Below are 144179 nucleotides of genomic sequence, written 5' to 3' on the forward strand. Positions count from 1 at the left end.
GTATAAATTTGTCAAACACTTGAAATGCTTTTTATTATATGTAAATTATATTTCAACTAAGTTATTTTTAAAATATTGAAATTATAGAATTATAAAGAGCTAGAAAGGATCTAAGTGTCTCCTACTTTTTCAGATGATAAAAATTGAGGTCTAAAGAGGCTCAATCATTAGACCAACGAGTTGGAGGATAGACTTAAGTTTTCAAATTTCAACTAGTTCAGTATCTTTCCGTGCCTGTGTCTTCTTTCTTGACATGACAGGATGCCTGACCAGAAAAGTACTCTGCAAAAGATCAAATTTGTGTTTTTCCTTTCACAGTACAGGTTAGGGTAGAGAGTGACAGAGGGAAGCTTTACTTAGGATAGGCAAGCAATAAGGAGCTCTGAATGGACATTCAGAAAGGGAGAAAGGCATAGCAGGACTTTCTGTGTTTAACTATAAAAATTTTTTTTAACTGCCTCATTTTTTTGGCAAGTGGTGCTTGCTGTAGAGAAAGGAGAAATGGTGGTTCTGGAACTGCTGCACATTGAATCATCCTGACCCAGCCCTCCTGTGACTGTGTGTGACCTGCTCAGGTTGATTGTGAAGAGTGGGCCCTTGGGAGGTCAAATGTGGAACATCCTTGGCAAACAAACTAAGTTATCTTCCTTGCTCAGCCTCATAGCAGGAATATAGACCTACAAGGGCCTCATCTACAAGCAATGAACAAGCACTGCCTTTTGGATCAAGGGGGATGGCTTTCCAAAAGTGACAGTGTGAGATGAGAAACTATGGCATTAGCCAATTGATCAGGCTCTAATTAAGAGAACATAGCCCACTATAACCTGCATAAGTCATTGTTTGTGATATCTGGGCAATCTATGGGGGAGTGTTCTCCAGGTGGGATATAATGGGCATCCTGCTAAAAGGGCTTTGGGTGGTTAAGCAGTTGTTCAAAAAAAACAAAAGCATTGCAAATACATAGGTACTTGAGTTTGTGAAGCAGGTTATAGTAATTTTACTGGAAATGTTAATTCATCCATGCAGCAGTATTTATAAGCAAATACTTACTGTGTGTCAGTCCTGTGCCAAGAACTAGGGATAGTGGCTACACTCCTAGAGTTTAAGGGGTGGAGATAAGATACTTCACAAAATAGACTGCTGTGCAGTGGGGAGCATGAGTTCCAAGAGGAATTCAGAGAATAGACCCCTAATCTACCCATCAGGTGAGGGGAGGGAAGATCAGGAGATGCCTCTCCAAAGAAAGTAACATTTGAGGTATAGAGCTGAAGTAGAGGCTATTCATAGGAAAGGGATGGCATTGTTCTAGGAAGGTGGAGACAGAATAAAGAAAGCCTGGAGATAGGATTTGAATCTCTCATGGAAAAGCAAGTGTAATAGTTTGATGCACCTGGAATAGAGTCAGAATAGCAGGGAAAGATGGAGAAGGCAATGGCACCCCACTCCAGTACTCTTGCCTGGAAAATCCCATGGACGGAGGAGCCTGGTAGACTGCAGTCCATGGAGTCTCGAAGAGTCGGACACAACTGAGGGACTTCACATTCACTTTTCACTTTGGTGCATTGGAGAAGGAAATGGCAACCCACTCCAGCGTTCTTGCCTGGAGAATCCCAGGGACAGTGGAGCCTGGTGGGCTTCCATCTATGGGGTCACACAGAGTCGGACACGACTGAAGCAACTTAGCAGCAGCAGCAGCAGGAAAAGATGTGAGATGAAGCCCTGGAGACATAGGCTTTGATCCTAAGGACAATGATGAACCACTGAAGGGTGTTAAATGAGACAGTGGCATGAATACAATGTCTAGAATATTTTTTCTTGTTTTTTTTTTTTTTTTTTCTGGAAAGAATGGACCAAAGAGACTTGATATACATGGTGACCATTAAGACACTTGGTGGATTGAGTGAGAATGATGGAGGGAAATAGATTTGAGTTAGGAGAGACAGGACTTCCCTGTTAACTCAATTGGTAAAGAATGCACCTGCAATGCAGGAGACCCCAGTTCAATTCCTGGGTCAGGAAGCTCTGCTGAAGAAGGGATAGGCTACCCACTCTAGTATCCCTGGGCTTGCCTTGTGGCTTGGGCTTCCCTTGTGGCTCAGCTGGTGAAGAATCTACCCACAATGCAGGAGGACCTGGGTTCGATCCCTGGGTTGGGAAGATCATCTGCAGAAGGGAAAGACTACCCACTCCAGTATTCTGGCCTGGAGAATTCTATGGACTGTATAGTCCAAGGGGTTGCAAAGAGTCAGACACAACTGAGTGACTTTCACTTTAGGAGATACAACTTTTCAGGACTTGATTGGGTTTTAGGGATGAGGGAAGAGAGAGAAGTACTGGATGATGCACAGTTTCTGATAGATGATACATCGGAATAATTATAACATTTTTATGCATATATGTGGAGAATAACACTCTAGGCAACCCTTGCTATCCAAACTCAGGAACTTGATATTCAAGAAAATTTTTGGATAATTTCTTTTTGTCTCAGTTCAGTCGCTCAGTCATGTCCAACTCTTTGTGACCCTATGGACTGCAGCATGCCAGGCTTCCCTGTCCATCACCAACTCCCAGAGTTTGCTCAAACCCATGTCCATTGAGTTGGTGATGCCATCCAGCCATCTCATCCTCTTTCTACCTAAACTCCTGGTATTAGTTGAAACTCAAGAACAAATAGATTTGAATAATGTGATTTCTTTGGATTTCCTACCTAAATCTAGGAACAGAATTCAGGATTTAGATAGTAGCGTATTTGTAGTATATTTATTTATTTTTAATATTGTCCTGGTTGTACCATGCAGCATAAGGGATCTTAGTTCCCTAGCCAGGGATCAAACCTACGCCCCTTGTAGTGGAAGTGCAGAGACCAACTACTAGCCAGCCAAGGAAGTGTTCCTGGGTTCTGTTTTTTCGTTTGTTTGAATTTGGTTGTGCCGGGTCTTTGTTGTTGCGCACCAGCCTTCTCTAGTTTTGGTGATCAGGGATTACCCTTTGTTGCAGTGCATGGGCTTCTCATTTTGGTGGCCACTCTTGCTGTGGAGCACAGACTCTAGGGTGCATGGACTTCAGGAGTTGCAGCACGTGAGCTCAGTAGTTGTAACTCCTGGGCTCTAGAGCTTGGGCTCAGTAGCTGTGGCACACGGGCTAAGCTGCTCCACAGTAGGTGGAATCTTCCCGACCAGGGATCAAACCCATGTCCTCTGCACTGGCAAGTTGATTCCTATCCACTGTACCACCAGGGAATCCCCTGGTTCTGCTTTTTAAAGAAAGTTTTGTTTTGTCATGTTCCTTGTCATGTAGGTTCAATATTTTAGATTTAAAAATTCTATATAATGAGATATGAAGTTTATATTTTAATCAGTTGGTATTTAGGAGAGAGCTCCCAAGACATATGGCATATTAAATGTATTTGTATGACAAATTTAAACTTTTAAATATGAATAGCTCTATTTTTTAGTATTTTAGTTTCACATAATTGGCATGTTAAGAACTAAGGAAATACATTTTCTGTCAAGTGACCAATTTGACAAAAATCTATTATCTTTACAAAAACCAATACAATTTTTAAAATACTCAGCACCCATTGTAAGATTTCAATAAAGAAAACAAATTTGATTTTAGTAACAAAACACTTTTAGCAGAGTTTTAAAATAAAAATTCCATATTCACTTCTGATATAACAAGGACTTTTATCACTATTTGACTTATATGACTATCATATTTTTTTTTTCTCAAATTTGACTTAAAATGTATGTGAAAATATCTGAAAAATATCAGTGATGATTCTCTGGTATTCCAACATAGTTTTTCAGCGTCAGAGGTGACAATATATATCAAATGTCAAGGACATTTTGAGATTTGTGAGGTTTCAAAATGTTGAAATATGACTGAAAACTGCAATAATATTTATATGGGATTGGATAATAGGAAAATAATTTTAATGTTTTCTCTCTTAGCAAGAATTCCATCACTAGAGTTCCCTTCCATAAAGCAAAAACATAAGTTTTTCTATAGACCACCAGACACATTTGGACCTCTATCTAGGCTATGTAGGTTTCAGATAAGTTTATACTTACATGTAATGTATCTATCACCTACTTCTCAGCATCTCCTAAACTCTCACAACATCCACCCCTCTTCAACTAATGCCCCATCCCACTCCATTTTTTACTGAAAAAAAAAAATCCTTTCATTATATATATATGATTTACCTACACCTGCAGCCACCTTTTCCTTGCCTCCTGCATCAAAATTGACTTTGTTTCTGCCTGGATCCTTTGGGTTGCCACCTTGCCAAGAATGCCACTCCCCTCTCCTACATCAGCTCTTTCAGGATATGCCATTCCCAAATATGCCTTTTTGGTATATTATTTTCAGGCAAAGGCACTTAAGAAACAGCAGATGCAGAAAGAGCTCTTTGACCTTTTTTTTCTACCTAAAAACAGGCCATAAAATTTCCCAAGAGATACATGTGTTCCCCATCCCGAACCCTCATCCCTCCTTCCTCCCCATACCATCCCTATCACTCTTACATAACTTCTGGATAATATATAAGATAAAATAAAAAATATTTTTAAATAAAAATAAATAAATAAAAGCATATTGCAAATATATCAGACTGCAAAAACTGTTTGTTGGGCAATTTAATTTGTTTACACTAGTACTTCTTTACTGAAACATATGAGTCAGCTTATAGCATAAAATAAAATATCAAAATATAAATCAGAAATGTAAAATTCAGGATGAAAGTAATGTAAATCTAAAATAGAAAGTTATGATTCAAGAAAAGATACTAGAATGAAATGATCTTTAAGGCTCTAAGGCTGAATATTTGCTTCTAAACTTCCTGGTAGTCAAAGTGACAGAGAAAAATCAGGTCCCTCATTTTTAATTTTCTAGAATGGGGAAAAAATTATACTACATCTCTAGAGAAAGTAAAACCTTTCCTAGTGTTTTCTCTACAACATGTTTCTTCTAGAGATAAGTTGAATATAATTTAAATCCTGTGTATTTAGTTTACTACTTTGATTGGCAGCTGTTTATTATTTTGAATAAATATTGAAATGTCTGTTTTCATGAAATTAAAAAAAAAATTTCCCAAGAGAAAGGTGTTCTCCATGTATCAGGAAGAGAAGAAAACCCTTATCACCATAGACTGGGAATCAATGCTGAAACAGATCTCTACAAACAAACTTACTACATAAAATAACTCATCTATTTCAGCCTGCCCCCATACATGTCAGAGCCACTTTCTTATACTTTACTATACCAGCTCAAACCTCTTTGTCATTTCTTCACAAGTTTATTGTGTCTTTGTCTAAAAGTATAAAAGCTTTCTTCTAATCTGGTCACTTCTTCTTATCTTCAGTCTCTTGTGAAGGGGCCATGTGCATGTAAAAGTTTAACAAAACTTGTATGCTTTTCGCCTGCTCATCTAAACGTCAGTTTAATTCTGAATTTGAACCCAGAGGGTAGAGGAGAATTTTCCCCCTCTCCACACCCATCAGCTTCAAAACATGTCTCAACTCATACTTCAAATCATTCCTCTTGACTCAACATTTACCCTTCAGACACTATTCCATTTTGCCATTCTCCCTCACAGAAAAACTTGAATTTTTCTTCAGCAGTGGTCTTCAAAGTTTTTTTTTGTTTGTTTGTTTGTTTTGCCTTCCCTGGGAGATTTGGTAAAGCTATGTATCCCCTTGGCACATAGCTTTTCAGTTTTTAGTTTCCCCTTGGCAAACATTTTTAGTTTAACATTTAAATCTTTTCATGCTGTTTATATAGTTGGAAAGGCTGTAATTTCCAGAATATTGTATGTATTGGTGTTTTAACACTGCCACATCGTTCTTTAAAATATATTCAGTACATCTAAATATGATACTCATCATTCACTAAAAAACCAAAAACAATTTAAAAAGCTCATCTTTAGCACACAAATTTTATTATTTAAAATAAATAAAATTATTAATTTTAAAAATAATTATTCATTATTCTTTTTAACTCCTAGTTCTAATTTACTTCCCTCACAGAATTTTACCCTAATATATCTTTTGCTTCAAAGTCTTTTATTGATTACCTGTCATACTTCTTTGAAAAACAGTATATAAAATTAACATGTTTACAGTTTTCCTGTGACCAGAAGCCTCTAAAAGTTAAACAGTGTCTCATGGGTTCATTGTAATTATTAAAACCATAACACAGCAAAATCACACTGAAGTAAAGTTTTATTAGAAATTCTATCTTTTTAAAAAAGTATTTATTTGGCTACACCAGGTCTTAGTTGAGGCATGCGGGATCTTTAGTTGTGGCATGCAAACTCTTAGTTAGGGCATGTTGGATGTAGTTCCCTGACCAGGGGTCAAACCCAGACCCCCTGAACTGGGAGCCTTAGCCACTAGATCACCAGAGAAATTCTGGAAATCCTATCTTAATGAAGCGAGTAGACTTTTTTTTTTAATTGGCTTACATATTTTCTCTCATTTTTTGTCTTTTTTTGGCCTCATGGCTTGCAGGATCTTAGTTCCATAACCAGGGAACAAACCTGGTCCCTTGGCAGTGAAAGCTTGGAGTCCTAACCACTGGATCACCAGGAATTTTCCTGATTGGCTTATATTTTTGAGCATAGCTTACTGCTCAGAACGCTGGGCTCAGCATCAGTTTACATTCCAATTTTTCATTTTTATGTGATAAGAAACTTGTTCACATTACTAAGTAGAAGTAGAAGAAATTGATACAGCAATATCAATCATTTCTTTGGACTCTTAAGTTAATGCCCCAAATGACTCTTGTACTGTCATCACATTGTTATCTGTCATCTTCAATTTGGTTGAAAGGAAAAGACTATGAAAACACCCAATGTTCAAAATAACTTTGAATGTCCGGATTGGGGAGACTCTTCTGAACAGGCACTGTTGGGTCCTGGCTGCAGTCAATAGTTTCTGCTTTCTCAATTCATTGTTCAGTGTTGTGAATTGTCCCCTTTGCTTGTCATCCCTGGACATTTTACATCCTGGGCAACATGCTATTGTTACACAAAGAGATGTATGCCTTCTTTTGTAAGAAAGAGAAAAGGAGTGACTGTGAAAGCTGACATGGGAAAGGGGAAGCTGTACCCGTAACACAGGCCTGCTCTTGGGAAGAGTGGTTTTAGGAAAACACAATTTTAGAAAAGAGTTCATATGAAACTGAGGACCTGAAAATTGGTCCCTTGGAAAGTCTTTGTATGCCCTAGTTTGAAGGCCACTGGTATACACATGCTTTTTCTACTGATTCCTATTCTCTTAAAATCCACCCTAATTGCATCTCTGTCCCCACAGGCCACTGAACATGCTTTAACAATGGCCATCAACAATATCCACGTTGCTAAATTCCAATAAACATTACCTAAGAAATAGTTAAAGCTTCAGGAAAAAAGATAAAAAGAAATTCTAATGTAGCTATTAAAGAATTTACCCTCACAGTGGTCAAACACAGTAAGTGCATTTTATAACTAAACATTAATAAAGACCAGGATACAGGATACACTAGTTTAAGGACAGATCGCCTGGTCCAACTGGCTCCAACCAGGAGTGTCGTGGTGGTGCAAAGCTGCATTTACACAGCCAAGGCTTCAGTCCATTTTCTGAAATATGCTATCCTATTAGAGCTTTGATGAAGCATCTGGCTAGGTATGGACAGCTGAAATGGTAGGAAAAGCTGAGCACTTCGAATAAACCTTGGCTCAGCCATCACCATCTCCCCCACTTTGTAGCAGGTACCATCTGACATTCCAAACTTATTTAGAAAGATACATTTAAAATATGAAGGTAATGCTTGGCAGGACTTATTTAAAAAATTCTCTGGTCCCTAAAGAAACTTCTTCGGGCCATATATAACCAGCTATTGAACACAAGATGCTTTTCAGGGTGAGGAGAGTGGAGCTAACATTATGGCTTATTGGGGACAAGGTCTTTGAGCATCCAGAACCACCTCTCTAAGGCTTTAAAAACCTTGGGCACTGTCTCCAGAGCTTTCAAAAAGTCTCACAAAATGCAGAAACATGACTGGTGCAGCATCCTTTTGGGAGTCAATGGTACCTTTTGGTAAGGTTTAATTCTCCATCTCATCAACCAAACTGGAAAAGCATCTTTTTCTCTGTGAATAATAGATTCCCGCCACCCCCGCTCCCCAGCCTTTTCTTTTTACGCGTCTCTTTCTCTGTCTAGTAAGTATATAGTTTACTGTTAAACTCCTGACACGTTTTAAAGTCCTTTATCATCTATTTCGTCCTCAATATAAAGCATCAATTTGAAACACTCGCTTTAGATACTGTTTAGAGAGGCTGTGATGAATACCCGCTGATGTGATGCAATGGGGTTTTTTGTTTGTTTAAGAGCCATGGGAAGAAGTCTGGTTTTGTAGTGGAATTCCTTCTTCAAGTCGGGGACGTTTTCCAACAGCAGGTGGCCAGGTGATGCTCACAGCGTCCGCAATGCACAGGTACAAACAGCCTTCAGTTTTTTGTGGGAAATGTCCCAGTAGGACGGGTTTAGGAGCATGCGCAACAGATGTTCCGTTAGGAAACCGCTGAGCACGTGCACACAGGCATGCGCTGTCGGATCCTGGCTCCTGTCAACCGCGGCAGGAGAATCGTGTGTAGCTCACCACCCCCTCCCCCGCCCCCCCCACCCCCCGACGCCTTGACCGGATTCCAGACTCCTGGAAGAAAGGCTGGCATATTTGTTTTTATGACTAGAGTTTTAACATCTGTTTTTCCTTCTTGAATAATTTCCCCCCAAATACAAATATATATTGAATACTATTGTAAAATATCTAACAATTTACATTCAAAACCCACTAGAAAAATAGGCAAAGAACCAGGGAACAAAGACTTAACAGAAAAATGATTACAAATAGGCCTCAAATATACAAAAATATGTTTAGTATCAGTTGTAATGAAAAAGTGAAAGTGTCCTCTTTGCGGCCCCATGGCTGGTAGCTAGCCAGTCTCCTCCGTCCATGGAATTCTCCAGGCAAGAATACTGGAGTGGGTTGCCATTCCCTTTCTCCAGGGGATCTTTTAGACCCAGGGATGGAACCCAGGTCTCCTGCATTGCAAGTGGATTCTTTACCAATGTAGCCACCAGGGAAGCTGCACGGAGTTACTGTTATGTACTTACTGGCTTGGCAAACAAGAAAATGTCTGGAGATATACTCTGTAAGAGGATATGGGGAAACAGGCACTGCCTCAGTGCAGATGGAAGAGGAGAATGTCACAACCCTTAGTGTTTACCAAACTGTAGGTGTATTTACACTTTGATTCAACTAAGTCCGTCTTTGAGGAATTCTTAACTATAGTCACACTTGCTTACATATGAAATGATGTATGAGCCTGTTGGTTGTAATTAGGTTGAAAATTACCCAAATAACCATCAGAGGGCTAATTTTAAAAACTGTAATAGATATGGACAGTGGAGCATTATGCAGCTGTGAGAAAGAATGAGGAAGTTCCCTGTGTACTGATATGGAAAGATCTCCAGGATGTCTTCCTAAGTTAAAACACTCTTGTACTTGGGCTTTTTAACTTAGCAAGTAAGATATGCCTTTTGTGTAGGAGAGGAGAATAAGATTTTATGATCCTTTCCTGTTTCCATATAAATAAATTCTGGGAAGATACACAGAAAACAATCATAATTTCTTGTGGGGTGGAGGGAAAGACAGGGTGAAGGACTTCTCGATGCATGTGTTATAATTTATTGGTTTTTGAACCAGGTGAATGTTATCCACTAGAAGTAAAAAATTATAACTTTTAAAATATTCAGAAATATGTACTATAAAAGATGAAAACTGTCCCCTTCCTTCTAAAGATAACTACTATTAATAAGACCAAGAGCTTTGGTTTTAAAAAACCCTTTTCCAGGACTTCCCTGGTGGTCTAATGGTTAGGAATCTACCTGCCAATGCAGGGGATACAGGTTTGATCTCTGGTCCAGGAAGATCCCACATGCCACAGAGCAACTAAGTCCCTGCACCACAACTATCTTCTTCCAACATCTTATGTGATTTAATCTTAAATGTATTTAAAATTTTTAATTATCATACTGAAATGAACTGAACTGAATTATCATACATGTTACTTACATGCTTCAGAAATATGGAGGAAAGGGTTTTTTAAATTTTTATTTATTTAAGGAAAGAGTTTTTAAAATTTTTGGCTGTGTTGGGTCTCCACTGCTGCGTGCAGGCTTTCTCTAGTTGTGGAGAGTGGGGCCTACTCTTGATTTTGGTGCTGGAGCTGCTCACTGTAATGGCTTCTCTTGTTGCAGAGCATGCGCCCTAGAGCATGCCTTCCAGTAGGTGTGGTGCAGGGGCTTAGTTGCTCCGTGGCATGTGGGATCTTCCTGGACCAGGGATCAAACCTGTGTCCCCTGCATTGGCACATGGATTCCTAACCTCTGGACCACTAGGGTAGTTCAAGGAAAGGGTATTTTAAAATCGAAAGCTCTTGGTCTTTTATATTTTTAAATTTATCCACCATTTATATTTGTTAGCCATTTGAATATCCTCTTGTGTGAAGTGTCCATTCAAGTTTTTTGCCCATTTTCTGTTGGGTTGTCTTTTTCTTATTTACAGAAGTTCTTTATACTTTCTGAACATACTTCCTTTGTACATAAACACTTTTGGCTTCTTTTTTCACTTTAATATATTTTGATGAACAATAGGTCTTTATAAAATATTTATTTTTAATCGGAGGATAGTTGCTTTACAATACTGTGTTGGTTTCTGCTGTATAGCAACATGAATCATTCATAGGTGTACGTGTGTCTCCTCCCTCTTAAACTTCTCTCTCACCTCCCACTCCATCCCACCCCTCTAGGTTGTCACAGAGCACCAGATCTGAGCTCCCTGTGTCATATAGCAAATTTACACTGGCTATCTAATTTTAAAAATGAACAGAAAGTGTTAATTTTAATATGGTCTAACTATCTTTCTTTTTTTTAATGAGTGGTGCTTTTTCTTTGGTACTGTTTAATCTGCCTTTAAACCTATTTATTGAGTTCTTAATTTCTGGGTTAGTTGCCAAATTTGTCTTTTCTCTTTGAACATATTAAGCATTGCTACTTTAAAATCTATGTCTGATAACTCCACTCTCTGGTTCCCCTTTGGGTGTTTTTTTTCCCTTGATTTTTGAGTACATCAACTTGTCTCCTTGTATGCCTGGCTATTTTTTTTTTTTTTGAAATGTGTTTATAGAGATAATTTGAAGCCTCAAAGTAGTGCCCTTTTCCTCAAGAGAGAATTCATGTTTCCTCCTGACAGGTGGCTAAGGACACTACCAATCTCAGAGCTACTTGCTGCTGCTGCTGCTGCTGCGTCGCTTCAGTCGTGTCCAACTCTGTGCAACCCCATAGACGGCAGCCCACCAGGCTCCCCTGTCCCTGGGAATCTCCAGGCAAGAATACTGGAGTGGGTTGCCATTTCCTTCTCCAATGCATGAAAGTGAAAAGTGAAAGAGTTACTTAATCCATTCCAAAACTGAGATAATTCAGAATTGGGCGTTAGTGCTTATGAGGCCCTGTTCAACCTACTCCTAGAGTGTGACCCTTTGCATCTCAACCCAAAACCTGAGGATTTGCTTTAGATCATGTTCCCAAACCCCATGAGTCTGTACAAAGCTCTGTTTAGCTTCTCATCTGCATCTTCTGAAACTGGAAGATTGGCAGAACCCCAAATACTGGACTCAGCTACCTAGACTTCTGTCTTTCTGTTTTCTCCTGAATCTTGGCACATAAGTCTTCATGGCCTTATTTGCTCTCGTATGCTTTCAAACAGATATTTTAAAATAGTCATTTCCAGTTGTCTTTTAGAAAATTGGTCCAAATTGCTTATTCTGCAGAACTTTTTTTTTTTTTATAACTTAAAAAAGTGCTTCAAGACTTCTTTAAAGGGAAAAAATGGTCTTTAGTTTTATGTTCTTTTTTCTTTGGGTTTTGAGAGTAAGACTGGGTCTTGGAGCTTTATTGATATGGTAATTTAAAAAATAATTTGAAATATTTTACAACTGATTTTCAGACAGACTTTTTATAAGCTATTATTGCTCTTTAAACCAGATGCTCTCAGGACTTAAGTGCTGTGTGTCGAGGTCATGGGTGGCAGAGTTGAGTTAGAAATAGAGGGTGGTTGGAGTACCTTCAAGTTGATTTTGATAACAGAGTGTCTCTTTTGTACTAACACTTCTCTGTCGTCATCTCTAGCTCTCAGTAGTGTTTCATGCAGGTGACCACTCTATTCTTCATTTTCTCTGAGACCTTGTTCGTCTGCTCTTTTTCTCTCTCATTTTTAATCTCTGTTTTGCTGACTTATTTTCCTTTTCCCAACCTCTGGTTCCCTAGTGCTTAATCTAGAGGTCTCTTATCTATCTAAATTGTCTTCCCAATTAATCTCATGCAGATCTATGAGGTTAAATATTTTCTGGACAGAAAAATCTCAAATTTACATCACCAGATATCTTATCTTCTATCCCATTACCTCCTTTTTTCCATTAAAAAGTTGAGGTATAACTTACATACAGTGAAGTGCACAAATCTTAAGCATACAGCTCAATGAATTTTACATCCATGCAGCCACCACCTAGATCTACACGAGGCATTTCTATCATGCCAGAAGGTTCCGTTGTGGCCTTTCCATTCAATACCCCCTTCTCAAAGATCTCTGTTCTGACTAAAGTTTTGCCTGTTCTTGGACTTCATATAAATGGAATCAGGAGATCCAACCAGTCCATCCTAAGGGAGATCAGTCCTGGGTGTTCACTGGAAGGACTGATGTTGAAGCTGAAACTCCAATACTTTGGCCACCTGATGCGAAGAGCTGACTCATTGGAAAAGACACTGATGCTGGGAAAGACTGAAGGCAGGAGGAGAAGGGGATGACAGAGGATGAGATGGTTGGATGGCATCACCGATTCGATGGACGTGAGTTTGGGTAAACTCCGGGAGTTGGTGATGGACAGGGAGGCCTGGCCTGCTGCAGTTCATGGGGTTGCAAAGAGTTGGACACAACTGAGTGACTGAACTGAACTGAACTGGACTGATACAGTGTCTATCTTTTTGTGTCTGGCTCCTTTCACTCAACAAAATGTTTTAAATATGTATCTGTGTTGCTTGGTATATCAGTAGTATATTCTTTTTATTACATAGTATTCCATTATATGAATATTCCACAGTTTGTTTATTCATTTTCCACTTGTTAGATGTTGCTCTTCCCCCAGGTATATTTTACTATTATGAATAGAGCTGGTATGTTATGAACAATTTTGTACATCTTTTTTTTTTTAAGATGTATATTTATTTCTCTTTATCCCACCACACTCTTGGAAGATCTGTTTGGATGGCTTACATAGTAAAACATTCTAAGAGAGAAACAATGACCTTGACTTTTTCAAGTTCTTAAATTCAGTAACAGTTTTTAAAAAAAGAAACCTAAAATGAAGGGTTACAAATATGTGGAGATAATTGAAATCATCAGTTTACAGAAAATTATAATTTTCCAGTCCTATGTAAATTTTCAAGAAAACTTGCAAATGCAATGATTTTCTTTCTTCCAGGCACTTGCAAATCATTAGCAACTTCTGGATCAGGTGAAGCAATAGGTGTGCACAAATATTTGGTTTCTTTATGCTGGTTGTAATTGCACCAGGGGGACAAACAGCAACATGTGCAGTGGCTGAGACACTCTCAAACCACAGATCCAGTGCCTTCTGTTGACTACTTCAGCCTTCTTCAGTGATCTTATTCTTTTCCTTTACTTCCTGGATACTCAGAGTGTGGTCCTCAGACCAGGAGCATCAATTTCACTTAGGAGCTGCATTAGTTATTTTCTGTTGTGTGACAATTTATCCCAATATTTATCAGCTTAAAACAACACACTTGGGAAACAGGATATTCACATGCAAAAGAATGAAATTGGACCTTATCCTACACCATACACAAAAAGAATTTCAAAATATATTAAACACTTAAGAATCTTAAGCTGTTAAAATTAAAAATTAAAATTCTTAAGGGAAAATCTTCATGACACTAGTCTTGGCAATGGTTTATTGAATATGATGCCAAAAGCACAGGCAATGAAATAAAAAATAGACAAGTAGGACTACATCAAACTAAAAAGCTTCTGCCCAGCAAGAGCAACAATCATCAGAGTGAAAGGCAACATACAGAAAGGGAGAAAAATATTTACAAACCATGTATCTGATAAAAGATTAATATCCAAAATACATAAGGTACTATTGCAACTCAATGACAAAACAAAACCACTATCAACAACAAAACCTACTCACTCAACATCACTAATCAGGGAAAGGCCAACCAAAACCACAATGAAATATCACTTCACACATGTTAGGATGGTCAGTATCAAGCAATCAGTCAACAAGAGTTGGCAAGGTTGTAGAGAAACTGAAATATTTGCACACTGTTGGGTAGGAATGTGAAATGTGCAGTTGTTGTGAAAAACAGTATGGAAGTTCCTAAAAAGTTAAAAATAAGACTACCATTTTTGTTCTTGATTTAGTCACTAAGTTGTGTCCAATCCTTTTGCAACACCATGGACTGTAGCCTAACAGGCTCCTCTGTCCATGGGATTTCCCAGGCAAAGAATATTGGAGTGGGTTGCCATTATCTTCCCCAGGGGATCTCCCTGACCCAAGGATCAAACCCAAGTCTCCTGCACTGGAAGGCAGATTCTTTATCACTGAGCCGCCAGGGGAGCCCAAGACTACTATATGATCCAGCAATCCCATTTCTGGGTATTTATCCAAAAGAATTCACATCAGGATCTTGAAGACATATTTTCATTCTCACACTTATTACAGCACTTTTCACAACAGCCAATAGGTATGGAAACCACCTAAATGTCTATTGTCCAATGAATGGATAAAAAACAGTGGTATATAGGGACAGTGGAATATTATTCAGCATTAAAAAGGAAGGAAATTCTGCTATATGTGACAAAATGAACTTTGAGGACATTATGCTAAATCACAGGAGGATAAATACTGCATGATTCCATTTATATGAGGTACGTAGAAGAGCCAAACTCTTAGAAGCAAAAAGAATGGTGACTGCCAGGGGCTTGGAGGAGGAGAAATTGGGCATTAAAAGTACAACATGTAAAAAGTTTCAGTTAAAAAGTAAAAATTCTAGAGATCTGCTGTACAACATTGTGTTTATAATTAACAATACTGTAATGTACACTTAAAAATTGTTAAAAGGGTAGATCTTATGTTAAATATTTTGAGCATCAGTTTCTTAAAAGTATTTTCTAACAGGTCAATCTGCAGAGCTAATTTGGCTAACAGTAGTTTACCATCAGGAGCATGATCCCCAAGGGTATTGTGATTCTTCAATCTCAGGACAAGGGACCATCATACTAAGTACTCAAAGATAGATACTGCACAAATGAAAACAAAATTAGGTCCATAATTTTATGGGTGCATTTCCACAATAGGCAAAGTCACTTCAGTTGTGTCCAACTCTTTGCGACTGTATGGATTGTAGCCTGTCAGGCGCCTCTGTCCATGGGATTTTCTAGGCAAAAATACTGGAGTGGATTGCCATGCCCTCCTCCAGGGGATCTTCCTGACCCAGGGATAGATCCCAGATCTCCTGTGGCTCCTGCACTGGCAGGTGGGTTCTTTAGCACCACTAATAAGTGTTTTTAATTCCCAAAGGAGAGAGCAGTATCTTACTTTTATGTCATTTCTCAAAAAAATTGTTCTCTGAGAAATCTGACATGGTTTTGACTTAAAACTGAAAATACATCTATTACTTAGAACAATAGAGAATGAAAAGCACTGTAATGAGAAAGGAGGCAATTTCCAAAAGATTGACACCACCCTTCTGTAAGTAGCACATTTCTCACTAGAGGGAGCTCAGGACCCACTGATTAATGGCTAGAGAAGCTAACTAAAATGTCATTTCACTCTGGGATGAATGATTTGTTTGAGTAAATATGACATCAATTTCTAAAACCTGGGAATATTTCATATGCCAATTTTCTTTCAATTATTAATCTCTGCAATTTTAAATTATATGAGATGAATAATGCAAAGTTTCCTAATAAACTTTTATTAATTTAATAAATTAGTATTGTCCTGGAGAAGGAAATGGCAACCCACTCCACTATTCTTGGGTGGAGAATCCCATGAATAGAGGAACGTGGCAGGCTATAGTGTGTGGGGTTACAAAGAGTCAGACATGACTAAGCGAATCTCTGTCTTATTATTGTTCTTTAAAGCAGAAGCTATTCCCTTCTCCAGGGGATCTTCCTGACTCAGGAATCCAATCCAGGTCTCCCACATTGCAGGCAGATTCTTTACCAGCTGGGCCATAAGGGAAGCCCAAGAATACTGGAGTGGGTCGCATGAAGCGAGACACGACTGAAGCAACTGAGTACGTACGAAGACTAGTGCACAGGTGTTCATAGCAGTTTTGTGTGTAACAGTAAACAAACAAAATCCCCCTGATAGTCATCAACAGAAAAATGAATAAGCACATTTTATACATACATACTGGCTTTTCCAGTAGTCAGGCAGGATGTGAGAGTTGGACCATAAAGAATGCTGAGCACTGAAGAATTGATGTTTTGAATTGTACTGGAGAAGATTCTTGAGAGTTCCTTGGACTCAGTCAATCCTAAAGGAAATCAACCCTGAATCTTCATTGGAAGGACTGATGCTGAAGCTGAAGCTCCAATACTTTGGCCCCCTGATGAGATGAGCTGACTCATTGGAAAAGACCCTGTTGCTGGGAAAGATTGAGGGCAAGAGGCTAAGGGGAAGACAGAGGATGAGATGGTATCACTGACTCAATGGACATGAATCTGAGCAAACTCTGGGAGATAGTCAAGGAGAGGGAAGCTCGGTGTGCTGCAGTCCATGGGGTTGCAAAGAGTTGAACACAACTTAGCAACTAAACAACACAGCAACAACAATACATACATACAATGGAAAAACACTTTGCAATGAAAAGGAATGAATAACCGATGCATGAAAGCATAGATGAATCTCAAAATAATTACACTGAGTGAAAAAAAGACAAAAGAGTACATACCGTAAAACTGCATTTACATAAATATCTAGAAAGTGCAAACTAATCTATAGTGACAGCAGATCTGAGGCTACCTGGGGATGGACAGGATGTGGGGAAGAACAAGAGAGAGATAACAGAGGGCACTGAAGATGTTCAGTCTCTTGATGTTGGTGACAATTTCATAGCAAAACATCAAAGTGTACACTTGACAAATGTGAAATTTATTGTATGTCAATTCTATCTCAATAAAGCTGTTAAAATTTGGAAATGAGAAAAAACAATAAGATAGTATTGTAAATGGGGGCTTTCCTGGTAGCTCAGCTGGTAAAGAATCCACCTGCAATGCAGGAGACCCCAGTTCGACTCCTGGGTCGGGAAGATCCCCTGGAGAAGGGATAGACTACTCACTCCAGTATTCTGGCCTGGAGAATTCCATGGACAATTTAGTTCATGGGGTCGCAAAGAGTCGGTATCGTGGGGGCAAATAAGATATATGGCATTATTCATGCTCTCTTGGGGAAAAAAATTCCTAGTGTTCATGAGACAGAGCAAATGATACAAGGTAGCAATGATTATGGGTACCTGGAAAGGCTTTTTGTTCCCTCGTTGCTGTTTATCTATTTCTATAGGTAATTCTGTGGGGTTGTCCTTATCTCTGCACTTCTTTTTAAACAACAACCATTTTTTCTGATATATATTGTTTTCTTCTGGACCAAAGTATTTAACCAGGCTTGACTGAAGCTTTGATGCCTGGAAGCAACCATTTGATTTTTATCTGTGCACCTATCATTTATGTGCAGATTTTGCTGTGTAGATTTTACTGCTTAGCTTTAAAAGACAATCTCAGATACACCCATACCTGAGTTGTTGTTGCTGTGTTCTTTTTTTTTTCCTGGTCTGTTTGTGTCAATTAAAGAAAATAGTCACAACCTAGAGGTTAAGAGCTATGTTTTATTTGGTGGGAATTTTTAGGACTTCAAGCCCAAGAGACAGCTTCTCAAGTAGCCCTAAAAGAACTGCTCCAAGGAGGTGGGGGAAGGAGTCAGATTTGAATTGATCCTCAGTGATCAATGAGGAATGATTGATCAGAGAAAAACAGTAGAATGGGAAACATTTGAGATCTCTGCAAGAAAATTAGAGATACCAAGGGAACATTTCACGCAAAGATGGGCACAATAAAGGAGAGAAATAGTATGGACCTAACAGAAGCATAAGATATTAAGAAGAGGAGGCAAGAATATACAGAAGAACTATATGAAAAAGATCTTAATGACCCAGATAACCACGATGATGTGATCACTCACCTAGAGTCAGATATCCTGGAATGTGAAGTCAAGTGGGCCTTAGGAAGCATCACTATCAACAAAACTAGTGCAGATGATGGAATTCCAGCTGAGCCATTTCAAATCCTAAAAGAGGATGCTGTGAAAGTGCTTCAATCAATATGCCAGAAAATTTGGAAAATTCAGCGGTGGTCACCGGGCTGGAAAAGGTCAGTTTTCATTTTCATTCCAATTCCACAGAAAAGCAATGCCAAAGAATGTTCAAACTACCACACAATTGCACTCATCTCACACACTAGCAAAGTAATGCTTAAAATTCTCCTGGCCTAGGCATCAACAGTATGTGAACCGAGAACTTCCAGATGTTCAAGCTGGATTTCAAACTGGATTTAGAAAAGGCAGAGGAACCAGAGATCAAATTGCCAACATCCACTGGATCATAGAAAAAGCAAGGGAATTTCAGAAAAACATCTACCTATGCTTCATTGACTACGCTAAAGCCTTTGTGTGGATCACACAAACTGTGGAAAAATTCTTAAAGAGAAGGGAATACTAGACCACTTTACCTGCCTCCTGAGAAATCTGTATGAGGGTCAAAAAGCAACTGTTAGAAACTGACATGCAACAATGGACTGGTTCCAAATCGGGAAAGGAGTACATCAAGGCTATATACTGTCACCCTGTTTACTTAACTTGTACTCAGAGTACATCACGCGAAATGCTGGGCTGGATGAAGCACAAGCTGGAATCAAGATTGCCAGGAGAAATATCAATAACCTCAGATATGCAGATGACACCACCCTTATGGCAGAAAGCAAAGAGGAACTAAAGAGCCTCTTGACAAAAATGAAAGAGGAGAGTGAAAAGGCTGACAAACTCAACATTAAAAAAATGAAGATCATGGCATCTGGTCCCAGCATTTCATGGCAAATAGATGGGGAAACAATGGAAACAGTGACAGGCTTTATTTTCTTGGGCTCTAAAATCACTGCAGATGGTGACTGCAGCCATGAAATTAAAAGATGCTTGCTCCTTGGAAGAAAAGCTATGACAAACCTAGACAGCATATTAAAAACAGACATTAGTCAACAAAGGTCTGTCTAGTCAAAGCTGTGGTTTTTCCAGTAGTCATGTATGGATGTGAGAGTTGGACCATCAAGAAAGCTGAGTGCTGAAGAATTGATGCTTTTGAACTGTGGTGTTGGAGAAGACTCTTGAGAGTCCCTTGGACTGCAGGGAGACCAAACCAGTCAATCCTCGAGGAAATCAGTCCTGAATATTCACTGAAAGGACTGATGCTTGAAGTTCCAATGCTTTGGCCGCCTGATGTGAAGAACTGACCTATTAGAAAATACCCTAACCCTGGGAAAGATTGAAGGCAGGAGGAGAAAGTGATGTCAGAGGATGAGATGGTTGGATGGCATCACCGACTTGTTGGACATGAGTTTGAGCAAGCTAGGGGAGATGCTGATGAACAGGGAAGCCTGGCATGCTGCGGTCCATGGGGTCATAAGGAGTTGGACACAGCTGAGCAACTGAACTGAACTGAATGCAACAAAGCGCAGGTAGTCTTAACCTCAAAAGTATTTTTGTGAATTAGAGAAAACCAGATATCTCAAGTTAAGGAATTTAGTGTTTTTCTATGTGTGGGAAAATGTAAGAGTTTGGGCTCACTGAAATAATTTCTTTCATATACATCTCAGCTATCTCGGGCCAGTACCTTGCTTTCCTCAGTACTCACTGTTTCAGTTTCAGTTTCAGTTCAATCTCTCAGTCATGTCCAACTCTTTGCAACCCCATGGACTGCAGCACACCAGGCTTCCCTGTCCATCACCAACTACCAGAGCTTGCTCAAACTCATGTCCATCAAATTGGTCATGCCATCCAACCATCCCATCCTCTGTCATCCCCTTCTCCTCCTGCCTTCAATCTTTCCCAGCATTAGGGTCTTTTCAGATGAGTCAGTTCTTCACATCAGCTGTGGCCAAAGTATTGGAGTTTCAGCTTCAGCATTAGTCCTTTCAATGAATATTCAGGATTGATCTTCTTTAGGATGAACTGGTTGGATCTCCTTGCAGTCCAAGGGGCTCTCAAGAGTCTTCTCCAACACCACAGTTCAAAAGCATCAATTCTTCGGCTCTCAGCTTTCTTTATAGTCCAGCTCTTATATCCACACATGACTACTGGAAAAACCACAGCTTTGACTAGACGGACCTTTGTTGGTAAAGTAATATCTCTGCTTTTTAATATGCTGTCTAGGTTGGTCACAGCTTTTTTCCAAGGAGCAAGCATCTTTTAATTTCATGGCTGCACTTAACCATCTGCAGTGATTTTGGAGCCCCCCAAAATAAAGTCTGTCACTGTTTCCCCATCTATTTGCCATGAAGTGATGGGACCAGATGCCATGATCTTAGTTTTCTGAATGTTGAGTACTCACTGAAGAGCAGCTAAAGCCGGATCACAGGCATTATTTTCTTCCCAATTGCTCTGGAGAGCTGGAATCACTGATTACTGTGACATCCTTGTTGATTGATACAAGAAATGCTTCATTTCTCCTTTGTTATAATTCTTGTTTGGAGAGAGAATTTCACTCTCCCTTCTTAGAAAGCAGAAGAGCAGATCCAGTCCTAGTCCAGGAGGTGGGCATAATGCCTGATTCCTCGAAAGCGTTTGTACAAGGGAACCTGTGAGCGCTGCTCTCCACCGCAGAGTCTGCGAGAATTTCTCAGCGACCATCTGCTCAAGCTCACCTTGCAAAGCAAAGAGAACGCTCTACATCCCCATACCTCATCCCTGGAACCCCAACTCTCGAGCAGATTGAAAGAAGCAAAGCACGCCTGCGAGGGGCGAAGCTGACGTCTAAGCTGGGCGGGCCCTATGCAAGCAAGCAGTGGAAAGGCTGGAGCGCCTGCCTGGGTACTTGCCCTAGAGGGGCGGGGTTAGCCGGCGGGAAGAGGAAGCTGCGCCGGGCGCTGGGTCCTCGGCCATGGCTCACAGGCCGAAAAGAACGTTCCGGCCGCGCCGAGCAGATTCTAGTGACAGCGACGGCGCCCAGGAGACATTTGCTGAACCCGGGGCGACGGGGGAGCAGGCGGCCCGGGACCCTGCGGTGGAAGGACCACCGTCTGGAAGAGGCCACGCGGAGGTGGCTGAACTGCTCCGCCGAGGCCGGGGCCGCCGCCGCGGCCGGGCCTGGGCTAGTTCCCGGCACGCCGCGAGAGCGGCTCCGCGCTTGGACGAATCCTCGGACGTCCCAGGTGACGCTGGGCAGCAGAGTGGGCGGCCGGAGCGGGGAGTGGGGAGGGTGAGGCAGAAGTCCGCGGGACTGTCTAAAGGTTTCCGTAACGCGGTGCCTACTACGGCAGCGTTGAATCGCGGAGATGCGTGCCTGTGAACACTGGCCTGCTGCCTGTATGTCCATATTGGGCCGCTTGGGGGCGTAGAAAGAATCCTGCGCGGTTTGGGCTTGTGTTTGCATCATCAATGGAACCCTCACCGGTGACAGCTTTAAGTGTTATTCTTGATGCTTACGGAGAACCTAAATTGTCACCCAAGAGTTAAAAAATTCCTAATACTCTTAGGTAGGCGGAAGTGCTTTCTGTCCCCAATTCTTTTCCTCGGAAACACTTAACCAAACCGGTACGCTGGGAAAACTTAGGTGAGAGACGTTGGGACTTTTTTTTTTTTTTTAATCGGTTATTTAAAGAAAAGATAAGCATAGCAGTATGTGTCACTAACAATAGATTGCGCTTCCCTTGTGGCTCAACTGGTAAAGAATCCGTGCGCAATGCGGGAGACCTGAGTTAGATCCCCGGGTTGGGAAGATCTGGAGAAGGGAAAGGCTACTCACTCCAGTATTCTGGCCTGGAGAATTCCATAGACTGTATAGTCATGGGGTCGCAAACAGTGGGACACGACTGTGCGACTTTCACTGATTGGTGACTCTGTAGACTACCAATAAAGTGTTAAATGCAATGCAGCAATTTTGAAGTACCTTTGCCTTCTTGAAAATAGGATTCAGACAGCATAAAGTTGTTTACATGAGATGTATTCTAGTTTGAACTGGAGTTTAATAAGAATATAGTTAGAAATAAAACTATATAGTTAGAGAAAGAAATAAAAACACAGAAACAGACTTGGAAAGAACTCGTATAAGTGGGGTCTTGAAGTATAAATACATTAACTTCTGACTCAGACACACATAAAAATATTTGAGATTATATTTCAGTCTAAAAGGAACTTCTAAAAATATTCCATCGTGAACTTAGTAGTAAAGTCTCTAGAAGCAATCAGCTTCTCCAGTTAAATGCCGCTTTTTACCTACTTTGTCTGCAATCCATGGCACTCCAGAATACATAACACCCAGGCTTAATGAACTGAGGTTAATCCCTGCCCTGTTAATATGAGTAGAATATCCAGTTTGTCACCTGTGGATAATGTCACCAGTAGAATGAGAATTCAACATTTCTGATTTGTCACAGGATGAAATACCATGCAGAAAACAAACCTTTGTTGCTAATATGTTAACGTGTTTTTTTTATTATTATTATTTTCAAGATGGTATGATTTCAATAAAGTATCTGTAAAAATATATATATATATATATATAGTTTTTGGTTATATAGTCTTGAGGTAGGCATATTTTAACCCCAGTATTTTTAGTCCAAGTGATTTTGTTGATTTCTTAGTTATTGTTCATAATCACCTGTTTGTCTGAAGTTTTCATGGTTTTTTTTAATATTTTTGTGCTTTATGTAAGTCATCTGGTTAAACTTTGGTTCTCAAACTTTTTGTTCTTACCCTCGTGGTCTTAAAGTTTACCCTTTATACTCTTTAAGAATAATTAAAGATCCCAAAGAGCCTTTGTTTCTGTGGATTGTATCTATGATGTTTATTGTTGTTCAGTTGCTAAGTCATGTCTGACTCTTTTGTGATCCCAAGGACTATATAGCCTTTCAGACTTCTCTGTCCATGGGATTCTGCAGGCAAGAATACTGGAGTGCCATATCCTTCTCCACGGCATCTTCCCTACCCAGGGATCAAGCCTGAGTCTCCTGCTTTGGCTGAGGATTCTTTACCACTGAGCCACCAGAGAGGAAGCCCCTATAAGGTTTACCATATTAGAAATTAAGATGCATTTTAATTCTCTTTTAGAGTTAACTCATTACATGTAAGGGTAAGAAACATTTTTATGAAAAATAATTGTTTTCCAAAAAATAGTAAGAATGACATTGTTTTCAGTTTGCAAATGTCTTTAATGTCTGGCTTATCAGAAGACAGCTGAATTCTGAAAGCTGTCTCTGCATTCAGTCTATTGAAATATATTGTTTTGTTTGAAAGTGTGAAGAAAACCACAGATAGGTGATTAAGAGTATTTAAAGCCTTTTTAGTTTTGAGAGTATTCTACTTTGGTATTACAATGAAGCTGAAATCGTAATAGGTTTTCAAAGGTTAGTTTGCAACGGATGTCAGCTGAAAAAAAAACACACAATGTGAGAGTTGTGAGTTAAGTTTTGTTTGGGGCAAAATGAGAACTGTAGCCCAAGAGACAGCATTTCATAGAGCTTTGAGAAACTGCTCCAGAGATGTAGGGAAGAGGTCAGTATTATATATGATTTTAGTGAAGAGGGGTTGTGCAGTCAAAAACACATTTTATCAGAAGCTTGCTGCCAGTCATGAGCGAATGTCACCATTAATGATTTTAGTACTTTTCTAGATGTGAAGGGATGCAAGAACTGGGCTCATAAAATCTCCTGAAAATACCTGTCTGAAGGCCTGTTCTGCCAGTTTTTCAAAAGCACAGAGTGCCTCATTCCTGATCTCTACCCTGAACTCCTTTCAGGATGTGTTGAAGATCGGTGACTATAGCAGTTTGTGATTTAATCCTTGTATAGGCAGCAAGTGCCAATTTCTATGTGATACGTGGCAGCTGAAACCATATCATTTTGTTATGCTCGATTAGATTAAAATCCATCCATGCGTTTTGCACTCTGAGTGAATCTTTTACCTATTCATGATTGATAGCATCTTCGTTCCCTAAGAGGACTTCCTGGTGGCTCAGACAGTAAAGCGTCTTGCTTACATTGTGGGAGACCTGGGTTCGATCCCTGGGTTGGGAAGATCCTCTGGAGAAGGAAATGGCAACCCACTCCAGTACTCTTGCCTGGAAAATCCCATGGACAGAGGAGCATGGTGGGCTACAGTGCATGGGGTTGCAAAGAGTCGGGCACGACTGAGCGACTTCACTTTCACTTTCATTCCCTAAGCAGGGTTCAAACCTGCACTCCCTTCATTTGAAGGCTCAGTCTTAGCCACTGGGCTGCCAGGGAAATCCTTAAGGAGCATTTTTAAGATAGAGTAGTTATTTATGCAACTTAAATCTTAAGGTTATTCACAAATATTACAAAATAATTGTGAACCAACAAGTCCTTTTTTGTCAATAATACCATGAATTCCTTAACGTTTTGCTCATTCAGTCCTGATAACACTTCTATGGGATGTTCTTTCTTAATCAGATCAGATCAGATCAGTTGCTCAGTCGTGTCCGACTCTTTGCGACCCCATGAATCACAGCACGCCAGGCCTCCCTGTCCATCACCAATTCCCGGAGTTCACCCAGACTCACGTCCATCAAGTCAGTGATGCCATCCAGCCATCCATCCTCTGTCGTCCCCTTCTCCTCCTGCCCCCAATCCCTCCCAGCATCAGAGTCTTTTCCAATGAGTCAACTCTTCGCATGAGGTGGCCAAAGGACTGGAGTTTCAGCTTTAGCATCATTCCCTCCAAAGAAATCCCAGGGCTGATCTCCTTCAGAATGGACTGGTTGGATCTCCTTGCAGTCCAAGGGACTCTCAAGAGTCTTCTCCAACACCACAGTTCAAAAGCATCAATTCTTCGGCGCTCAGCCTTCTTCACAGTCCAACTCTCACATCCATACATAACCACAGGAAAAACCATAGCCTTGACTAGACGAACCTTTGTTGGCAAAGTAATGTCTCTGCTTTTGAATATGCTATCTAGGTTGGTCATAACTTTCCTTCCAAGGAGTAAGCATCTTTCTTAATACTATCTTTGTTTATTGATTAATTGACTGTGTCCTTTCCAGAATCACACAGTGGAAATAGATCCATGATTTAGTTTGAGACTGCAGTGCCCATTATAGTACTTCTTACCACCAGCCTAAATTCAAGAGTTGGATTTCTCCATTTAGTAACTTTGTGATACTGGACACGTTATTTAGCCTTTCCAGTCCCTAGTGTCCTCATCAGTAATAGTATTTACTTTATTGAATTGTGAGAATTAAATGAAATATATTTTGTAAAACAGACTTCAGTATGCCTAGCACATAGCAAGTATACATTAAGTGTTCTTTATCTACTTATTTACTACCACTGTTCATCTTTTCTCTTTTAAATATTCCTTCATTTTTTTGTCATTTACTTTTTTCTCTTTTTGTTTTTTCCCTTCTCTCTTTTTGTTGCATTCTTTAATAGTGTGTATTTCATGTTATTTCACTAGTTAAGTAGATAATGCAAATAGGATATATTGTTGCATATTTATTAGGCTGTTGATTTCAGAAAGAAAGGAAGTTAAAGAAAGGTCTGCATATCTGCTTTAAATATGTGGAGTAAAATTAAAACACCGTATTTTACATATGCTATGTGTTGTGTAGAATCTCAGTTATTGATTCCAACATCCTGACTCTTTCTTGTTATATTCAAAAAATGTCCTGTCAGAATCCAGAATGGTTGATCTTTCAGCCGACGAAGAGGATGGAGAACACCATTCTTCAGAAAGTAAAGATGATCAGAGTTCATCTCCCAACAGCTCTAGGACTCTGGAGGACGAGTTTTCATCAGTAGGTCAGTAATTTTTGTAATTTTGGTTAAGAATTTTGTTTCTAATATTAGTATTTTTCTATACCAGTGGTTCTTGTTTTTGATAAAACTCTAGTGAAGTATGGGGCAAGTAAGTTATTACTAATGATTGTCAAGGGACCAAAATTGGCTGTCATTTTCATTATGTAACGTGCCCAAGGTCAGATGGGCTTATAAGAGGCAACACTAGGATTCCAACCTAGGGAGTCTACTGCAGAGCCTATATCCTTTCTTTGGTTGTTTTGTTTCGGATTTATTTACTTATTTTATTTTATAATAGCAGTTGTCTTATTATGTCCCACAATTTTGTGGGTCAAGAATTTGGGCAGAGCTTAACAGACTAACTGTGTTCCATATGGCACTAGCTGAGCAGTTTGGGGCTAGAGAAGGGATCTTGCCTTATACATCTCAGGTTCAGCATAATGTTTACCTGAGCATAGTTAATAATCTATAAATGCTGAAAAAATTAATGATAGAGAGCTGAGTTCCACTCCTTGCTCTGCTTTTAAATAGCTGAGTTAGTCTAAAAGGATATTGAACTACTCTGGGCCCTGGCTGCCTCAGAGCCTGAATTTTTAACCATTGTGCTCTACTGAGTGATTCATGCCATCTTTCAGTGTCTGAAAGATGGTAAGAATTTGTCTATGAGGATGTTTCAGGTACAGGATGCAGCATTATATAAAAACCTAGGGAAGATAACCAGAGTAATGTGCAGAGAGCTAAAAAGTAGTTGTTGGGCTGAAAATGCTTGGTTAAGGTTTAAGAAAGAAGACGAAAGTAAGATACAGATTGAAGTCAGATAATCCAGGGTTTTGAGGAAACTACTGAAAACTTTATGCAAATAGATGACATGACCATTTTTGTGTCTTAGAAAGATAATTCCATTAAAGGGTTGGCAAATTACCACCTGTTTGCCAAATCTGGCCCACTATCTGCTTTTGTGAATAAAGTTTTATTAAAGCCATGCTCATTTAATTGTGTATAGTCTGTGGCTGCTTTTGCACTGCAATGGCAGAGCTGAGAAGTCATAATGGAGACTTTATGGCCCAAAAAACCAGAAATATTTCCTTGGCCTACTCTAATTCAAGGTTCTTAACTTCTCTTGTGCTGTGGACTCTTCAGTCTCATGAAGCCTAAGACCCCTTCTGAGCAAAACAAAATGTATAGCTTTATAAAGAAAACAAATTAATTTGAAATATAATTTTTAATATATATTTTTAAAGATTTATAGTAGCAAGTGCTTTATTAACATATGAAATAACAAGAACCAGAAGTTCTTATAATTTTTTTTCTTAAACAAGTTCATTAAGCTACAGAAGTACTTAGTGATGAAGCCAGTATTAAGAATTGAAGTCTAGTAAACAAGTAAAGTTTTGTCCAGAATCTAGATATGGTGCTGTCCAGTAAAACTTTCTATGAAGGTCCTGTATCTTCACCATCCAGTACATTATCCACGAGCTACACATGGCTGTAAAGTTCTTGGAATGTGGCTAGTGTGACTAAGGAACTGGATTTTTAGTTTGCTTAAATAGTCACATGTGGCTGGTGGTTACTGTATTTAACATGCTGCTATAGAAAATGGCAGATTAGACAGGGTAAGGCAGGACTTGTAAAGTGTTGGTAGCACTGGGAGCCTAAGGAGAGAAGGCAGAATTTGGAAATGTATTGGATAATTTTTGATTATCGTAGTCCTAAGGTCATACCTGTATAGATAGAGTGCCTGATGAACTATGGAATGAGGTTCGTGACATTGTACAGGAGACAGGGATCAAGACCATCCCTGTGGAAAAGAAATGCAAAAAAGCCAAATGACTGTCTGGGGAGGTCTTACAAATAGCTATGAAAAGAAGAGAAGCAAAAAGCAAAGGAGAAAAGGAAAGATATAAGCATCTGAATGCAGAGTTCCAAAGAATAGCAAGAAGAGATAAGAAAGCCTTCCTCAGCGATGAACGCAAAGAAATAGAGGAAAACAACAGAATGGGAAAGACTAGAGATCTCTTCAAGAAAATTAGAGATACCAAGGGAACATTTCATGCAAAGATGGGCTCGATAAAGGACAGAAATGGTATGGACCTAACAGAAGCAGAAGATATTAAGAAGAGACGGCAAGAATACACAGAAGAACTGTACAAAACAGATCTTCACGATCCAGATAATCACGATGGTGTGATCACTGACCTAGAGCCAGACATCCTGGAATGTGAAGTCGAGTGGGCCTTAGAAAGCATCACTACGAACAAAGCTAGTGGAGGTGATGGAATTCCAGTTGAGCTATTTCACATCCTGAAAGATGATGCCGTGAAAGTGCTGCCCTCAATATGCCAGCAAATTTGGAAAGTGTAGCAGTGGCCACAGGACTGGAAAAGGTCCGTTTTCATTCCAGTCCCAAAGAAAGGCAATGCCAAAGAATGCTCAAACTACCACACAATTGCACTCATCTCACATGCTAGTAAAGTAATGCTCAAAATTCTCCAAGCCAGGCTTCAGCAATATGTGAACCGTGAACTTCCAGATGTTCAAGCTGGTTTTAGAAAAGGCAGAGGAACCAGAGATCAAATTGCCAACATCCGCTGGATCATGGAAAAAGCAAGAGAGTTCCAGAAAAACATCTATTTCTGCTTTATTGACTATTCCAAAGCCTTTAACTATGTGGATCACAATAAAATTGGAAAATTCTGAAAGAGATGGGAATACCAGACCACCTGATCTGCCTCTTGAGAAATTTGTATGCAGGTCAGGAAGCAACAGTTAGAACTGGACATGGAACAACAGACTGGTTCCAAATAGGAAAAGGAGTACGTCAAGGGCTGTATATTGTCACCCTGCTTATTTAACTTCTATGCAGAGTACATCATGAGAAATGCTGGACTGGAAGAAGCACAAGCTGGAATCAAGATTGCCAGGAGAAATATCAATAACCTCAGATATGCAGATGACATTACCCTTATGGCAGAAAGTGAAGAGGAACTCTAAAGCCTCCTGATGAAAGTGAAAGTGGAGAGTGAAAAAGTTGGCTTAAAGCTCAACATTCAGAAAACGAAGATCATGGCATCTCGTCCCATCACTTCATGGGAAATAGATGGGGAAACAGTGGAAACAGACTTTATTTTTTTGGGCTCCAAAATCACTGCAGATGGTGACTGCAGCCAGGAAATTAAAAGACTCTTAGTCCTTGGAAGGAAAGGTATGACCAACCTAGATAGCATATTCAAAAGCAGAGACATTACTTTGCCAACAAAGGTTCGTCTAGTCAAGGCTATGGTTTTTCCTGTGGTCATGTATGGATGTGAGAGTTGGACTGTGAAGAAGGCTGAGCGCCGAAGAATTGATGCTTTTGAACTGTGGTGTTGGAGAAGACTCTTGAGAGTCCCTTGGACTGCAAGGAGATCCAACCAGTCCATTCTGAAGGAGATCAGCCCTGGGATTTCTTTGGAGGGAATGATGCTAAAGCTGAAACTCCAGTCCTTTGGCCACCTCATGCGAAGAGTTGACTCATTGGAAAAGACTCTGATGCTGGGAGGGATTGGGGGCATGAGGAGAAGGGGACGACAGAGGATAAGATGGCTGGATGGCATCACTGACTCGATGGACGTGAGTCTGGGTGAACTCTGGGAGTTGGTGATGGACAGGGAGGCCTGGCCTGCTGTGATTCATGGAGTCGCAAAGAGTCAGACACGACTGAGCGACTGAACTGAACTGAACTGAGTCCTAGGGTGTTATTGCAAGATGAAAACTTGCCTTGTAAGGAACATTTTATTTTTTCTTTCATTCTGGAGAGGAAAGAAGAAGAAATGAGATAAGTTTAAGGAAGTATATATAAGATACAGTGTGTTTATTTTTGTTGTTGTTGTTGTTCAGATGATACATCTGTTAGAATGATCCAGTACTGGAATGTCTGCTTTGAGATATTCATTGTTGCAGAGACTGCTTACCAATGGGGCATAGTATTAATCTCTATTTTTTTAAATTGAAGTATAGTTGACTTACAGTATTAGTTTCAGGTGTACAGCAAACTGAGTTATATATATATTTTTCAGATTATTTTTGCATTATAGGTTATTTTAAGATATTGCATATAGTTCCCTGTGCTGTACAGTAAGTCTTTATTGCTTATCTATTTTATATATAGTAGTTTGTTCAATCTCATACTCCTAATTTATTTCTCCCTGACACCCTTCCCCTTCTGATGAACCTAAGTTTTTTTCCTACATCTGTGAGTCTTTTTTTTTGTTTCGTTCTTGCCTCCTTTGTCAAGATTAATTGACAGTAGGTGTGTGGTTTTATTTCTGGGCTCTACTGTAGCTCTGTAGTATTATCTGAAGTCTGGGAGAGTTGTGCTTCCAGCTTTCTTCTTTATCCTCAGGATTGCTTTGGCAGTTCTTTTGTGGTTCCTTATAAATTTTAGGATTATTTGTTCTAGTTCTATGAAAAACAGTCATTGGTAATTTGATAGAGATTGCATCAAATTTGAAGATTGCCCTGGATAATATCACCATTTTAATAATATTAATTCTTCCAATTCAAGAGCATGAGATATCTTTCCCTTTCTTTGAATCATCTTTCCTTTGTCAATGTTTTCTAGTTCTTAGCATTTAGGTCTTTTGCCTCCTTAGTTAGGTTTTTTCCTAGGATTTTTTTAATATGATTTTAAATGGGTTTGTTTACTTTCTCCCTCTGATATTTCATTGTTAGAGTAAAAAAAATGCAACAGATTTATGTGTATTAATCTTGTAGCCTGACTATCTTACTGAATTTATTTATTCTGATGGTTTTTATGTAGAATGTGTGGGGTTTTCCATATAGAGTATCATGTCATCTTTGCAAAATGATAACTTCATCTCTTCAATTCCAATTTGGATATGTTTCATTTCTTTTTCTTGTCTGATTACTGTGACTAGGACTGCCAAAACTATGTTGAGTAGAAATGGTGAGCTATTTGTCTTTCTCTGCATAACTTACTCCACTTAGTATGATAATCTCCAGATCCATCCATACTGCTTGCTATAAATGGCATTATTTCTTTGTTTTAATAAATCTCACAAATATCATATGATATTGCTTATATGCAGAACTAAAAAGTGATTCAAATGAGCTACTTACAAAACAGAAACAGACTCTCAAACTCAGAGAATGAGCTTGTGGATTCAAGGGGGAAGGGTGAGGGGGGTAGGTATAGATTGAAAGTTTGGGACTGATGTGTATACACTGCTATATTTAAAATAGATAATCGAGGACCTACTGAATAGCACAGGGAACTCTGCTCGATACTCTGTAATAACCTAAATGGGAAAATAATTTGAAAAAGAATAGCTACATATATATGTATAACTGAATCACTTCACTGTATATCTGAAACTAACAACATTGTTAATGAACTGTACTCCTATGTGAAAGTGTTAGTAGCTCTGTCATATCCAACTCTTTGTGACTCCATGAACTGTAGCCCACCAGGCTCATCTGTCCATGGGATTCTCCAGGCAAGAACACTGGAGTGCATTGCCATTCCCTTCTCCAGGGGGTCTTCCTGACCCAGGGATGGAACCCAGGTCTCCCGCCTTGCAGGCAGATTCTACACCATCTGAGCCACCAGGGAAGCCCATACTCCTATATAAAATAATAAATAAATACATAAGAAGCACAATTCTTAGGTTTCATTCCTTGAAGAAAAACCAAGTATACATAGCACTGTTGTGTAGAATTATTACATTTCTTCAAATATAAACAGGATTAAATCTTATGATTATTTTATGAGATGTTTTTCTCCTTTGGGGCTTCCCAGGTGGCTCTAGTGGTAAAGACTTCACCTACCAGTGCCGGAGATGTAAGATACACAGGTTCGATTCCTGGGTTGGGGCGATCCCCTGGAGAAGGAAATGGCACTCCACTCTAGTTTTCTTGCTGGGAGACTCTCATGGACTGAGGAGCCTGAAAAGACATTCTTTTCATCGTTGAGTATATTGTAGACTATGGGTTTGTCATAAATAGATTTTATTATATTGAGATACATTCCCTCCATACACACTTTGGTGAGAGTTTTTTATCATGAAAGGATACTGAAGTTTGTTGAATGCTTTTTTTGCATCTTTTGAGATAATCATGTGATTTTTTACTTTCCTTTTGTCAGTGTTGTGTATGACACTAATTTATTTGCAGATATTGAACTATCCTTGTCACTCTAGGATGAATCTAACCTGATCATGGTGTATAATCTTTTTCATGTATTGTTGGGTTTGATTTGCTAATATATTGCTGAGGACTTTTGTATCTATATTTATCAAAGATGTTCCACTGTAATTTTCTTTTTTTTTTGGTTGTGTCTTTGTCTGGTTTTGGTATCAGGGTGATGGTGGCCTTCATACAATGAATTTGGGAGTGTTCCCTTCTCTTCAGTCTTTAAGAAGAGTTTGAGAAGGATAAGTTTAAGTTCCTCATTGTATGTTTGGTACAATTTCCTAATAAAGCTGTCAGGTCCTGGGTTTTTGTTTATATGGAGTTTTTTTTTTCTTTTAATTACTGATTGTGTTTCACTTCTAGTGATTGGTCTGTTCAGAATATCTATATCTTTTTTATTCAGTTTTGGCAGGCTGTAATGTTTTAGAAACTTGTTCATTCCTTCTTGGTTGTTGAATTTGTTGGCATATTGTTCCTAGTATTCTGTTATGATCTTTTGTATTTCTGTAGTATCAGTGTTATTTCTCCTCTTTCATTTCTTATTTTGTTGATTTGGTTCCTCTCTGTTCTTGGTGAACCTGGCTAGAGGTTTGTCAATTTTGTTTATCTTTTCAAAAAGGCCACCTCTTGGTTTTTATTGATCTTTTTATTGTTCTTTTGATCTCTGTTTTATCTATATCCTCTCTAATCTTTCTTATTTCCTTTTTTCTGCTGACTTTGTTGTTTAGTCTCGAAGTCATGTCCGACTCTTTGTGACTCTGTGGACTGTAGCCCACCAGGCTCCTGTCTATCCGTGGGATTCTCCAGGCAAGAACACTGGAGTGGGTTGCCATTTCCTTCTCCATCTGCTGACTTTGCGTTTTGTTTTTTCTTTTTCTAATTTTTTTAGGTGTTAGGTTAGGTTGTTTATTTGAGATTTTTCTTGTTTCTTGAGGGAAGATGACATCACTATGAACGCCCTGCCCCCACCCCCCCAGAACTACTTTTTCTGTATCCCATAAATTTCATGTGGTTGTGTTTTCATTGTCATTTGTTTCGAGGTATTTCTGACTTTTAGTTCATTGTTGACCCATGGGATTTTTAGTAGCATGTAGTTTAGTCTGCATGTGTTTGATCATTTCCCATTTTTTCTTTCTCTGGTTGATTTCTACTTTTTTCCCTAGAGATTTTTTTGATGTGAATTCTTTTCTTTTAGTTCACCTGTCACCTTACTGGATTGTCCACTGATGTCAGTGGGGTATTAAAGTCTCTTACTGTTATGTGTTCCTGTCAGTTTGTAACTTTACATCTGTCATTAGGTTGGCAGAAAAGTAACTGGTTTTTACACTGTTGAACTTGGCCATTTGATATTGGAATACATTCTGAAATAAATGTGGTTATGTTACACACCATTTTATTGCACATTTCTTGCTTAGTGTTTTTTTGCTAATGATTTACTGCTTGCTGTTTATTTTATATTTATTTTAGACTATAGAAATGATGCTTATAGACAAAAAGCAAATTTGAGTGATTTTTTTAAACAAGTTCAAAATGGGTCATAAAGCAACTTGTGAAATCAGTAGTGCATTTGGCTGAGGAACTGCTAACAAACATACAGTGCAGTGGTGGTTCAAGAAGTTTTGCGAAGGAGACAAGAGCCTTTAAGATCAGGAGTGTAGTGCCCAGCCATTAGAAGTTGACAACGACCAATTGACAGCAATCATCGAAGCTGATCCTTGTAACAGCTACACAGGAAGTTGCAGAAGAACTCAGTGTCGACCATTCTGTAGTCGTTTGGCATTTGAAGCAAATTGGAAAGGTGAAAAAGCTCGATAAGTGGGTGCCTCGTTTTGAAGTGTCATTTTCTCTTATTCTGCATAACAACAGCAAACCATTTCTCAGACTGTGATGTGCAACATAAAGTGGATTTTATAAAAAAAAAAAAAAAACTGGCAGTGACCAGCTCAGTGGGTTGGACTGAGAAGAAGCTCCAGAGCACTTCCCAAAGTCAAACTTGCATCAAAAAAAGGTCACGGTCATTGTTTGGTGGTCTGCTCTCCGTTTGACCACTCTGGCTTTCTGAGTCCCAGCGAAACCATTACATCTGAGAAGTATGCTCAGCAAATTGTAAGCTGAACTAAAAACTGCAGTGCCTGCAGCTGACATTGGTCAACAGAATGGGCCCAGTTCTTCTCCATGAAAACTCCTGACTACAATGCATAATCGATACTTCAAAAGTTGAACAAATTGGGCTACAAAATTTTGCCTCATCTGCCATATTGATCTGACCTCTCACCAACTGACTACCACTTCTTCAAGCATCTCAACAACTTTTTGCAGGAAAAATGCTTCCACACCCAGCAGGAGGCAGAAAATGCTTTCCCAGAGCTTACTGAATCCCAAAGCATGGATTTCTATACTACAGGAATAAATAAACGTATTTCTGATTGGCAAAAATGTGTTGACTGAGACAGGTGCCTATTTTGTTTAATAAAGATATGTTTGAGCCTAGTTATAATGATTTAAAATTCATGATCCAAAACTGCTCAGTTAACTTTTGTACCAACCTAATAGTATTTGCTTTATATGTTTAGGTGATCCTAGATTGGGTGTATATATGTTAATGAGTGTAAATCCTCTTCTAGTATTGATTTCTTTATAATTACACAGTGCCCTTTGTCTTTATAGCCTTTATTTTAAAGTCTGTTTTGTCTGATATGAGTATTGCTACTACGACTTTCTCATCATTTGCATATCTTTTTCCATCTCCTCATTTTCTGTCTGTGTGTGTTTTGCACGCTGAAGTGAGTCTCTGATAGATAGTGTATTTCAGGTTCTTGTTTTTTTATGCAGCCTGCCACTCTTTATTTGGAGCATTTAGTCCATTGACTTTGAAAGTAAAATTACTGGTAGTATGTATTTGTTGCCATCTTAAACCTTGTTTTCCAGTTGTTTTTGTACTTGTTTTCTGTTTCTTCTTTTTGTTTTTCCTTTTGTGGTGTGGTGTTTTCTTTTGTATTTTGCTTGAGTTCCTTCCTTTTTTGGTTTTTATGAATCTATTCTGTGTTTTTAATTTGTGATTACTGTGGGGTTCAAATATTGATATGTTGACCCATAACTATATCAACTTGCTTTAAAGTGATAGGCATACAAGTCAAATATGTTGTAAAAAATTTACATTTTTATAGTTCCTTCCCCCACATTTAAAATTTTGATCTCATATTTTACATCTTCATGCTTATTCTTTTGCTGTTCATTGTAGTTATAATTGCTTTTACAAGAATATTTTTTAATCTATGAAGTACATAGATTATTTAAGTGATCTTCAATCCTCTTATGGAGAAGGCAATGGCAACCCACTCTTGCCTGGACAATCCATGGATGGAGGAGCCTGGTAGGCTGCAGTCCACGGGGTTGCTGAGAGTTGGCTGCGACTGAGTGACTTCACTTTCACTTTTCACTTTCATGATTGGAGAAGGAAATGGCAATCCACTCCAGTGTTCTTGCCTGGAGAATCCCAGGGACTGGGGAGCCTGGTGGGCTGCCGTCTCTGGGGTCGCACAGAGTCGGATACGACTGAAGTGACCTAGCAGCAGCAGCAGCAATCCTCTTATGTATTTGGCATCCCATTGTGATTTTCCCTTTCCTATAGATTCTTGTTTCTCTCTTATTTAGAGACATTTCAATATTTCTTTTAGGGTAGGTTTAGTAATACTGAATTCTTATAGTTTTTACTTGTCTGAGAAATTCTTTATCTTCTATTCTAAATGATAATCTTGCCGGATAGGGTATTCAGGAGCTTCCGTGGTGGCTCAGATGGTACAGAAGCCACCCCTTCCATGTGTACATTGACAATGGGCTACGTGATTCAGCCAGGACTACAGCCCAGACCCTCAAGACTGTCTCCACAGAAGTAACTGGTGTTCTCTCCCATGTTCTATTTGCACTTAGCGTATTTGTATTTGTGGCCCTACTTGGTGCGTGCTTCTGATTGGGAAGTAAGGTGAGGCTTGGGAAGAACAGTGGGGGAGCAGGCATCAGCAGCTAGTTCCTTTTCACCCTTACTGTTAGCAAGTCATCATGCCTGCACTCAAATAAAGTCTAGGCTTCTCCAGCCCCTCTCTCTGTCCCAACAGATTTCTCAGCTGGCAGGGGTACTCCCCAGACAAGAGTCTGACAGTGTGGACCTTCTCTCTTACATGTCTCTCCCAAGGACATGGGTCTTGTCATAATGCCCCCTTTTCTTCCTCTCCTACCCAGTTACATGGAGATCTTTCTTGCAGCTTTGGTTGTGTAGATTTGCTAGTTTCCAGTTGGTTTTCTGTGAGAATTGTTCCACTTGTAGATGTGTATTTGATGTGTTTGTGGGGAGAGATGAGCTCCTACTCTGCCATCTTGATCACCCTCCTAACCACTACTTTTTAGGTCAGATGATATATATGAAAATTATTTATGAGTTATAAATCTGTAAAAATATGTTTTTATTATTATAAAGCAATATACTAACATTATTAATTCATCTTATGTCTGAACAGCATCTGCTATGTGGGAACCCTTGAGCTAGGTGTTAGTTATAGACAGGACAGGATGGAAGAGTCTTCCTTGAGCTTTTATTTCTTTATTGTAGCTTCAGAGAGGATTAGCTTTATGTAACACTAGTTTTCTGACTATTTAGTCCACTGCTTGTGATTTATTGATTAAACCCCATCAAGTCACCAGTAGGTGAAAGTGTTAGTCACTCAGTCATGTTTACCTCTTTGCAATTCCATGGACTGTAACCTGCCAGGCTTCTCTGTCCATGGGGTTCTCCAGGCAAGAATACTGAAGTGGGTTGCCATTTTCCTCTCCAAGGGAATCTTCCTAACCCAGGGATCAAACCCTGGTCTCCTGCATTGCATGCAGATTCTTTACCATCGGAGCCACCGGGGGAGAGACTGATAGGTGAATCACTTCCAGTTCAAGTGTTTTTGTTTCTGTATTCATGCACTTGAACCTAAGTGTATCATCATAACCCTGGTTCAGTTCAGTTCAGTCACTCAGTCATGTCTGACTCTTTGAGACCACATGAACCGCAGCACGCCGGGCCTCCCTGTTCATCACCAACTCCCAGAGTTTACCCAAACTCATGTCCATTGAGTCAGTGATGCCATTCAACTATCTCATCCTCTGTCGTCCCCTTTTCCTCCTGCCTTCAATCTATCCCAACATCAGAGTCTTTTCAAATGAGTCAGCTCTTCGCATAAGATGGCCAAAATATTGGAGTTTCAGCTTCAACGTCAGTTCTTCCAATGAACACCCAGGACTGATTTCCTTTAGGATGGACTGGTTGGATCTCCTTGCAGTCCAAGGAACTCTCAAGAGTCTTCTCCAATACCACAATTCAAAAACATCGGTTCTTTTGCGCTCAGCTTTCTTTATAGTCCAACTCTCACATCCATACATGACCACTGGAAAAACCATGGCCTTGACTGGGTGGACCTTTGTTGACAAAGTAATGTCTCTGCTTTTTAATATGCTGTCTAGGTAACTCCTTTCCTTCCAAGGAGTAAGCGTCTTTTAATTTCCTGGCTGCAGTCACCATCTGCAGTGATTTTGGAGCCCCCCAAAATAAAGTCAGCCACTGTTTCCACTGTTTCCCAATCTGTTTGCCATGAAATGATGGGACTGGATGCCATGATCTTAGTTTTCTTAATGTTGAGCTTTAAGCCAACTTTTTCACTCTCCTCTTTCACTTTCATCAAGAGGCTCTTTAGTTCCTCTTCACTTTCTGCCATAAGGGTGGTGTCATTTGCATATCTGAGGTTATTGATATTTTTCCCGGCAGTCTTGATTCCAGCTTGTGCTTCCTCCAGCCCAGCGTTTCTCATGATATACTCTGCATATAACTTAAATGAGCAGGGTGACAATATACGCCTTGACATACTCCTTTTCCTATTTGGAACAAGTCTGTTGTTCCATGTCCAGTTCTAACTGTTGCTTCCTGACCTGCATATAGGTTTCTCAAGAGGCAGGTCAGGTGGTCTGGTATTCCCATCTGTTTCAAAATTTTCCACAGTTTATTGTGATCCACACAGTCAAAGGCTTTGGCATAGTCAATAAAACAGAAATAGATATTTTTCTGAGACTCTGTTGCTTTTTCAGTGATCCAGCAAATGTTGGCAATTTGGTCTCTGGTTCCTCTGCCTTTTCTAAAACCAGCTTGAACATCTGGAAATTCACGGTTCACGTATTGCTGAAGCCTGGTAGCACATTAAAATTCCCTGGGAACTCTAAAGATTGGGGCAGTTTGAAGGCAGGAGGAGAAGGGGATGACAGAGGATGAGATGATTGGATGGCATCACTGATTTGATGAACATGAGTTTGAGCAAGCTCCAGGAGTTGCTGATGGACAGGGAAGCCTGACGTGCTGCAGTTCATGTTGCAAAGAGTCTGGTCACAAAGAGTCAGACACAACTGAGTGACTGAACTGAGGGAGCTGTAAAACATACTGTTGCTCAACTTTGCCTCAGATCAACTGAATTTAGATCCCATATTTTTGATGGGACCCTAGTTATCAGATTATCAACCTTTCCAGGTAGTTCTAATGTGTAGCCAACGTCAGGAAATGCTAACATTATCCTGAGTGTTTTGAGAAGTTGAAGAGACACCTGCATCATTTTCCTGGTACTATTTTACAAAAAATCCTAGTCAAGTAAGTCACTTGATTTGCCTCTCCTTGTTTTTAATGAGCATGTTGGTTTCTAGTGTTCACCACTTACTGCTTCATAATTAAACAACCACTTCATGATCTTCTTAGTTCTGGTGTCAAGTATATTCTGTAAGTTCTAAGAACTGTTTCTCTTTATCTGTTTTAAAAATTAGAGTGTTTTTCATCATGACCAAGTGGGTTTTATTCCAGGGATGCCAGGATTCTTCAATATTCACAAATCAATCAATGTGTTATACCATATTAACAAATTGAAAGATAAAAACCATATGATTATGTCAATAGATGGAGAAAAAGCCTTTGACAAAATTCAGTATCCATTTATGATGAAAACTCTCCAGAAAGCAGGTATAGAAGGAACATGCCTCAATATAATAAAAGCCATATACAACAAACCCACAGCAAACATTATCCTCAATGGTGAAAAGTTGGAAGTATTTCCTCTAAAATCAGGAACAAGACAATGGTGCCCACTCTCATCACTACTATTTGACATAGTTTTGGAAGGCCTAGTCACAGCAATCAGAAGAAAAAGAAATAAAAGGAATCCAGATTGGAAAAGAAGTGAAACTCTCACTGTTTGCAGATGACATGATCCTCTACATAGAAAACCCTAAAGATGCCACCAGAAAATTACTAGAACTAATCAATGAATATAGTAATGTTGAAGGATATAAAATTAATACACAGAAATCCCTTGCATTCCTATACACCAACAATGAAAAATCAGGAAGAGAAATTGAAGAAACAATCCCATTCACCATTGCATTGAAAAGAATAAAATACTTAGGAATAAATTTACCTACAGAAACAAAACACCTGTATATAGAAAACTATAAAACACTGATGAAAGAAATCAAAGATTACACAGATAGATTGAAAAACATACCATGTTCATGGATTGGAAGAATCAATATAGTGAAAATGAGTATACTACCCAAAGCAATCTATAGATTCAGTGCAATCTCATCAAACTACCAATGGTATTTTTCACAGAACTAGAACAAATAATCTCACAATGTATGGAAACACAAAAAACCTTGAATAGCCAAAGCAATCTTGAGAAGAAAGAATGAAACTGGAGCAATCAACCTCCCTGACTTCAGACTATACCACAAAGCTACAGTCATCAAGAGAGTATGGACTGGCACAAAGAAAAAAATATAGATCAGTGGAACAAAATAGAAAGCCCAGATATAAATCCACGCACTTATGGACACCTTGTCTTTGATGAAGGAGGCAAAAATATACAATGGAGAAAAGATAGTCTCTTCAATACGTGGTGCTGGGAAAACTGGTCAACCACTTGTAAAAGAATGAAACTAGAATACTTTCTAACACCGTACACAAAAATAAACTCAAAATGGATTAAAGATCTAAATATAAGACCAGAAACTATAAAACTCGTAGAGGAAAACATAGACAAAACACTCTGACATAAATCACAGCAAGATCCTCTATGACCCACCTCCCAGAGTAATCGAAATAAAAACAAAAATAAATGGGACCTAGTTAAACTTAAAAGCTTTTGCACAATGAAGGAAACTGTAAGCAAGTTGAAAAGATAGCCTTCAGAATGGGAGAAAATAATAGCAAATGAAACAACTGACAAAGAATTCATCTCCAAAATACATAAGCAGCTCATGCAGCTCAATACCAGAAATACAAGCAACCCAATCAAAAAAGTGAGCAAAATAACTAAACAGACTTTTCGCCAAAGAAGACATCAGTTCAGTTCAATCACTCAGTCATGTCCAACGCTTTGCGACCCCATGGACCGTAGCACGCCAAGCTTCCCTGTCCATCACCAACTCCTGGAGCTTGCTCAGATTCATGTCCAGTGAGTTGGTGATGCCATCCAACCATCTCATCCTCTGTCATCCCCTTCTTCTCCTGCCTTCAATCTTTCCCAGCCTCGGGGTCTTTTTCCATTAGTCACTTCTTTGCATCACATGCCCAAAGTATTGGAGCTTCAGCATCAGTCCTTCCAATGTATATTCAGCACTGATTTCCTTTAGGATTGACTCATTTGATCTCCTTGTAGTTCAAGGACTCTACAGATGGCAGGTGAACATATGAAAAGATGTTCAACATCACTCATTATTAGAGAAATGCAAATCAAAACCACAATGAGGTGTCATCTCACGCCGGTCAGAATGGCTGTCATCAAAAAGTTTACAAACAGTAAATGCTGGAGAGGGTGTGGAGAAAAGGGAACTCTCTTACACTGTTGGTGGGAATGCAAACTCATATAGCCACTATGGAGAACAGTGTGAAGATTCCTTAAAAACCTGGGAATAGAACTGCCATACAACCTAGCAGTCCCATTGCTGGGCATACACACCAAGGAAACCAGAATTTAAAGAGACACATTGTACCCCAATGTTCATTGCAGCACTATTACTGCAATGAACTAGGACATTAACTAGCACAATAACTAGGACATGGAAGCAACCTAGATGTCGATTGGCAAATGGATAAGTAAGTTGTGGTACAATGGAATATTTCTCAGCTATAAAAAGGAACACATTTGAGTCAATTCTAATGAGGTGGATGAAACCGGAGCCTGTTATACAAAATGAAGTAAGTCAGAAGGAGAAACACAAATACTGTATATCAACACATATGTATGGAATTTGGGATGACAGTTAATGACAATCCTATATTCAAGGCAGCAAAAAAGACACAGATATAAAGAACAGACTTTTAGACTATGTGGGAGAAGGCGAGGGTGGGATGATTTGAGAGAATGATATTGAAACATGTATACTATCCTGTGTAAAACAGATGACCACTGCAGTTTCAATGCATGAAACAGGTACCCAAAGCCAGTACTCTGGGACAACCCAGAGGGATAAGGCAAGGGGCTTCTGGATGGGGGGGACACATGTATACCCATGGCTGATTCATGTTGATGTATGGCGAAAACCATCACAGTGTTGTAAAGCAGTTATCCTCCAATTAAAATAATTTATTAAAAAATAGAATATTTCTGTATCTCCAGTTATATGATCCTTTTATTTCTCAAAGAATTTGGACTAATTTGTGAGAAAAGTTAGAAAATTTTACTCAGTGACTTGGTATTCCTGTTAATATTTTGAAGTATTAGAAATGATTATTTCCCTTTCCATTTTGTTTACCTTAAGAAACCATTTGTTTCCTGAGTGTAGAGATAACTTAGATCGTGCATGAAGAAACTTGTTTTGAGTTGAAAGAGTCGATATCAATAAAGTTTGTAATGAATAAAATAAAAAATAAAATAAGGTTTTATTAAAAGATGTCCTTTAAATATTTTAATCCTGGTAAATAACCTGATTTTTTTTTAATACTTTTTCACTTATATTTGTTTATGTGAGGATTACCGCAGGCCCTTGAGCCTGATCTGAGTGTGTACTGGGTTTCAGTCTCTCACTCCCTGTGTGCCTGGATGCCCAGTGTCTAGGGGCAGGTCACAGTAGGCTGTCCCTTGTACTTTATGTCAGACGGCTCTCCCACCCATCATTCTGCTCTCCACACTCCACGAGTAACTCCATGCTCAGTCCTCTCCACATCCCTACCTGGGTAATCTCAGAATTTCTGGAAAGGAGAAGTAGCTAGCCCTCAACAAAAAGTCAGCAACAACATATGATGAATAAGAAACATAAAAGATTAATTGGAGTTGTTTCAGTTTATTTTCTGATGCTTCGAGATTTGCTTCATTTCTTTATGTTATATTTAACCTCTGCCGAAATATCTTCCATTATTGATGCAGATTTTGAATCTTTTAGTTATATCAAAATAATGAAAAAATTGGAAAAATGGTGCTTTTTTCCTTTAATTATGAGGAATATTTCTTTCTTTTGGTATTTTGTTTTCAATGTCCTCCTCTTTGTTCCTTTCAGTAAATATCCCTGATGCAGCTGTTATGCAAGCAACCTACAGAAAATGCAAATTGGCCAGGGCCCAAGAAGACTATATTTCTTTGGATGTAAAACATACCTTCACCAACTCTGGTATGAAGAAAAACAGTGAAGATTCTGAAAGTGAGCCTGATGATTTTAAAGATATAATGCCATTTACCCCAAAGCCTCAAACACTTAGACAAAGAATGGCTGAAGAAACAAGTACGTATTTAATTTATTTATAGTATTTGAATATTAAGGCATTTTTAAGTAGAATATATTATGGTAAGTATATCCATAAAAACATAATGTAGCTTCTCCTATTCTAAAATGTTTTATACCAATATCACTGACATCATGGCTTCTAAAATATTTTACATGTCTGTATCAAAATATTATCAAAGGGTGCAATAATGCTTACTGTTATCTGATCTCCACTTGATCATTCTTGACAGATTAAAAAATTTGTAGAGTTTTTGATAAAATATTTTTGATATTGAAGATTTCCATTGTCACCTTTATAAGATTTTTTAACATGGAAGCATCTATAGGGATTTTAGGTGTCATATATTAAAATCTTCCCTGCTCTAGTAAAAAGTTTTCCTCAACCAACAATCATTAGGTCTCAAAGAATATTTTCACATTTTTCATTTATTAAGAGGAATATTTTACCAGATTTTTGTCACTTCAGATAATACCATTTCTGAATGGTATTTTGGTTCCTATTAACCCAGAAATTATTTTTGATACATATTTAGATTCTCAGGCATAACTGAGAATCTCTGATGTTGGAGAAGACTCTCGAGAATCCCGTGGACTGCAAGGAGATACAACCAGTCCATTCTAAAGGAGGTCAGTCCTAGGTGTTCTTTGGAAGGAATGATGCTAAAGCTGAAACTCCGGTACTTTGGCCACCTCATGCAAAGAGTTGACTCATTGGAAAAGACTCTGATGCTGGGAGGGATTGAGGGCAGGAGGAGAAGGGGACAACAGAGGATGAGATGGCTGGATGGCATCACCGACTCGATGGATGTGAGTTTGAGTGAATTCCAGGAGTTGGTGATGGACAGGGAGGCCCGGCGTGCTGCAATTCATGGGGTCGCAGAGTCAGACACGACTGAGCAACTGAACTGAACTGAACTGATGAAACCAAGTGTTTGATTTTTTCCCAAGCTTTTTCATAAGTGAGACCACCGTGTTTTCAGTGAGACAGTGTGATGATAAGTGCAGATTTTGAAGTCAAATTACTCGAATCAAGGCCTGGTTTCAACACAGTCCTTTGATATAGGACTATGTTATATAACCTCCTGCTATCTAAATTTCTTTGTTTATAGAGAGAGGATACTAATAGTGCCTTCCTCCCAGAATTAGGTATTGGGAAGAAGAATTTAACACATAAAAAGTACTGCTAAGCCACTTATAAGCTCCTGAATTGCCGATTGCTGCTCCTATTAGAATGGCTCAGACAGTAAGGAATCTGCCTGCAATCCAATCCAGGGTTTGATCCCTGGGTTGGAAGATCCCCTGGAAAAGGGAACCCACTCCAGTATTCTTGCTTGGAGAATTCCATGGACAGAGGAGCCTGGCAGGTTACAGTCCATGGTGTTGCAAAGAGTTGACACGACTGTGCAACTTTTCACTTCACTTTAATTAGAATGGAAAAATATGGATTATTTATACTTCAACTTTTTTTTTCTAGCAACTAGAAATGAAGAAACAAGTGACGATAGTCAAGATGAAAAAACTCAAGATATTTGGGAGCAGCAGCAGATGAGGAAAGCTGTTAAAATCACAAAGGTAGTAATTTTTTATACCATATGTATTAGTTTTGTTCCATATGTATTTGTGGTAACAAATTACCACAAACTTGATGGCTTAAAACAACGTTTATTCTCTCTCAGTTGTTGAGGCTAGAAGGCTCAATTCAAGGTATTGGTAGGACTGTGCTCCTTTTGAAGCCCCTGGGGAAGAATTCTTTTTTCCCCCTTTTTCTTTTTTTTTCTTTTTTAAATTGAAGTAGAATTGACATACAGTATTTTGTTAGTTTCAGGTGTACAAAACAGTGATTGACTTTTAAATACATGATGAATAAATCACCATGATAAGTCTAGTAGCCATCTTTCACAGTGCAAAATTATTACAGCGTAATTGACTATGTTCCTTAAGCTGTATATTACATCAGGGATCCCCAGCCTCTGGGCCATGAACTAATACTAATACCTTCTATCAGATCAGTGGCAGCATTAAATTAGGAATAAAGTGCACAACAAATGTAATATGCTTGAATCATCCTGAAACTATCCCCCACACTCCTGATCTGTGGAAAAATTGTTTTCCACAACATCTATGGTGCCAAAAAGATTGGGGAACACTGTGTTACATCCCTGTGACTTATTTATTTTATAACTGGAAGTTTGAACCTCTTAATTCACTTCACTTATTTCCCCCTCCCCTTGGGCAACCACCAGGGTGTTCTTTGTATCTATCAGTTGTCTGTTTTGTTTTGTTTATTACATTCCACATATAAGTGAGATCCAAGAGATTGTCTTTGTCTTGTTACACTTAGCATAATACCTTGTATGTCCATCCATGTTGTGACAAATGGCATGATGTCATTCTTTTCTATGGCTGAATAATATTCCATTGTGTGTACACACCCACACACACACACACACACATGTATATATGAGACTTATCCAGTGGCTCATTGGGTAAAGAATCTACCTGCAGTGCAGGAGACACAGTAGATGTGGGTTTGATCCATGGGTCAGGAAGATCCCCTGGAGAAGGAAATGGCAACCCACTCCAGTATTTCCTGCATGAGAAGAAATCCCATGGACAGAATAGGCTGGTGGGCTAGAGTCCAGAGGGTCGCAAAGAGTCGGACACAACTGAACCACGAAGTGCGTGCATGCGCGCACACACGCACATACACACACACCACATATTCTTTATCTATTTGCATGTCAGTGGACACTTACGTTGCTTCCTTATCTTGGCAACTGTGAATAATGCTTCAGTGAGCATAGGGTTGCGTAGAACTTTTCACATTAATGTTTTTATTTTCTTCAGGTAATTACCTAGAGTGAAATTGCTGGATGATATGGTAGTTCTTTTTTTTCACACGTTGAGGAATCTCCGTGGTGTTTTCCCTGGTTGCTGTACCGATGTACGTCCCATGAACAATGCACAAGGGATCCCTTTTTTCTACACCCTTGCCAACACTTCCTTGTTATGTACGTGGCTATGTCAGGTGTTAGTTGTGGCATGCCCGGACTTTTCTCTAGTCATGGTGTGCAGGCTCCAGAGCACGCAGGCTCATTAGTTGTGGCACACAGGCTTAGTTTCCCTGCAGTGTGTGGGATCTTAGTTCCCCAGCCAGGGATCATACCCACTTCCCTTGTATTGGAAGGCAGCCTCTTAACCATTGGACCACCAGGGAAGTCCCATTTGTTGTCTTTTTGATAATAACCGTTTTAATAGGTGTGAAGTGTCTTATTGTGGTATCGATTTGCATTTCCTTGATGAGAAGTGATGTTCAGTATTTTTTCATGTGTTTCTTGGCCATTTTAACTCTTCATTGAAGAAATATCTTTTCCAATCCTCTGTGGATTTTTTGATCAGGTTTTTTTTTTTTATTGAGGTGTATGAGTTCTTAATATAATTTGGATATTAACTATTTTTTAAATATATCATATGTAGATATCTCCTCGCATTCAATAGGGTGCCTTTTTGTTGATGATTTCCTTTACTACGCAAAATGTTTTTAGTTTGTAGTTCCATTTGTTTATCTTTGCTTTTATTGCCCTTGCCTGAGAAGACATAGCCAAAAAAATATTGCCGAGATTGATGTCAAAGAGCATATCATTTATGTTTTCTTCTAGGAGTTTTATGGTTTCAGAAATGATTTTTGTAAGTAGTGTAAGAAGGTGGTCCAATTTCATTCTTTTGCAAAAATGTAGCTGTCCAGTTTTCCTAGCACCATTTTATTGAAGAGGCTGTCTTTTTTCCTGGAGAAGGAAATGGATACCCACTCCAGTATTCTTGCCTGGGAAATCCCATGGAGAGATGAGCCTGGTGGGCTACACTTCATGGAGTCACAAGAGCTGGGAACAACTTAGCGACTAAACCACCACCACTGTCTTTTCCTCACTGTATGTTCTTGCCTTCTTTGTTATAGATTAACTGACCATATGAGCATGTGTTTACTCCTGTGCTATCTGTTCTGTTCCATTGATTTATGTGTCTCTTTTTGTTCCAGTAATATGTTGTTTTGATTACTGTAGTTTGAAATCTGGGAGCTTGATATCTCTAGCTTTGTTCTTCCTCAAGATTTCTTTGGCTATTTCAAGGTCTTCTGTGGTTTCATATAAATGTTAGGATTATTTGTTCTTATTCCATGAAAAATTTCATTGGTATTTTGGTGTGCGTGATCAGTCGCTTTAGTCATGTCTGAATCTTTGCAACCCTATGGACTGTAGCCCACCAGGCTCCTCTGTCCATGGGAGTCTCCAGGCAAGAATACCAGAGTGGGTTGCCATGCCCTCCTCCAGGGATCGAACCCATGTCCTATGTCTCCTGCATTAAAAGTAGATTCTTTACCCACTGGAAAGTCTGGCATTTTGTTAGGGATTGCCTCGAATCTCTCAGTGGAGAATTCGTTCTTGCTTTGTCTAAATTCTGTTAGCTCCAGGTATTCCTTGCTTTGTGACCACATAATTTCTGTCTCCATCTCCTTTACACGGCTTTCTCTGTGCCTCTGCTTAATGTGTCTCTTATAAGGATATGTGTCATCAGATTTAGGGCCTGCTTGGATAATCCAGGGTGATCTTATCTTGATATTCTTCACTTAATTACAACCCCAGAGACTCTCATTTCCAAACACGGTTATTGTCAGAGGTTCCAGGGGTTAGGACATAGACCTAACTTTGGGAGGCCATCATTCAGCCCACTATACCATGTACATCATGTTCTTTTCCCACTAGATTATAAATGCTTTCCATATATTATAAGCCCCTTGAGGCAACTATATCTTTTTTACTTTTAAGTTTACAGTTATAAGTATGTTAGATGCCTAAATGTGACATTCAAACACATAAATAGGGTTAAAAAAAACTAACAACAGAAAGCATTACACTTGGGGTCAAATGTCCTGGATTTGGGTTCTGACTTTACCACTAAAATGCACTCTCCTTGAAGTCAAGAATTATTAACTATTTTTTTCAGTATTATATCCCATAGTGCCTAATATGGTGAGAGCTCAATAAATATTTGTATACTCTGAGAAAATTATTTCATTTTTCTAAATCTGTTTTCTCAACAATAAAATGGGAATGATAAAGTGGGAATGATAGTGTTACCTATCTGAGTAGGTGGCTATAAGGCTCAAAATTATAATTATTTTAATTGAAAAATTTTAGAATTATTAAAAACTTTATTTTTAATCTTTTTAGTAGGAGTGCTTTGAAATTTGGTTTGCTCTTTTAAGCAAGAAAATTTTTTACAATCCTCATGTTACTAACACTAAAAAGCTAAGTAAAAGTAAGCTTTCAGTTGTAATTTAGAAGTCTCTGAGCCATTCTGTTTTCTAGTTATTTGCAGTCTGAATTATTTTTTTCACTACTACTAATAAGAACCGAAATATTTGCTTGGTTTTTTCTTCCTTTTTTTTTTTTCTTTCTTTTGATCAGAGATGTTTTTGGTTGTTTTTCTTTCTTTGTAATGTGAAATATACTGTGTTACAACATGTATTACCTAGGAATGCATTCTTTTGCAAGTAACAGAAAACCCAAATAATGGTGGCTTAAAATGAAAAGCTTTACCTACAAACCCACCAGCATACTTCTATTTGCTATCCTTTCACTCACCTGGAGTTAGATGGCAACTTCTATCATGAAAAAACAAATATTTGGTTTGTTGCTGTTCTTATTTACTTTATTGAAGTATATCTTATTTATAATATTGTAATTTCTACTGTACAGCAAAGTGACTCAGTTTTATATATACATATATACATTCGTTTTTCATATTCTTTTCCATTATGATTTATCACAGGATATTGAATATAGTTCCCTGGGCTATAGATTAGGACCTTCTTGATTATCTATTCTATACATAAGTTTCATATGAATCTGATATTTCAAAAGTCCCAATCCGTCCCTTCCCCACCTCCCCTACCTTGGCAAGCACAAGTATGTTCTTTATATCTGTGAGTCTGTTTCTGTTTCATAGGTAAAACTTCATTTGTGTCAAATTTTAGACCCAGCATTTAAGTGATATCATATGGTATTTGTCTTTCTCTTTCTGACTTCCTTCACTTTGTATGATAATCTCTAGGTCCATTCATGTTGCTGCAAATGACATTATTTCGTTCTTTTTTATGGCTGAGTAGTAGTCTGTTGTATTAATATATATGTACCATTTCATCTTTATCCACTCATCTGTCAGTGGACATTTAGGTTGTTTCCATGTCTTGGCTATTGTAAATAGTGTTGTGGTCAATGTTGGGGTGCATGTATCTTTTTGAATTATATTTATCTTTGGATATATGCCCAGGAGTAGGATTGCAAGATCATATAGCAGCTTTAGTTTTTGTTTTTTGAGGAACCTCCATATACTACTGACCATAGTAGCTGTACTAATTTACATTCCCAAGAACAGTGTACATTCTCTACACCCTCTCCAGCATTTGTTATGTGTATACTTTTTAATGATGGCTGTTCTGACTGGTAGTCATGTACATGTAGTCATGTACAGATTTGAGAGTTGGACCATAAAGAAGGCTGAGCACCAAAGAATTGATGTTTTCGAATTGTGGTGCTGGAGAAGACTCGTGAGTGTCCCTTGGACTACAAAGAGCTCAAACCAGTCAATCCTAAAGGACATCAATCCTGAATATTCAATAGAAGGACTGATGCTGAATCTGAAGCTCCATTTCTTTGGCTCCCTGATGTGAAGAGCTGACTCACTGGAAAGGACCATGATGTTGGAAAAGATTGAAGGCAAAAGGAGAAGGGGGCGGCAGAGGGTAAGATGGTTAGATACTATCACTGACTCGATGGACATGAATTTGAGCAAGCTCTGGCAGAGGAGCGTGGCATGCTGCAGTCCATGGGGTTACAAAGAGTCTGCTAGTGACTGAAGAACAACATGCTGACTGGTGTGAGGCAGTACCTCATTGTAGTTTTGATTTGTATTCTTATAATGGTTAGCAGTGTTGAGCATTTTTTCATGTGCCTCTTGGCTGTGTGTCTTTTAGAAAAATGTCTATGTAGATCTTCTACCCATCTTTTGATTGGGTTGTTTTTGTTGTTATTGTTATTGAGTTGTATGAGCTGTTTGTAGATTTTGGAATCTCCCTGTCAGTTGGATCATTGGCAAATATTGGATTGTTCAAAAACTTTGTTCTGGTTTTTTCATGTTTGGCGAACCCAATATTTTCTTCCACACCATAGGCTGTCTTCATTTTGTTTATGGTTTCCTTTGTTGTACAAAAGCTTATAAGCTTGATTGGGTGCTACTTATTTATTTTTGCTTCTATTTCTAATTTGCTTTGACGTAAGAAAATATCTGTACAATTTATGTCAGAGAATGTTTTGCCTATGTTCTCTTCTAAGAGTTTTCTGATGTCATGTCTTACATTTAAGTCTCTAAAGCATTTTGAATTTATTTTTTGTGTATGGAGTAAGGGTATGTTCTTACTGTGTTAAATTACATGTGGCTGTCCAACTTTTCCAACACCACTTGCTGAAGAAATTCTTTTCTCCATTGTTGCATTCTTGCCTCCTTTGTCAAAGACCAGTTGGCCATAGTTGTGTGGATTTCTTAGTTATTTTACATTGATCCACATGTCTCTTTTTGTGCCAGTATCACACTGTTTTAATTGCTATAGTTTTATAGGATTGTCTGAAGTTTGGGAGGGTCATGCCTATAGCTTTGCTTGTTTTCCTCAGAATTGCTTTGGCAATTCTGTGGTTTCATATGGATTATTTGTTCTAGTTTTGTGAAAAATGTTATAGGTAATTTGATAGGGATCACACTAAATCTATAGATTGCTTTGAGTAGTATGGACATTTTAACAATGTTAATTCTTCCAACTCAAGAGCATGGGATGTCTTCCATTTCTTTAAATCATCTTCAGTTTCCTTTATTAATGTTTTATAGTTCTCAGCACGTAAGTCTTTTACCTCCTTGGTGAGGTTTATTTCTAAGTATTATGTGATTTTAAAAGGGATTTTTATTCTTTCTGATAGTTCCTTGTTAGTGTAAAAAAAATGCAACAAATTTCTGTGTGTTAATCTTGTATCCTGGCTAGTTCGTGAATTTGCTTAACAGTTATAATAGTTTTTGTGTGGGTTGTTACGGTTTTCTATGTATCATCTTACATTTTCAAATGACAGTGTTTCCTCTTCACTTCTAATCTGGATGCCTTCTATTTGTTTTTCTTGTCTGATTGCTGTGGCTAGTACTTCCAATACTGTGTTGAATAGAAGAGGTGAGAGTGGGCATCCTTGTCTTGATTTAGATTTTACCAGGAAGTCTTTCCATTTTTCACTGCTGAGTATTATGTTGGCTGTAGGTTTGTTGCTTTTATTACACTGTAGTATGTTCCCTCTGTACCCAGTTTCTTAAGAGTTTGTATCATGAATGTTGAATTTTGTTAAATGCTTTTCCTACATCTGAGAAGATCATGTAGTTTTGTCTTTTCTGTGTCAGATGTGGTTCAGTTCAGTTCAGTTCACTCAGTCGTGTCCAACTCTTTGCGACCCCATGAATTGCAGCACGCCAGGCCTCCCTGTCTATCACCAGCTCGCACATTCATTGATTGATTTGTGCATGTTGAGCCATCCCTGTGATCCTGGGATGAATCCAACTTGGTCATGGTATATGATCTTTTTTATGTGTTGTTAGATTCAGGCTGCTAGTATTTTATTAGGACTTTTGCATTTATATTCATCAAAGATACTGGCCTGTAATTTTCTTTTTTTATAGTATCTTTATGTGGTTTTGGTATCAGAGTAATAGTGGCTTCATAGAATGTCCTTGGGAGTGCTCCCTCCTTTACAGTCTTCTGGAAGATTTTGAGAGGGATCAGTATGAGTTATTTTTTGTATGTTTGATAGAATTTTCCTGGGAGCTATGAGGTCCTGGGCTTTTGTTTGTAGGGAGGTTTTGTGTTTTTTTTTAATTGCACATTCTGTTTCACTTCAAGTGATTGGTCTTTTCAAAGTATGCTGTTTCTTCTTGATTCAATTCTGGTGAGCTGTTATGTTTGTAGAAATTTGTCCATTTCTTCCAGGTTGTTATTTGTCAGTATATAATTGTTCATAGTGTTTTCTTGTAGTTTTTTTTGTATTTCTGCAATATCAGCTGTGATTTCTCCACTTTCTTTTTTTTTTTAAATTTTATTTTATTTTTAAACTTTACATAATTGTATTAGTTTTGCCAAATATCAAAATGAATCCGCCACAGGTATACATGTGTTCCCCATCCTGAACCCTCCTCCCTCCTCCCTCCCCATACCATCTCTCTGGGTCGTCCCAGTGCACTAGCCCCAAACATCCAGTATCGTGCATCGAACCTGGACTGGCAACTCGTTTCTTACATGATATTTTACATGTTTCAATGTCATTCTCCCAAATCTTCCCACCCTCTCCCTCTCCCACAGAGTCCATAAGACTGTTGATTTCTCCACTTTCATATCTCACTCTGTTTATGTGATTCCTCTCTCTTTTCTTCTTGGTGAGACTGGCTAGAGGTTTGTCAGTCTTATTTATTCTTTCAAAGAAACAGCCCTTGTTTTTATCGGTTTCTTTCTATTATTTTTAGTCCCTACTTTATTTCCTCTCTGATTGTTATTATTTTCTTCCTTCTTCTGACTTTGAGTTTTGTTTTTTTCTCCTTTTTCTAATTCTTTTAGGTGTTAGATTTTTTATTTGAGATTTTTCTTGTTTCTTGAGGAAGGCCTGTATCACTATGAACTGCCCTCTAAGTGAACTACTTTTACTGCATCCTATAGATTTTTATATGGTATCTTTTCATTGTCATTTTTCTTAAGGTATCTTTTAATTTCTTCTTTGCTTTCATCATTGACCCATTGGGGGTTTTTTTTTGTTGTTTGTTTTTGAGGCAAGTTCTTTAGGCTCCAGGTAATTGAGTTTTTTGTTTGTTTTGTCATTTCTATTTCTGTGGTTAATTTCAGTTTCATGCTGTTGTGATCAGAAAAGCTGCTTCAAAAATTTCTGTACTCTTAAATTTGTTGAGCCTTCTTTTGTGCCCCAATATGTGGTCAACCACAGAGAATGTTACATGTGCACTTGAATGTATATTCCTTTTTTTTTAATATATATATATAATGTCCTGAAAATATCAATTAAGTCTAAATGTTCTAGTATATCATTTAGGATTTCAGTTGCCTTATTGATGTTCTGTCTAGAAGACCTGTCCATTGATATGAGTAGGGTATTAAAGTCTCTTACTATTGTATTCCTGTCCATTTCTCCCTTTATGTCTGTATTTGTTCTGTGTAATCAGGTACTCTTATATTGGGTGCATATATGTTGAATGTAATATACTCTTCTTATGTTGATTTTTTTCATCATTATATAGTGTCCTTCTTTATCTTTCTTTATGACCTTTGTTTAAAGTCCATTTCTGCTACCCATGTTTTCTTATTATTATTTCTGTTTGCATGAGATACCTTTTTCCATCTGCTCACTTTCAGTCTGTGTGTTGTTCACCCTAAAGTGGGCCTCTTGTAGGTAGCATATTGTGGGCTCTTGTTTTTTAATCCGATCTGCTGCTCAGTGTCTTTTGATTGCAGCATTTACTCCATTGGCAGTGAAGGTAATTATTAATAGATACATATTTATCACCACTTTATCCTTATTTTCCAGTTGATTTTGTATTTGTTCTTTATTATTTTTTTTCCTTTTGTGGTTTGATGATTTCTTTTGTGTTATGCTTGTGTTCTCTTCTTATTGGTTTTTGTGACTCTGTTGTATGTTTTAAATTTGTGGTTTTACACTCAGTCATGTCCGACTCTTTGCAACCCCATGGACTATACAGTCCATGGAATTCTCCAGGCCAGAATACTGGAGTGGGTAGCCTTTCTCTTTTCCAGGGGATCTTCCCAACCCAGGGATCGAACCAAGGTCTCCCGCATTGCAGGCGGATTCTTTACCAGCTGAGCCACAAGGGAAGCCCAACTTGCGGTTACCCACACTGTTTTCAAGTATGTTAACCCATTACTATATCTACTTCCTTTAGGCTGATAGTCATATGTCTTCAAACACATTCTAAAATTTAAAAATCTATGTATTTTTACATTCCAACTCAGCATTTTATGGTTTTGATGTCCTCTTCTACATCTTCATGTTTATGCTTTTGCTGTTGCATTTTGTTTATCATTGCTTTCATAAAAAATGTTTTTGTGAAATTTAATTTAATATGTATACTGGCTCATTTAAGTGATTTCCTTTCTATTTTGGATTTTCTCTTTTTTCTCTTTTCTATAGATTATTCCTTCTTTGCTAGGATAGATTAATATTGCTGTTATTCTTTTAGTTTTTTCTCTGAGAAATTCTCTTTCTCCTGTTCTCAATGATAATCTTGATGTGTAGAGTATGCTAGGTTGAGTATTTTTTTCCTTTCTGGACTTTGAATATATTTTGCCACTCCCTTCTAGCCTGCAACGTTTTCTATAGGGAAATCAGTTAATAGCCTTCTGAGAGTTCCCTTGTAATTAACTCTTCATTTTTCTCATGCAGCCTTTAGAATCCTCTCTTTAACTTTTGCCACTTTAATGATAATATGTCTTGCTGTATGTCTGCTTGAGTTCATCTTGTCTGAGACCATGTGCTTCTTATGGGCTTCCCAGGTGGCTCAGTGGGTAAAGAATCTGTCTGCAATGCAGGAGATGCAGATCCCTGGGTTAGGAAGATTCCCTGGAGGAGGACATGGTGACCCATTCCAGTGTTCTTGCCTGGAGAATTCCATGGACAGAGGAGCCTGGCAGGGTACATTTTGTGGTGTTGCAAAGAGTCAGACACGATTGAAGTGACTACTGTGCTTCCTATACCTAGATATCTATTTCCTTGTTTACGTTTGGGAAGTTTTCATCCAAATTTCTTGAAATGCATTTTCTATCCCCTTTTCCCTTTCTTCCTTTTTCCAGTTATGCATAGATTGGCATTCTTTATATTATCCCATAATTCTCACATTGCTTTCATTTTCTTCATTTGGTTTTCTATCTGTTGCTCTGATTGGGTGATTTCCATTATTCCATCTTCTAGAACACTTATGTGTTCTGCATTATTCATTTTCTATTTATATTGCCTTTAGCTCAGCTTTCATTTTGGCAAGTGAGTTTTCTAATTTTTCTCAGCTCCTCTTTCTAGTTTCTAGTTCCTTTTTAGAGTAGTCTGTATTTCATTTGACAGCCTTTCTTAACTCCTTCAGTATTTTCATTATCTCCTTTTTGAAATCAGTGTTTATTAGACTGAAGAGGTCTGTTTCAATGATTGTTCTTTTAAGGCAATTCTCTTGATCTTTTAATTGAGAGTGGTTCTTCTGTGTCTTCATTTTACTTATATTTCTATTCTACCATCTTGATTGAAGCCTCTGGTATTTTTTTATTTTTTTTTTTTTTGAGAGTATGCTGCTGCTGGTACTGCTAAGTCACTTCACTCGTGTCCGACTCTATGTGACCCCATAGATGGCAGCCCACCAGGCTCCTCCATCCCTGGGATTCTCTAGGCAAGAACACTGGAGTGGGTTGCCATTTCTTCCTCCAATGCATGAAAGTGAAAAGTGAAAGTGAAGTCGCTCAGTCATGTCCAACTCTTAGTGACCCCATGGACTGCAGACCACTAGGCTCCTCTGTCCATGGGATTTTCTAGGCAAGAGTACTGGAGTGGGGTGCCATTGCCTTCTCCATTTGAGAGTATATTAGATCATAAATAGAACTAGCTTTAAAAACACTGAAAACCAAGCTTTTGTGAAAAATGAGATTTTATAATTTGCCTCTTGCATGTAAGTTTACAGTTCTAAATTTTAAAACTGTGTGATAATTTTAAAAACATTTTATTACAACCATAAAAAATGTCAGAGGCATTTTAAGCTGGTGAGACATTAGTGTATCCAGTCTGCTTTCATGGTATTAATATTTGGAGGACTAATGAATGTTGAAAACAACACAAATTTTCATATTATTTTTAGGGACAAGACATAGATCTTTCTTACAGCCATGAATCTCAAACAGTGAAGAAGTTTGATGCTTCCATTTCATTTCCACCAGTAAGTTTAGAAATTATAAAGAAGAAACTAAATACTAGGTAAGTAATATTAATTTTAAAATTTACATTTGTTATAGACATTTAGTAGTGAAAAAATTAGCACTATAATATTTTTAATTGAGACTTCCTTTGGTGATCCAGTGGTTTAAAATCTGCCTTGCAGTATAGAGAACTTGGGTTCAGTCCCTGGTCAGGGAACTAAGATCCCACATGCAGGGCAACTACTGAGCCTGTGAGCCACAGCTCAGACCTGACACAGCCATAAATATAAATATATATTCTATTAATTATTAAATGATAATATTAAAGAGTTATAGGAAAAATTAGCATCACCTATGTTACTACACTAACATAACGGATCCTTTTTTGTATATGTCTTTCAGTGTTTATAATAGATATATCATGTAGTTAAAATCAATAAATAATATAAAATCCTGCTTTTTTTAACTTACTATTTTTAATCTGCATTTATCTACATTGTTAAATAGCCCTTAATTTAAAAAAATAATATGCTGAAAGTTATGGCAGCAAGATGGCAGAGTTAGAAGCCCCAGACCTCATTGCCCCATAGAGATATCAACTGAACAACAGCATACTATCCAAAAAGCATTTATGAGTACCCCAGAAATCAGGAAGTTGTAGTATCCCAGGGAAGCTCAAAGCCCAGCCACATTGTAATGGGTGAGAAAAGCCATTTCATTCCAACTGCGTCTAGCCATTCTAGCAAGCCAGCACCGCTTTCAATGGAGAGAAAAAAACCGGACTCCTAGCTTTTCCTTTGGAAGGAAAAGAGCAGAACATACATTCTATATTCTAGAGCTACTGCCGAAAGGACTTGTCTCTGTCTCTCTCTTATCTGTCTCAGAGCACTGTTGGAGAACAATCATACATTAAATGCCTGAGGACCACAGAGGACACGAATGAGCTAAGAAGCCTGTTACAGAGCCAGAAAGCTTTAAGTACTACAAACACCAGGGGGACCAAGAGACTATAAAATCCTGAAAAACCCACAAATGTCTGTAATTAGGAAATCTCTAGAAACCCTGAGGAGAATCATCCCCCATGAAAGGTTTAAGAAGACAGTCTTCCTCACACAACACCATTGGGAATCTTTATCCAGGCTAATTGAAATGCACTTAAGGGATACAGTTTCAAATAGGGGGGAAACTGCCCTTACGTGCATTTTCAAATACACAAAGTACAACATAAAGATAACCAGACATGTGAAGAAGCAAGGAAACCTGGCCCAGTTAGAGGACCAAAATTAATTTCCAGAACCAAAAGAAACAGAGGCCTATGAATTACCTGACAGAGAATTCAAAATGATCCTCTTAAGCTTAATGTGCCATAAGAGAGCACAGACAACTAAAGAAATCAGGGAGATGATACATGAACAAGGTTGGAATACCAACAGAGATGGAAACTGTAAAAGAACCAGAGGTTCTGGAGCTGAAAATACAATAACTGAACTGAAAAATTCACTAAAGGGGATCCAAAGCAGACTCTGTCAAGCAGAAGAAACAAGTGATGACCTCAAAGAATAGTCATTTGAAATTACCAAGTTAGAGTAACAAAAAGGAAAAAAGAATGAAGAAAAGTGAAAAAAGCATAAGAGATTTACCTGATGCTATCAAGCAGAATATCATATACTTTATGGGAATCCAAGAAGGAGAAGAGGAGCAGAATGGGACAGAGAGCTTATCTGAAGATATAATGCCCAAAGACTTACCAGCCTGAAGAAGGAAATGGGGATTCAATTTCAAAAGCTAACGGACTCCAACAAGGATTAACCCAAGGAGGCTTACACTGAGACAGACTTTCTAGATACAAAGAAAGAATTAAGTGACAAAACAAAAGGACCTTGTCATGTCCAGGGGAGTCCCATAACATTACCAGGAGGCTTCTCAACAAAGGTCTCCTCTGTTAACAGGCCAGAAGAGAGTAGGAAGATATATTCAAAGTATGAAAGAAGGAAACTGCCAACAGAGATTACTGTATCTACAAAACTATCCTTCATGAAGGAGAAATAAAGTCCTCAGATAAACAAAGCTGAGGGAGTTCATCACCACTAGACCTGCCTTACAAAAATTGATGAAAGAGATCCTTCAAGTTGATTGAAAGGATACTGTACAGTAGCATGAGGCATATAAAAATACAGAGTTCTCTGGTAAAGGCAGAATCCTGTAATACTGTGAGCGTGGTATGACAATCACTTTTAATTCAGAAATTGAATTTAAAAGGTAAAAACACAAAAATGATTATGATATTATGTTAATACATACAAAAATGTTTAATGTAATTTGTGGTATCAATAACAAGAGGTGGCAGGGGAGATGTAAAGGAATAAAGTTTTCATATGAGATTGAAGTTAAGATGTTTTCAGTTTAAAAGAGATTACTGGAATTGCAGTATTTTTTGTAAACCCCATGGTAAACATAAAAGAAATACCTATAGAAGATATGCAGTGGAAAATGAAAATGACCCAGAACACATCACTAAAAAAATAAAATAACAAAACCCAAGGCTTAGCGAGAGAGGAAGTGGGACAAAATAACTATAAGACAAAAAGCAATTTTAAAATGGCAATCATAAGTCCTTCCATATCAGTAATTACTTTAAATATAAATGGATTAAATTCTATAATCAAAAGATGTACAGTGGCTGAATGGGTTGAAAAGAAAAGCAAGATCCAGCAATTCCTGGGCAGTCTAGTGGTTAGGGCCCATGTTCAATCCTTGGTCAGGAAACTAATGTCCCACAAGCCACCCAAGCCAAAAAAAAAAAAAGGGCAAGATACAACTGTATACCATCTGCAAGAGTCTCACTAGGCTTAAGGGTGTATATGGAATGAAAGTGAAAGTCTTGCAAAAAAGATTCCATGCAAACAGTAAACAAAAGAGACCAGGAGTGGCATTACTTGGAGAAAAGGATTTTAACTTAAAAACTACACGAGACTATAAAAGCCATTGTATAATATAACAGGATCAATTCATTGGGACAGTATAGCAGTTATATACATATATATGTGTGAGATGGCCTCACTGGCTAATTCTACCAAACATTTAATGATGAATTAACACCATTCCTTCTCAAACTCTTACAAAAACCTGAAGAGGAAATAACATTCCCAAGCTCATTCTCTGAGGTCAGCATTACTCTGATCCCAAAATCCCAAAGATAGTATAAGAAAAGGAAATTAGTAAACCAGTATCTTGATGAATATTGATGTAAAAATCCACAATAAAATACTTGCAAATGTAAGTTAAGAGGATTATACACCATGACCAAGTGAGATTTATTCCTGGAATATGAGGGTGTTTCATAAGAAAATCAGTGTGATACACTATATAAACAGAATGAATGGTGAAAACCACACGATCATCTCAGCTGATTACAAGAAAAGCCTTTGATGATGTTAAGCATGCTTTTATGAGAAATTGTTAATACTTCAACATAATAAAGACCATATAGGAGTAATGCGATGGTACCCCACTCCAGTACTCTTGCCTGGAAAATCCCATGGACAGAGGAGCCTGGTGGGCTGCAGTCCATGGGGTCACTAAGAGTCGGACACGACTGAGTGACTTCACTTTCACTTTTCATCTTCATGCATTGGAAAAGGAAATGGCAACCCACTCCAGTGTTCTTGCCTGGAGAATCCCAGGGATGGGGGAGCCTGGTGGGCTGCTGTCTATGGGGTCGCAGAGAGTCGGACACGACTGAAGCGACTTGGCAGCAGGAGTAATGGACAGCTAATATCATATTTAGTCATGGAAAACTGAAAGTTTTCCCTGTAGGGTCAGGAGCAAGGCAAGGATGCCTGTTCTTGTCTCTTGTATTCAACAAAGTATTGCAAGCCCTAGCCAGAGAATTCAGGTGAGAATAAAAATAAAAAGACATCAAAATAGGAGAGCAAGAAGTAAAATTATCTCTGTTCACAGAGGACATGATCTTACACATGGGAAAACCTAAAGACTGCATTTGATACAAAGAAACAAACACAAACCCTGTTAGAGCTAATAAATCTAGCAAAATTGCAGGATGAAAATCAGTTGTTTCTGTGCACTAACAATGAAAAGTCCAAAAATATATATTTAGAAAACATTTACAAAAGCATTAAAAAGAATATAACTTAGGAATTAGTCAAGGGGTGCAAGTTTTATACACCAGAAATTACAAAATATTGCTGAAAGAAATTGAAGACATAAATTAATGTAAAGGTATCCATGATCATGGTTTAGAAAATTTAATATAGTTAAAATGTCCATATTACCCAAAGCAATCTATAGATGTAATGCATTCTCTATCAAAATCCCAATCCATTTTTTGCAGAAATAGGGGAAAAAATCCTAAAATAGATTCAGGTCAGTTCAGCCGCTCAGTCGACCCCATGGTCTACAGCACTCCAGGCTTCCCTGTCCATTACCAACTCCCAGAGCCTACTCAAATTAATGTCCATTAAGTCTGTGATGCCATCCAACCATCTCATCCTCTGTTGTCCCCTTTTCCTCTTGCTTTCAGTCTTTCCCAGCATCAGGGTCTTTTCCTATGAGTTGGTTTTTTGCATGAGGTGGCCAGAGTATTGGAGTTTCAGCTTCAGCATCATTCCTTCCAATGAATATTCAGGACTAATTTTCTTTAGGATTAACTGGTTGGATCTCCTTGCAGTCCTAGGGACTCTCAAGAGTCTTTTCCAACACCAATACATATGGAATCTCAAAGGACCCAGGAAAGAAAAAACACAAGCAATAAAAGCAAAAATAGACAGTTGGGACTATATGAAACTAGTTTCCGCATAGCAAGGAAATAATAAACAAAGTGAAAAGGCAGCCAACAGAATGAGAGAAGATATTTGCAAACTGTGTATATGATAAGCGGTTAATACCCAAAATATGTAAGTAGCTCATATAATTCAACAACAAACTACCCAACAGAAAGATGGTCAAAGTATTGGAATAAACCTTCCTCGAAGACATACAAGTGGTGAAGGAACATGAAGAGATGTTCAACATCACTAATGATTAGAGAATTACAGAACATAACCTCACTCTAGGGGATCTTCTCAACCCAAGGACTGAACCCACATCTCCTGCAGTTCCTCCATTGGCAGGTGGATTCGTTACTACTTGAGCCATTTGGGAAACTCTGTATGATGTGTTGCAGTGGTGAAGAATCCACTTGCCAGTTTAGGAGATGCAAGAGACACCACTTCAATTCCTGGGTCAATAAGATCTCCTAGAGTAGGAAATGGCAACCCACTCCAGTATTCTTGCCTAGAAAATTCCATGGACATAGGAGCCTGGCAGGCTATAGTCAGTGGGTTCACAAAGAGTCAGACAGGACTCAGCAACTAAGCACACAAACAAAGTAGTCAGACTCTTAGAAACCAGAAGTAGAATGGTGGTTGCCCCACGTGGAGGGGAGTGGAATGGAAAGTTGTTGATCAGTGAGTATAGAATTTCACTTCTGTAGGATGAAAGAGTTCTAAAGATCTGTTATACAGCAGTGTGCATATAGTTAATACTACTGTAATGTACTTTAAAATGGTTAAGATTGTAAGTCACATGCTTTTTACTACAGTAAATTATAAGCATATAGTAATATTTTGTTAATCCATATAGTTGGTATATTGCATTTCTATGTTAGATGTTTTGATTTCTAAATTTGTCTATTATAAATAATGTGACAGATAATGAACATTTTGTTCCTATAAGTCATTTAAACTGTAATATTATTTCTTTTTTTTTTAAATTTTATTTTTAAACTTTACAATATTGTGTTAGTTTTGCCAAATATCGAAATGAACCCACCACAGGTATACATGTGTTCCCCATCCTGAACCCTCCTCCCTCCTCCCTTCCCATACCATCCTTCTGGATCGTCCCAGTGCACCAGCCCCAAGCATCCAGTATCGTGCATCGAACCTGGACTGGCGACTCGTTTCATACATGATATTATACATGCTTCAATGCCATTCTCCCAAATCTTCCCACCCTCTCCCTCTCCCACAGAGTCCATAAGTCTGTTCTATACATCAGTGTCTCTTTTGCTGTCTCGTACACAGGGTTATGGTTACCATCTTTCTAAATTCCATATATAATGTAATATTATTTCTTAATATAAATTTCCAGGGAAGGTTAACTGCAACAAAAGTTAGGTTATGTTTTTAAGGTTCTTAGTACAAATACATTTCTAAAGCCTAGCTAACCATTATCTGTTGCTATTAATAGTTATCTCTTGGAGTTCCCTGGTGGTCCAGTGGTTAAGAGTACACCTTGCCAATGTAGGGGACACAGATTCAATTCCTGGTCTGGGAAGATTACACATGTCATAGGGCAGCTAAGCCTGATGTGCCAGGATCCTCTGTCCATGGGATTTGCAAGGCAAGAATACTGCCATTTCCATCTCCAGGGGATCTTGCCTGGAGATTGAACCTGTATCTCCTGTATTGGCAGGTGGATTCTGTACCACTGAGCCACCAGTGAAGCCCATAAGGAGATTAGCAAAAGTTTAATTTTTTTAATTGTTTGATTCAGGTCCAAATATTATGAATTTATTTCATTAGTAGTTAATTCTCTAATTCTAATGTACTCACAGTGTCAAATATAGGTCACAAAACAAAAAAATTCATACCAAATCATAGCATGCTCAAATGTCTTTAATACCAGCTCCTGGGTTGGGAAGATCCCCTGCAGAAGGCAATGGCTACCCACTCCAGTATTCTTGCTTAGAGAATTCCATAGACAGAGGCTACAGTCCGTGGAGTCCCAAAGAGTCGGACACGACTGAATGACTAACACTAACTAACAGATACCTATATTCTAAGGAATACCACAGACTGATCTAACAGTAATTCCACATGGACTCTTGTGTTTCAAATATAAGACCACTAAAGGATCACAAATTACAAAAAAACCCTTCTTAAGGATATGATTAAGAAGGTTGAATGTTCAAACTACCACCAAATTGCACTCCTCACACGCTAGCAAAGTAATGCTCAATATTCTCCAAGTGAGTCTTCAACAGTACATGAACTGAGAACATCCAAATGTTCAAGCTGGATTTAGAAAAGGTAGAGGAACCAGAGATCAAATTGCCAACTTCCACTGGGTCACAGAAAAAGCAAGAGAGTTGCAGAAAAACATCTACTTCTGCTTGATTGACTATGCTAAAGCCTTTGACTGTGTGGATCACAAGAAACAGAAAAATTCTTCAAGAGATGGGAATACCAGACCACCATACCTGCTTCCTGAGAAATCTGTATGCAAGTGAAGAAGCAACAGTTAGAACTGGACATGGAACAACAGACTGGTTCAAAATTGGGAAAGGAGTACATCAAGGCTGTATATTGTCACCCTCCTTATTTAACTTATATGCAGAGCACATCATGCAAAATGCTGTACTGGATGAAACACAAGCTGGAATCAGAATTGCCAGGAGAAATATCAATAACCTCTGATATGCAGATGACACCACCCTTATGGCAAAAAGCGAAGAGGAACTAAAGAGCCTCTTGATAAAGGTGCAAGAGGAGAGTGAAAAATCTGGCTTAAAACTCAACATTCAAAAAATGAAGATCATGGCATCCGGTCCCATCTCTTCATGGCAAATAGATGGGGAAACAATGGAAACAGTGATAGACTTTATTTTCTTGGGCTCCAAAATCACTGCAGATGGGGACTGCAGCCATGAAATTGAAAGACATTTGCACTTTGGAAGAAAAGCTATGACCAACCTAGACAGCATATTCAAAAGCAGAGACATTACATTGCCAACAAAGGTGCATCTAGTCAAAGCTATGTTTTTCCCAATAGTCTTGTGTGGATGTGAGAGTTGGACTGTAGAGAAGGCTGAGCACTGAAGAATTGATTGCTTTTGAACTGTGATGTTGGAGAAGACTCTTGAGAGTCCCTTGGACTGCACGGAGATCAAACTTATCAGTCCTAAAGGAAATCAATCCTGAATATTCATTGGAAGGTCTGATGTTGAAGCTGAAGCTCCAATACTTTGGCCATCTGATGCAAAGATCCAAATCATTGGAAAAGACCCTGATGCTGGGCAAGATTGAAGGCAGGGGAAGGGGATGACAGAGGATAAGATGGTTGGATGGCATCACCAGTTCAATAGATGTGAGTTTGAACAAGCTCCAGGAGATGGTGAAGGACAGGGAAGTCTGGAGTGCTGCAGTCCATGGGGTCGAAAAGAGTCAGACATGGAGCAACTGAACAACAGTAACAACAAGGACATTATTAAGACGTCGCTTGTGAAGCTGTGCTGGAAAACTCACCTGAAATGGGACAAGGTCTCCGCCTTGCCTGGAAGCTCCTTTACATCTCTTCAAAGCAGGAGACCCGATGCTCCTGAAAGTGTGAAAAAGCGGTGTCCTGAGCAGCAGCTTGAAGAGAAATGGGAAGGATTCAGTGGTCCTCAAGATTGAGGAGTATCAAAGAAAAGGAGGTGTTGAGCCTAGCAGGGTCCTGCGGAGCTCCTAGGTATTGAGGCCTTTTTTTCCCCCATCATTTATTATAGGCTAGACTCTAGTTTCCATGACCCTCTCTCTGTTCCAAATGGCAGTACAGTTGCTAAACAAAGGAGGAACAGCAATGAAACCACCCGAGGCAAGATTAAAGGTCCAGAGAAGCTCGTCAAGATTAGGAGACTGGACCAACTAGATCCTGCACTCACGTAGCCTTGTCTAATCAAGACTAGGTTGTGTGCAGCTCCCTTACATCTCTTCAAAGCAGGAGACCCGAAGTGTAAAAAAAGAGCAATGTCCTGAACAACAGCTTGAAGAGAAATGCAAGGCAGTGAAACCACCTGAGGCAAGATTAAAGGTCCAGAGATGCTCATCAAGATTGGAAGACTGGACCACCTCCGACTCCACACATATCCCACCCTTTGAAACATTGCAAAAGAAAGACTGTTACTACCTATATAAAGTAAGTACACATATGGAGGAGGAGGGCATTGCATCCCAGTCCAGTACTGTTGCCTGGAGAATCTCATGGACAGAGGAGCCTGGAAGGCTACAGTCCCTAAGGTCACAGAGTGGGACATGACTGAAGAGACTTTGCACGATTATTGTAGCAGGTCACCTAGTTTACAAATTCTGATCCATCCACACTAACTTGTCCTCTAAGACTACCCTGAGATTAGCTGTAGCACCTAAAAATCTCTCCATGTCCTATGCTACCTTTCCCTTTGAAGCCTCTCTTATCATGGAATTTTCCTTTGCTCCACAGGTCTTATAAACCCAGGTTTATATGATTGTCAGTTTCCTTGGTGGTCTTTATAAGGTAGCTCTGAAAAAATTTTCATTAGACTGCTGCTGCTGCTGCTGCTAAGTCATGTCAGTCGTGTCTGACTCTGTGCGACCCCATAGACGGCAGCCCACCAGGCTCCCCTGTCCCTGGGATTCTCCAGGCAAGAACACTGGAGTGGGTTGCCATTTCCTTCTCCAGTGCATGAAAGTGAAAAGTGAAAGTGAAGTCGCTCAGTGGTGTCCGACTCCTAGCGACTCCATGGACTGCAGCCTACCAGGCTCCCCCGTCCATGGGATTTTCCAGGCAAGAGTACTGTAGTGGGGTGCCATTGCCTTCTCCCATTAGACTGCTACTTACTATAATAGAAATACATTTGTAATATAAAGCAATTTTTATGTTTATTTTCTATTTATTTAGATTAACATTACTACAGGACACTCACCGCTCACATCTAAGAGAATATGAAAAATATATACAAGATATCAAGAGCTCAAAGAGTACCATCCAGAACCTAGAGAATTCATCAAATCAAACTCTAAGTTTTAGATTCTATAAAAGCATGAAAATTTATGTGGAAAATTTAATTGACTGTCTTAATGAAAAGGTATGTGTCTATAAATACTGAATCATTTCCTTTTTATACAGAAATTCCCTTACCATGCGATTTTTTTTTTTAGTTTAAATCCCATAACTAGGTACTTCATCTAGGATTCTTCCTACCTATTTTTGATGTGCTGCTACTGCTAAGTCACTTCAGTCCTGTCCGACTCTGTGCGACCCCATAGACGGCAGCCCACCAGGCTCCCCCGTCCCTGGGATTCTCCAGGCAAGAACACTGGAGTGGGTTGCCATTGCCTTCTCCAATGCATGAAGGTGAAAAGTGAAAGTGAAGTCGCTCAGTCGTCTCCGACCCTTAACATGGACTGCAGCCTACCAGGCTCTTCCATCCATGGGATTTTCCAGGCAAGCGTACTGGAGTGGGGATAGTGGAATATTAAGTATTCCCTTAATGTTGGACAGTTAGGTGTTTTTGTAATCATTTTGGAACATGTAAATAGCAATATTTACATAAAAATAGAAGAAATATGGACAGAGGTTCATGACATTGTACAGGAGGCAGTGATCAAGACCATCCCCAAGAAAAAAAAAATGCAAAAAGGCAAAATGGTTGTCTGAAGAGGGCTTACAGATAGCTGTGAAAAGAAGAGAAGCTAAAGGCAAAGGAGAAAAGGAAAGATATACCCATCTGAATGCAGAGTTTCAAAGAATAGCAGGGAGAGATAAGAAAGCCTTCTTCAGTGATCAGTGCAAAGAAATAGAGGAAAACAATAGAATGAGAAAGACTAGAAATCTCTTCAAGAAAATTAGCTATATCAAAGGAACATTTCATGCAAAGATGGGCACAATAAAGGACAGAAACGATATGGACCTAACAGAAGCAGAAGATATTAAGAAGAGGTGGCAAAAATACACAAAAGAACTATCTAAAAAAGATCTTAATGACCCAGATAACCACGGTGGTGTGATCACTCACCTAGAGCCAGACATCCTGGAATGCGAAGTCAAGTGGGTCTTAGGAAGCGTCACTACAAACAAAGCTAGTGGAGGTAATGGAATTCCAGTTGAGCTATTTCAAATCCTAAAAGATGATGCTGTGAAAGTGCTGCACTGAATATGCCAGCAAATTTGGAAAACTCAGTATGGATACAGGACTGGAAAAGGTCAATTTTCATTCCAAGCCCAAAGAAAGGCAATGCCAAAGAATGTTCAAACTACCACACAATTACACTCATCTCACATGCTAGTAAAGAAATGCTCAATATTCTCCAAGCGAGGCTTCAATAGTACATGAACCGAGAATTTCCAGATGTTCAAGCTGGATTTAGAAAAGGCAGAGGAACCAGAGGTCAAATTGCTAACATCCACTGGATCATAGAAAAAGCAAGAGAGTTCCAGAAAAACATCTACTTCTGCTTGATTGACTATACTAAAGCCTTTGACTGTGGATCACAACATACTGTGGAAAATTCTTCAAGAGATGGGAATACCAGACCACCTGACCTGCCTTCTGAGAAATCTGTGTGCAGGTCAGGAAGCAACAGTTAGAACTGGACATGGAACAACAGACTAGTTACAAATTGGAAAAGGAGTACGTCAAGGTTGTGTATTGTCACCCTATTTATTTAACTTATATGTAGAGTATATCATGCAAAATGCCAGGCTGGATGAAACACAAGCTGGAATCAAGATTGCCAGGAGAAATATCAATAACCTCAGATACGCAGATGACACTCCCCTTATGGCAGAAAGAGGAACTAAAGAGCCTCTTGATGAAGGTGAAAGAGGAGAATGAAAAACCTGGCTTAAAACTCAACATTCAAAGTATGAAGATCATGGTATCCAGTCCTATCACTTCATGGCAAATAGATGGGGAAACAATGGAAACAGTGATAGACTTTATTTTCTTGGACTCGAAAATCACTGCAAATGGTGACCGCAGCCATGAATTTAGAAGACACTTGCTCCTTGGAAGAAAAGCTATGACAAATTAGACGACATATCAAAAAGCAGAGACATTACTTTGCTGACAAAGGTCCGTCTAGTCAAAGCTGTGGTTTTTCCAGTAATCATGTATGGATGTGAGAGTTGGACCATAAAGAAAACTAAATACAAAGAATTGATGCTTTTTAATTGTGTTGGAGAGGACTCTTGAGAGTCCCTTGTACTGCAAGGAGATCAAACCAGTCAGTCCTAAAGGAAATCAGTCCTGAAAATTCACTGGAAGGACTGATGATGAAGCTGAAGCTCCAGTGCTTTGGCCACCTGATGCGAACAGCTTACTCATTAGAAAAGACCCTGATGTTGGGTAAGATTGAAGGCAGGAGGAGACGGGGATGACAGAGGATGAGATGGTTGTATGGCATCACTGACTCAATGGACAAGAGTTTGAGCAAGCTCCGGGAGGTGGTGATGTACAGGGAAGCCTGGCAGGCTGCAGTCCATGGGGTCACAAAGAGTCGGACATGACTCAGCAACTGAACTGAACTGACTGAAATAGCAATATAAATTTTTAAAATTCTGTCTGTTTAAGAAAAGTTCTAGAAATTGAATTACTAAGTCAAAGTGTCTAAATACATTAAGGCTTATGAAACATTACTAAATTATCCTTCAGAAAAGTTTTATCAGTTTCTAGTGTATTTAGTTTTTATGTATTTATTTTGATCTCACAAGTCATTTGTTTTCTTAACACATACAGTTTTCTTGTAGTGAATTATTTGTGTCCTTTACCCTGCTATCTTCTTGTTCATACCGTGGGTTTGTTTTTGTGGGTTTTTTTCCTTTTTCCCAGTATATGATGAACAGCTTTCTATTGCTTAAAAATTTTAGTGCTTTATCCTATTTGATGTAGGTATACATTCCAATTTGTTTTGTCTTTTGATTTTGTTGAGATGGTTTTTTGATATTTGTTGTTGTTGTTTAGTCACTAAGTTGTGTCCAACTCCTTTTTGACCCCATGAAGCCTGCCAGGCTTCTCTGTCCATGGGATTTCCCAGGCAAGAATACTGGAGTGGCCTGCCGTTTCATTCTCCAGGGGATCTTCTTGACTCAGGGATCAAACCCACATCTCCTACTTGGCTGGCAGATTGTTACTGCTGTGCTACCCAGGAAGTCCTTTTTTGATATTAGGTGTGCTTTTTGTTTTTTTCTTTTAAATTTTAACTGAAGTATAGTTGATTTACAATGTTGTGTTAGTTCCTGGTGTATAGCAAAGTGATTCAGTTATATATGTGTATGTTCTTTTCATATTCTTTTCCATTATGGTGTATTTCAGGATGTTGAATATAGTTCCCTGTGGTGTACAGTAGGATCTGGTTGCTTTTTTGTATATAGTAGTTTGTATCTGCTATTCTCAGACTCCTGGTTTATTCCTCCCCATAGATTCATTTTTATCATATTTTATATTCCACAGATAAGTAATATCATAATATATTTGTCTTTCTCTTTCTGACTTACTTCATTTAGTATTATTGTCTCTAGGTGTATCCCTGCTGCTGCAAATGGCATTATTATTTTATGGCTGGGTTGTATTCTAGTGTGTGTGTGTGTATACATATATACAGCACATCATCCTTATCCAGGCATCATTCAGGGACATTTAGGTTGCTTCCATGTCTTGGCTCTTGTAAATAATGTTGCTATGAACATTGGGATGCCATGTATCTGAATTAGAGTTTTCTCCAGATATATGCCCAAGAGTGGCATATATGGAAACTCTAGTTTTTTCAGGATCATATGGAAACTCTAGTTTTTTAAGGAGCCACCATATTGTTTTTCATAGTAGCTGCACCAGCTTATACACCCAGCAACAGTGTAGGAGGGTTCCCTTTTCTCCACAGCCTCTCCAGTATTTGCTATATGTAGACTTTTTGTTGTTGACCTTTGTAAGCAGTGTAACAATAGGGGAGAAACTAATCTGGTAATCTTTTAAAAGTAAATTAAAAGTAATGAAGAAAGTAGAGTGTATTTTTAAAGTGATTAGTCTACTTTAAGAAAAGGACAACTCAAGACCCCAATTTAAGGACTTAGTATGTATAAAACAATGATTAACATAAAAATTTTAAAACATCTGATGTCATTGCTAGTAGAGAAATGTGTATCAAAACTACAGTGAGGTATCATATCACACTGTTTTTGTTTTATATATACTAAGTCATCATTTCCTTCTCTTCTATCTCAAAAAAGAATTTTTCTTTTCTAGCCACTTTTATCCATGTTTCTGACTCCAGCCAAGTTAGGTTTTATTATTTATGATATTTATAGCTGTTTTGGTACAATGTTTATTTCCTGGTTTTATTAGTATTATAAGTATTGGAAGCTATGTCTATTCCTCACAATGTTCATTTAATTGAGATGTGATAGTGTTAAAAATGTTTCTGTTATATGAAATTTGAGCATATAATGTGCTTATATATAATTATTTTTTATAATCATTTAATGACCACCCACAAAATGTTACTTATGTATGTATTTCAGATTATCAGCATCCAAGAAATAGAATCAGCCATGCACGCACTCCTTTTAAAACAAGCCATGATCTTTATGAAACGCAGGCAAGATGAATTAAAACATGAATCAGCGTATTTACAACAGTTATCATGTTAGTGTTTTTCATGTTCAATGTGATTTTTTCTTCATTAAGCTAAATTGTTAGCTAAAAGATAAAAATATTTCTATTACTATATAAAAAATGTTTATTGTGTATTTTCCCACTGACCTTTCACCTACCCTCTTCTAAAATTCCCAAACCATTTTAAAATCTGGGCTTCAAAATGTCTTAAATTAAGTCCAAATCTAAAAAAATTAAAATTATGACTTCTAATCACTTAGTGTTTGAAAGAAAATATTTATATGACCATTTAATGATTATTTTGAGATGACGACATAAACATATAGACTGTGTCAGAAGCCTAACTTTATAAATTTTCCACAGATTGATTGTGGAAGTTAAAGAAATTCTGGTGGGTTTCAGTATAGAATCATCTATAAGATCTCATTATATTAATAAAGAATTGGATGCAGCCCTTTAATTCTCACACTGATTTTGTATTTGCAGAGATGTCTTCCTTTGATTAAGGTGCTGTCAGGGTATAGTGAAAGAAATGAGACCACAACATCAAGGAGATGATAAAAGCAAAATCAGAATGACTCAAATATATGACATTTAGTTGGCCATAAGTTGCAGTATATGCTAAAATAGGAGATAATATGAATGACGTATTGGTAATGTGTTTCTAGAATTTGACCATAGGGACAGGAAAAAAAAAATGGTGAAAACTGCTGAAAAAGAATACAAGGGAAAGAAACTTTATTTTTGTTACTGTTCTTGAGTGCTGAACTATATTCACCAGACAAGGTACATTTTATTAGATTAGCAAACTCAATACCTATTAATATTGTGGTAGAGAGTTAACATTGCAATTTCATTGCATGATGAAATATGCAATTTAAGCATAGTCTATGTATGGATGTTTATATATACAAATTATGTATACATACCTAAAATATAACTTTTGTTTTCAAAATGTTTCACTGTATTTCTTTTTAGAATTTACAGTATAAAATCAATTTTATTCATTAACAGGCAAACCTGAGACATCAATAAATAAAAGCTTGGCTATGGATGAAAAAACTCAGTGGATTTTAGAAGAGGCTGAATCTCGAAGGTAACTAAAGACTTAAAGCATCACTGAGCAAGTATTTTTCATAGTTTAAATACAGTTAATCATATAGTATAAATACCTATAACCTGGCATATTAATTTGTGAGAATGGTGTAAAACCAAAATTTAGTTAAACAGTCCTCTACCCCATGGTTTAAAGACACACTTATGTATTTGAATTAGTTAGAAGGAATGTATAAAGTGGTATTTATCAGGTTGGGACTGTCTCATAGGAAGCTAGTCCTAAATACATTGTTACTCCTTTCTCCAAATCATGGGAGTGTCTAACAAGAATAAGAGAGAGAATCAGTTCAGATTAATGAGGCTAAAATATCAAAAATATTAATATAAAATTGTGTGAAAGTATGATAGTTTATTTCTGGGCATTTTAAGTAATGATGACTTTTACTTTTTGTTTTAAAGCATTTATTTTCATATTTTATTTTTGGTTTATTGCAAAATACAGGGCACGAAGAAGACAAGCAAGGGTTCTTTCTGGGAATTGTACTCATGAAGAAGGAACATCTAGTGATGATGAACTGTCTTCAGCAGACATGATTGACTTCCAAAAAAGCCAAGGTCAGTTATCAGGTTTCTGATGTGTCTTAATTAAAGTACTGAAATGATAGAAAATCTTGGCCATGATTGCCCTTATATTAAGCTATCCAAAATAGTTGGGAAAATTCAGAATAAATAATACTTTTTTTTCCTTATTAGACTTGTCTTTAACTCTGAAAGAATGGATAAAATGGAGAAGTAGGATGAGTATTCCTGCATCTTTATAATTTTTTCCCCTCAACCTTTTTCATCTCCTGTTATAAATGAGCCATGAACATTTTTGGCTTCATTTCTCTGCTACATACTTTCTATTTTATCATTTCTTTCAGTTCTTTAAAATACTTATTTATTTGGCTGTGCCAGGTCTTAACTGTGGCTTGTGGGATCTAGTTCCCTGACCAGGGATTGAACCTAGGCCTGCTGCATTGGGAGCTTGGGGTCTTAGCCACTGCACCACCACGGAAGTCCCTATTTGTTGTTCAGTCGCTCAGTCATGTCCAACTCTTCACAATCCCATGGACTGCAGCATGGCAGGCTTTCCTGTCCTTCACAATCTCCTGGAGTTTGAATTTGAATTGAATTTATAGTAAAGTCCATTTTTAGCATTGTAAGGAGGTAAAATATGTACAGCTGAAAGAATGTAGGCTTTACAGTCAAATAGATGAGTTCAAAGAGGGAATCTATTCTGTGTGACCTTAAGCGAATTACTTGACTTCACTGTATCTGATATTGTTGTTTGCTTTTTCTTTGTCTGTAAACAGATAGGCTAGAAACACTTACCTTTTAGGGAAGATAGTTATGATAATGACATGAGATAATGTGTTTATAATGTTTTGGCATATAACAAGGGCTTAATAAATGGTAGATTTTATCAGTATCAGTTGTTACTAAGGTGTTTTTTTTTAATTAAAACTATTTATATGTTAATGTCAAGAATAACTTTCAACTCAGTTGATTACATAAGTTATACATAACTATGTTTATAGGAATCAAACTTAAAGATCACAAATGTAAAATGTGTAATATACAGAGACTCATTTTCTTCACAGGTGACATTTTACAGGATCATAAGAAGATTTTTGAAGATGTACACAGTGATTTTTGTAATATCCAGAATATTTTATTGAAATTTCGACAATGGCGAGAAAAGTTTCCTGATTCTTATTATGAAGCTTTCATTAGTTTATGCATTCCGAAGCTTTTAAATCCCCTAATACGATTTCAGTTGATTGACTGGAACCCTCTTAAGGTATATGAGCTTAACGTGAAAAAAATAATCCTGATCACATTTAGTTACTTCAGTCCTCTTGTTATCAGGTTAACTATAATATAAAATACCTCACCTTTAGGGATGGAATTAATAATCATGCTTTGGAGTAGTCATTTACCATTTCTTGGTTCTCACTCTGTTTTAAGGCTAACACATCAGTAAAGGAAACACTTTAAAAAAATCTGTGATAAGTTGAAGATCACTCAAAAAATAAAGGTAATATTAGACCATAAGACGGAGAAGGCAATGGCACCCCACTCCAGTACTCTTGTCTGGAAAATCCCATGGACGGAGGAGCCTGGTAGGCGGCAGTCCATGGGGTCGCACAGAGTCGGACACGACTGAGCGACTTCACTTTCACTTTTCACTTACATGCATTGGCGAAGGCAATGGCAACCCACTCCAGTGTTCTTGCCTGGAGAATCCCAGGGACGGGGGAGCCTGGTGGACTGCCGTCTATGGGGTCACACAGAATCGGACACGACTGAAGTGACTTAGCAGCAGACCATAAGAATTTTACAATCTGAGTGAAATTCAAAATAGGTACCAAGAGTTCTGACGTTGGAGATGACATAATGGGAATACTTGGCTAGGAAAGCTACAATGAAGATGAGGAATTTAAATGAGGATTTAAAGGGTATATAGAATTTAAATAAGAAGAGAGCAAGGAAGGAAAAGGTGTTTTGTAAAGGTACATGGGGAGAAATAGTAGTTTTGTAGAGACTGCATAGATTGTAAATCAAGAGAAAGGAACTTGTTTTGATAGGTAATGGGAGGAGTGACGTGATGAAGGTAATGATTTAGGAAGCTCTGAGCAATAGGCTAACTTGGAGCGTAGAGAGAAAGAGGTGAAGATAACTGAAAGGCAGTTGCTGTAGCCCAAGTCCAAGGAGATGAGTTCCTCACACAGGGTGATAGTGACATAGCAAAGAGGAAAGAAAGGGTTGATTACAAGTGATTTTATGAAGAATCAATAAACTGCTGCGAATAACCCTAACAAAACATCAAAATAGTGACCCCAAGGTTTGGATTCTAAGTTATTAGGACAACGGTAGTTCCATTCATAGAAATGGTGTCTTTTCAAAGAGGGAAAAGGTTTTCAAGGAAGTTTTACATTATAGACAATGAAATGATGATGGGACATCCATGTGGTTAAGCAAACAGAAATGAGAAAATGAAATTCTAGGAAGAGAGGAGAGCTGAAAATAAAGACTTAACAAAGGGTGAATCCCTTTTGCTTGACTAAGGCGGATCTTCCTCTGCCCTAGTCATCATGCCTTTAGACTTTCTGTTAGGTTCAGGGCCATACAGTGTTCTTAGTTTAGGAACCAGGCTTATCCCTAAGGTAGCTGGTTGGACGACAGCCTAGTTGTTAACCACTCAAGCTGAATTGAGTATTCTGTCACACATAGCAAAGATCTGTTCATTCAGTCATTCAACAAATAGTAATTGGCCATCTGCTGTTTGCTTAATAATAAGATAAGCCACATGCAAAGTATACATTTGTGCCAGTGAGACTTGGGAGAGCCAGAGTGAATTTTGTATAAGGTAAGTATATCTTTAAAAGCAAATACCATGGATATTTTAACTGCTATTGTTATAAATGTATATTTTGTTCCTAACAGTACCTGCCATTTAGTAGGTCCTAAACACAGGGGGGCATTTCTGGACATCAATAAACACGTGAAATATAGTATCCTGTCTCACTGCCTAGACATCATGTGTTAGTCATGTCATGCTGTCTAGCCTTGGTGGTCTAGTACTGTATGTGCGTGAGTGCTGTCACTTCAGTTGTGTCCAACTCTCTGTGACCCTATAAACTGTAGCCCTCTGTATATGTTGGGTTAAAATATGGAATTATTCTCCTTTGATCCTTAGAAAAGCTCTGGTAATTACTGAAAAAGTTAACTATATAAAGATAAAAATTAAGAATTTATTTATAACTTGGATAATTTTATTTATAAGTTTGATTCCATAGGTTTAAAACAGATGCCATGGTTTACATCTATAGAAGAATTTATAGATTGCAGTATGGAAGATTCAAAGAAGGAAGATAGTTCTGATAAGAAAATCTTGTCTACTGTCATCAACAAAACAGTTATTCCTCGACTTATAGGTACTGTTTTGTAATCTTGATAAAATTAAATTGTTCTTTAGCTAAGTATAAGATCAGTCATTTCTGTTACAGTCACAAATTTTTTTCGTTTTTGAACACAACTGTAATATACAGTAGAAATCAACAGATTTATAATTTAAGCTGATTAAAAACAGCTTGTTTGTGCAAGTGACTGGCTATCAAACTCCTGATACTCTTGGACCTTTAGTATTTGTGACATTCACATTACTTTAATAGTTACTTTTATAAGTCATTTATTAGTGGCACACTTCCATCTCTACTATGTGTATGTCTTTCCCTTAACTTCTCCCCTTACATTTCTTCTTCTTTTTTTTTTAATTTTTATTGGAGTATGGTTGATTTACAATGTTGTGTTAGTTTCAAGTGTACAGCAAAGTAAATCAGTTATACATATATCCACATTTTTTTTTTTTTAGATCCCTGTCCCACGTAGGCCATTACAGAGTTTTGAGTAGATTTTCCTGTGCTGTATTGCAGGTTCTTACTAGTTATCTGTTTTATATATAGTAGTGTGTCTAGTCAATCCGAATCTCTCAATTAATTCTTCCCCACATTTATCCCCTGGTAACCGTAAGTTTGTTTTGTACAGCCATGACTCTACTTCTGTTACGTAAATAAGTTTGTTTGTAGCCTTATTTTTAGATTCCACATAGAAACCATGTCACGTGATATTTGTCTGTCTTTGTCTGACTTACTTTACTCAGTATGACAGTCTAGGTTCATCCATGTTGCTGCAAATGGCATTTTTTGTCTTTTTTATGGCTGGGTGATAATATTCCATGGTATATAATGGAATATTACCACATCTTCTTTATCCATGCCTCTGTTGATGGACATTTAGCTTGTTTCCACGTCCTGGCTATTGTAAATAATGCTTCAGTGAACATTAGGGTGAGTGTATCTTTTCCAGTTATGGTTTTCTCTGGGTTATATGCCCAGGAGTGAGATTGCTGGGTTATCTGGTAGTTCTGTTTTCAGCTTTGTAAGGAAGCTCCATACTGTTCTCCATAGTGGCTGTTGCAATTCACATTTCCACCAACAGTATAGGAGAGTTCCCTTATCTCCACACCCTCTCCAGCATTTATTGTTTGTAAATTTTTTGATGGTGGCCATTCTGACCTGTGTGAGGTGAGGCTTCATTGTAGTTTTGATTTGCATTTCTGATGTTGGTCGTCTTTTCATGTGCTATTTGGCCATCTATATGTCTTCTTTGGAGAAATGTCTGTTTAGATCCTCTGCCTTCTGAGTTACTTATTGTTTGATATTGAGCTGCATGAGCTGTTTGTATATTTTGGAGATTGATCGTCTTGTTAGTTGCTTTGTTTGCAAATATTTTCTCTCATTCTGAGGGTTATCTTCTTGTTTTGCTTATGGTCCTTTGGTGTGCAAAATCTTTTAAGTTAAATTAAATCCCATTTGTTAATTTTTGTTTTTATTTTCATTGCTCTAGGAGTTGTATCAAAAAAGATCTTGCTGCAATTTATATCAAAGAGTGTCATGTCTATGTTTTCTTCTAAGTTTTTTTTAGTGTCCGGCCTTACATTTCGGTCTTTAATCCCTTTTGAGTTTATTTTTGTATATGGTGAGTTTCTTCTTTCTTTAAAAAAACATTACTACATTTCCCTTACTCCTCCTACTAGTACTCAGAGCTGTTGGGCACTGATGTTTGTGCCTCAGTCTGAATTTGTTTTATCTGAAATTATACTTCATAAGGATCTGTTCCACCATGTCACTGAGAATGGATTCTGACTGCAAAGTCTGCAAACTCTTAAAAACTAAAGTAACCTGCTTTATATTGCTTCTCAGCCAACTTGACTAAACTTTAAAGATTTTCCTCAGAATAATTTACAGTGCAATCATGGGGTATCTTGGAAAGATAGTGCTTTTAACCATTTACTTTTAGCTATTAAGCATTATTAATGATAGCATAGAATATATATGCCTCATTTAAGTATTCATCTGAAAATTCCAAATACTTCACTTTCAGTTCAGTTCAGTTCAGTTGCTCAGTCGTGTCCGACTCTTTGCAACCCCATGAATCACAGCACGCCAGGCCTCCCTGTCCATCACCAACTCCTGGAATTCACTCAGACTCACGTCCATAGAGTCAGTGATGCCATCCAGCCATCTCATCCTCTGTCATCCCCTTCTCCTCCTGCCCCCAATCCCTCCCAGCATCAGAGTCTTTTCCAATAAGTCAACTCTTCCCATGAGGTGGCCAAAGTACTGGAGTTTCAGCTTTAGCATCATTCCTTCCAAAGAAATCCCAGGGCTCATCTCCTTCAGAATGGACTGGTTGGATCTCCTTGCAGTCCAAGGGACTCTCAAGAGTCTTCTCCGACACTACAGTTCAAAAGCATCAATTCTTTGGCGCTCAGCCTTCTTCGCAGTCCAACTCTCACATCCATACATGACCACTGGAAAAACCATAGCCTTGACTAGACGGATCTTTGTGGGCAAAGTAATGTCTCTGCTTTTGAATATGCTATCTAGGTTGGTCATAACTTTCCTTCTAAGGAGTAAGCGTCTTTTAATTTCATGGCTGCAGTCACCATCTGTAGTGATTTTGGAGCCCAGAAAAATAAAGTCTGACACTGTTTCCACTGTTTCCCCATCTATTTCCCATGAAGTGGTGGGACCGGATGCCATGATCTTCATTTTCTGAATGTTGAGCTTTAAGCCAACTTTTTCACTCCCCACTTTCACCTTCATCAAAAGGCTTTTGAGTTCCTCTTCACTTTCTGCCATAAGGGTGGTGTCAACTGCATATCTGAGGTTATTGGTATTTCTCCCGGCAATCTTGATTCCAGCTTGTGCTTCTTCCAGTCCAGTGTTTCTCATGATGTACTCTGCATATAAGTTAAATAAGCAGGGTGACAATATACAGCCTTGACGTACTCCTTTTCCTATATAAAACCAGTCTGTTGTTGCATGTCCAGTTCTAACTGTTGCTTCTTGACCTGCATACAGATTTCTCAAGAGGCAGGTCAGGTGGGCTGGTATTCCCATCTCTTGAAGAATTTTCCACAGTCTGTTGTGATCCACACAGTCAAAGGCTTTGGCATAGTCAATAAAGCAGAAATAGATGTTTTTCTGGAATTCTCTTGCTTTTTCCATGGTCCAGCAGATGTTGGCAACTTTATGGTAGCTCTTTTTGAGCTTCCTGGGTAATTGCATACTGTCCTCTAGTGCTATCTATATCTGGGGTGTTCTTCAATGGCCATATATCACTCATGAATATCATATTAAATAGTGCAGATGTCAGATGTTTTTTTCTTTCATCACAGAAAGTTCTTTTGGACAGTGCTTTTCTGCTTGATTTTCAATCAAAAAGAACTAGAAGAACAAATCCAGATCTCTTATCAGAGTAACTTCTGAATATATCTACTTGGCAACTCAAATCCAAAATGCAAAATCACACTTGTCATCTTTGTTTCAGACTTGTTCCTCTTATATTCCTTCTCTAGAAAGTGGTACCTCCACCTACCCACATATTCAAACCAGAACCTCCAAGTCATCTACTCCTGCTTTTTTCTTACCTCTTTATATAAGCAATTGCCACATCCGTTACTTTTTTCCTTTTTCTAACCCATTTTCTATACTTAAGCCATGGTGATCTGTCTAAAAAGTAAGTCTGATTCTGTCATACCTCACTTAAAACACTTTATTCTAAACTGCCTTTAGGTTGAAGTCTAATCTCTTTAACATGGACTTTTCTAGGACTTTCAGGATTTTGTCTCTGTTTAGTAGTTCTCTAGCCCCATCTTTTGCCAAGCTCAATTCCTTCATCCCCTCATCTCCACCTCTACTGGTGGAGGTAGAAGGAGAAGCTATCTTCTCCCTGGCTTTTATGTCTTCTACACTCCATCCACCTGACAAATCCCTTAACCCTATACCTCTTTCATCTAGCTAACTAACTCCTCTTCATCTTTCAGAACTCTATATAGACATCATTTCTAGGAACTGGGTTAGGCATACCTTTTCAGGGTTCCTGATGTACTCTAATCCTTAGGATGGTACCTACATTATAATTGCTTACCTAAGCAACTATACATATATGTATATAATATATTTGTATTTGACATTAGACAAAATTGTTCTGAGGCAACCCTAATCTTACTGCTATATTTCTAATAGTTAATGCTAGGCACATAGTAGACTCTAAGATTATTACAAGCCTAATCTTCTAGATGCCTGAGAAATCAGTTTTATATTTGATTTGGGGTATTTTTTTAACCTATTTAAATTTTTTAAAAAATATTTAACTTATATTTTACAAGAGTCAAGCACAGTTGTTAACTTCAGCATATACATCAGTAAACAAAATAATAATCCCTGATGTTATGGAGCTTTCATTCTGTGAAGGAGATAAACGATGAACAAGTAAAATCTATAGTGTGTTAATTACAAGGGCTGAGGAGAAAAGTAAAGTAAGGGGGAAAGATACAAATTATGAAAGAGGAGTGCAATTTAAAATAGTTTGGCCAGGGAAGGGCTTCCTGGGAAGGTCACAAATGAGCAGATTTCCAAAAGGAAGTAAAGAAGTGGGCCAAATGAATGTCTGAGGTGACAGCATCCTAAACAGCACATGCAAAGGCCCTGAGGCAGGGGCTATCTTGATTTACTTGAAAAACAGCAGATAGGCCAGAGTAACTTTAGTAGAGTGAGCAACAGGGACAGTAAGAAGAGGTTAGCAGGATAACAGTGGCTGTGTCATATGGGGCCTTGTAATCATTTGTAAGGACTTTTACTGTAAGTGAGCAAGAAGCAATTGGAGAGTTTTGAGCAGAGAAGTGACAAGATCTGCCCTATCATTAAAACAGACTTATTCTGGTTCCTGTGTTAAGAATGAACTGTATGCAGATCAATTATGAAGCTTTTTCAGTAATCTAAGCAACGGTGGTTTGACTTGAGTGTTAAAAATGGAGGTGGCTGGAAAGTGGTCAAATTCTGTATATATTTCAAAAGTATTAACACTAACAGAATTTGATATGGATTGTGGAACAAGAGAGAAAGAGAGTAATCAAGAATGACTTAAGTGGTTTTTGGCCTGAGCAGCTGGAAGGACAGAGTTGCCATTTTCTCAAATGGAAAAGACTGAGAGGAGCAAGTTTTGGGTGGGAGGTACGGCAAGAGCTCAGTTTGACACTGTTGGGTTTGAGATGCCTGTCATCCAAATGGAGCTGTCAACTAGGCTATTAAATATATGAGTCTAAAGGACAGATCCACGTAGGAGATATAAATTTGGAGTGCATGTAAAGCCACAAAACTGACTTGCCATACTAAGGGTATAAATATAAATAGGAAAGAGAAGGTAAGTGACCTGAGTCCTGAGGTCCAGCATTTAGAAAGTAAACAGGAATACAAGCAAGACAATAAAGGAGACTACAGAGGTCAGTGAGAAACCAGCAGTATCCTGGAAGCCAAGTTTAAAAAAAAAAATGTTGTAGTTATTGCTGTTAAATCAGATGGAGACTAGAATCAGCCATTGGATTTCGCAATGTGAAAGTTAACTGTGACTTGGTAAGAGTAGTTTAGGAGAACAGCTGGAGGTAAGGCCTAACTGAAGTGATTTCAGGAGTTTGAGGAAAGAAATTGGAGATAGAAAGTTTCAACAGTTATTGAGTAATTTTGTTGTAAAATGAAGGAAAGAAATAGGGCAGCTCTAGAGAGGAAAGTAGAGTCAACAGAGGGATTATTTTTAATACAAGAGAAAAAATTGTAGAGTGATGGAAAAGATCCAGTAGAAGTGATGGTGATACTGAAGTGAGAGGGCAGAATTCCAGGAGCAGAATCTTCAAGTAAGCCAAGGAGTCTTTTGTACAAATAAAAAGTTGGCATTAGCAAGGAGGCTAGTGCTTCATCCATAGAAATGGGAGACAAGTTAGAATTTATGGGCACAGATGCTGCTAGATTCATAGATGCTATGGTAGGAGCTTGTGGAGCTTCTCTTCTGATTGATTCTGTTTTTCTCATCAAATTGGGAATTAATCAACTGACAGTGAGAGCAAGGGTGGAGAAACGAAATCATAAGAAATAATCATCTGGAAGAGTAGAGTCCATTAACTGAGAGCAAGGAGGAAGGAGAAGGCAGGAAATAACTGTCTTGCAAGAGGGAAAGAGAATGGGCCAGAGAAACAAAATGTGATTGCTGGACAGGGTTTTGGTCTCACTGGAGTGTCATGGTGATCAATTTAAAGTGTACTTTTTTCCAGTCATGTTTTAACTGCATGGTTGCAGACACCAACACTGTGACAAGGTGATTTAACTAGAGTTGCAGTTGAGCCATACAAGTTCAGCAAAATGCAAAAAAGACAAGAAAATTGAGTATGTATGCAAATACATAATGTACTGATTGGCATTGATTTTTTTAAACCACAAGAGGAGGGAAGTAGCATTTGCAAAAGGCCTCAATTGTTTATATGTGACCAGCAAAAGTAGTCTAGTAACTAAACTGTGCACCACTGAAAATTTGTTTCAGGCTTTGTAGAATTCATTTGGGATCCCTTGTCAACCACACAGACAACAAGTTTAGTAACGCAGTGCAGAATGATTCTTGAAGAACATTCCACTTGTGAAAATGAAGTTAATAAAGGCAAACAGGTAATAATGTCTAGAATTATGAATTTCTTGATTTGCTTTTAAATCAATATAATTTATTATAAATCTTTGTTTACAGCCGATGCAGAAGTAATTATCAGAACACTATTGATGAAAAATATTTAGGACCGACCATTTTTTGCTCAATATAATTAGTAATATGAAAGGATACACCTTGATATTTCCAAACATTCTTACAGGAATGGTAATCATTATAATAGAATACACAAACATGCAGTAAGACCCAGATTATTACCTTCATTCTTATTAGCGTATTTCTCTCTGTTCAATGGTCTGATTTGTTCAACAGGTCTCATGGCCCAACTACCTGTTTTTCAGGTTTGTGAATGTACGTTGGCCCTGCAGAGATGAACAGGCATAAATACGTTAGTACACATTAATTGCTTCTAAAAGAAAATAAAACTAATTACATTTGTTCTTTTGGCAAACATCTAGTAATAGTATGACCTTACTTTAATTTTAAAAGTAGATTAACATTCAGTATTTTAACTAGTTATCTGTAATCTGCATAGTCAAGAACAGTTAGCTCTTTGAGGATTCAAAATTTAATAGGATAGATTTTCAGCATAATGTAGAATTGAGTTTTACTGAACATAAAACATAAAGAGGAAGGAACTTTTCAGAGGCTGTGGTGAGAGTTTCTTGAATCTTTTATTGCAGTACTCTTTTTTTAAATCATTTGTTTGTTGATGATAATATTGTAGATTGATGTGGTTGAAAGAGTAAGACAATTTTATGTTGAGTTTTAAGAGAATTAAGAGAGAGATTCACAGACTGGAGGATACCCAGAGTGGAATAATCAAAGTAGTTGAAAAGCAAGGAGACATGTTATATTCATATTCTGTGCACCAATAAGTCCCAAGTAATGAAGGAAAGAAGCTGTAAGAAGAAAACGAGAGAAGAGGATACCAGCATGATTCTGCCTTCAAGAATCATGTAATCTTAGAGGAAAAAAGATACATATAAACTGTTATTTGAAGTAGGAAGTAAGTGGGAATGAAAAGACTTACTTGTCTAATTCCTGCTATGTACTCGGTACTCTGTTAGGTCTTGTTCCTGTGTCAGCCCACTTAGTTCCAGCAATCCTGTTAAAAATGGGTGATAGGGCTTTCCTGGTAGCTCAGTGGTAAAGAATCCGCCTGCCCGTGCAGGAGACATGGATTCGATCCCTGGTCCAGGAAGATCCCACATGCAGTGGAGCAACTGAGCCCGTGTACCACAGCTGTTGAGCCTGTGCTCTAGAGCCTGGGAGCCGCAATTACTGAAGCCTGTGCGCCCGTGCTCCGCAATGAGAGAAGCCCATGCACCACAACTGGAGAGTAGCCCATGCTCACTGCAACTGGGGAAAAGCCTGAGTAGAAGCAAAACCCAGAATAGCCAAAAGTAAATAATTTTTAAAGAACAGATGATAGCTTCATTTTACAGATTAAGAATCCGAATCACAGAAACCTGTTCACAGTAATACCTTGAGTTAGAACTAATATTTGTACCTTGGTTAGTCTTACTTTGGGCATCCTCAGAGGCTGAGCGGTAAAGAATCTGCCTGTGATACAGAAAACACAGGAGATGTGAATTGGATCCCAGGATCGGGAAGATCCCCCGGAGGAGGGTATGGCAACCCACTCCAGTCTTCTTGCCTGGAGAATCCCATGGACAGAGGAGCCTGGCGGGCTATAGTCCATAGGGTTGCAAAGAGTCAGACACGACTGAAGCGACTGAGCACACATGCACTGTCTTACTTTAAAACCCAAGCTCATCTCACTGACCACATTGCCTCTCCAAGAGTGGTCAGATAAAGTGCTGTGAAACTTCACAAAAGAACCAGGAGAGAGAAATGTCAGCAGTGAAAGAATGTTTATTACATGTGACATTTGAGCAAGGACCTAAAGGAAAGAATAGGATTTGAACATTGTAGCAACTGAAGGAGAAAGGGCATTTTCACTCACCTCCAACAGGATAAAAACGTGAAAATCATGCAAGACTTAGATTCAACTTGAAAGAAGATGTACTTGGAGATAATGTTTATGTTTGATGAAGGAATAGATTTATTTTGTGTTGTTACAAAGCATAGAATCAAGACAAGTATGTTAGAGCAAGCAAACAGCTATATAATCCTATATTTGCTCTCTACATGGAATTATGTAATTATAGCCTAAATGTAAATAGTGCATTTACATGTAAAGTTTTTTAAACACTTCCACATTTTCTCATTTGATCCTCAAAACCTTGTAAAACATGTTGATTTTAATTATATTTTTACAGGTGAGAAAGCTAGGGCCTAGAGGGCCAAGTCACTTTATAAGATCACTTTTAACAGTGGCAGACCTGGCATTTTGTAACCACTAAAGTCTTTCAACAGTTTATGGATTCATTCATGAAGTTTTTATACTGGTAATCTTAATTCTGGAAACCCTCCTACTATGAATGTTGGAAATGGGTTTTTGGCTTTACTAGGAGACTATAACTACATCAGGACTGTTCAGCTTTGGCATTCTTGGCATTTGGAACCAGGATTTCTTTGTGTGAGACTGTTCTGTGCAGTAAGCTCCCTGGTCTCTACTCACTAGGTGCTAGTAGCAGTTCCCAGTCTTGACAACCAAAAATACCTCTAGACTTACAAAATATTCTGAGGCGTGGCAAAGTTCCTCCTAGTTGAGAATCAGTGTACTATGTAATATTCCAGGTTAGTAACACAGATTGCTGGTGAGCTCACTCTGTTTTTCTTAGTGATATTTAAAGAATTGAAGAGAATGAGAAGGGCTCCAGAAGCATCAATCAGACAGCACAGTTCCTGATTTTCAAGTGAAAAGTAAATGATTCTGTAAGCTAATACCTGGTGAGAATAGCTTTAATTCTGGAGTTCTAAAATAGATTATTACAGAGATGGATTATGAACACTTAAAATAAGAAAGCAGTGATTACTGTAACCTCTCATTGATGGGGTTCCTAAAACCAAGTATTTGTCAAAGCATATTCTTCCATATTCCTAATATCTCAGTTACTTCCACTAAGTAAGGTACCGTACAGGTACAGTATATAATTATTTAAATACGTTATAATTTTCTTACAGATCAAATGTGGGGGGCGGGGAATAGGGTATAGTTAGATACAAAGAAAACCAGTAAAAGTACACCTAAAGAATACTGATTCATAAGGCTGGAATCCTCTCAGTTGTGTTCTGTTTGGTATTTTTATTGAATTGGAGTATGTAAAATGCTAATGAAATTTCTCAATGACAAAAGACTAGGAATTCTATCATAAATCTATGGATAACAGAATTAGAATCCAAAAGAATTTCAAAACACTGAGAAAAGGACTGACTCTCAAAATATAAAATGTAAAAAGAATATACATAATGTCCTACCACTGTGTTCAAAAATTCAACTGCATAAGTAAAAGATGGGAGAGGCACAACTTTAAAGCAACACAGGTAAAACAGAGGGGATTGTAATCATCCATAAACTCAGTATGAGTCAGCAGTGTCACTTGAGGAGCAGAAAGACTGATGGAAGTTCATCCTTCTAGGTGTCTGCTCTTTTGAGTAAAATTGTTATATGTGCTTTCTTCATTCCCCTGGGCTATTTGCATTTAATTTTAGGTTAAAGTATATTAAATGGAGAATGTCTAAGATGGTATGGGAAAGAGAAAATATAGAAAAGTGAGATATCAATCTTAAAATCTGAAGTTTTCATATGGAAGGATGATTAGATTTGTTTTGCATAATCTTGAGAGGTATACTAAGAGCAGTCTGTGGAAGGTGTAGGAGAGAAGTTTGTTTCTCATTCTTAACTGTAATCTAATGGCCCTTGAATCAAGGAAAATTGGAAGTGGTCAAACAGGAGATGGCAAGAGTGAACATCAGCATTTTAGGAATCAGCAAACTAAAATTGACTGGAATGGGTGAATTTAACTCAGATGACCATTATATCTACTACTGTGGGCAAGAATCTCTTAGAAGAAATGGAGTAGCCATTGTAGTCAACAAAAGAGTCCAAAATGCAGTACTTGGATGCAATCTCAAAAACTCTGTTCGTTTCACGGTAATGATCTCTGTTCGTTTCACGGTAATCCAAGTCTGTGCCCCAACCAGTAATGCTGAAGAAGCTGAAATTGAACGGTTCTATGAAGACCTACAAGACCTTCTAGAACTAACACCCAAAAAAGATGTCCTTTTCATTATAGGGGACTGGAATGCAAAAGTAGAAAGTCAAAAAATACCTGGAGTAACAGGCAAACTTGGCCTTGGAGTACAGAATGAAGCAGGGCAAAGGCTGATAGAGTTTTGCCAAGAGAACGCACTGGTCATAGCAAACACCCTCTTCCAACAACACAGAGAAGACTCCACAAATGGACATCACCAGATGGTCAACACTGAAATCAGATTGATTATATTCTTTGCAGCCAAAGATGGAGAAGCTCTATACAGTCAGCAAAAACAAGACTGGGAGCTGACTGTGCCTCAGGTCATGAACTCCTTATTACCAAATTCAGACTTAAATTGAAGAAAGTAGGGAAAACCACTAGACCATTCAGGTCTGCCTTAAATCAAATCCCTTACGATTATACAATGGAAGTGAGAAATAGATTCAAGGGACTATATCTAATAGACAGAGTGCCTGAAGAACTACGGATGGAGGTTCATGACATTGTACAGGAGATAGGGATCAAGACCATCCCCAAGAAAAAGAAATGCAAAAAGGCAAAGTGGCTGTCTGAGGAGGCCTTACAAATAGCTGTGAAAAGAAGAGAAGCAAAAAGCAAAGGAGAAAAGGAAAGATATAAGCATCTGAATGTAGAGTTCCAAAGAATAGCAAGGAGAGATAAGAAAGCCTTCCTCAGTGATCAGTGCAAAGAAATAGAGGAAAACAATAGAATGGGAAAGACTAGAGATCTCTTCAAGAAAATTAGAGATACCAAGGGAACATTTCATGCAAATATGGGCTCAATAAAGGACATAAATGGTATGGACTTAACAGAAGCAGAAGATAGTAAGAAGAGGTGGCAAGAATACACAGAAGAACTGTACAAAAAAGATCTGCATGACCCAGATAATCATGATGGTATGATCTCTCACCTAGAACCAGACACTGTGGAATGTGAAGTCAAATGGGCCTTAGGAAGCATCACTATGAACAAAGCTAGTGGAGGTGATGGAATTCCAGTTGAGCTATTTCAAATCTTAAAAGATGATGCTGTGAAAGTGCTGCACTCAATATGTAAACAAATTTGGAAAATCAGCTGTGGCCCCAGGACTGGAAAAGGTCAGTTTTCATTCAAATCCCAAAGAAAGGCAGTTGCAGAGAATGCTCAAACTACTGCACAATTGCACTCATCTCACATGCTAGCAAAGTAATGCTCAAAATTCTCCAAGCTAGGCTTCAACAGTACATGAACCGAGAACTTCCAGATGTTCAAGCTGGTTTCAGAAAAGGCAGAGGAACCAGAGATCAAATTGCCAATGTCCGTTGGATTATTGAAAAAACAAGAGAGTTCCAGAAAAACATCTATTTCTGCTTTATTGACTATGTCAAAGTCTTTGATTGTGTGGATCACCACAAACTGTGGAAAATTCTGAAGAAGATGGGAATACCAGACCACCTGATCTGCCTCTTGAGAAATATGTATGCCAGTCAGGAAGCAACAGTTAGAACTGTGCATGGAACAACAAACTGGTTCCAAATTGGGAAAGGAGTACGTCAAGGCTATATATTGTCACCCTGTTTATTTAACTTATATGCACAGTACATCATGAGAAATGCTGGGCTGGGTAAAGCACAAGCTGGACTCAAGATTGCCGGGAGAAATATCAATAACCTCAGATATGTAAATGACACCACCCTTATGGCAGAAAGTAAAGAAGAACTAAAAAGCCTCTTGATGAAAGTGAAAGAGGAGAGTGAAAAAGCTGGGTTAAAGCTCAACATTCAGAAAACGAAGATCATGGCATCCGGTCCCATCACTTCATGGCAAATAGATGGAGAAACAGTGGAAACAATGACAGGGTTTATTTTGGGGGGGCTCCAAAATCACTGCAGATGGTGACCGCAGCAGTGAAATTAAAAGATGCTTGCTCCTTGGAAGAAAAGTTATGACCAACCTAGACAGCATATTAAAAAGCAGAGATATTACTTTGCCAACAAAGGTCCGTCTAGTCAAAGCTATAGTTTTTCCAGTAGTTATGTATGGATTTGAGAGTTGGACTATAAAGAAAGCTGAGCACTGAAAAACTGATGCTTTTGAACTGTGGTGTTGGAGAGGACTTTTGAGAGTCCCTTGAATTACAAAGAGATCCAACCAATCCATCCTAAAGGAAATCACTCCTGAATATTCATTGGAAGGCCTGATGGTGAAGCTAAAACTCCCAACTTTGGCCACCTGATGTGAAGAACTGACTTACTGGAAAAGATCCTGATGCTGGGAAAGACTGAAGGTGGGAGAGAAGGGGACGACAGAGGATGAGATGGTTGGATGGCATCACCAACTCAATAGACATGAGTTTGAGTAAACGCTAGGGATTGGTGATGGACACAGGGTCCTGGCCTGCTACAGTCCATGGGGTCGCAAAGAGTCGGACACAACTGAGTGGCTGAACTGACTAACTGACATACTCACCAGAATTGCAAGCTTTTAAAAACCCAAAAATACGACTTAGTAAAGGTGTAGGGGAACAGGATTTCTCATACTGACTAGTGAGACTATAAATGGGATACCCGTATTTCAGAAAACAACTTGGCATTCTGTCCAAAGTTGACATGAACTGGATTCTAACAATTCCATCTCTACATATATACCCATTAGAAATATATGCCCATGCATACTAAAAGACATGCTCTACAGGAATTTATATAGTAACATAATTCATAATAACCCCTAAACCAAAGACCAGCTAAATAAATGTTGTCAGGCAACAGAATACTATGCTGCAATGAAAAGGCACCAGCCACTACAGTATGCAACCACATGGATAAATGAAGTTCTCTTGTACCTAATTTACAGTTGCTTTAAAACCTAGGTCTTTGAGTGTGTACAAATTTGCACTATTCTGTTAAAATTGCTTCCTTTGGTTCATACATTTCTTTTTATTTCGTTCATACCTTTCTTTCTATGACTATCAGTGATGCTTTTACATTTTTTAAAAATAGGATTTACTTAAATCAATTGTTTCAAGAATGAAGAAGGCAATAGAAGATGATGTTTTTATTCCTCTGTATCCAAAGAGGTAAGAGTTGCTAATTTCTAGATTTTATGAAATAGTTACTCCTGGAATACAGATTCATTTAAGAGTATAATGTAGAAGAAACTAAACATACTGTTTTCAAAACACACATACCTGTTAAGATGCAAATTGATATTTCAACAAATATTTCTTAATCACCTTTTTTATGCCATGTATGATATAATGATATTCCTGAGAACATGACAATTGGCATAGCCGGGTAGTTAGAAACACAGATTCTGGAGTGCAGATTCACCATTCCTAGACACTTGGCCTTGGGTCAAGACCAAGTGTCTTTCCATGCATCAGTGCCTTTGTATATAAAATGGACATTAAATTAATGCCTATCTCATAGGACACTGTGAAGATGAAGAGAGTGCTTAGAATAATACCTGACATGGAGAGCTGAAAATAAGGCCTAGAATATCACTGAGGGACCAGAAACTACATCTTCAAAATATATATTTACTTCTAAATGATCAGAGAGGTAGTATTTGATGCATATTGGTAGATTTGCTAAGAAAGCATCAGTTGTAGTAATGGATTATGGACTGAAGCTCACTCTCCAGTGAGTACTCACATGATAGAAGAGTTCTATGGAAAGGAAAAAAGAACTAAGCTTGCTAGTTAATTTGAATCCTAAAAGATGCCTGCATGTAAAAATTCACCCCAGTTAAGGTTTGTTGACTTCCCAGATTGCTCAGTGGTAAAGAAACCACCTGCTAATGCAGGAGATGCAGGTTCAATCCCTAGGTTGGGAAGATTCCCTGGAGGAGGAAATGGCAATCCACTCCAGTATTCTTGCCTGGGAAATCCCATGGACAGAGGAACTTGGCAGACTACCTTCCATGGGGTCACAAAAGAGTCAGACATGATTTAGCAACTAAACAACAACAACAATTAAGATTTGTAATGTTTTAGAGACATCCGGGGTCCCCTGATGGCTCAGTTGGTAAAGAATCCGTCTGCGATGTGGGAGACCTGGGTTTGATTCCCTGGATTGGGAAGATCCCCTGGAGAAGGGAAAGGCTACCCACTCCAGTATTCTGGCCCAGATAATTCAATGGACTGTATAGTCTGTGGGGTCGCAAAGAGTCAGACATGACTGAGCCACTTTCACTTTCAGTGTTTTAGGTAACTAATATATCTGCACAGTTAAAAAGTAAGAATGTGTATTTAAAATTTTTACTAATGTTTAAAATGAAAAGTCTTATTCTCTCCTGCTCCTGACCTCCATCCACCCAGTTTTTGCCTTCTTTTCTGTACACATGCAAGAATACTCACTGTTGGTAATTTTTTTTTTTTTTTTTTTACCTTTTTGGAATTTCTCTCTGCAATTAGAATTAAATACTTTAGATAGAATTTTAATACTTACAATACAATTAGAATTAAACTTATTTCCCCCTCTTTTTTATAGCAAAGTAAGTATATTGTAGTCATAACCATTGTTTTGTGCCTTACTTTGACTTAGTACATCTTCGAGATCTTTTTGTGTCATCCACAGATTGTTTCCTCATGCTTTTTTAGCTGCACCATATGCCATTATATGGCCGTGCTGTAGTTGATGAACATGTAAGCAGTAAACCATTACTAACAGTGTTGTGAATAATTTTATGGACATAGTATCCTGTACATGTGCAAATGTATCTATAGAAGGCATTCTCAAACATGGATTTGTTGGGTATGAGTGTACGTACATTAGTAATTTTATTAGATATCACCAGAACACCTTTAATTATATTGTTAAGACTTAGTTTGGTTGATTAAAAAAAAAAAGTAACCATTCAGTTCTTTAAACTCTGTTTCTGAAAGATGAACAGTCATTTGCATTTTCTTTCTTTTGCTTTAAATTAGTGCTGTAGAAAACAGAACATCACCACATTCAAAGTTTCAAGAAAGACAGTTCTGGTCAGGTCTAAAGGTAAGCAGAAAACTGCAAAAATAAAAAAAATTTTTCTTTCCAAAAAAGTTTACTATATAGTGAAGATCAGAAAAATTCTTCTGTAAAGGACCAGACGGTAAGTATTTTAGGTTTTGTAGGTCGTGTGATGTCTGTTGAACTGTTCAGCTCTGTCACTGTATTGCAAGCAGTCATGACAATATGTAAATAAATGAGCATGTCTGTGTTTCAGTAAAACTTTACTTTATGGACACTGAAATTTGAGTGTCATATAATTTTCATGTCTTAAAGTTCTCTTTTTTTCAATCATTTAAAATTATAAAAGCCATCCCTAGTTCACCAACTCTACAAAAACAGACCATAAGCTGGATTTAACTCACAGGCCATAGTTGTCTAACCTGGGTCTAAACAGTAAAGGATGAAATCGGTGCTGAATCAGTGGCAATGGGGACAGTAAGGAAAAGATTGGTTCAAAAGATTTTTAGGATGAAGCATAGAAAGAACCCAATGACTGATTACAGAATTAATTCTACCCTGAAGAATGTAGAGTGCTAGCCAAGTTTCTGACTTTGGCACCCTATTAACTTATGGTGGCATTCTTTGAGGGCATTGGAGAAGGAAGGAAAGGTTTGGAAGGAAAGAAAGATAAGTGGACATAGTGGATTTAAGATATCTATGGGATAAAGGGAGGTACTTGAATACATGAGTCTGAATTACAGGAGACAGATCTGAGCTGGAGATTTGGGAGTTGATCACATTTAGGCAGTGTTTGGAGGCATGGTCATGAATGACAACCTCTGAGGAGAAGAAGCAGTGGGCAGACAAAGTGAAGTCTTCAGACAGGCCTTAAGAATAAGCTGTTAAACTAAGAATGGTCACAAGAGAGTGGCATCAGGAGAACTAAGTGAAGGACTTCTGAGAACAAAGTATTAATGCCACTGAAGAGAATTAGAAGGAAGACTGAAAATGTTTACTGGGTTTCATAGTTATAAGGTCATGAATGACCTCAGCAAGAATAGTTCTGATAGGGTGGATCAATGCTTGTCATGTGATTGGGTCAGGAAAAAGGCTTTTCAGGAAGAGGGAGCAACACCAACAATGACATTGTGAAAAAGCATTGCATGTTAGTACAACTGGATGAAGTTTAGCACTTACGTAATAAATTTAGTAATGGAAAGAAAGTGGAAGCTACCATAGAATTCACATAAAGATCTGCATTTACAGGAGAGAAATGCAACCCGTATTACTTTGATTAAAATTTTATTAGAATTTCTTAAAAGGATTTTACCCAAAATATCTCCAAACTCACAGGTTATTATTAATCTTATTTTCTATATTAGAGCAGTGAGGTTCTCAGGTTTGATTGATTTCTCAAGGTCACATATTGGTGACAGTACGGCTGGCTTTAACATCAGTGCTTTTATGAATCCTGGGGTACTGCAGTCTTGTATCTGATGGCCCCAGCCTCCAAGAGAGAACTGATTGAGAAGGAAGATTATTGATCTGGAAAAGCTCCAGCAAGGTAATTTGAAATAGATTTTGAGCGATTATCCTAAGAAAAAATGAAGATAGGATGAAGAAATATATGCAGGTTAAGAAGAATTGAGTGTTTATTCAGAAATGTTTTCTATTCTAAAATTGACGGTCCCAACAGTGCTAATTGTGCTGAGAGTTTTACAGTTTGACCAGCTTTTTGTTTGTTGGAGACTATTACAGTTTTCCTTTGGAGAAAAGGTACAGAGTCACTTGAAATTTTGTTGTATTTTAGCTCTTTGGCAATATTCTTCTTTGGAATGAACTCCTCCCAGAAGACACCTTGCAAGAGCTAGGACTAGGGAAGCTGCTGAATCGTTACCTTATTATAGCTCTTCTCAATGCCATACCTGGCTCAGATGTTGTTAAAAAGTGCAGCCAGGTAAGTTGTGTAGAAATTGATCATCATTTTATCATTTTTAAAAGTTATTAAAATTAATTTTATAGCAAAATAAGTTAAATTGTGTTACTTACATAATAACAAATTAATTTAACAGACTAGAAATCCGGGAGAATCCAGTATTTAAAAATTAGTATACTGGTTAACTATTTACAAAATGACTGTTAGATCCTCACCTCTCACTTAAATACCAATGTAAATTATAGGTAAAGTAAAAAATTAAGTGTAAAAAAAATAAAACTATAAAATACTGTACCAGGAAGATAAATGACTATACCTGATGTTAAGGGAGTCCTTTCTGAACTTTAATGCAAAAAAAAAAAAAAAAAGGTGAGAAAAGGTAATAGATTTGATAAGATTTTCGGTCAACCAAAAAACATAAACAGAAAGGTATCAGGACTATAAAAAGGATTGCATTTGAGTCAATTCTAATGAGGTGGATCAGCCTAGAGCCTATTATACAGAGTGAAGTAAGTCAGAAAGAGAAAGACAAATACTGTATATTAACGCATATATATGGAATCTAGAAAGATGGTACTGATAATCCTATGGGTAGGACAGCAAAGGAGACACAAACATAAAGGACAGACTTTTGGACTCAGTGAGAGAAGGAGAAGGTGAGATGATTTGAGAAAATAGCATTGAAAAATGTAGATTACCATATGTAAAATAGATAAACAATGGGAATTTGATGTATGACACAGGGTACCCTGTGACAACCTGGAGGGATGGGATGGGGTGGGGCAGGAAGTGGGTAGGGGGTTCAGGATGGAGGGGACACGTGTATACCCGTGGCCGATTCATATTGATGTATGACAAAAACCATCACAATATTGTAATTATCCTCCAATTAAATAAATAAAGGTAGCAGGATTATTTGATTATTGTTAAAACTCGAAGATGGGTTTATTGGGCTCACTATACCTGTTCTTCCCTTGTGGCTTCCCTTGTGGCTCAGGCAGTAAAGAATCTGCCTGCAGTATGGGAAACCTGGGTTTGATCCCTGGGTTGGGAAGATCCCCTGGGGGAGGGCATGGCAACCCACTCCAGTATTCTTGACTGGAGAATCCCCATGGAAGAAGAGCTTGGTGGCCTACCATCCATGGGATCACAAAAGAGTTGGACAAAAGAGTTGGAGCAACTAAGCACAGCACATACTTATTCTTTCTCCTGTTGTTTATGTTTGGAATTTTCTATAATAAAAAGTTAAATAGAAAGAAAGTTGAAAAACAGAAAAATAAGTTATAATGTGCATAACGAGGATAAATACCCACATTTTTTTTAAAGCTCTACAAATCTGTAAACAATTTGAATGTGCTTACTGAAAATGACCAAAAGGCAAAGCAATCCCCCCCGAAAAAGAATATGCTAAAATAACCTCTAAACATGTGGAAAATATTAATAGTATTAATTAATATAATAGTATTAATATAATCAGAGAATTGATTATTAATTCCCAGTATTGTCATAAACACAGGAAAACAGCAGTCCCACATCTGTCCAGGAACATCATTCATCTAGAAAGTGTGGAGAGGCAATTCTGGGAAATAGTTTCTGCACTGTGAGAAGAGGAATACAACTCTGGAGACTCTTTTGGCACAATCGATATAAAACCTTTAAAGTTCATACCCTTTTAAGGAACTTCCCTAGTGGTTCAGTGATTGAGAATCTACCTTCCAATGCAGGGGACTTGAGTTCGATCCCTTGTCAGGGAACTAAGATCCCACATGCCATGGGGCAACTAAGCCCATGCACCACAACTAGAGCGCCTGCATGCCACAATTAGAGAAGCGTCCCACCACAAAGAACCATCAGCCAAAATAAAAAAATAAATAAAGTCCACATGCTTTTACATAGCAATTTTACTTCTAGGAAATTATCCTAAGTTAAAAAATCAATGGATATAATTTTCTAAGAATGTGGGAAAATATTTATATTCTTATATAAGGTTTTTTTTTTTAGTATACACGTATATGTAATGTTAGATAGCAGTTCCTGAAAGTGTGAAAGTCAGTCGTGTCTGACTCTTTGCAACCCCATAGACTGTACAATTCATGGAATTCTCCAGGCCAGAATACTGGAGTGGGTAGCCTTTCCCTTTTCCAGGAGATCTCCGTAGCCCAGGGATCGAACCAGGTCTCCCACTTTGCAGGCAGATTCTTCACTAGCTGAGCCACAAGGGAAGGCCCTAAGACTTCTTTCCAACCCAGGGATTGAACCCAGCTCTCCCACATTGCAGGCATATTCTTTATCAGCTGAGCCACAAGAGAAGCCCAGGAATATTGGAGAGGGTAGGCTATCCCTTCTCCAGGGGATCTTCCTGACCCAGCAATCAAACCAGGGTCTCTGCATTGCAGGTGGATTCCTAGACAATTCCTAGAACTGTCTAGCAGTTCCTAGACAACCATTATTTTCCCAGCTATGGTTTTGTATCATGTAGTTTGTATCGTGTAGTTTTTAACTACATTATTTATCAGATATTTCAATCTTCATCCATCCTATTGTGTTTCAGATTTCAGTTTAGTTCTCTTTGACCAGAAAGCTCTACTATGCAGTAGAGGATATATGACATTGTCTTCACAGTTTGTGGCTAGAAAACCAGACCAAAACAGTGTGGCTTTAAGTCCCAGGATCATTTATGGGAAAGCTAGATAGTTCCTTCAGAATTTTATTGAGCCTTGTGATACAAAACAAGGGAAAAGCAAGTGTAAATGACATTAAATTCCAGATCGGTTAAGGGCTGGTTTTAAAACTAAAAAGATATAGTTTGCATAACAAGACTTATAGGACTTTCTGCCTTAGGCAACTAGTGTTATCTGTTTTTTTCTAGATAATTGAAAAAAGTGATTAAGAAATAGGATAAATCATTTTCAACTGTGTTTTCCGTGTTGACCAGCTAGATTTATTTTAGAAAACATGCATTCCAGAACTTTCTTTTAATGTATTTTATTATATATATATATAGTACAACTTTCTACTTTCTAGAGGTACATACTGATCCTGACCTTAGCAACTAACATAACCAAGAATTTCGTTAGAGAGTATGATCTCAGATTTTTCCTTGCTCCCATTCTCTCTCCTTTTTAAAAAAAATTCTTCCTTCTCCAACAAGGAAGTTTTCCTTTTGTTTACATTTTTTGTTTTTTTCCAAAACTTTTTCCCCAAGTCATGTATTACCTTTAGCATGATGATAGTAAGTGTTGTTTGAGAGGTTTCCCCCCCCAAAGAAACAAATGAATGTACATACATTGACTCCTTATGCTGCCATTGACATTTAAAGCAATATATTAAATTAGAAGAAAATTGTAATAAATTTTTTATACAGTATATCTTAGAATGACCTTGATTTCTTAACTCTAATTTATTGATATAGATTATACACAAAGTCATCTAATTTCATACTGTGAAATCACACTATACCTATTTTATACAGTTGACCTTTGAATAGCACAGATTTAAGCTGCATGGGTCCACTTCTGTGTGGATTTTTTTCCAATAAATATCAGTACATACCAGAGTACTTCACAATCCATAGTTGGTTAAACTTGTGGATGCAGAACCACAGATATGGAGGGCCAACTGTAAAGTTAATACACTGATTTTCATCTGTGCATAGGTCACTGTCCCTACCTCCCTGCATTGTTACAGGGCCAAATGTAGGTTTGTTAACTAAGTGTTTTGTGTCTACACATTTCTGGTGTTTAGTTATAGATTATGTTTTGTACAATTTAATCACTCAGGAATACAGAGTAATGAAAATATTACAAGTACTAGTAAGTATTTCTAAAGAGTAGTCCCCTTTAAGCTTTCAGTATCCAAATACGACTTTTTTTTTATAGTATAAAACCTAAAAAAGAAAGGGGAAATTCTCAAAAGTTATTTAACCATGAATAAAAGAATATGGAAGAATAATACAATATGGAAGAATAATACAACCAACATGAGTAGTGTGTATGTCAAAGTCATTCAGTCGGGTCTGACTCTTTGTGACCCCATGGACTGTACAGTTCATGGAATTCTCCAGGCCAGAATACTGGAGTGGTTAGCCTTTGCATTCTCCAGGGGATCTTCCAAGGAATCTTAACGTGAGTAGTATAAGGATTAAATGAGATTATGTTAAAGTACTTAGTTAATAACTGTCATTAAAAATCAACCATGTGTTTTGATTATCAGATAGCAGCATATTTACCAGAAAAGTGGTTCCAAAACTCTGCCATGAGAACATCCATTCCCCAGCTAGAAAATTTCATCCAGTTTTTACTGCAGTCTGCACGTAAATTATCTAGAAATGAAATCAGGTAATGCATATTTTATTTGTACCTCCATAAGCGTTATTTAGGCTTCTGTTCTTGGCAATTTTTAGAAAGATTTGTACTTTACTTTTAAAAATCTGAAACTGTCACTGTAGAATTAGGAGATGTTTTCATTTGCAACTTTAGAATCACTCAGTATTTTACTTTTACACCTAAGGCATATTAGTTCATATGTTTAAATGCAAATCTCTTCCAAAATAAGCACTTCCAGAAAACTGTATCACAGGAGAATTTAGAATTAAAACTGTAAGTCAAAAGCCTTTTATTTAAGCATGTTTTTAATGTCTTTCTAATTTTCCTAGCCATTTCAAAATCTCAATATTTGTTAAGTATAGATCTGCAACCTGGCATTTACCCAGCAGTAGCTGGATCTCATTCACAGCACTAGATGTTTAAGGACTTGAATACAATGGTGTTGGCAAACCACCTCAAAACACAAACAAACAAACAAAAAACTCAAATTGTAACATTTGATTATATCTGTGGGACCATGATAGTCCATATAAACTGCTGATAGCAGCACACCATTGTTCAGATTTCTAATGATAGATTTCTTCTGTGCTTTTTCTACTTTTTTATAGTCATTCACATTAAAATTTGTCAGAATATATCCACTAATAGTCTCTGATGGAATTTCATGATAATGTGGAGAAGGTAGCATCTAAATACTTTATGCAATATATTTTAGATATTGGCATCAGGTAAAGTTTTTGTTTCAAATTAACTGCTGATGTTTCACTGTGCCCTTATACATTGCATTTCTAAGAGGGAAAATGCCCTTTTGTTGTTTTTTTCAGGGATGAACTCAAAGAAATAATTCTTATTCTGGTGAAAATAAAAGCTTTGAATCAAGCAGAATCCTTCATAGAAGAATGTCACCTAGACCATCTTAGATCAGTAATTAAAGAATTTGAGTAAACTTTATAGGAAAGTACTAAAATGAGATTTTAATATAGTCACACTTGGCTGTTTTGCTTGTAGAAAAAGAAAAAAAGGTGTTCCCTTTTCTTTATTCCCAATAATGGAGGAGAGAATTTCCTAAACCAAAAGAATAGCACTCTGTCCCTCCATTCCCTCTATCTTCTGCCTTCTGGTATCTTGAAAGACTGAGCCTCCCCTTTATGAGTGTTTGCAGGAATTAAATACACAGGAACAGTAGGAGTTTAACATATTTCCATTTGATTCTTCTGATGACTTTTCCAGTTTAAGAAAGGACTTGAAGCTTATTGTAGCTGTTTTGGCTTTGCTGAGTCTTCTGTCCTGAACCATAAAAACATCTTTTAGTTCTCTCTATTTTAGCAATCTCTGTTTTTAACTCATTTGTATGAGTTAAAATGAAAATCTTAATTGGAATGAATTACTTATAAAGTATTCTGATTAAGGCATTTCAGAGCTACTAATGCTTGTCAGATTGTGCTTCAGAATCTATACCAGTATATTGTTCTAACACAAGTCTGAGAACAGCCAATGAATCTCTGCCAGCAGTATTTTTTTAACTCATTTGTACTTAATAGGTGAAGAAAAAAATCTTATTTTGATTATTTATATTGACTATTAGAGAGTGACTTCTTGTTTTCTTGGCCATTTGTAATTCTTTTTGAAGTATCTATTTTTTTCCTTACGGATTTGTAAGAGCTTTATATTTTAAAGATACTGATGGTTTGGCAGTCCAGTGGTTAGGACTCTGCACTTTCACTGCAGAGGGCATGGGTTTGACCCCTGGTCAGGGAATTAAGATCCCACAAGCCACATGGTATGGCCAAAAATGAAAACAAAACAAAAAGATGACTGACGTAGTGCCCACACTGTGTTACAGTTTTCCTCATTTGCTGTTTTCTTTAAATGTGTGTATGAGTTTTGGTGTACTAAGTTATTGCTTGTTTGGTAGTTACTACTATTTTTTGCTATGCTTTTTTGTGTGTTTGTCACGGTGGTGGTAGGCTTAGAGAGGAAACAAGTATTTTAAATATTCAGAACATATGATTCATTTTTTTAAAATGTGTGTGATTAAGAATGTGAGACAGGGTCATTGAATCAAAAAGAAATTGAGAACATTTTTCACAGTAAGTTTACTGATAATTTTTCTTAAATCTATTTGTTTAAATAACTTTCAGGAAGTCCTAAATGTATTCTGCAAATTGTTGCCCAAAAGATAAATCAGGAAAAGTTGATTATATGTCCAGTTTAATAGTTTGAATAAAGAACCAGCCTTGAACTCCATATGTAGGGTTTGAGCATGTGGCTTCTAACATCATCAACACTAGTTTTGAAGCTGCATGTAATAAATTTTCTCAGAGTGGTATGTGATTTCTACCATAGTGAAGATTCATGATTCACTAGTATGAACAGTTTCTTAAAGTTTATTTTAGTTATACAAATTATACAGAACAGAATCTCATCTAGAAAATTCAAGCCATTGCTAAAAAAAGTCGTTTTCTTACACAATTATTATTCCCAGAAGTAACTGCTATTTTCACTTTGTTATCCTTTCAGAACTTTTCTCTACTTAAAAAGTATGTACACATATGTCTATACACAGCTTTATTTTTTATATGTGGCAAATATTTTATTGTGTATTAAATTTATAATTTTTTATTGTTAAAAGTGTACACCTGAAATTTCCCTATGATTTTTGCCTTTGTAATTAAAGGTGTGTTAGATGATCCCTTACATTTTTTACTTGGGTAGAGAGATTTCTCTTGCTTTTTGTAGAATTTGAAAATATTAGAACTACTTTTTGATGAGGAACACAGGTATACGATAGGGAACACAGGTATACCTGTGGCGAATTCATTTCAATATTTGGCAAAACTAATACAATATTGTAAAGTTTAAAAATAAAATTAAAAAAAAGAAAAAGAAAATATTAGAACTACTTTTAAAACTGCAAATTGATTTAAACTCCCAGTAGTTTTGAAATTTCATTATGCTTGCGGTTTGAATCTCAGGATTTTTATCCATCATATACTGTAACTAAGGATATTCAAAAACATTTGTGAAGACTGCCTAATCCTCAATGCAGAGTTCTTTTTTTTTTCCTGTTACTGTGAAATGGATGAAGAAATGGAATGAAGAAGAGAAACGCCAACTAACAAAAACAAACCTTTGAGTTAACAACTTACCTCACACCTCAGTTCTTTCTCTGGATTTTTTCAGGTTTTTGTTCACTTAAAGAATGTAAAATTTTTACAGAACCAGATAAATTACCTTTTTGTTTTTACTTTTTTATATGGCTTTTAGGAACTTTTCAGTGGCCATGAAAATATACCTCAGAACAGTTAGGTTATTTTATGTAGATGACTCTATAAAATCTGAAAAAAATATTATGAAAAATAGACCAATATTCCTCATGAATATAAAAATAAAAGTCCTTCAAATACTAACAAACTGAACCCAGCAATGTATAAAAAGGAAAATAATAATACATTATGACCAAATAGGTTTTATTCCAGGAAGAGAAGTTCGGCTTAACATTAGAAATTTAATCAGTGTAATTCACCTATGAACAGAATAAAAGAGGAAAACCATACGATCATCCAATGATTACAGAAAAAGCATTGGACAAAATTCAACACCCTTTCCCAGTACACAAACAGGAATATAAATTATTTAATAAAGAGCATCTGCAAATGAACATCCATATTTAGCATCATACTTAATGGTAAAGTATTAATGCAAGGAGGTCTACTCTCACCTTTTCTGTTCAGCATTGTTCTGTAGGTCCTAACCATGCAGTTGGTCAAGAAAGAGACATAAAAGTTAAAACACAAGAGTTGAATCATTATTCTCAAGTGACAAGATTGTTTACATTGAAAACCTTATGCACTCTACCAAAAAAAAAAATCTGGATTTAGCAACATTTTACAAAACTCAAAGCCTACGGATGTACTAGTGATCTAATTGGAAACAAGTTTTAAAACAATAATACTTCAGTAGCCTTGGAAAACATCACATATCTAGGAATAAATCTATAGAAAGACCGTGCACTGAGTAGTACACAAATTGCTGAGGAAAAAAAATGTGTAAACCTAAATAAAGAAATAGACATCATGTTTATAAATTGGAAAACTCAGTTATTGTTTCAGGTATCTTCTTCTTATATTGATTAATATCAATTGTTATGCAGTCCCTATCAAAATTCTATCAGACTTTTAAAAAAAAGAACAAAATGATTGATTAAAATACATAAAAATTAAAGTTTAGATGTACAGAGACCTTAAAATAGCCAAAACAATCTTGAAACAGAATAACAAATTGGAAGACTTGTTCTTTCTGAATTCAGGACTTACTATAAAGCTACAGTAATCAAGTCTTTGGTATTAGGATAAGAATAAACTAATACATCAGTGGAACAGAATCAAGAGTCCAGGAACAGACCTAAATATAAATAATCAATTTTTGACCACAGTATCAAGTTAATACATCATAAAAGGAGAGTATAACAATATTGGTAGAACAGTTGAATAAGAAATAGAATGAACCTTAACCCTTATTTTCTACACACCCACACAGATGAATCAGATCTAAATGTAAAGCCTAGAGACAAAAGCTTGCGAGGACAAACATAGACTGTCTTTGACACTGAAATAGAGAAAAGATTTCAGGGGGTAGGGCACAGAAGACACTAACCAAAAAAGAAAAAAAGGATAAGTTGGACTTTTTCAAAATTTAAAATTTATTCAAAAGTATTCTGTATCTTAGAGCCACAGCAAGACGGAAGGAGGGGCACAATCATGATAAAAGTCAAATCCCATACTCGCCAGGTGGGTGACCCATAAACTGGAGACCAGTAATATCAAAGAAGTTCTCCCACTGTTTTGAAGGTTCTGAACCACATGTCAGGCTTCCCACCCTGGGGACCTAACAAATGGACTGGGAATCCCCAGGGAATCTGACTTCGAGGGCCAGAGGGATTTGATTACATGACTTCTACAGGACTGGGGAAAAGAGAACCTCCAGGCTTGGCAGGCACAAACAAAACCTTGAACACACCAAGACTCAGAGGAAAGAAGCAGTGACCTCCCAGGAGACTGAACCAAAACAACTTGCTGGTGTTGGGGGGTCTCTTGTGGAGGTGTTGGTCGGCAGGGGCTCACCACGGGATGGGGGCACTGGCAGCAGCAGTCTGGGAAGGTCACTCCCTGGTGTAAACCCTCTTCAAGGTCACCATTAATGCGGCCATGGAGCTGGGTCACCTCAGGCCAAAACTACCAGAGAGGGAGTGCAACCCCACCAAAAGCTTTACTGAGCAAGACCCTGCCTACCAGAGAAAGACCTAGTTTTTCCCACTATCAGCCTCTCCCATCAGAAGGATTACATAAGCCTCTTAACCTCCTCCATTAGAGGGCAGACAGAAGAAGCAAGAAGAACCACAGTCCCCTAGTGACTAACAAACCACATTACAGAAAGTTAATCAGCCCGAAAAAGCAGAAAGTTATGTCCTGGATGAAGGGATAAGATAAAACCCCAGAAAAACAACTAAATGAAGTGGACATAGGTAGCCTTCCAGAAAGAGAATTCAGAATAATGATAGTGAAGATGTTTTAGGATCTCAGAAAAAAAATGGAGGCAAAGCTTGAGAAAATGCAAAGAAATGTTTACCAAAGACCTAGAAGAATTAAAGAACAAACAGGTGAATAATACACTAGAAGGAATCAATAGCAGAATAACTGAGGCAAAAGAATGGATAAATGACCTGGAGGACAGATTGGTGGAAATCACTGCCGCAGAACAGAATATAGGGGGGAAAAAGACAAGAGACTTCTGGGACAACAGTAAATGCACCAACATTTGCATTATAGGGGTCCCAGAAGGAGAAGAGAGAAAGGACCTGAGAAAATATTTGAAGAGGTAATGGCTGAAAACTTCCATAACATGGGAAAGGAAATAGCCAAGTCCAGGAAGCACAGAGAGTCCCAAATAGGATAAACCCAAGAACACACCAAGACACATAATAATCAAGCTGACAAAAACTAAAGACAGAGATGAAATATTAAAAGCAGCAAGGGGAAAATGACAACATACAGGGGAACTCCCATCAAGCTATTAGCTGATTTCTCAACAGAAACTACAAGCCAGAGAGAATAACATGATACATTGAAAGTGATGAAAGGAAAGACCCTACAGCAAAGAATACTCTACCCAGCAAGACTCTCCTTCAGATTTGATGGAGAAATCAAAAGCTTTCCAGACAAGCAATAGTTAAGCAAATTCAGCCACCAAACCAACAAAGGCTAAAGGAACACCAACAACAAATGCTAAAGGAACTTCTCTAGGCAGGAAACAAGAGAAGGAAAAGACCTACCTACAGAAAATAAACCCAAAACAATTAAGAAGACGGTAATAGGATCATACATATTGATAATTACCTTAAATGTAAATGGATTAAATGCACCGACCAAAAGACATAGACTGACTAGGTAGATGAAAATATGTGTATGTATGCACTTCCATTTACCACATCACTCTGCTTGCCCCCCCCCCCAAATTTTATTATTTTATATTGTTAGGTTAATCGTATTCCTATTATGACTTGCAGATGTAATTATCTTTTATTTTTTGTCTGGCTACTGATTGTGAAAATTGATACACATCTTTGACTGTAGTGATTATGTAACAATTACTTAATACCATTGTATCATGATTGGTCAACCGAAGAATAATAGAATTCCGTATCACCAAAGCAACCGTTTAATAGAAAATCTGTAATCACTTTTGAACTGTGGTGTTGGAGAAGACTCTTGAGAGTCTCTTGGACTGCAAGGAGATCCAACCAGTCCATTCTAAAGGAGATCAGTCCTGGGTGTTCTTCGGAAGGAATGATGCTAAAGCTGAAACTCCAGTACTTTGGCCACCTCATGCGAAGAGTTGACTCACTGGAAAAGACTGTGATGCTGGGAGGGATTGGGGGCAGGAGGAGAAGGGGACAACAGAGGATGAGATGGCTGGATGGCATCACCTACTCGATGGACGTGAGTTTGGGTGAACTCCGGGAATTGGTGATGGACAGGGAGGCCTGGCGTGCTGCAATTCATGGGGTCGCAAAGAGTTGGACATGACTGAGCGATTGAACTGAACTGAATCAGTTTTTAAAATCCATATGCATATCAAAATTATCTTGGAATTTTTTGAAAAATACAAATATTCAGGTATTATTTTTTCACCAGAGCTCCAGATATGTTTCTAATGAGCAGCCATGTTTAAAAACAACTGGACTGTATGAAGACCTTTTACTTTTATCTAGTTTGTTTCACTTTTTCTATTTCATATTCAGTGCTCCCATTTCCTTTAGTTTTCTAGTTACTCTCTCTCTTTTTTTTTTTTGATGTTCTTTCTCAAACCTTTATTAATTGTAGTAGAGAAACTTTTGTATACATATATATATATAATATGTATAGTATATATATTTTAGAAAACTTACTAATTTTTGCCTAAAATTTATGACATTTTGATTCCATTTATTTGACTTAGTATGAATAGAATGCTACATTTCTAATTTAAAAAAATAGATAAGCAACAAAGGTTTACTGTAAGCACAGGGAACTATAGTCAATATCTTATAATAACCTATAATGGAGAATAATTTCAAAAGTAATATATATGTATATGTATAACTGAGTCACAAAAAAACAGCTACTTTTTGAAATTTAGTAATATTTATCTTTTTGCCAGCTTTTCTAAATGTCCTATGGACATCTGATAACAACATATGAGATACAAGATTAATATAAATGAATATAAATAGAAATATATTTAAATTATTAATGACATCATTCAAGATGCTCCTAGTCTTATTTTTTCTGCAGTTGATAAAATAGTCTCAAAGAAATGTTAATATATCTCACTGTGATTCAATTATGTATATTTTTTCTTTTCCCTTAAATTTATTCTGATTTTTGCTTTATATGTTTTTGTTTCTTTGTTGTTAGATGTCTCATGATTTATGAGGTATATCATCTTTGTGAATTGTACCTTTTATCATTAAAAAGTTTCATCTTTGTTTCATTTTAAAATAAATGTTTTTTTAAAAAGTATTCTACATCTTAGGTCTGCTGGGAAGTACAAATTAAAACTACCAGTTCACATGATAAACCAGTTCACATCCACTAGAATGACTGAAAAAGACTAATATCAACAAATGCTGCCAAGAATGTGAAGCCATTGGAACACTCCTAGGTCGCAGATGGAAGTGTAAAATGAAAAAACTGCATTGGAAAACTGTTCATCAATTAATTAAACATTTACTAACCATACAACTCAACAGTGTCACTCTTAGGTGTATTTACCTAAGAAAGTAAGAATATGTTCATAAGAAAAGCTTATATAAGAGTGTTGATAGGAGCCTTATTATTTACAGCCCCAAACTGTAACCAAAATGGATAGAGTTGTAGATTCATACAATGGAAAACTACTCAACATTAGAAATAAACTATTGTATACAATTAGTATACCTGAAAACATCATTAAATGAAAGAAGTTAGGTAGGAATACATTCAAAGGGAAAGCCAAAGATCTGTGTATTTTATTGTATATTAATTATGCATCAGTTTTTAAAAAATACCGTGTAAGTCAGACAACTATCTAGAATAATGAACTGTCTCTGGTAGTGTTATGAATGAACTGAGCACACTGAAGACTACATTAATTGCCCTTCCTGTGACAGTTTTCAGAAGGCATCAGTGGATGTTAATGGAAGAAAATTGATAGTGATATCCAGAGATATTTTTAACAACACAGTCCACCAGAACAGTGGTTTCTTACTCTTTTCTGCCCAAACCTAACCCTAACAAGTTTCCATCAAGAATTGTGCTTTAATTGAAACATGTATATTACCATATGTAAAATAGATGACCAGGGCAAGGTCGATGCATGAAGCAGGGCACTCAATGCTGGTGCTCTGGGACAACCCAGGGGGATGGGGGGGAGGGGCTTTCAGGATAGGGGACACGTGCACTTATGGCTGATTCATGTTGATGTATGGCAAAAAACCACCACAATATGGTAAAGTAATTATCCTCCAACTAAAATTAATTATTTTTTAAAGATAGTGCTTTAGGATCACTGCCCTAGATATTTCAGTATGACCTGCTAAACAGAAATGTCACAGGCAGATTCTGTAAGACAGTCATAAACAAAACATTTATGTTGATGATACCTTTAAACTTGAATAAGTTCCATGGAATTAGTCCAGAGAGATTTTACAGGCTTCTTACAAAATGTCAAAAGAACATTAAGGTTGTCTATTCATTTGAATATTTTCATGCAGTGGTTGCATGACAGAATTAAATGTCTATGGAACCACAGTTCCCAAACTGATCATAGATGCCCTGTGGCAGCACTGTGAACTCAGATGCATTGTGGGACATTTTAAATTTTCAAGGAAAATAGCGGTACTTGACACCTTGTCAGAACCCCTGGCACTTATACCCAAAGGTTGTTCAGTTTCAACATTAGATTATGTGACATAACTTTAGAAGATACGTATTTTTGAAGCTGGGTTTTCAGAGGTTGCTGTAATAAAAAGCAAATACCACATGAAATTCTGTATGGATATGAGTTGATAGTGTTCAATCTTATTCCAAGATTTGGTAAGTTACATAGTGGCCAGCAGATGAATACAACCTCAATTAGTAATTATTTAAGGATGCAATAAAAATAATTTACACAATTTTTTAAAAATTTTGTTACCAGGACCGCAGTGGTTAAAAAGTGGCACCCATCATTTGACAGGAGGTTTAGAAAAGGCAGAGGAACCAGAGATCAAATTGCCAACATGCTGGATCATGGCAAAAGCAAGAGAGTTCCAGAAAAACATCTATTTCTGCTTTCTTGACTATGCCAAAGCCTTTGACTGTGTGGATCACAATAAACTGTGGAAAGTTCTGAAATAGATGGGAATACCAGACCACCTGATCTGCCTCTTGAGAAATTTGTATGCAGGTCAGGAAGCAACAGTTAGAACTGGACATGGAACAACAGACTGGTTCCAAATAGGAAAAGGAGTTCGTCAAGGCTGTATATTGTCATCCTGTTTATTTAACTTATATGCAGAGTACATCATGAGAAACGCTGGACTGGAAGAAACACAAGCTGGAATCAAGATTGCCAGGAGAAATATCAATAACCTCAGATATGCAGATGACACCACCCTTATGGCAGAAAGTGAAGAGGAACTCGAAAGCCTCTTGATGAAGGTGAAAGTGGAGAGTGAAAAAGTTGGCTTAAAGCTCAACATACAGAAAACGAAGATCATGGCATCCGGTCCCACCACATCATGGGAAATAGATGGGGAAACAGTGGAAACAGTGTCAGACTTTATTTTTCTGAGCTCCAAAATCACTACAGATGGTGACTGCAGCCATGAAATTAAAAGACGCTTACTCCTTGGAAGGAAAGTTATGACCAACCTAGATAGCATATTCAAAAGCAGTGACATTACCTTGCCAACAAAGGTTCATCTAGTCAAGGCTATGGTTTTTCCTGTGGTCATGTATGGATGTGAGAGTTGGACTGTGAAGAAGGCTGAGCCCCGAAGAATTGATGCTTTTGAACTGTGGTGTTGGAGAAGACTCTTGAGAGTCCCTTGGACTGCAAGTAGATGCAACCAGTCCATTCTGAAGGAGATCAGCTCTGGGATTTCTTTGGAAGGAATGATGCTAAAGCTGAAACTCCAGTACTTTGGCCACCTCATGCGAAGAGTTGATTCATTGGAAAAGACCCTGATGCTGGGAGGGATTGGGGGCAGGAGGAGAAGGGGACGAAAGCGGATGAGATGGCTGGATGGCATCACTGACTCGATGGACGTGAGTCTGAGTGAACTCCGTGAGTTGGTGATGGACAGGGAGGCCTGGCGTGCTGCGATTCATGGGGTCTCAAAGAGTCGGACACGACTGAGTGACTGATCTGATCTGATCTGCTCTGATGGAGATAGATAAAGGATAGGGCACCCTTTTAAAATTTCTCCAAAACTAAAGGCTCTGTGAAGTAAGAATGTGAGAACTACTGATAGCTTATTCACTGAAAAGCAAAGAATGTTTCTGGATATATTTGGACTTCTTACAGCAAAGCTATACAGGAATACATAGAAATACCACCTCCCTATTATGCTCTAGTTTTCAGGAACACTGCTGCTGCTAAGTCACTTCAGTCGTGTCCGACTCTGTGTGACCCTGTAGACGGCAGCCCACCAGGCTCCCCCGTCCCTGGGATTCTCCAGGCAAGAACACTGGAGTGGGTTTCCAGTTCCTTCTCCAATGCATGAAAGTGAAAAGTGAAAGTGAAGTCGCTCAGTCGTGTCTGACTCTTAGCGACCCCATGGACTGCAGCCTACTAGGCTCTTCCATCCATGGGATTTTCCAGGCAAGAGTACTGGAGTGGGGTGCCATTGCCTTCTCCGTCAGGAACACTAGAACTTTTAAATTATAAAAAGGCTATTACAGGGACTTCTTGATGGTCCAGTGGTTAAGACTCCACACTCCCAGCTTCCCTGGTGGCTCAGTGGTAAAGAATCTGCCTGCCAGTGCAGAAGACACAAGTTCCATCCATGATCTGGGAAGATCCCATATGCCACAGAGCCACTAAGCTCGTGCGCCACAACTATTGAGTCTGTGCTCTAGAGCCTGCAAGCTGCAATTTCTGAGCCCACATGCCCTAGGGTCCATGCTCTACAGCAGAGACGCCACCACAATGAGAAGCCTAAGAATCACACAACTAGTGAGTAGCCATTGCTTGCCACAACTAGAGAAAAACCCACTCAGTAATGAAGACGGTGTGGCCAAAATTTAAAAAAAAAAAAAAAAAAAAAGACACCATGCTCTCAAGACATGCACTGGTTTGATCCCCGTTTGGGGAACTAAGATCCCTTATGCTGCACAGCACAGCCAAAAAAAAAAAGCTATTACAGATAATTAAATTTTGTAAATATATGAGTGGTAGGGATAACTGTATAGAGCTTCTCCATCTTTGGCTGCAAAGAATATAATCAATCTGATTTCAGTGTTGACCATCTGGTGATGTCCATGTGTAGAGTCTTCTCTTGTGTTGTTGGAAGAGGGTGTTTGCTATGACCAGTGCATTTTCTTGGCAAAACTGTATTAGTCTTTGCCCTGCTTCATTCCATACTCCAAGGCCAAATTTGCCTGTTACTCCAGGTGTTTCTTGACTTCCTACTTTTGCATTCCAGTCCCCTATAATGAAAAGGACATCTTCTTTGGGTGTTAGTTCTAAAAGGTCTTGTAGGTCTTCATAGAACCGTTCAACTTCAGCTTCTTAGCATTACTGGTTGGGGCATAGACTTGGATTACTGTGATATTGAGTGGTTTGCCTTGGAAACGAACAGAGGTCATTCTGTCGTTTTTGAGATTGCATCTATGTACTCCATTTCGGACTCTTGTTGACCATGATGGCTACTCCATTTCTTCTAAGGGATTCCTGCCCACAGTAGTAGATATAATGGTCATCTGAGTTAAATTCACCCATTCCAGTCCATTTCAGTTCGCTGATTCCTAGAATGTCGACGTTCACTCTTGCCATCTCCTGTTTGACCACTTCCAATTTGCCTTTATTCATGGACCTGACATTCCAGGTTCCTATGCAATATTGTTCTTTACAGCATCGGACCTTGCTTCTATCACCAGTCACATCCACAACTGGGTATTGTTTTTGCTTTGGCTCCATCCATTCATTCTTTCTGGAGTTATTTCTCCACTAATCTCCAGTAGCATATTGGGCACCTACTGACCTGGGGAGTTCCTCTTTCAGTATCCTATCATTTTGCCTTTTCATACTGTTCATGGGGTTCTCAAGGCAAGAATCCTGAAGTGGTTTGCCATTCCCTTCTCCAGTGGACCACATTGTGTCAGACCTCTCCACCATGCCTGCCCGTCTTGGGTGGCCCCACAGGGCATGGCTTATTTTCATTGAGTTAGATAAGGCTGTGGTCCTAGTGTGATTAGATTGACTAGTTTTCTGTGATTATGGTTTCAGTGTGTCTGCCCTCTGATGCCCTCTTGCAACACCTACCGTCTTACTTGGGTTTCCCTTACCTTGGACGTGGGGTATCTCTTCAGGGCTGCTCCAGCAAAGTGCCGCCGCTGCTCCTTACTTTGGACAAGGGGTATCTCCTCACCGCTGCCCCTCCCGACCTTGAATGTGGAATAGCTCCTCTAGGCCCTCCGGTGCCCGCGTAGCCACCGCTCCTTGGACGTGGGGTTGCTCCTACCGGCCACTGCCCCTGGCCTTGGGTGGGGGTAGTTACTCTCAGCTGCTCCTGCACTGCAGCAGCCTGGCACTCTCGGCCGTCGCCCCTGACCTCAGACGTGGGGTAGCTCCTCTTGGCCGCCGCCCCTTGGTCATGGGGTCCTCCCGGCTTCTGCCCCTGACCTCAGACGTGGGGTAGCTCCTCTCTGCCGCATTCTGAATACACAGAAGAACTGTACAAAACAGATCTTCACGACCCAGATAATCACGATGGTGTGATCACTCACCTAGAGCCAGACATCCTGGAATGTGAAGTCAAGTGGGCCTTAGAAAGCATCACTATGAACAAAGCTAGTGGAGGTGATGGAATTCCAGTTGAGCTATTTCAAATCCTGAAAGATGATGCTGTGAAAGTGCTGCACTCAATATGCCAGCAAATTTGGAAAACTCAGCAGTGGCCACAGGACTGGAAAAGGGCAGTTTTCATTCCAATCCCAAAGAAAGGCAATGCCAAAGAATGCTCAAACTACTGCACAATTGCACTCATCTCACACACTAGTAAAGTAATGCTCAAAATTCTCCAAGCCAGGCTTCAGCAATACATGAACTGTGTTCAAGCTGGTTTTAGAAAAGGCAGAGGAACCAGAGATCAAATTGCCAACATCCGCTGGATCATAGAAAAAGCAAGAGAGTTCCAGAAAAACATCTATTTCTGCTTTATTGACTATGCCAAAGCCTTTGTGTGGATCACAATAAACTGTGGAAAATTCTGAAAGAGATGGGAATACCAGAGCACCTGACCTGCCTCTTGAGAAACCTATATGCAGGTCAGGAAGCAACAGTTAACACTGGACATGGAACAACAGACTGGTTCCAAATAGGAAAAGGAGTTCATCAAGGCTATATATTGTCACCCTGTTTATTTTACTTATATGCAGAGTACATCATGAGAAACGCTGGACTGGAAGAAACACAAGCTGGAATCAAGATTGCCGGGAGAAATATCAATAACCTCAGATATGCAGATGACACCACCCTTATGGCAGAAAGTGAAGAGGAACTCAAAAGCCTCTTGAAAGTGAAAGTGGAGAGTGAAAAAGTTGGTTTAAAGCTCAACATACAGAAAACGAAGATCATGGCATCTGGACCCATCACTTCATGGCAAATAGATGGGGAAACAGTGGAAACAGTGTCAGACTTTATTTTTCTGAGCTCCAAAATCACTACAGATGGTAACTGCAGCCATGAAATTAAAAGACGCTTGCTCCTTGGAAGGAAAGTTATGACCAACCTAGAGAGCATATTCAAAAGCAGAGACATTACTTTGCCAACAAAGGTCCGTCTAGTCAAGGCTATGGTTTTTCCAGTGGTCATGTATGGATGTGAGAGTTGGACTGTGAACAAAGCTGAGCACCGAAAAATTGATGCTTTTGAACTGTGGTGTTGGAGAAGACTCTTGAGAGTCCCTTGGACTGCAAAGAGATCCAACCAGTCCATTCTGAAGGAGATCAGCCCTGGGATTTCTTTGGAAGGAATGATGCTGAAGCTGAAACTCCGGTACTTTGGCCACCTCATGCGAAAAGTTGACTCATTGGAAAAGACTCTGATGCTGGGAGGGATTGGGGGCAGGAGGAGAAGGGGACGACAGAGGATGAGATGGCTGGATGGCATCACTGACTTGATGGACGTGAGTCTGAGTGAACTCCGTGAGTTGGTGATGGACAGGGAGGCCTGGTGTGCTGTGATTCATGGGGTCGCAAAGAGTCAGACACAACTGAGCGCCTAAACTGAAGTGAACTGAAAAATGCTGATAATCATTTCAACATATGAAAGTAAAACTATTAAGCTATAATTTATATAGTAGTTACATCTCATAAAATACTAGAAAAAATTTTAACAAAAACAAATGGTTGAAAAGCTTTATGGCATCTTTTTTTAAGGCAAATGTATAACAAATCATGTTCAAACACAAGCTAGTTAATGAAGAACTTTAGGTTCAAAGGGCCATATATTCTGCATCCCTAAGAAACTGTAATCAGCTTCTCAACGTGGTTGAGCATTTTCACATTGCATTTTGCTGCCACAAAATTAGTTGTACATTTTTGAGTGTTGATCTATCACTAAAAGATTTAAGTTAGGAGACAGAAAATGTTTTGTAACTGTATTTAAAAAAAAAAAATCTGTTGATGAACAAGGAGCCAGGTGTCAGTTTCCTATGGGAGGAACATTGTCACGGAGGTACTGGAAGGCCAAGTCGGTCCACTTCATCTCTTGTTCTTTAACAGATTCTGTGGTGCCTCCTTTGTCCCGTTCAGGTTCACGAAGCTCATTCAGTGGTATTGCAACATGCTCATGAGGCAGCTTGTCTTCTCGCCAAGCATCGTCAGTCAAACCCAAGATCCTTCCAACTCTCTGTACTTCACTGTTCATTCTCTTGTAGCTTTGATCTTGTCAGACCTCTGTATTAGAGCTCCGTAAACTTGTAGTTAAAGAAGGCAATGGCAACCCACTCCAGTACTCTTGCCTGGAAATCCCATGGATGGAGGAGCCTAGCTGCAGTCCATGGGGTCACTAAGAGTTGGACACGACTGAGCTACTTCACTTTCACTTTTCACTTTCATGCATTGGAGAAGGAAATGGCAACCCACTCGTGTTCTTGCCTGGAGAATCCCAGGGACAGGGGAGCCTGGTGGGCTGCCGTCTATGGGGTCGCACAGAGTTGGACACGACTGAGGCGACTTAGCATAGCATAGCACCCCTCCTTGATGTGGCAGCTGTCTTGAAAAAAACAGCTTTGTTCTCAGTGTGAAACTTCACTCCCTGTCTCTGGATGGTGCAGTTAGTTCAGTTCAGTCCTCAGTCGTGTCCGACTCCCTGCGACCCTATGGACTACAGCACACCAGGCCTCCCTGTCCATCACCAACTCCGGGAGTTTACTCAAACTCATGTCCATTGAGTCGGTGATGCCATCCAACCATCTCATCCTCTTATCATCCCCTTGTGCTCCTGCCTTCAATCTTTCCCAGCATCAGGGTCTTTTCAAATGAGTCAGTTCTTCACATCAGGTGGCCTAGAGTATTGGAGTTTCGGCTTCAGCATTAGTCCTTCTAATGAACATTCAGGATTGATTTCATTTAGGATAGACTGGATGGTGCAGAGCAGACCTCATTCACTATTTATGTCTATACTCTAGCCTCTCAGGGGGTTTCTTGAAAACTGAACCAAAGCACTCATTTCTGTCTTGCCTAACTTGAAACTCAGGACAGAAAAGCAGAAAGCATTGGCCTAAAACAGTATAAGGCAAGCCAACAATCCACAAGTGCCTAGGTCAAAAGATTACAACTGAGATACATCTAAGATCTATGATACAACAGATCATCTAAGGACTGGGAGAAAAAGCTGAGGGTGGGGAGTTACTTTGGGCACTTAGGATATTCAGAAGTATATATATAGGGAAATCTAGAAAGCCACACACATCCAGAATAAGAAACATGCTTTAAAAAGACTCCAAAGACCCTAAGTTTTCAACTCAGGCTAATTGTTAGGCTTAGCGCAAGCCCTGTTTATTGTTGAGGGAGTATATTAGAAAAATGACAACCTGCAAAAACAGAGAGATATGTGTTTGTTTTAGCTCCTGACTTTTAAAAAAACCTATCAAAACACTATCTAAAAAAAGGTAAGAAACATTTCAGCGATCACACACAAGGAATATATTGTTTGTAAAAAATAATTTTAAGAATATCATTAAGCAAATGGACTACTATAGTCCAATAATCAAAATAAAGAAAGTCCTAGGGAAGGAGGGCAAATCTGATTTCCAGAATCACATTAGAATGTTTAAATGTCCAATTTTCAACAAAAATAATCAAAATACATTCAAAGACATGGGAATGCATGGCCATCCAAAGGAATAAATTAAACAGAACCAATCACTGCAGAAGCAGATATCAGAATTAATAGACAAAGACTTTAAATAACTGTCTTAGACATGCTCAAAGAGCTAAAGGAAAACACAGACCAAGAACAAAAGGAAATTTGAAAAGATATATGAACAAAATGAGATTAGCAATAAAGACACAGAAATCATAAAAGGAACCAAACAAATTCTAAGGATGGAAATTACAATAACTGACACCTTAAAAAAGTGCTAGAGGAGTTCAACAGCCAGTGTGAGCAGGCAGAAAAAATAAATCAACTAACTTAAAACTAGGATAATTACAATGATCATGCCTGTGGAGCAAAAAGAAAAAAAGAATGACGTGAACACAGTCTACAAAATTAATGGGACCATCAAAAAGACCAACGTGCATTATGAATGTCCCAAAAGAAAGGATCAGAAAGAATATTTGAAGAAAGAATGGTCAAATACAGCCAACATTTGATGACAGATATGAATCTCCAAGTCCAAGAATCTCAATGAACTCCAAGCAGAATAAACTCAGAGGCACACACCAAGACGTATTATAACTGGCAAAAGACAAGGAGACAATCCTGAAAGCAGCAAAGGAGAAGCAACTCATGATCAAAATATCCTTAGTAAATTTAACAGACAAATCTCATCAGAAATCAGATGCCAGGAGATATTTAACTTGCTGAGAGAAAAATACTGTCAATAAAAAATACTCTTATCTAGAAAAACTGACCTTCAAAAAGTATAAATAAAGGCACTCCCATATAAACAAAACCTAAGACAGTTCATTACAACTAGACCTGTCCTACAAGAAAGGCTAAAGGGAGTACTTCAGGCAGAATGTAGGCAGTAACTTGAATCTACATCTAGTTTGTGATAAAGACCTCTAGTAAAGGTAAATACATGGGAAAATATAATAGCTATTATTGTTGTAATTTTGTTTGGTAACTCTGTTTTATCTCATACTTAAAGAAGACCCAGGTTTGATCCCTGGGTTGGGACGATCCCCTGGAGAAGGAAATGGAGACCCACTCCAGTATTCTTGCCTGGGGAATCTCATGGACAGAGGAGCCTGGTGGGTTACAGTCCATGGGGTTCCAAAGAGTTGGACACAACTGAGCGACTAACAGTTACATGACTTAAAAGAGCAGTGCAACAAAATAATTATATTATCAGGCACACAATATATGAAGATGTAATTTGTGACATCAATAAAGGGAGAATAGAGCTTCACAGGACTAGAAATTTTGTTTGTTGTTGAACTCAAACTGATAATCAATTCAAATTAGACTATATAATGTTGACTATAATCCTCATAGTAACCACAAAGAAAATATTTAACAACTATATGCAAAAGTGAAATGAGAAGGGAATCATAATGGTTCACCACCAAAAAAATCAACATAGAAGACAGTAATGAGAAATAAAAAATGTATAATATAAAGACAACAAGTGGCAGTTCTTCCTTATACTAATTACTTTAAATGTAAATGAATTAAATAAACTCTCCAAACAGAAGGCAAATATCAGCAAAATGGATAAAATCAAATGATCCAACTATAGGCTAAGGACAATATGCTATATGTTAAGAGACTCACTTTAGCTTCAAAGACACAGATATGTTGAAAGTGAAAGGACATAAAAAGATATTCTATGTAAATAGTAAGCAAAGGAGAATTAAGGTGCGTATACTAGTATTAAGCAAAATAAGACTGTAAGCCAAAAATTGTTTTAAGAAACTAAAATGCATATTACATATTGATAAAAATTCATCAAGAAAATAAAATTTATACACAAAATGACAGATGCCCCCAAATATATGAAGCAAACATTGACAGAATCAAAGAGTAAAGTAGACAGCTCTATAAGAATTGTTAGAAACTTCAATATTCCACTCTTGAAAAATGGATAAAACCTTTAGACAGAAGATCAATGAGGAAACAGATTTCAACAACACTATAAACAAACTAGACCTAACAGACAGATAAAACTCTCCATCCGACAACAGTAAAATATGTTTCTCAAGTGCACAAGGCATGTTGTCCAGACCATATGTTAGGCCACAGAACAATTTTTAGTGCATTTTAAAAGACTACCTACAGGGCCTCCATGGTGACTTAGTGGTGAAGAATCTGCCTGCCAATTCAGGAGACACGGGTTCAGTCCCTGATCTGGGAAGATCCCACATGCTGCGGAGCAACTATACCCACGCACCACTATCGCACCTGTGCTCTAGAGCCCAGGAGGCACAACATGCTCCTTAGAGCTTGTGCTTTACACGATAAGCCACCACAACGAGAAGCCTGCACACTGCAACTAGACAGGAGCCCTCACTCACTGCAACTGCAGAAAACGCTCGTGCAGAACAAAGGCCCACCACCGCCAAAAGCTGAATGAATAAATAAATAAAATTATTTTGTAAAATGTGACTTTATTCTATTTTTAAAAAAGACGGAAATCACACTATCTTCTCTGACCACAATGGAATGAAGAAATCAGTAACAAAAGAAGTGGAGACTTCACTTGTGGCATATTAAATGTGGCAATTAACGTTCTTTAACAACCAATAGATCAAAGAAAGTATAAGGGAAATTTCAAAATATGATCTAGCAATTATACTCCAAGATATGTATATACCTGGAGTACATGTTTTTAAAATATTAAAAAAGAACAAATACTGTATGATTCCACTTTTAAGAATCAGAATAGGTAAATTCATAAAGTGAGTAGATTAGAACTTACCAGGAGCTGACAGAGAGAGAGGAATTGGGAGTTACTACTTACTAGTTACAGCTCCTTTCTAGAGTGATGAAAAAGTTTTGAAGATAATGGTGATGGCCGCACAATATGAAAGTAATTAATGCCACTAAAGTTGCATATTTAAAAATGGTTAAAATGATAAATTTTGTTATAATCATTTTTAATATCAATTTTTATTATGGTAATATATATATATTACAATAAAAATTTATTAAGATCTGTTTTTTCTGGGGGAAAATTCAAAAGAATTTTAAAGAAATTTTATAGAGTAAAAAACATGACTGGCTATGTTGTTATAAGCACATGTACTCATGAGCCAATCATACATTTGCACAGCTTTAGTCTCGAAATGTACCATTCATCTGCCCTTCTACCAACGCTGAAGTGTGTTTATCAAGGTAAAAAATGAACAAATTTTAATGGTTCTCTTCTGACAAGAGAAGAAAATGTAGGGCACAGACTTAAAATTTTGAGAGGCTATCTCAGCAAGTAATCTAAATAAGTGAATGAATTTTGAGAGGCTATCTCAGCAAGTAATCTAAATAAGTGAATGATGGTATATATGTTGCTTTCTGAAAGTAGGTGGCTGTGTAACTGTTAGTGAAAGAGCAAGATAGCCCTGAATGTTGAGAACCCCAAGGACTAATATCTGAAAATTTCTTCAAAAGAAATCTATTACTGGGGAAAGTGGCTAAATAGGTTAATTTGTCAAATAAATTATTCAAATAACCACCAAAGTATACCACAGGGAAAAGAAAACCTACAAGGAAGGAGAAAACAGGACAAGACGCAAATAGTAGAAAATGTCAAGAAACATATGGATAAGATATAAAACCACAAGAAGAACAGGACAAGAAACAAGCAGAGCAAAATTTTAAAAGCTGAAAAAACATGAATGGACTGGCAGACTTAAAAAAGGCAAACCAAGCCAGCAGTGGAGAAAGATGAGAACCAATCCAGTTAACCTCAATTGTTAGTCGGCAGATCAGCAACTAGGGGGTCAAGGACAGTGGCTAAACTAGTGAGAACCTGATGAAACTATCTGGAAGTTTCAAACAGGGTATCCCTTTCCCAGCTCCCCACAATTGCTTGTCTGGCCCTCCTCCACATCAGTTAATTTTAGGAGGTTTCTCTAGAGAAGCTAGAACAGTTTTCAGGACTGCAGGCACTTGTGTGGGGGAGAGGATGGACAGGATGGCCATAAAAATATAGTGTGCCAGAAATCTCATTCTTTTTCTTCAATATGGTTAAGGGTAGAAAGACCCTTAGCCTCCAGGAAGGAGACTGGAAACCTTTACTTTGGAGACTGACCAAAGGAAGATACTCATGTGGAGTATCCTTTTGTAAACTCTCATGGAAGCTGAAGCAACTATGATCCAAAGAACTTCATTATGCTCTCCCTGCAATAATGACAATGTTGGGACTTCCCTAGTGGTCCAGTGGTTAAGAATCCACCTTCCAATGCAGGGGACACTGGATCAAACCAGGGTTCAATCCCTGGTTGGGGAACCAAGATCCCACATGCCAAAGAGCAACTAAGCCCTCGCGCCACAACTAGAGAGCCCATGCACAGCAACAAGAAAAGTCAGTGTGCTCAAGCGGAGAAGCCCTCTCATGCTCTGACACCCAGCACAACAAAAAAGGCAATCTTGTCCTTTTACACCTGCAAACAGATTTTTCAAAAGTAAATGTACTGTTTAAGAATGTACATTATGTAATAAACTAAAAGAAATGCAAGGGAATGATTAACACAAAGTTGGGATACTGCCTACATGTGGGAGAGGGAATGGATGCAATTACAGACACACAAGTCTTCTTAGATTCTACTAAATGCTCTATTTCCTAACCTCCTTTGATATTACAAATGTTTTACTTTTTAATCTGGTGGTGGGTATATAATGCTCATTTTATTATTACTCTTTCAATCATACACTTTTTTGTATTTATAATTTATTTCACAAATTCAAAAAATCATCCTACTGACTTCCTTGTTCAGATCCCAAGCTCAATGAAGAGCATTCCAGTAACAGTTTGATGCTATTATAGCTTTGCCTCCATTAAAAGAATGGACATCAGACCACTTGGCACGCACATTTTTCTTTTTAAAATAATAAATGGGTGTGATGACTTTTTAAATAAAATTCATAAAAGAACGCTTAATTGATTTAATGACTATGTCTTTATATATGAGATTAAATTGGTTTCTAAATAAATCCTCTGAGAGTCAGTATATCCTCTGCCAGTAACCAAACCCATTCTCAGATCAGGAACTTTTCGATGCTTCAATTTCATTCCATATTGCAGCTTCAATCTTTGATGTGTCATATTCCCTCATCATATCAAACTCAAGCCATGGCTGACTCCACTTCTGGGCTTCTTTCATTTGCTCTTCGGTTAAACAAAGGTCAAATCTGATCCCTTTAACATTAAATTTTGGACGTTCCCAGCGTTTGGACCAGGGTTTTGGCTTCATTTTTACTTTTAGCTAAGGAAGATACAAGAAAAGGAACAAATTAGTTTGATAATTGCCAAGTAAAGTTATTCTTGAACTTCCAGTTCCAAATGTACAACTTATACCTGATTAATAGGAACTTCTCGGCTAGGTTCTTGTGCTACTGGCTTCATGTTCATATCAAAAGTGCTGTATTCAGGAAGGGCATCTCGCAAGTACAGCAAACTATCGTCAAGCCGTTTCTCTAATTTGACAACTTGGATCTCCTGGATTCGAGGATTATAAAGTTCAAAGCAAATCTCAACACCTAAAAAGAGAAAACATATTCTTACAATCTAAATTCAGATTCCTGCATACACCTCATACTACAATAAAGACTATTTCATGAAGGAATTAGCTCAGGGTTTTTGCATGTAGGAAATGTGATATAAATTTGTAACCTTTAAAATGAAGATTATTGAAAGAAATAGAAATAAATCCACTAGATTAAAAAAATGAGAAAACCTGAGTTAGAACGATAAAGTCTAAAGAAAAATGTCTTCTATAAATATAATGAGCCATTTATCTCTTTGATTTTGGCAGTATTAGTTGGAAGTTTGAATAAATTCTTCACTCATATTCTTATTTTCCAATTACTTTAATAAAACTGGATCCTCTACATTTAAAGTAACAGAATTAATGATTCAAAAGAGTAAGTACAATTTTTAAGTTCTAATTTTGATTAAGAAGTCCTCGTAAGATGGCCTAGATTTGTAAATATTCTGTGCCCTCTATAGGAGGAACAGCTTTGAGTGTTTCCAAGATGCTGATATAAAAGGTTAATATATACAATCTGTATCAGGAACATTTAAAGGGAAGTGTGTATTCTGACCCAAGAGAAATATAGATAGTAAAACATAGGATCAACATTAACATCTAGTGTTAATACCAGGATTTAATCAAGTTTCACTCTACATCTATTCTGTTATAGGCACTGATTTAGGAGCCGTGCCTACAGCAAAATCAAAATAGGTAAAACCCTTCTCTTCTCATAAAGCTTATGTTCTAGTTCAGTTCAGTCACTGCTCAGTCATGTCCGACTCTTTGCGACCCCATGAACTGCAGCACACCAGGCCTCCCTATCCATCACCAACTGCCAGAGTCTACCCAAACCCATGTCCATTGAGTCGGTAGATGATGGCAAACAATAAATAAAAATACCAGCAGGTAATTTCATATAGTGAACACAATACAGGGATTATATTGTGACTGAGAAAGGGGCAACTTTATTTATCCTGAACCATGCAGCATGTGGGATCTTAGTTCCCTACCAGGGATTGACAGCAAAGCATCAAGTACTAACCACTGGACCACCAGGGAATTCCCAGGAGCAACTTTAAATAGTATCGTCAGGAAAAGTTTCTTTGAAAAGATAGCATTTCAACTGATACTACAAAGGGCCAAGAATGCTCCAGGCAGAAAGAACAGCAAATACAAAGGCTCTGGGCTCTTAACAAACCTACCATGTTGGAAAAACCAGAAAAAGGTCCATTTGGCTCAAGTATAGTAACTTGGTGGATCAGGAAGGTAAGCCAAGGATACTGCACAGCTGCGGGCAGGAGATGATGTGGCAAGGACAAGAGTGGTAGCGACGGGGGTGGACACACAGACACAGCTGGGATAAAGCTTCTGGGGATTAAGCCATGAACACTTGCTGACTGGATGTGTGAAAATGGATAACTAAAAAAGCTCCTAAGTTTTGGGTTTAAGTAAATGGGTATGGAGTAATACAACTTATGGAAATAGAAAAGAAAAAACAAAAAACAAACCTGTGAAAAGAACACATTATGAAGGGAATGGAGTTCTGTTTTGAGCTTGCTTTAACAAGATACCCAAATGGAGATGTCAAACAGGTATGCGAGTATCTGGAATAAGGAAAGGGTCAGTCATCAACATAAATCCGGGAATTAATACCACATGAATGGTATTTAAAGCCAAGGGACTAGGAAGAATCATTAAAGTAGGAAGTATCAATGTGGAAGGTACAAGCAGGTCACAGTCAAAATGTTAATGGTAGAAAATGGCAAGACAGAGCTAATACTTTTGAGAATTCTGTGTCAAGTGCTTCACATACAACATGAAAATTAACTGACCACAACCCAGGGAGGTAGATCTGATGGACAGAGTGCCTGAAAAACTATGGATGGAGGTAGTGACCAAAACTATCCCAAAGAAATAAAAAAGACAAAATGGTTGTCTGACAGGCTTTACAAGTATTTGAGAAAAGAAGAGAAGCAAAAGGCAAAACAGAAAGGGAAATCAGTGCAGAGTTCCACAGAATAGCAAGGAGAGATAAGAAAGCCTTCTTAAGTGAACAACACAAAGAAATAGATGAAAACAATAGGATGGGAATGACTAGGGTGCCGGGGAAACATTTCATACAAAAACGGGCACAACGAAGGACAGAAATGGCAAGGACCATGACGGAAGCAGAAGAGATTAAGAAGAGGTGGCAAGGACTCACAGAATAACTACAAAAAGATCTTCATGACCCAGATAACCATGATGGTGTGGTCACTCACCTCGAGCCTGACATCCTGGAGTGTGAAGCCAAGTGGGCCTTAGGAAGCATTATGATGAACAAAGCTAGTGGAGGTGATGGAACCCCAGCTGAGCTATTGCAAATCTTAAGAGATGTTGCTGTTAAAGTGCTGCGTTCAATACACCAGCAAATTTGGAAAACTCAGCAATGGATACAGGACTGGAAAAGGGCAATTTTCATTCCAATTCCAAAGAAAGGCAGTGCCAAAGGATGTTCAAACTACTGTACAACTGTGCTCATTTCACATGCTAGCAAGGTAATGCTCAAAATCCTTCAAGCTAGGCTTCAACAGTACCTGAACCGAGAACCTCCAGATGTACAAGCTGGATTTAGAAAAGGCAGAGGAACCAGAGATTAAATTGTCAACATCCACTGGATCATAGAAAAAAGCAAGAGAATCCCAGGAAAACATCTACTTCTGCTTCACTGACTATGCTAAAGCCTTTGATTGTGTGGATCACAATAAACTGTGGAAAATTCTGAAAGAGATGGGAATACCAGACCACCTGACCTGCCTCCTAAGAAACCTGTATGCAGTTTAAGAAGCAACAGTTAGAACCAGACATGGAACAATGAACTGGTTCCAAATTGGGAAAGGAGTACGTCACAGCTGTATATTGTTATCCTGCTTATTTAACTTATATGCAGAGTACATCATGTAAAATGCCAGGCTGGATGAAACACAAGCTGGAATCAAGACTGCTGGAAGAAATATCAACAACCTCAGATATGCAGGTGACACCATCCTCATGGCAGAAATCGAAGAGGAACTAAAGAGCCTCTTGAGAATGAAAGAGGAGAGTGAAATAGCTGACTTCAAACTCAGCATTTGGGACTTCCCTGGTGGTCCAGGAGGGCTTCCCACGTGGCTCAGTGGTAAATAATCTGCCTGCAATGCAGGAGACCCAGGTTTGATCCCTGGGTTGGGAAGATCCTTTGGATGGGGGGGCACAGCAACCCACTCCAGTATTCTTGCCTGGAGAATCCCATGGACAGAGGAGCCTAATGGGCTACAGTTCATAGGGTTGCAAAGACATGACTGAAGCTACTCAGCATGCATGCCTGGTGGTCCAGTGGCTAAGACTGAACTCCCAAAGAAGAGGGCCCCAGTTTGATCCCTGGTCAGGGAGCTAGATTCCACATGCCACAACTAAGACCCAGTGCAGCCAAATGAATAAAATAAATTGAAAAAAAAAAAAACACCTCAACATTCAAACAATTAAGATCATGGTGACCAGTCTCATCACTTCATGATAAATAGATGGGGAAAAAATGGAAACAGTGGCAGATTTCATTTTCTTGGGCTCCAAAATCACCGTGGACAGTGACTGCAGTCATGAAGTTAGATGCTTGCTCCTTGGAAGGAAAGCTATGACAAATCTAGAAAGCCTATAAAAAGCAGAGATAGCACTTTGCTGGCAAAGGTCCATAGAGTAAAAGCTATGGTTTTTCCAGTAGTCATGTACGGATGTGTGAGTTGGACCACAAAGAAGGCTGAGCGCTGAAGAATTGATGCTTTCAGACTGTGGTGCTGGAGAAGACTCTTGAAAGTCCCTTGGACAGCAAAGAGATCAAACCAGTCAATCCTAAAGGAAATCAACCCTGTATATTCATTGGAAGGACTGATGCTGAATCTGAAACTCCCATATTTTGGCCACCTGATGGGAAGAGCTGACTCACTGAAAAAGACCCTGATGCTGGGAAAGATTGAGGGCAGAAGCGGGTGCCAGAGACAGATGGTTGGATGGCATCACTGACTCATGGACATGAGTTTGAGTAAACTCCCAGAGATAGTGAGGGACAGGGAAGCCTGGCATGCCGCAGTCCATGGGGTCGCAAAGAGGCAGACACGACTTAGCGACTGAACAACAAACTACTGGGAGATAGAAACTATTATTGCAATTAAAAAAAAAAATCTACTGAGGTCTATCTCACCTTTGTTCGTGTCTTTCTATGATAAGATTTCTCCAAGTACACAACGTGATTAGAGGCACAAGTTTCTGTGATCATTTCTGCTGAGATCCTACATGCACAGCACCATAGGATAAGGGAAACATAAACCATTTTCATATGTTCAATTTCTTTCAACATAGTACTTCACTGCCGGGGACCATGAAGCATACAACTTTAAGTATGAAAAGTTTACTGTTCTTACCATTTTTTTTTTTGGCCTTTTATTTCTTTAAAAAAAATCTTTTTTAGTTTTATTCATGTTTATTTTATTGAAGTATAGTTGCTGTACAACGTTATGGAAGTTATATGTATATAATAAGGTCATTCACAATTTTTAAAAGTTACACTCCACTTATAGTTACGGTACAGTGTTGCTGTTGTTGCTCAGTTGCTAAGCCGTGTCCGACTCTTTGTGGCCCCAGGCACTGCAGCATGCCAGGCTTCCCTGTCCTTCACCATTTCCCGGAGTTTGCTCAAACCAGTACAATATCAACCACACTTTCCGTGTTGTACAACGTATCTTGTAGCTTATTTTATACACAGTAGTTTCTACTTCTTAAATCTGCCACCCCTATATTGCCCCTCCCCCTTTTCTCTCCCCACTAGCTACCACCGGTTTGTTCTCTGTATCTGTGAGTTTGCTTCTTTTTTGTTATATTCACTAGCTGTAGTTTTTAGATTTCACATAGAAATGATAACTTGTCCTTCTCTGACTTATTTCACTTAGTGAAATAGGACTTCCCTGATGGTTCAGACAATAAAGAATCTGCCTGCAAGGCAGGAGACCCGGGTTCAATTCCTGGGTTGGGAAGATTCTTTGGAGGAGAAAATGGCAACCCACTTCAATCTTCTGGCCTGGAGAATTCCATGGACAGAGGAGCTTGGAGGGCTGCAGTCCAGGGGGTCACAAAGAGTGAGACAAGACTGAGGGATTAACACTTTCACACTTTCAATATTCTCCAAGTCCATCCATGTTCCTGCCATTTTGATTCATAATTTTTCTAGAATTTTACCACACATTCCCCTATCTTATTGGCATAGCAAATATAATTTTGCCTTAGAAAAAATTCCTCCAGTTCTTATTAATTGTGGTGACTGTTATAATATAAAGCAAAATGGGGGCCATTCATTTCAGGAGAAAGTAACTTATAAGGACATTATTATGTTTATCTTAATGTTTTCAAGGGTTACTTGGTCCAAAAATAAATGTCCCTACACTGTTTTATAGTCACTTGTCTCATATTTTGATGTTGCTATGATTTGGAAAGTCCACTTCTAATGGTTGTTGTCTCTGTAACAAAAGAAGCCTTTGGAAGCAACCTCAGTTCTCATACGTTTTTAGGCCACAGGCTCCATGTCATCCCTCAGAGTTCTCTTTTAATTTCAGGTTCCAGATGTCTTATTCCAGAATGAAGAAAACAGAAAAGACTCCTGAGATAACATTTTCCAGAAAATGAAAATAATGAAATGAAACCTACCTTGTCCTTCAATAGTATTCCTAAGGATAAAAGTAGCTCCAAGTCCTTTTCCCGATCTCTGGATGCAAATCCCCAGAAACTGGCTGGTTTTTCCATTGGCATATGGGTCAGCAGTAGTAACACGAAGAATGCTTCCTACAAATTCAAAGGAGAAGTGAACTTTTACATGAGATGCAGAGTCAAACAATAGTATTTCCACATAACTCCAAAACTTCCAAAATATATTAATATAATATTAGAAATAAGTACCTCATATGGGCAAAACCTGTTTGAAAAACAATTTCATGTATCATGAAAACTAACCCTCCTACCACTAATGATAAAAGCATCCAGCTCTTACTGACCAACGTAGAACTCTGGAATGTGGAGTATTTTTCTCCTTTCTAACATATCTTTTCTTTCTATTTGAAATTTCAGAGGATTTGTTCTTCCCCTTGGAGGAATGAATTCAGGACTCAAGAACCTATGAAAAATATAAAGTAAAATAAATTAAAAGCAAACTTAAAGACCATTAAAACAGAAACCATTGTTTTACCAAAAAAAGTAAAAGATTAGGATGCTGACATGTTTTATTCTTTCTTCTCTAAATAAAAAAAGTCCACCTTATTTCTATAATTGTTGTCAATTCTCATGAAAACAGCTAACAATTCCTGAGTACTCACCAAGCATTGTGTTAAGTTTTATTAAACATGATTTTGGTGTCATCATCTCCTTTTCACAGATGAAGAAAATGAAGCTTGGAGACAGTAAATAATAGATTTATTATTAAATTAGCTATAAATATATCATTAAATGTAGGCATGTCTGTCAGATTCCAAAGTCTATAACCTATAGGCTTCATGTTGAGTTGTACATGTTACAGTAAATTATGTTGGAAAAGATATAAACATATAAATCATCAACTGCAAACTAACTTTAAAAATAATCTCCCTATTCTCAAACTGATTTTAAACTAATTATAAAATGTTTAATCTATAGAAAAGTATAAATGACATTACAATGAACATACCTGTCCCTGTCACCCATCTCAAGAAATAAATTATCAATACAGTTGAAGCTCCAGTGTATCCTCCCTATCCCCACAGTTAATTTTGTTGTTGTTGTGCATTAGTTGCTAAGTTGTGTCTGACTCTTCAGTGACCCCATGGACTTGTAGCCCACCAGGCTCCTCTGTCCATGGGATTTCCCAGGCAAGAATACTGGAGTGGGTCGCCATTTCCTTCTCCAGGGGATCTTCCCAACCGAGGTATTGAACCCAGATCTGCCATTTCCTTCTCCAGGGGATCTTCCTGACCCAGGTATCAAAACTGTGTCTCCTGCATTGGCAGGTGGATTCTTTACCACTGAGTCACCAGGGAAGCTCCACAGTTAATTACTATGGGATAATTAATTTGGTGATGATTATTCCTAAGAATTTCTTCCTTTTCCTCAATTTTCTACTTTAAAATGCTTCAAACTTACCAAAAAAATGAAATACAATGAACACTCATATATATTTCATGTAATTTCACCAACTACCAACATTTTGCCAGATTTGCTTTATATATAATTTTTTCCTGAACCATTTGAAAATGTCAAATAGTAAGGCATTTCGTCCTTCAATACTTTGGAAGGCTTCCACTAAGATAGGAATTTTCTTACATTTATCACAATACCTTTATGACACCTAAGAACTTCAGCATTAATTCAATAGTATAATCTAACATAGTTCATATTTAAATGTGCCTAATTGGTCCTGAAAAAGGTCTTTTATAGCTTCTGTTGCCCATTTCAAACTATAATCAAGCTTCACACATTATATCTGGTTTTTATTGTCTTAAACTAGTACTCTTCCATATCCGCAATTTGTAATGATTTTTTTCTTCGAAGAGTCAAAGCCTATCGCCTTATAGACCACTGCTGGATTCTGCATTTGTTTATTGTTTCCACATGCCTAGACTGAGGTTAAACATTTTGGTAAAAATACTACCGAGGTGATGATGTGATCTTCTTATTCTATCACATCGGGAGACACATGTCAGCTTGTACCACTATTTGGAAAACCAGATTTGATTGCTCTGTGAAAGTCAAGAATTTCCCCTATACATTTCTTTAAACTTTACATATGTATGAATGTATGGGCAATATAAAATGCTACAATACTTGTCAATTCTTCTGCAGGTTGCTTTTTCACACATCGTATTTGGGAAGTTCATCCATATTAACTCTAGTTTATGTTCCATTGCTGTGTAATAGTGCATTGCGTGAATGTATTTGCCCATTCACCTCCTGAAGGATATCTAGGCTACTTCTAAATTTTTATTACAAACATTACTTTTGTGTTCATTTTTGTCTCCTTGTACATATTACATGTCTCTCAGTACATACGACTTTCCTTAAATTGTATACTATCTGGGTGGAAAGGTACAACCTCAAATTTACTAAATCTTGTCAAATTATTTATCAAAGTAGTTATTCCCATTTAACTGAATTATATTAAGTGTTGCCATTTAAGAGAAATATTCCTTTTCTACCTTAAAAAAAAGTACAGAGAAATATTTTCTGAGTCTCTCAGTTCCATGAATTCAAGTTTATTTCAACTTACAATCACAGGATATACAAAATGTTAAACACAAATACACACACAGAGATAATCCAATGGACAATATAGAACTCTTTCATATAGCCTGTGGGTGTTGGTCGCTCAGTCCTGTCTGACTTTTTGCCACCCTCATGGACTGTAGCCCACCATGCTCCTCTGTCCTTGGAATTCTCCAGGCAAGAATACTGGAGTGGGTTGCCATTTCCTTCTCCAGGGGATCTTCCCAACCGAGGTATTGAACCCGGATCTTCTACATTGCAGGCAGATGCTTTACCATCTGAGCTACTAGCGAAGCCCTTCATATAGCTTAAATCACACCAATTTTCACCCCTAATATTTGCTTTTTAATAAAGTTGTTATACAAGTTTACAGAAACAGTTTCTGCAAATCCTAGATCATCTAAATTTACATGTACTCCAAAGTTACCACTGTACACTTAAGTGTACCAGGTTTTTAGAAAACATTTATTTTTAATTAATTGTTTGGCCCTGCTGGGTCTTAATCGCTGTAGGCGGGATATTCCATCTTGCAGCCTGTGGAACTTTAGTTGCCACATGTGGGATCTAGTTCCCCGACCAGGGATCCGAACCAGGCCCTCTACATTGGGAGCACCCAGTCTTAGCCATTGGACCACCAGGGAAGTCCCTTAACCAGATTTTAAGCACACTGTTTTGAAGAGCAAATTTCAAGCACAAATTAGCGGAAATTTCTACCACTGTATCGCTTTTGCAGGGACACTAAAATACGATAAGTTGGGAAACTACAACAGGCTGTTTGGGCCAATCCATTTCCACTTAGGGAAGTAAGATCCGTTCCTTAACATCAACAGGTAAAATACGACGTACTTCACAGAAAAACTCTTGGTACAGGCCAAAGAGCTTCCAGTCTGGGGAATCTCTACTTGAAGTTCTGATCTAGTATGACTTCAGAAAATGCTGGCTTGGGAGAGCCAGGAAGACAAACCTGAGCTCGGTGTGCTTCCCAGATTCATGAATTCTGCACACAAGCTCTTATCCTGGGAGTTCCAGATCCTAGGATAAGTCCCGCTTCAGACTTCGGAACCAACTATAGGTTTGAGAACGCACAGACCCCAAAATGCAAGAATCGCTTCCAGGTCGGGTGGCCTCACCTGCTTTCCCGGCGCTGGGGGCCGCGCTTGTCCACTATAACCGGTTTCGGCGGTGGCTGGAACACGCCAGGCTCAGAAGGTCCAGTGATCTGCCGCCGGCCCGGCCCCGCCAGGACCCCTGCAGGGGCACACCACAGAGGTCAAGACTGCTTCCCGCAGCCCAGAGCCCCTGAAACCTCGCACTCTCCCCCCAACTCCCGGTCCCACGAGCGGCTCCTCCGAGGTCGCCCGTGACTTCCAGGCTCGCTTCTCCCCTAGCCTGACCCGAAGCTCCTTCTGCCCCCGGCTAGCAAGCTCCGCTGTACTTACGGCTGGCGACAGAGGTTGACACAGGGAGTAGAGCCCTGGCGGATCGAAAGCTCGGGCCCAGACCCTTTGCAGCCTGGCAGCCCCTTGCGATAGAGGCCGCCATCCTTGAGCTCTCTGTTGAGACTACAACTCCCAGTGATCAGTGCGACAAGGAAGCGGCCGCCTACGGCCAGATGGCAGCTTCTACGGGACAAAACAGTCAAGTCTTTCTCTAACCACCCGAGCCCCATGCTGCACAAGGGCCTGACTATCTTAGGGAAAGTGCACTGTATTTCTCTACAAGGACATCCAACCAGTTCATGCTAAAGGAAATCAGTCCTGAATATTCATTGGAATTCATTGGAAGGACTGATGTTGAAGCTGAAACTCCAATACTTTGGCCACCTGATGCTAAGAGCTGAAAAGACCCTGATGCTAGGAAAGATTGAAGGCGGAAGGAGAAGGGGACGACAGAGAATGAGATGGTTGGATGGCATCACCGACTCAATGGACATGAGTTTGAGTAAACTCCGGGAGTTGGTGATGAACAGGGAGGTCTGGCGTGCTGAAGTCCATGGGGTCGCAAGAGTCAGACAATACTGAGCGACTACACTGAACTGAACTATATTTCTCTAATTTTCCATAATGTGCCAAGTTATATCTGTCCACCCGGGTGTTTTCTCAGCCTAGAAAGCTTTCCTTCCTCTTGAATCCTCAATTATTTATCTTCAACTTCTCAGGCAAGACTTAAGCTTGTCAAAATTCTCATTATAGACTCTCATCCTTCCATTAGCAACTCTGATGTCATTTACAATTTTAATTATTAATTTAATTTTTAATTACTTGTGTATTTATTGGATTAGATTCTAACTCCACCCTTATACTGCAGGCTCCTGAGGGTGTGAAGGTTGTCTTTTTCTCACCATTTTCTCTCAGCATCTAGCTGGTCCTCACTCTTTGTTGAATGCAAAGAAAAAAGAAAATAGTTGTTGACAGAAGGAGTGGCACAAGTCTGAGACTACAGAGAGCATTACTTCCCTAAGGAGCTAAACTTGAATTTGGACTGGACAATTGTAGGTAGTCATAATATTACCCTGAAAACTGGCTGCACCTTGAGGCAGGAGGTAGATGGTTCCCCCCAGGATAAAGCGGTTAGAGATTCATTCCCTTTAGACTGAAACTCTAAGAGTAGCAGGACAATCATGGATGGAAGAGCCTGGTAGGCTGCAATCCATGGGGTTGCTAGGGGTAGGGCATGACTGAGCGACTTCACTTTCACCTTTCACTTTCATGCATTGGAGAAGGAAATGGCAACCCACTCCAGTGTTCTTGCCTGGAGAATCCCAGGGACAGGGGAGCCTGGTGGGTTGCCGTCTACGGGGTTGCACAGAGTCGGACACAACTGAAGCGACTTAGCAGCAGCAGCGGTGGCAAGGGAGAAGAGGAGAAGGAAATGGCAACCCACTCCAGTATTCTTGCCTAGAGAATCCCGTGGACAGAGGAGCCTGGTGGGCTACTGTCCATAGGGTCGCACAGAGTCAGGACACGATGGAAACGACTTAGCATGCATGCATGCATTGGAGAAGGAAATGGCAACCCACTCCAGTATTCTTGTCTGGAGAATCCCAGGGATAGAGGAGCCTGGTGGGCTGCCATCTATGGGGTCACACAGAGTTGGACCAGCCTAAAGCGATTTAGCAGCAGCAGCAAGGGAGAAGGCTGGGCCCTGCCTGGATCACATATTTCTCATTCTCAGCCAGTAGAGAATTCTCTTTTACAACCACACATGCACAGAAAAGGCTCCTTGGAGGCCACAAGGGTGTTATGTCAAGGGATGTTCCCTACTGAGACGCATTTTTAGTAAAATTCATCTTTGCTAAAAGATGCATGCATACTCATGGGACGATCCTGAGACATACCAAATATGAACTGTGAACCAGGCAAATCAAAATGATCGGCCAAAGGAAACCCAGAAGACATACCCCATAAAAGTAATTCAAACTGCCAGAGGGTGCAATCCAGACACTCTCCCTCTGAATGTGCCCTTGTGCCTATACACATGTACTGAACTCTTTTCCCCTTAATAAATAGTTTACTTGCTTCACTACTTTCCTTTTATGCAAAGCTGAAGGGCCAGGGCCCTTGTCACTGACCACTGGTCTAGTGGCTAGGATCTGGTACTTTCACTGCCACAACCCAGCCTGAATCTCTGGCTGGGAACCCAAGCCCTGCTCCAAGCCATTGCGGGTGAGGCCACCCGAGATCATATCTGGTGCTGAGACCTGGGAATTCAGAAAGTCAAGGTAAATTGCTGGCCTCGCCCAGCTGTGGCTTGAGGCCCCTGAGACTTTTGCTCCTGCCTTCTTTCTCTCACTTTCCCCTTTGCTTTCAAGACCCGCAGGGCATAATCTCTGTCAGTTCACAGCATTATGGCTCCCCCAACACAGGGGGTGGCTGGGGAATTCCCCAGGCAGTGCAGATTCAAGTAATGCTTGGGTGACACAGCTGACGCTGTCCTCTGAGACATGGTACAAACGTGATTTCTGACTGTGCAGGAATCCGAGGGGTCTCTGACTCTCACTTCCTCTTGCTGTCTCACTCTCACTCTTCCCCTCTCACTCGCACAACAAGGTCTCTTTCTCACTTCTTATCTCTTCACCCTTCTACAGAATGATTTCCTAGATATCATTCCTAAACTGCATCCTCACCACTGTCATACTTGGTGCCGTGACAGACAAAATTGTCAGACGAGTCTCAATTCTACCTTAGCTGCGAGGAAGACAGGGCAAAGGATTTTGGGTTCTTCTGCTGTCTGGTCTCTCACCTTACTCTATGTCCAGAAATCTACTATGAGAATTCTCTGCCTCCCAGCCCTCAAGCCTTGAACCATGTGCCATCTTCCATGGCACCAACTCTAATTTCTCCAAGGGGTCCTCTTTGCATCCATTGGGCCCCTTCACTCCAGGCCCTGGCAGCCTCCACACTGTTACAGATAGCCTATTGGACCGGCTGCTACCCAGAAGCCCAAATTATAAACTCTGTAGATGCTCAGTCTTGAGGAATACACCCCAGCATAGGAAGACCTATCATAGAACATAAGCTGTATAGACAAGGGATCCCTCCTAAGAAAAGTCCTGACAACCTGTCTACACTAGAAAGCCCTTCTCTGGCTGTAGTGGGTTGGGCGTCCTGTACAAGGTATCACAGGGGCCAGAGATGTCTGGTCAGAAATCGATGGAAGAGTAGAGGATTCTTGAAACCCCATCAGGTTCGAAGGGAATTTGGGGGACGCCCTGAACCCCATCAGGTTAAAGTCTTCAGTAAATGTATCTGGGACACTACATTCCATTCGAAGAGTGCTGTCTTGTTCTCTGTTTCAGGTTACTCAACATGGGAGGATCCCTCTACAAGCCAGAAGAAACACTTCTGGAGTGTATCCCTAAGAACTGGTAGTTCTTTAAAATCGAAGGGTTAAAAAAGGAGAAACTTAAGTTCTACTGTAGCAGTGCCAGGCCTTTTTGTAAGTTGGGGAATGGAGAAAAATGGTCTGAAAACGGGTCTCTAAATTATAATGCTGCTGCTAAGTCACTTCAGTCGTGTCCGACTCTGTGCGACCCCATAGACGGCAGCCCACCAGGCTCCCCACCATTATGCAACTAGATCTTTATTGCCACAGAATGGAAAAAAGTGGAGCGATATTCTCTACGTTCAGGTTTCCACGGTCCTTTCATGGTCCAAAATCCCGCCCTGTATGGCTTTCGTAGTGTAAAACCTGGAGAACCAACCAGAAGATTTTCCCGACATTTTGGTTGATCCCCTTCTAAGCTCTTCCAGGGCCAGGGAGGAGGGGGAACTGAGCTTTTCCTGCTCCAAACCTAGCTCTTCCTGCTCCTGAAAGTATTCCCACCTAAGTAGTCCACCCTTATATTAGGAGAGCTTCCCTAATATCAGATGGTAAAGAATCTGCCTGCAATGCAGGAGACTCAGGTTTGATCCCTGGGTCAGAAAGATCCCCTGGAGAAGGGAATGGCTACCCACTCCTGTATAGGGTAAGGGAGTTAGAGAATGTGTGGTTCGGTTAGGAAAAAGAACCAGACCGGCCCTTTACAGGAACAGATCACCTTTAATGAGGCGAGAAGGGGCAGCAGTCAGATTAGGGAGCTGCTGCACTAACCCAACAAAAGAGTAAGTATATATAGGCATGTATGTGGAAATCGACTGTCTTAAGGGGGCCTGTTTTTCTCCAAGGTTGTTCGGAGTAGTTGTCTCTTAAACGGCTGGGGCAAGGAATTCTGGAGATTGGCCAGAGGCTGGACCGGCTGGGTGTTGGGCATAATCAATCTTAATGTCCATTTTTTTTTTCCTTCGGGTGAGAGAGTTCTTTGTTTTGCATAGCATGGTGGGGAGGACCTGGAGGGGAGTTTTAACACCAGGCTATTTTGAGCCATGTAACTTTCCTTCACTCTCCAGTATTCTTGCCTGGAGAATCCCATGGACAGAGGAGCCTAATGGGCTACAGTCCACGGGGTCACAAAAAGTCGGGCATGACTAGAGAGACTTAGCATGCAGCCAGCAGGAGTAAAGAATTATTTCTAATTGTATAATAATGTCGATTAGTTTGCTGTTACAGAGGTAATACATACTTGAAGGAACTGTGATTTGATTTTCCCCTGCTTACAGTGAATATGTTGTTTTTGTCTCAACAGTGGTAGAAGATATGGGACTCCTGAGACAACAGACTTTACTACTCATGGCGCAAGAAGGAGGTTGAGCTTCAGCATGATTGCAGGGTTTCCTTTGCCCCTAAACTCCACACAGGAGTCGCAATGAACACGGATGGATGGGGCACGTGCAATGGGTTTGCTTTACAGCTGAGGAACACTGAACTTAGTAAATCCTTTGCTTTTATAGCAACAGTAAACAAGCCTGTGTCCTGGTGAGACATGCTTTTATCCCTTGAGATTGCTCATGTAAACTCAGTCTTGAGAAATGGTCTGAATGGCATACCCAATGAGACACATAGGAACTCAAGAGACCCACAGAAAATTCTCTTCAAACAATACTTACTCTGTGTGTGTGTGTGTTTGTGCAGTCTCTTCAGTTGTGTCTGACCCTTTGTCACCCTGTGGACTGTAGCCCACCAGGCTCCTCTGTCCATGGAATCCCCCAGGCAAGAATACTGGAGTGGGTTGCCATGCCTCCTCCAGGGGATCTTCCTGACCCAGGGACCAACCTGCATCTCCTGCATTGCAGGTGGATTCTTTACCGCTGAGCCACTGGGGAAACCCCAATACTTACTTACATTTCCTAATGTGGGGGGTAAAAAAGCAAGGAAAATCTACCCTCTACTTATATATCCCAGCAACTTCATTGTTAATTTAGTTCTACAAACTAGATCTGTCTAAAATTGAGAAAGGTGTATGGGCAGCCTCTGGAACCACATTTAAAGTTCAGGTGATAATATATATATATATATATATATATATATATATATATTTTTGCATTTCTTTTCCATGGGGATGGTCTTAATCCCTGTCTCCTGTACAATGTCACGAACCTCATTCCATAGTTCATCAGGCACTCTATCTATCAGATCTAGGCCCTTAAATCTATTTCTCACTTCCACTGTATAATCATAAGGGATTTGATTTAGGTCATACCTGAATGGTCTAGTGGTTTTCCCTACTTTATTCAATTTAAGTCTGAATTTGGCAATAAGGAGTTCATGATCTGAGCCACAGTCAGCTCCTGGTCTTGTTTTTGTTGACTGTATAGAGCTTCTCCATCTTTGGCTGCAAAGAATAAAATCAATCTGATTTTGGTGTTGACCACCTGGTGATGTCCATGTGTAGAGTCTTCTCTTGCTTGCTCTTTGGAAGAAGAGTTATGACCAACCTGGATAACATGTTGAAAAGCAGAGACATTACTTTGCCAACAAAGGTCCGTCTAGTCAAGGCTATGGTTTTTCCAGTGGTCATGTATGGATATGAGAGTTGGACTGTGAAGAAAGTTGAGCACCAAAGAATTGATTCTTTCGAACTATGGTGTTGGAGAAGACTCTTGAGAGTCCTTTGGACTACAAGGAGATCCAACCAGTCCATTCTGAAGGAGATCAGCCCTGGGATTTCTTTGGAAGGAATGATGCTAAAGCTGAAACTCCAGGACTTTGGCCACCTCATGCGAAGAGTTGACTCATTGGAAAAGACTCTGATGCTGGGAGGGATTGGGGGCAGGAGGAGAAGGGGACAACAGAGGATGAGATGGCTGGATGGCATCACTGACTCGATGGACATGAGTCTGAGTGAACTCCGGGAGTTGGTGACGGACAGGGAGGCCTGGCGTGCTGCGATTCATGGGGTTGCAAAGAGTCGGACACGACTGAGCGACCGAACTGAACTGATAATATTTTTGAAATTCACAAAAATACTCCTTTAGTGACAGCTAAAGCTTCTTACACATTGTCAACCTCATGATTTGGGATTGCAATTACTCTCTCAAGTGGGGTCACCCAGGGGCCTCCATTTCCCAAATTCTCAAGGACAGTCCTTCAGGTTTCCCAGTGATGGAGTGAATGTCTTCTGTCTTTGAACATGGTGAGCATTTCCTCACAGAGCCTGTCCACTTCTAAGCCCTTGCCTCTTCCTCAGTACACTGTCAAACAAGAACAAGTCACAGAAAAGCTTGGAATAGGACAGATATCCACAGCAGAGCATCCAAACTAAGGCCATAGGCAGGCTTGGCTGCAGAAACATGTAACACAGTGGTCTGTGTATGTTAGTGGGATGTTTCCCACTGTTTGTGCTTAGTCACTCAGTCGTGTCTGACTCTTTCTCACCCCACAGACTGTAGCCTGCCAGGCTGTTCTGTCCATGCAGATTCTCCAGTCAAGAATACTGGAGTAGGTTGACATTCCCTTCTCCGGAGGATCTTCCCAACCCAGGGATCAAACCCAGGTCTCCTTCACTGCAGGCAGATTCCATACCAGCTGAGTCACCAGGGAATGCTACTAATACTTATTGGTATGTAGGCCATGAGTGGTTCCCAAACCTGCTCTTCCCTCTCAGTCTTTTGGACTGGATTTTTCTCTGTACTTGTTTCCTGGATTTCTGGATGTTCCCAAACAATCTATCACAGGGATCTCAAATTCAACATGTTCCAAATTGACTTAATCATTCTCTACCTATCCAGATCTTCTCTTGCATGTGTAGTTCTGTCTTGATGGATGAAATACTGAACCACCCCACTGCCCAAACTACAACCTTGGGAATCCTGGTTGACACTTCCATCTAGCTTACCCTGGATCATCCATCCAAGACCAACTCTTGTTGATTTTATTGCATAAATATTCCTTATGCCTGTTCTCCCCCTCAGTTCTTTGTCATTTCTCTGACTCAGCTCTTCATTATTTCCTCAGTAGACTTGCAACAACTTCTTTAGTAATCTTTCCTCCAGGGTTTGTCAGGGGAGATGCTACTGGCATTTTGGGAAATATAGGTGTTCATTTGTGCAAGATGGTTCCAGCATCTAATGGTTGCAAGCATGAAATGTCAGTGGTGCCATCTAGTTGTAAGAACCAATCTCTGCTCCCACAAGTGGTGATAGAAAGGAGTTAATGCTGATCAGAGACCCAAGAATACCAAGGGCAAAATAGAGCCACAAGAACCATCAAGGCTGATCTGAGCCAAATCTAAAGGTGGGGACCTGTACCCTTGATGGGGATCCTAGGGTAGGAATGCAGTGCTCCCTAGGGGCTTTAGATGTAGCAGACACTGCATCCCTCCCCCATGCCTCATCCTTCTTTGTCTTTGCCTTTCAGATTTTCTTCTTCTTACTCTACACATTATCCTCAGAGATTGTTTTCACTTGCAAGATCCAAGTGTCACGGAAATGCCAATTTCTACCAGACACACAACTCTTGCCAAGATACCTCTTTTGACCTTGAAATTTTGTATATATTGACATTTAGTATATATAAAAAAGTGGCTATTCAAATCAGTTCAGAAAGGTAAATGAGCCAACAAATTGTTTCCATACATACAGAAGGAAATTGAGATAGATCCTTAACCAATTATAGAAGTATGTTCCTGAAGGTTAAAGAAATTAATATAAAAATTATGAAATTATAGAATAAACTTAAAGGTATATGTGTTTGAAGATTCCAGTTTGATGGTGACATAGGAAGATCCTGGATTCACCTCTTCCCACAGACACACTAAGTCTATAGCTACATGTGGAACAATTTCCTCTAGGAAAAACCTAAAGCTTGGTTAAGTGACAACTACACACTGGCAAATGAGAAGAAAACCATGTCGAAGTGAGTAGGAGAGGCTGGCATACAGTCTGATTATACACCCCATCCCCAGTTTATAACTCACAATCAAGAGGGAATTCAAAGCCTGGAGCTTCTCCCTGAAGACTGAAGGGTTTGAACCCTATATTGGGCACCCCACCTTTTAAGGCCTGCACCAGAGAGATAAGCCCCCGAAACATCTAGCTTTGAAAACTAAAGTCTGAGCTCTTTGACCCATCTCATCCCTTTCTCCCACCCACCCACCCAGCTACAGTTGGACTCAGTAAATACACATCTTATCTATCCCAAGGAAAAGTCACACATATGCACACACAAGAATCATCATTGCAGAAATGCTTCTTACAGCAAAGAGTGGAAAGAAACTTGATGGTTAAGTATAGTGTGATATATCAATGGCTAAATATACTGTAGTTTGTTCTATCTTAAGACATTACAAAATAGATTATAAACTTACTTACATATGTATAGATGTGGACATTCAATGAGGAAAATGTAGGTTCAAATGTAAAGCAATACTGGGAAATCCTGGTGGTCCAGTGTCTTGGACTCTGTACTTTCACCCCTGAGGGCCCAGATTCAATCCCTGGTCAGGGTACTAAGATCTCTTAAAAAAAAAAAAAAAGAAAGAAAGAAAGAAAAAAATAAAAAGCAAAATAGTAGTAGGGAGATCTTAGTTCCCTGACCAGGGATTGAATCTGGGCCCTCAGCAGTGAAAGTGCAGAGTCCAAGCCACTGAACCACCAGGGAATTCTCAATATATATAAAAATAAGCAGAGCTAAAAGAACTACTTGCCTTATAAAGGAAAGGAAATATTTGGTAACATTTGGCAAAGGGTGAGTAGTCATGGAGTTAAACCTTTAACTTTTTTTTAAAAGTGTGGAGTCCTAACCACTGAACTGCAAGGGAATTCCCACTTTTAACTTTTTGAGAGTTTTGTTACTTAAAGTTTTGTTACAATGCACACCCTCAATATTAATATGAAAAATTAAAATAATAGAATATATAAGATATTAACCCTTCCCTTTCTTCTTCAGGAAAGGAAGCAAACCATGATAATGAAGAACAAAACATAAGAAATTACATCAGAAAGGAACCCTTCACCTAGCATTCTTTCCCTTTTATCCTTCCCAAAGGCAGAGAAGAGCTGCTGCTGCTGCTAAGTTGCTTCAGTCATGTCCGACTCTGTGCAACCCCATAGATGGCAGCCCACCAGGCTCCGCCATCCCTGGGATTCTCCAGGCAAGAACACTGGAGTGGGTTGCCATTTCCTTCTCCAATGCAGAGAAAAACAATCAACTTCAAACACTAGGCCCACCAAGTGGTTCTACTGGCCAGTTTCACAGTCAGAAGAAAGGACTACAACTCATCATGGTTTTTGAAGCCTGACACTATTTTGAAAGGGCTTCCCTGGTGGCTCAGAGGTTAAAGCGTCTGCCTGCAAGGCGGGAGACCCAGGTTCAATCCCTGGGTCAGGAAGATCCCCTGGAGAAGGAAATGGCAACCCACTCCAGTATTCTTGCCTGGAGAATCCCATGGACGGAGGAGCCTGGTAGGTTATAGTCCACGGGATCGAAAAGAGTCGGACACGACTGAGGGATTTCACTTTCACTATTTTGAAACACTTCTCTGGTAACATTCAATAGAAATGGTCTCTGAAAGTGTAGTCTCAAACCTCTGCCCTTTACCTTTGTTGAAACTAGGAATTTTATTCCTGTTTCATTGATGGAGAGATTTCTCCCACTCTTCACCCAATAAACAGTCCTTCAGAAGAATATATTTCCTTTTTAAAAAATTTTTTTTTAATTTATGTATTTATTTTTAGAAGAATGTATTTCTTATAATTACATTCTACAAGTTTAACAAAGCACTTCGGAATCCATTAAGTAATATTTCTTAGAGAAAGCTTAAGCCACAAACCTCCTAATTAGTACCACCCCACTAATGGCAACCCACTCCAGTGTTCTTGCCTGGAAAATCTCATGGATGGAGGAGGCTGGCAGGCTACAGTCCATGGGGTCTCAAAGAGTCGGACACAACTGAGCAATTTCGCTTCTTCTTTACTTCACTTCACTATCCAATCAGAAGCCATTATCATCCAACTGACAACAGGCCCCTAATTCTGTAGGTACTCTAACATACAAGAACCAGCTCCCCAGTTGGTGGGGCTCTTCTCTGTGATTATGATACTAGCAAATTGATGCTACCTCAACTGGAATGAACTGCATATGACTTAAGTATAGATTTGAGGTTATTTTAAATTCTGCTTTGTGTCAGGGGTTAAATGTCAATGGAGATCTTTAATGCTCAAAACAGTAATAATTATGTTGTATCATTGTGCTTCTTAGATGTCTAAGTGAAGTTGGTGAGTTGGTAGTTTGAATGTTAAGCACAATAAAATGATCTGAGCTAGAGATAGGGTCTTTGTATGGCTGTTAGTATAATTGATGCCATCCTGGGCCCATAGAGTTCCTCCAGTTCTTCCACTTACCTTACTCAGGACTCTACTATGTGGCAGATTACTTATCTGTTATCAAGGGCTTTGTAGTTAATACATATTGTTTAATAATCAGGTGACTGAGCACAGCATGCACTGCACAGGACCAGGTGACGTCTATGTTCTGTTAGTACCCAAACAATGGTGAAGACCTTTGCTGACATAATCCTGGCACCCATGAGACTAGTTACTCATTCATAAGTCTTGACATAGGAATGCATATCTTATTTCCAAGCATGTACTCCTATTCCCTAGGTTAACTATAAAACAGTCCCAGTGGCTTCTAATTTGTGTGGAATGCATTCGCAAATGCTCTCCTATTATCCCACCCTGATCCCACCCTGTGGGTATGTTACCCTATTATAAACGGATCCATTGGTTATACAGAGCTGCCATCCTCATTTTTCAATCTCAAGATGCCCTCTCACTTTGGTGGGCACTTTTTGTTCCCTCCATCCTCCAACAGCCCTCTTCTGAGAAAATAAAACACAAGATTAAAGTAATATTTGAGATATTGATGTTTTTCTCTTCTGTGTATTTTCCTTTATTTATTTATTTATTTTCAGAACTTTCCCCTAGCCATCTCCATCCCAGAAGTTGGTCCAGTTTAATTTTTTCAGGGAAGGAGAGCAATAGCAGAAAACACCCTGATAGTCTCTGGCTAAAACTCAAACTCACTAAGAAGATTAAGTGAGATGCCTCTGAGGGTAAACATCACAATAGAGGGAGTGCCTTTTAGTCTAAAATCAAAATTAAAAGTTCCTTTGGGTGGGGTGGGGCTGGGAGGAAGATGGGAGTCTGAAGAGTTAGAAAGGTTCCAGAAGGGAAGGGTCATAGGCTCCTAGTGTTGGTCCCCAAGTCCAAGACCCAGAGCATTGGATAGGTCCTGAAGAGGGTCTGCTGATGATGCTATCTGGGCAGAGTTTTTGAGTGAGTGGGGAAAGGAAAGGGCTCCAGAGAGATCTTAGGGGACCCAAGTCCAGTGAATAGGCAGTGGTGTCACAGAGATGGCACAGAGGAGGCAGAGAGATATGAGGTGGGGCAGGGGTGAACTAAAACATATTGGGATTAATTTCCACTCTTCCTATGGAACGATGGCTTTGCTGGTGGTGGGGGGGCTCCAAATAGAAATTGAAGTAAATCTAGATGAAGTTATATTTCTTTTATATGAATGTGAGAGTCCTCCCTGAAACACAGATGACATCTTGTTGTTATCAATACTACACAGTAATGCAGAAATAAATACTACACAGTAATACAGAAGAAATAAAGGGGAGGAGGAGAGAAAATCTTGAGACACCGATGAGGGAGAACAGTCTTAATGACCAAATTGATGCACGGGGGAGGCAGGAGCGGGGTGGGCGGGGGGGGGGGGCGGGGGGGGAGAAGGAAATGGCATCTTTGATGAGCCCCAGGTTTCTTGCTTGGGGCCTTGGTGGTAAAAGTTGGGGTCCTTTACTAGGGCTTGGAACACATGACCAAGAGAGGCTATGTGAGCCTGGGAGACTGAGTGAAGGCACCTAATTCTCTCTCCTACTCATCTTTATAAAGTGGGGACAATGCTGCATACCCCTGGGGCCCGCCGATTTCACAAAGACCCGTTAGAATGCTGTGGGCTAGAGTCGGTAACTGAGGAGAGGCTAACAGTTGAGAAGAACAACAGTTGATGGAGAACATTAGACAGGTAGGAAATCTTTCAAATGAAATTTTAAAAATTCTCTCTAAGTGAATAGATCAGGGCCAGAGACATTCCTTCCATTTGACACTATTGCTTCATGTTCACATCATGGCTCACCTTCATTAGATCTCCATCACCTGTAAAATGAGGATCGTAGTGTGGCTCCAAGACAAGAAAGGGGCAGGGCACAACATTTAAAAGAATGACATTGTCCAAGGACAAGACATAAACTGATTAGAACCAACTAAGTCCAAGATGGTGTACAAGTGGACTTCCACTAGACCTGGAGACTCCGTATATGCTCACTGTAACACATCAGCAAGCTAAACGACACATCCGCAGGTGTCATGACAGTTCTAAGACTGAACGTAAGGTCAAAAAAAGGGATGGCGGCCCAATTTCTGGAAATCCCCAACCCTTTCTCAAAATAGCTAGAATATTCTTCCCACTTATTAGCCTATGAAATTACTCACCCTTGTGAAAACTAACAACTCCATACCCTGTTGCTTCTCTTGCCTTCCAAAATGGTCTACATTCTGTCTCTGGAGTGTGTTTCCTCCCTGAATAAACCTTCTTTCACTTTACTATGGCGTGCTCTTGAATTTTTTCCTGTGTGCAGCCAAGAACCCACACTTGGCGGCTGTCCCAGGGACTCTGATGTGACCTGGGATGTGACCATTTTCTCATGCCCCTTTCTCTTTCCTACAACAGTCCCATTTCTAAGTAGGGGAAGTCATGAGGAGGGAGGCAAGGAGACGTCAGATGATGGTTACTACTGATTGATCTGTCCTCAGAAGCATGGCAGCAGCATGCAGGATCAGTATGGAGCCAGATCAATGCCCAGAGAGGACTGGATGCTGCAGAAGGACAGAGGCAGGAGAGACATGAGACGTGGGTGAGGGGTTGGTGCCTTGCAGATGGTTGAGGGATAGTTGTAGGGGAATGAGTTCAGAGATCATCTATGACCTAGGAAAATCAGGGTGGTTCAGGTCTGAGACTGCCACATCAGCCCCCTCCCTGGGCCCTGGAAAGCATTATCCAGACTTAGGGCAGCCCCAGGATGGCGGTATTCTTTGAGAGATGGGCACGGGACTCACAAGGCAGGCCCTCACCACAGGGTCCTCAGCGTAGACAGGAAAAGAGAAAGAGAGGAGATAATTGGCTTCAATGATCTCTGAGCTAAAGGGCACCCAGTCTGGCCCTGGACTATTTCTTCTTCTGGCTAAATGTCACAATGGAGTCAGTAGACTTTTCTCCAAAGTAACTGGCAGGCCTTTGAGGGTAAGAGCTCTTATTTTTCCACCTCTTCTATATTCCAAAGCCCCAGCAAGGTATGACAAGGAAATAGTGCTGGGTAAAGATTTAGGTCTCACTCAAATAGTTAAAAAGGCTAGTTTGCATAATAATAAAAATTCAGGACAGAGGGGCTGTCACAGAAAGTAGAAAAAAGTCCACTGACTTCACTGGTGACTCAGATGGTAAAGACTCTGCCTGCAATGCAGGAAACCTGGGTTCAATCCCTGGGTTGGAAAGATCTCCTGGAAAAGGAAATGGCAACCCACTCCAGTAAAGCCTGGGAAATCCCATAGATAGAGGAGCCTGGTGAGCTACAGTCCATAGGTTCGCAGAGTTAGACACAAGTGAGTGACTAACACTTTTCTCATATAAAGCATGGCC

The 144179-nt window shown here is 38.8% G+C and overlaps 2 protein-coding genes across 12 annotated transcripts; one reads left to right on the plus strand and one right to left on the minus strand.

The window, feature by feature from the left end:
* The first annotated feature begins 21294 nt into the window (after positions 1-21294).
* On the plus strand, positions 21295-105944 carry GCFC2 (GC-rich sequence DNA-binding factor 2). Of its 11 annotated transcripts, XR_009496436.1 has the most exons (19): positions 21295-21606; positions 26086-26211; positions 42964-43185; positions 44663-44760; positions 54086-54196; positions 56182-56297; positions 65939-66125; positions 70556-70679; positions 71664-71745; positions 72208-72320; positions 73349-73548; positions 75535-75685; positions 82188-82309; positions 89470-89546; positions 91398-91464; positions 93212-93358; positions 97550-97674; positions 98487-104660; positions 105736-105944. XR_009496436.1 is itself a non-coding variant. In XM_024999405.2 (18 exons), exons 1-18 carry the CDS (start codon positions 21336-21338, stop codon positions 98605-98607), a joined length of 2460 nt encoding a protein of 819 aa, XP_024855173.1. In that variant the 5' UTR covers positions 21295-21335; the 3' UTR covers positions 98608-105722. The 11 variants fall into 11 exon arrangements, 9 of the variants coding, with proteins under 9 accessions (XP_024855173.1, XP_024855174.1, XP_003586682.1 ...); XM_024999405.2 differs by lacking the exon at positions 105736-105944 and having other exon boundaries at positions 98487-105722; XM_024999406.2 differs by lacking the exons at positions 93212-93358; positions 105736-105944 and having other exon boundaries at positions 98487-105722.
* Positions 105945-119489: 13545 nt separating this feature from the next.
* MRPL19 (mitochondrial ribosomal protein L19) lies at positions 119490-130166 on the minus strand. The gene is given in 6 exon segments (NM_001046068.2): positions 119490-120041; positions 120134-120315; positions 126021-126155; positions 126365-126483; positions 129731-129848; positions 130040-130166. Coding segments are annotated over 6 exon segments (879 nt in total). The 5' UTR covers positions 130143-130166; the 3' UTR covers positions 119490-119819.
* Between the last annotated feature and the right edge of the window lie 14013 nt (positions 130167-144179).

This window comes from Bos taurus, chromosome 11, assembly GCF_002263795.3.
Source record: "Bos taurus isolate L1 Dominette 01449 registration number 42190680 breed Hereford chromosome 11, ARS-UCD2.0, whole genome shotgun sequence".
NCBI lineage: Eukaryota > Metazoa > Chordata > Mammalia > Artiodactyla > Bovidae > Bos > Bos taurus.

Coding starts and splice junctions, on each gene's coding strand:
- GCFC2 (XM_024999405.2), top strand. CDS start 21,336: ATGGCTCACAGGCCGAAAAGAACGTTCCGGCCGCGCCGAGCAGATTCT. Junction 26,212..42,963: donor GGACGAGTTTTCATCAGTAG/GTCAGTAATTTT, acceptor TGTTCCTTTCAG/TAAATATCCCTGATGCAGCT. Junction 43,186..44,662: donor AAGAATGGCTGAAGAAACAA/GTACGTATTTAA, acceptor TTTTTTTTCTAG/CAACTAGAAATGAAGAAACA.